General features: G+C 36.4%; 17 protein-coding genes across 20 annotated transcripts; 6 read left to right on the forward strand and 11 right to left on the reverse strand.

Annotated features, from left to right (window-relative positions):
* Window positions 1-9,120: 9,120 nt before the first annotated feature.
* LOC137744327 (uncharacterized) lies at window positions 9,121-10,713 on the forward strand. The gene has a single exon (XM_068484166.1). It carries the CDS (start codon window positions 9,121-9,123, stop codon window positions 10,711-10,713), a length of 1,593 nt encoding a protein of 530 aa, XP_068340267.1.
* Window positions 10,714-11,131: 418 nt separating this feature from the next.
* Window positions 11,132-13,184, forward strand: LOC137744085 (uncharacterized). Its single transcript, XM_068483946.1, has 6 exons — window positions 11,132-11,408; window positions 11,637-11,875; window positions 12,002-12,217; window positions 12,331-12,429; window positions 12,514-12,594; window positions 12,696-13,184. The coding sequence occupies exons 1-6, from the start codon at window positions 11,135-11,137 to the stop codon at window positions 13,134-13,136; spliced, it is 1,350 nt and encodes a 449-aa protein (XP_068340047.1). The 5' UTR covers window positions 11,132-11,134; the 3' UTR covers window positions 13,137-13,184.
* A 17,295-nt stretch (window positions 13,185-30,479) lies between these two features.
* LOC137744710 (E3 ubiquitin-protein ligase PRT6-like) lies at window positions 30,480-42,350 on the forward strand. Of its 2 annotated transcripts, none has more exons than XM_068484497.1 (15): window positions 30,480-30,911; window positions 31,244-32,350; window positions 33,065-34,305; window positions 34,443-36,428; window positions 37,042-37,093; window positions 37,193-37,820; window positions 38,365-38,573; window positions 38,683-39,218; window positions 39,317-39,421; window positions 39,543-39,609; window positions 39,734-39,811; window positions 40,762-40,830; window positions 41,259-41,346; window positions 41,474-41,569; window positions 41,710-42,350. In XM_068484497.1, exons 1-13 carry the CDS (start codon window positions 30,852-30,854, stop codon window positions 41,331-41,333), a joined length of 6,213 nt encoding a protein of 2,070 aa, XP_068340598.1. In that variant the 5' UTR covers window positions 30,480-30,851; the 3' UTR covers window positions 41,334-41,346; window positions 41,474-41,569; window positions 41,710-42,350. The 2 variants fall into 2 exon arrangements, with proteins under 2 accessions (XP_068340598.1, XP_068340597.1); XM_068484496.1 differs by having other exon boundaries at window positions 41,452-41,569; window positions 41,710-42,348.
* A 235-nt stretch (window positions 42,351-42,585) lies between these two features.
* LOC137744328 (exopolygalacturonase-like) lies at window positions 42,586-44,071 on the reverse strand. The gene is made up of 3 exons (XM_068484167.1): window positions 44,068-44,071; window positions 43,572-43,981; window positions 42,586-43,468 (listed from the first exon to the last, which is right to left on the reverse strand). The coding sequence occupies exons 1-3, from the start codon at window positions 44,069-44,071 to the stop codon at window positions 42,662-42,664; spliced, it is 1,221 nt and encodes a 406-aa protein (XP_068340268.1). The 3' UTR covers window positions 42,586-42,661.
* A 4,904-nt stretch (window positions 44,072-48,975) lies between these two features.
* LOC137745742 (transcription factor MYB3R-3-like) lies at window positions 48,976-54,186 on the reverse strand. The gene is made up of 9 exons (XM_068485745.1): window positions 54,021-54,186; window positions 53,458-53,609; window positions 53,135-53,186; window positions 52,706-52,763; window positions 52,216-52,310; window positions 52,020-52,123; window positions 51,601-51,729; window positions 50,146-51,258; window positions 48,976-49,448 (listed from the first exon to the last, which is right to left on the reverse strand). Exons 1-8 carry the CDS (start codon window positions 54,060-54,062, stop codon window positions 50,181-50,183), a joined length of 1,710 nt encoding a protein of 569 aa, XP_068341846.1. The 5' UTR covers window positions 54,063-54,186; the 3' UTR covers window positions 48,976-49,448; window positions 50,146-50,180.
* Window positions 54,187-56,309: 2,123 nt separating this feature from the next.
* On the reverse strand, window positions 56,310-57,267 carry LOC137746268 (mitochondrial import inner membrane translocase subunit Tim9-like). The gene is made up of 2 exons (XM_068486343.1): window positions 57,035-57,267; window positions 56,310-56,689 (listed from the first exon to the last, which is right to left on the reverse strand). Exons 1-2 carry the CDS (start codon window positions 57,130-57,132, stop codon window positions 56,503-56,505), a joined length of 285 nt encoding a protein of 94 aa, XP_068342444.1. The 5' UTR covers window positions 57,133-57,267; the 3' UTR covers window positions 56,310-56,502.
* Window positions 57,268-58,622: 1,355 nt separating this feature from the next.
* Window positions 58,623-63,779, forward strand: LOC137745593 (kinesin-like protein KIN-10B). The gene is made up of 13 exons (XM_068485568.1): window positions 58,623-58,872; window positions 58,985-59,153; window positions 59,533-59,926; window positions 60,042-60,247; window positions 60,359-60,672; window positions 60,756-60,819; window positions 61,092-61,179; window positions 61,278-61,558; window positions 61,641-61,687; window positions 61,797-61,818; window positions 61,907-61,969; window positions 62,115-62,153; window positions 62,240-63,779. The coding sequence occupies exons 1-13, from the start codon at window positions 58,649-58,651 to the stop codon at window positions 62,336-62,338; spliced, it is 2,010 nt and encodes a 669-aa protein (XP_068341669.1). The 5' UTR covers window positions 58,623-58,648; the 3' UTR covers window positions 62,339-63,779.
* LOC137745594 (metallothionein-like protein type 2) lies at window positions 63,444-64,492 on the reverse strand. Its single transcript, XM_068485569.1, has 3 exons — window positions 64,326-64,492; window positions 64,141-64,221; window positions 63,444-63,861 (listed from the first exon to the last, which is right to left on the reverse strand). The coding sequence occupies exons 1-3, from the start codon at window positions 64,391-64,393 to the stop codon at window positions 63,771-63,773; spliced, it is 240 nt and encodes a 79-aa protein (XP_068341670.1). The 5' UTR covers window positions 64,394-64,492; the 3' UTR covers window positions 63,444-63,770.
* Window positions 63,444-78,343, reverse strand: LOC137745596 (metallothionein-like protein type 2). 2 transcript variants are annotated; one of them, XR_011069700.1, is made up of 5 exons: window positions 78,159-78,203; window positions 77,975-78,055; window positions 77,779-77,897; window positions 77,337-77,616; window positions 63,444-63,579 (listed from the first exon to the last, which is right to left on the reverse strand). XR_011069700.1 is itself a non-coding variant. In XM_068485570.1 (4 exons), the coding sequence occupies exons 1-3, from the start codon at window positions 78,224-78,226 to the stop codon at window positions 77,526-77,528; spliced, it is 240 nt and encodes a 79-aa protein (XP_068341671.1). In that variant the 5' UTR covers window positions 78,227-78,343; the 3' UTR covers window positions 63,444-63,579; window positions 77,337-77,525. The 2 variants fall into 2 exon arrangements, 1 of the variants encoding a protein (XP_068341671.1); XM_068485570.1 differs by lacking the exon at window positions 77,779-77,897 and having other exon boundaries at window positions 78,159-78,343.
* Window positions 78,344-86,200: 7,857 nt separating this feature from the next.
* Window positions 86,201-89,900, reverse strand: LOC137744329 (uncharacterized). The gene is made up of 4 exons (XM_068484168.1): window positions 89,738-89,900; window positions 89,366-89,442; window positions 87,551-89,234; window positions 86,201-87,198 (listed from the first exon to the last, which is right to left on the reverse strand). The coding sequence occupies exons 1-4, from the start codon at window positions 89,898-89,900 to the stop codon at window positions 86,525-86,527; spliced, it is 2,598 nt and encodes an 865-aa protein (XP_068340269.1). The 3' UTR covers window positions 86,201-86,524.
* A 7,773-nt stretch (window positions 89,901-97,673) lies between these two features.
* LOC137744126 (probable protein phosphatase 2C 4) lies at window positions 97,674-100,147 on the forward strand. The gene is made up of 4 exons (XM_068483989.1): window positions 97,674-99,272; window positions 99,365-99,478; window positions 99,672-99,936; window positions 100,032-100,147. The coding sequence occupies exons 1-4, from the start codon at window positions 97,674-97,676 to the stop codon at window positions 100,145-100,147; spliced, it is 2,094 nt and encodes a 697-aa protein (XP_068340090.1).
* Window positions 100,148-103,759: 3,612 nt separating this feature from the next.
* Window positions 103,760-104,566, reverse strand: LOC137744330 (uncharacterized). The gene has a single exon (XM_068484169.1). It carries the CDS (start codon window positions 104,564-104,566, stop codon window positions 103,760-103,762), a length of 807 nt encoding a protein of 268 aa, XP_068340270.1.
* Window positions 104,567-109,647: 5,081 nt separating this feature from the next.
* Window positions 109,648-110,709, reverse strand: LOC137744331 (uncharacterized). Its single transcript, XM_068484170.1, has one exon. It carries the CDS (start codon window positions 110,707-110,709, stop codon window positions 109,648-109,650), a length of 1,062 nt encoding a protein of 353 aa, XP_068340271.1.
* A 1,652-nt stretch (window positions 110,710-112,361) lies between these two features.
* Window positions 112,362-113,416, forward strand: LOC137744332 (uncharacterized). The gene has a single exon (XM_068484171.1). It carries the CDS (start codon window positions 112,586-112,588, stop codon window positions 113,414-113,416), a length of 831 nt encoding a protein of 276 aa, XP_068340272.1. The 5' UTR covers window positions 112,362-112,585.
* Window positions 113,417-115,959: 2,543 nt separating this feature from the next.
* Window positions 115,960-119,828, reverse strand: LOC137745108 (pectin acetylesterase 5-like). Its single transcript, XM_068484989.1, has 12 exons — window positions 119,536-119,828; window positions 119,364-119,446; window positions 119,089-119,218; window positions 118,884-118,963; window positions 118,699-118,788; window positions 118,285-118,409; window positions 117,804-117,864; window positions 117,354-117,407; window positions 117,156-117,233; window positions 116,961-117,066; window positions 116,602-116,747; window positions 115,960-116,503 (listed from the first exon to the last, which is right to left on the reverse strand). The coding sequence occupies exons 1-12, from the start codon at window positions 119,774-119,776 to the stop codon at window positions 116,381-116,383; spliced, it is 1,317 nt and encodes a 438-aa protein (XP_068341090.1). The 5' UTR covers window positions 119,777-119,828; the 3' UTR covers window positions 115,960-116,380.
* A 1,953-nt stretch (window positions 119,829-121,781) lies between these two features.
* On the reverse strand, window positions 121,782-124,744 carry LOC137745750 (dol-P-Glc:Glc(2)Man(9)GlcNAc(2)-PP-Dol alpha-1,2-glucosyltransferase-like). Its single transcript, XM_068485753.1, has 8 exons — window positions 124,436-124,744; window positions 124,214-124,302; window positions 123,654-123,987; window positions 123,272-123,536; window positions 123,047-123,184; window positions 122,741-122,945; window positions 122,342-122,484; window positions 121,782-122,265 (listed from the first exon to the last, which is right to left on the reverse strand). The coding sequence occupies exons 1-8, from the start codon at window positions 124,571-124,573 to the stop codon at window positions 122,006-122,008; spliced, it is 1,572 nt and encodes a 523-aa protein (XP_068341854.1). The 5' UTR covers window positions 124,574-124,744; the 3' UTR covers window positions 121,782-122,005.
* Window positions 124,745-126,597: 1,853 nt separating this feature from the next.
* LOC137744705 (actin-like) lies at window positions 126,598-129,380 on the reverse strand. 2 transcript variants are annotated; one of them, XM_068484489.1, is made up of 5 exons: window positions 129,208-129,380; window positions 128,527-128,596; window positions 128,005-128,398; window positions 126,984-127,597; window positions 126,598-126,896 (listed from the first exon to the last, which is right to left on the reverse strand). In XM_068484489.1, exons 2-5 carry the CDS (start codon window positions 128,584-128,586, stop codon window positions 126,831-126,833), a joined length of 1,134 nt encoding a protein of 377 aa, XP_068340590.1. In that variant the 5' UTR covers window positions 128,587-128,596; window positions 129,208-129,380; the 3' UTR covers window positions 126,598-126,830. The 2 variants fall into 2 exon arrangements, with proteins under 2 accessions (XP_068340590.1, XP_068340591.1); XM_068484490.1 differs by having other exon boundaries at window positions 128,527-128,589; window positions 129,208-129,296.
* Window positions 129,381-139,400: the final 10,020 nt, after the last annotated feature.

Here is a 139,400-nt window from a genome sequence, read left to right on the forward strand (position 1 = left end):
TATGTTATAGGGTGTAAGACTGCTGCTGAAGCTTAGACAAATCTTGAGGAAAGGTTTGCATCTGTGTCTAGGACAGGTGTTAATCACTTGAAAACAGAATTACATACAGTTCAGAAAGGTAGGGATTTAATGGATATATATCTGTTACGGATCAAGACAATCAGGGATCAATTGATGGCTGCTGGGGAATATATATCAGATAATGATGTGATGATTGCTGCTCTTGCTGGGTTACCCAAAAAGTATGCAACTATTAGGACTGTTATACTTGCGAGAGACTCTAATGTCACTATGAAGGAATTTAGGGCATTATTAATTAGAGCTGAAAGGGAAAATGATGTGGTAATGAATTCATTGACTCATAATATGGCTGCTTTGTATGTGCAAGGAAATAGTGGTGGTTCAAGTTCTTCTTTGTATACTAATAGTGCATCCAGTTCCAATTCTTCTGCAAATGAACCATCTAGTACTGGAGGTGTTTTTACTGCTACTCCGCTACCACAACAAATGTCATTCTTTCCACAGTCTCAAATGATGCAACTTGCTTATGTTCCTAATCAAAGTTCTTACGGCTCAGGTGGTGGTTATGTTGGTAACTTGGAGCAGCATCCACAAGACAACTCAAGGCAACATCAATCTTCAACACCGTTTCCTGGAACTCAGCAAAGGTTTTACAGTGGAGGACAATCAAGGGGAAATAATACTTATCGATCAGGGTTCAAAGGTAAAGGGTCAAATTACAGGAATAATAGTGGTTGGAATGGAAATATTGAGTCCAGAACTATATTACATCCAGAATGTCAAATCTGTCAGAGAAGAGGGCATACTGCTCCAAACTGTTTTTATATAACTACTTAGAGTACTTCACCACATTTTAATACTGAATGTCAGATTTGTGGTAAAAGGGGACATAGTGCTCTGGAATGCTATCATAGGGGAAATTACTCCTACCAACCCTCTGGGCTTTCTGCTTCTCTTGGACCTACATTTCCTGGTCAATCTTCAGTGATCCCTCCATCACAGGGTTTTGTTCCACAGCCTCCGAATTTTGCTGCTCATTATTCATATCAGGGGCATCCACCTGTCATGCAAGGGATGAATGGTTCACAGAGCATACATGAACCTGATCTTTCATATCAAGTCCAACCTGCAGTGCAAGGGATGAGTGTTCAAGGTTCACCATCATATTCCAATGCTGCAAATTGGATTGTGGACACAGGAGCATCACACCACATGACATCTGATCTTGCTAGCTTACACCAAGTTTCTTCTTTTGAAGGTTCCGAGAAAATTAAAATTGGCAATGGTCAAGGTTTGCCAATTCAGAATACTGGTTCTGCAATTATTAAAACACTTTCTCATTCTATTATAATGAAAAATGTGCTACATGTTCCATCTTTTGTTGTGAATGTAATGTCTGTAAACCAACTGTGTAAAGATAACAGATGCTGGTTTATCTGTGATGACGTCAATTTCTTTGTGCATGACAAGGTGACAAGGGAGATCTTATACAAAGGAAGGAGTAGACCTCACGAGTTGTTTCAGATTCCTGTGTCATTATGCACAGTTCCAAGGGCTTTTATTGGACAGTTGATAAAGTCTTCTCTTTGGCACCAACGGCTAGGGCATCTTACAAATAAAGTCATGGCAGTTATGTTAGCTAAGTCTCATATTCCAGTCTCTATGGATAATAAGCATACCATGTGCACAGATTGTATTCATGGGAAGATTACTCGAAAACCTTTTGATAATGAGTCATCTAGATGTATCTTACCTTTTGCTAGAATCCATTCAGATGTTTGGTGACCCTCTTCAGTTAAGTCTATAAAAGGGTATAGATTCTATGTTGTATTTGTTGATGATTGTACAAGATACATGTGGATTTTTCCACTATATAATAAATCAGAGGTGTTTTCGATATTTGTCAAGTTTTACAAGTATATTGAGGTTCAGTTTGGAGCCCAAATAAAGTGCTTACAATCAGATGGGGGTGGTGAGTTTGTCAGTCATTCATTTAAAGAATTTATGCAATCAAAAGGAATGGTTCATAGAATTTCATGCCCATACACTCCACAACAAAATGGATTGGTTGAAAGAAGACACAGGCATGTAGTTGAAACAGCAATAACTTCGATGAATGCTACTGGGTTATCACAGGAGTTTTGGTATCTGTCTTGTGCACATGCTCTGTACTTAATAAACAGAATGGCTTCTAAGTCATTACAAATGAATTCACCTTATTTCTGTTTATATGATAAACATCCATCCTTGAAGGATTTGAAAATATATGGCTCAGTTGTGTTTCCATACTTGAGACATTATAATGACAGTAAATTTCAACCTAGATCCTCAATGTGTATATTCTTAGGATATGCTTCGGGTTACAAAGGGGCTATCTGTTACAACTTGCAGACGCAAAAATTGGTCTTATCTAGACATGTTATCCATGATGAGTCTGTGTTTCCTGCAAAGTGTAAACCCTCTGTGATGTCGAGTAGTCAATATGTACCACTCTCGGTCAACTCTACTCCAATTATAGTTCCATTCAAAGCTTCAAGTGAACATGATAGTATATCTACAGAGCAAGTTCAGTCACAAAGGCAGGAATCTGGAACACAGGAATTTGAGTCATTAAGCTCACATCCTATACAAGATCTCCATCAACCCTCGTCACCTGTCTTAGATCCAGCACATCCTCAGGTATTACTTCCTATCTCTGTGAGTGATTGGAATCAATCCTCTAGTTCTATTCCTGCTAATACTTCTAGAACACACTCTATGACAACAAGACTTCAAACTGGAGCAATTGAGAGGAGAGATTATGCTGCTTTTTATGCTAGCTTACCTGAATTACTGTCTTTGGAAGTTGATGATGGGTCTATGTGTTATGATGGATTCTCTTTTCTGGCTGAGAGTGTTGATTATGAAGAACCAAAGACTTTTAAAGTCGCAGCTACAAATTCAAATTGGCAGCAAGCTATGCAAGATGAGTTTGATGCTCTTAAAGGGCAAGGGACTTGGGTTCTTGTACCTCCTCCTCATAACAGAACTATTATTGGGAGCAAATGGGTATACAAATTGAAGAAGAATCCTGATGGTAGTATATCTAGATAGAAGGCACGTTTGGTGGCTCAAGGTTATACACAAGAACATGGTTTGGACTACTCCGAGACGTTTAGTCCAATGGTACGACACACTATAGTGCGATTAATCCTTGCACTTGCTACGAGTAACAAATGGGAACTTCGACAACTTGACATCAAGAATGCATTCCTGCATGGTGAGTTGCAGAAAGAAATATACATGAAGCAACCGCAAGGTTTTGTCGATTCCAGAGCACCCAACCATGTTTGCAAACTTGTTAACTCCTTGTATGGTCTTAAACAGGCTCCACGAGCCTGGAATGCTAAGTTCACAGGTGTGTTACCATCTATGGGGTTCACTGTTTCTCAGTCTGACACAAGCCTCTTTATTAAGACAGATGGCGAGGATATTATCATTTTACTCATGTACGTAGATGATATAATACTTACAGGTTCGAATATCACCAAAGTTTAGGTTGTGATTACTGTTTTCAGTGAAATATTTGATTTAAAGGACATGGGAAGGCTCACATACTTCTTAGGGCTGCATATTCAGTATAAAGGCAATGGAGATATGTTTATTAGTTAGACCAAATATGCACAAAAGCTTATAAAAAGAGCAAGAATGGAGAATTGTAGGCCTGCACCAACACCTTCAAAGCCTCATACTCAGTTACTTTTATCTGCGGGTCAACCTTTGTCTGATCCAAATGTCTACCGAAGTATTGTTGAAGCACTTCAATATTTGACCTTCACTAGGCCTGATATTGCTCATTCTATCAATGTTGTGTGTCAATATATTACAACTCCAACTGATGCACACATGTTCCTCGTAAAACGGATACTAAGAAATCTTCAAGGGACTCTACAGTGTGGAATTACATATCATTCAGGTGCTGATATTCACATTTATGCCTATTCCGATGCTGATTGGGCTTCTGATATCAACAACAGGAGGTCAGTCACTGGTTATGTAGTCTTCCTTGGTTCCAATCTATTTCGTGGCAATCCAAGAAGCAATCGTCTGTGTCTCGAAGTTCAACAGAAGCTGAGTATAAAGCTCTAGCTAATTGTGCAGCTGATGTGTGTTGGATACGGTCCCTAATGAAAGATCTCCATCAGTTCTTACCTGCTCCTCCTGATTTGCACTGTGATAGTATCTCAGCATTGTCCCTTAGCACAAATCTTGTCTTCCATTCCAGAATTAAACATCTTGATATTGATTATCATTTTGTTCGTGAACGGGTGCAGAAGAAAGATATCGTGGTTCACTATATCTCCATAGACAATCAAGTGGCAGACATTCTTACTAAAGGACTTCACAGTCCTGTGTTTGTTAAGCACTGCATCAATCTCAGCCTTGGTGTTCCTGGCTGCGATTGAGGGGGGGGTAATAACGAAAGTACAAGTGTTGAATATTGATTGGTTAGGATGTAATAAGGAGAGGTGTAGAGGAGTGCCACATAGGCAAATTAGTTAGGAATGAAGTGTTATAAAAGCTACTGTACAAACGTTTACAATTCATCCAATTCAATTGGTTCTCCTTTCTTCCGCTGCTTATCTTCTTTCTCTCTCTAAAACCTTTCTTTCTCAAGCTTCTTGAATTCTTCGATCTTCTCTGTTCTTAATCTGCTAAGAGTGGAGTTATCACTGAACTCATTGAAGCCTGCATGAGAGCAATATACCATAATACCAGTCACATCAATTATTCACAACTTGGTGAATGCCATCAAATAGTTGTCAACTATCTTAAACATTACATACGTCACACTAGTAGAAAAACATGTTTTCGCGACGGAATCTTGCGCGACGCACCAAATTTCGTCGCGCAAAGTATGTTTGCGCGACCTAAAAGACAAAGCGTCGCGCAAACAGCCTTTGCGCGACCCAGGAACTTGTGGGTCACGCAAAACACTTTGCATGACGCCAGCCTTCGTCGCGCAAATACCCTTTGCGCGACGTTTTGTACGTCGCGCAATATCTTGGCGCCAAACAAAGAGTGTTTTACCGCTTTTTTGCCAACTTTGCGCGACGCATGTGCACATGCGTCGCGCAAAGTTGTTTTGCGCGACGCATGTGCAAGTGCGTCACGCAAAGTCAACGACTTTTCTTACTCCACTTAATCAGTTTGGGAGGCAGAAACTGCAAACCCAGTTGCAGCAGCTACCTCCCTCCTCCATCTCTCTTCAAAACCTTCTCCAATCAATCCCGTTGATATCAAAGTGAGTCAAATTTCACCTTGTTTTTAGATTGATCCCATTTCTAAGTTCTATTTGTTTGCGGAGAAAATGAGGGAAATGATGATTTTATTGTTTGCTCCTCTCTCTGTTTTGTTCCTCCAATTCCAACAAAACTTAAAAATTTATAGCAATATAATGTAATGATTGTATTCATTTGTAGCAATATAACTTGAAAATTTGTAGCAATACACACACACACACATGTGGTTTGCACAATTAGTTATATTTCTCTAGAACTGTAAAAACTCATTTACATACTGCTTTTTTCTTTGGTTGGAACTTGGAAGGACATGGTGGTGACAAATCTTGTTGGTATTATATGCTGTTAGGGAGGTCTCTGGGATGATTATAAACACCTGTCAGTAATTAGCTCACATTGCTTTTAATGCTCTGTTTCATTTATTATTGCAGTCTAATAATTTTGATTGGCAGTCTAATAATTTTGATTGACAACTTGCCATAACAGAAAATTCAAAATGCATTTCCACATGATGAAGTTGTAGGTTTTGTTGTAGGGTGTGGTCCGTGTGGAGAGTATACTTAGGATCAACATATTAAAAATAAATTCCAGAAAATAAGAGGAATATCATCTTTTCATAGTTCATCAGTAGAGTACATAGGTGTTTAAATAGACAGCAATACACCAGTTTTCCTAGTATTATTCTCTAGAATCATCCTTATTTGAAATGTTCATGATTAGTAGTTTTCCAAACCAGAACCAGCTTGTTTCTCAGACTTAATAGAGTCAATGCTAGAGGGCTTGAGTTAAACACTGTGTTTCTAGGCCCTTTAATTTTCGCATTAAGTAATTGTCATTAAGAACCTTAAGGATAGTAATTGGTCACAATGCACATTTTAGTTCAATTCAAGTTTCCCTTCACTTTTATAAACTGCTGCAATTATTTACTATCATCGTCATCACAATTTACATGGTTTATGATATCTTGCTATGATTTTAAAATATTTAAGAATTATTTTATTCATCTGAAAAGTTCAATAGTCCCATGTAATACCATGTGTCCTAATGGTTCTCAGGGGGTTCACAACCGAGAGAAGAAGAAAAAATTCCAAATGAATTGATTGAAATTTATATTGTGGGCGAGGATTTATATTAGAGGCTTATATGAAAGAAAGTTCATTTTGACTCTTGAGTACCCCAAGGTGTTTGTGAAACAGTCATGTAACTAATCCCAGTCTTTGGGCTTTGTTGAGTTTGTTTCCATATAGGAGCTGGTAGTAATTACTCTAGCTCTTAAGGTACACTACCATTCATTTGTAAATTTGTGTATAATTGTATAAAGCCATCTGGCAACAAACAAACGGCGGAGAGAGTCAAAGTTCACCCTTGCTTACAGTCTTTCTTGCATAAACTTAATACATGGGAAAACATGTATATGAATCATTCAAAGAAGTCAGCTTAAGCTTTAACATGAAATTTTTTGCAATGTTAGTTAGATACCTGAACCAAATAAGTTGCACCAACTCGGTTGAAGCGGAGATCCAACGTCAATTCCAGCATATTTTTGGCATGATGAAGTGATTCTTGTTGCAGTTTGTTCATTGTACCATTTCCTGGGAAACAATGAGGCCAATAAACAATTAATACTGCCCACAATTCCTGGGAAAATGTTTTAGTAAATGTTTTAGTAAGTGAAGAATGTTTAACAGAAAGGCTGCTAAATACTTTCTAGTCCAGAAGCAACACTTTTGAATCTAAATAAGCGTAGGCTAGAAATCACATGCTATTAGTAGTACCTAACTCATTGTGAGAAAGGTCTACCATTGCAAATGTTTTATTGGCATGCAGGGCATCCAACAATGGCATTAATGAAAAGTCTTGCAGTCCGCAATCGGACACATAAACATCATCATCTGAAATCACACACACACACACACGCGCACGCATACTTTTCTAGTTATTTAGCTACTTTTATAATGTAATGATGCTTCTGAGTGTGTTAGTGGTATGATTGTGTTCATTTGTCTGAATAATGTACATTTGGAGCTTAAATTTTTTATTAATTCATTTTTAATTTGAATTTTCCACCTTGCTTAGTTGAAAAAGAAGAAAAAACAGTTTTTTTTAGCTTAGATTGGTTGGATGAACTGGAGTAAAAACTACTTGATATGAAATGGAACTTAGAGCTAATCAAGCTACAATTATTAAGCAGCACGTTGCTTTGTGGAAATGGACATATAGCAATAAGAGGAAATATCGAATCCTTTGTTGATTTTTTTTTTTTTTTTTTCTGTTTCTACACCCATTATTATCAATTCTTTCATGATTTCTGTTATTAGGAATTCATGAAAGAATTGAGAACAATGGTGAGATGTTAGGAATTCATGGTGAGATGTTATGTAGATGAGAGTTTTTAACTTCTCATTCCTGTTATTGCTGTGTGGCAACTCAATTTGGCTTTATCTTACTATGTGATTCTAGGAAGCTAGTGCCATTCCTTTTGCTTCTCTAACTGCTTGGCGAGCCCTCGTAAGTACTGCTAGGAAAGGTAAGGGGTATGTTATCTCGGATATTAACTTCCTTCCTTTGATGTATCATGATTCTTTTGTTAAAGCTGTTGACATCAGGAAGCCATTGTCATTTTCTTTCTTTTTTTTCGATTGCAAAAGTTGTTATCGTTTTCACATGGGGGTAAATGTTTCTTTCAGTAATGAAATTTGTTTCACTATACTAGAGATGTTGAACTTTTGTGTCCAAACTTTTACCATCTTCCCAGCATTTTTTAGGTAAAAGGTATAAAAGAAAGTATGACATTTATTTTTGATGCTGTGTCTTTGCGAAACATGGATTGAGAGGCAGCTGAAGCTTTATATTATTTTGGTGTAGGGATTTGATTATTGTATCTTATCTCGGTGGAAGCTGTCATTAACAATTTTGCATCCTTTTGTTATTGCATCTTATCTCTACAGCCAACGGCTGTTAGTTGTGGGTGGTGGAGGAGTTGTAGGTTTGGCCGCAATTCAGATTTGAGATGTCACAGTGTACGTAAATCACTTTATTTTCTTCGCTATATTAATTTTTATTAATTTATTTTATTTTATTTAGTTTTAGTAATTATTGTGATTTAGTTTATTTGTATGCACATATTTTTGTACATCACCTGCAAAATTGTTTTGTGTTGTACGAAGTTAATATTACTTAACTTCGTACAATTTTTTTTTTTTTTCAAGAAAAGCTTAGTTTCCCGTTTGAGAATTAGTTGGATTTCGTGCATGGATGCAAAAGCATGACTGCGGTCCAATTAATTCTTGAATTGTCCCATTTTTTGGACAGTTTGGGAATGCATAGTTATGTGTTGTAATTTGCGGTTCATGGATTAGGTTTCGATAATGGAAATTTTGGTAACATTTCCTGATGTTCTTCGAGTACACGGTGGATATTATGTATCTACGGCGTGCACTTGAAGAACTATAAGGAGATGCTGCCAAAATTAACCCATGTCGAAATTTAATCCATTGGAATCGTAAATTACAGCACATAACTGTGCATTCCTGAATGAGATAGAGCCCTTACCGGAGGAATAAGGTGACAAGACAATAGTTGAATTTGTTGTAATTCTTGTCCTTTTATTGGGATTGCAGACAAAATGGACAGACAGTGGATACATAATCATAATAGATGTGATGTTGAGTACTTGGAAGGAATAGAAAAGTTCATTGAATTCGCAACTAGGCATAACATAGGTTCAACTCATATCCGATGTCCGTGTAGGAGGTGTAACAACTCAATGTGGGAGACATTCTCGAATGTTCGATTTCATTTAGTAAGAAATGGGATGATGGAGACGTATACTACTTGGTATCATCATGGAGAACGATTAGACCAAGCTTCGTCTTCATACGCGACACGAGTGGAGACTGTTGAATCTAATGTGGATCCTAATGAACAAGTTATGAATATTCTAAATGACGTTTATCCATATGCCTCGAGTAACACCAATCAGGAAGGGGGAGATGACGGTTGTCCAACCATGGATAGTGAGGCATTCAAAAACTATGAAAAGCTATTGAAAAATGCGAAGCAAGAATTATATCCGGGTTGCGAGAATTTTTCGGTGCTCACAACAATTGTGGAGTTGATGCATGGCAAGATCAAGTTTCGTTTGTCAAACAAGTGTTTTGATTATTTTTTGGGAGTTATCAAGAGGATGCTTCCAAAGGAGAATTGTTTACCTGAAGATCATAAAAGAGCCCAAAAAGTGTTGAAGGGTCTCGGATTGGGGTATGAAAAAATTCATGCATGTGTAAATAATTGTATATTGTTTTATAAAGAGAACAAACAATTGGATAAATGCCCTGTTTGCAATGAGCCGAGGTTTAAAATGACCTCACAGAATAGAAAGACCAAGATTCCACAAAAAGTAATGCGTTATCTTCCATTGAAGCCTAGGTTGCAGCGATTGTACATGTCGATGCATACCGCAACCGACATGAGATGGCATAAAGAAGGACGAGTAAATGATGATGTTATGAGGCATCCTGCAGATGGAGAGGCATGGAAAGCATTCGATCGGATGTACCCAGATTTTGCAGCTGACCCGCGCAACGTCAGATTGGGACTTGCCACTGACGGATTTAATCCGTTCGGGGTTTTAAATCAAACCCACAGCACTTGGCCGGTTGTCGTATTTCCTTATAATCTGCCGCCTTGGAAGTGCATGAAAAAAGAATACATGATGTTAACTTTATTAATTACTGAAGATCCAGGAAAGTCCATTGATGTTTATTTGCGGCCGTTGGTTGATGAGCTAAAAGATTTATGGGAAAACGGTGTTTGTACGTACGATAAGTATACTGGGCAGATGTTTACCATGCGAGCGGCAATGATGTGGACAGTAAACGATTTTCCCGCATATGCAATGGTTTTTGGGTGGATGACTAAGGGTTATTTGGCATGTCCAATATGCAAGGAGAACGTAACATCTTCTTGGCATGCAAGAAAAGTTTGTTATCTTGGTCATCGTAGATGGCTGCCTTGGGACAACGAGTGGCGTCAGAACGATAAAGCTTTCCATGGCACAAAAGAGACTCGGCCAAGACCAAGAGAATGGTCCGGAGATGAGATTTTGGATCAATTAAACTGTTTGGAATTTGGTCATTTCGGCAAAGGGGTCAGTAAGCCTAGACCAACTACACATCTGAACTGGACACACAAGAGTATGTTATTTGAGCTCCCGTACTGGTCAAAGTTAAAAATGAGACACAACCTCGATGTTATGCATATTGAGAAAAATGTGTTTGATACTTTGGTCGGGACAATTCTAGACATTGAAGGAAAAACGAAGGACACGATCGAAGCTCGCCTCGATTTGGAACGAATGGGCATTAGGTCATCCTTGTGGATGAAGAGAGTTGGTGGTACATTGATGTAGTTGTGACAAGATTGGGACGTAGCCATATCATAATAAGCCTCATGGTCAAAATTTTCTGTATTTATGTAGTTGTGACAAGATTTATACGATGCTCTGTATTTATGTAGTTGTGACAAGATTGGGAAATATGTTCTGTATTTATGTAGTTGGAAACAACATTTATAAGGAAATATGTTCTGTATTTATGTAGTTGGAAACAACATTTATAAGGAAATATGTTCTGTATTTATGTAGTTGTGACAAGATTGGGACACTTATATATAGATATATATATATATATATATATCTAGTTGTTCTGTATTTATGTATGTATGTATCTAGTTGTTCTGTATTTATGTACTAACATTATCTGTTGCATTTAAGAAAAATGTTGTAGGATTAGTTTCTAATGTTATATTTTTATGGTTGAATAAGTGTATAGATGTCGCAGTTGATCACTCGTTGTCGGAGTGTGACCAATGCACCTCCTGCATTATCAGCATCTACGGCTCCAGCCGTGAGTGCTCCATTGATTAGCGAGCCTACACCTTTTGCTGAGGCCACTCCTACGGCGTCCCAGGTGCCCGTATCATCGACATCATCAGTGTCAGTTGAGCAGCTCAGTGCACGGCGGCCTCATCGGCGGCGCCGTGAGCCGGAACCTTCTGATCACACTTCATCGGAATCCAGAGTCGAGTGTGAGGCCTCCCATCTAGGTAGTTTTTTCTAATTCTCACTACGCTGTATTTTTTTTTCATTTTAAAACTATTATTTTTATGATGGTGAAAATTTGTTGGATTGTGAAAATCTGTTGCTGGTTGTGAATTAATGTTATTTTATTATTTTAAGGTTTTGGAAAATGCTATACTATTACGGAAGGTTGTGTCGAATTTTTTTTACAAATTTAAGCTTCAGGATTTCACCATTTAAGTATTTTTGGCCAGCTAAAAAAAACACCAGAGGGCCTAGTCGAATGCTGAAGCAGTCACAGAGCGCACGACAGGCCGCCTCCAAGATCAAGATTGCGTATGACGCGCAACATCGTGGAGCAGCTACCTCACAGCAACATAGCTTCATTGCTAGTAGCTGTGGTGTTGTTATTCGAGACAATTGTCCTTTTCAGTGGGAGTCTTGGGCAGAAATTCCCGAGGAGACGAAGATAATGGTGCGACACGAGTTGTCGGTTAGTATATTAATTTTTAGCCTTTATCATTTTTTTAATTTTGTTTACAAATATTAAAAACCAAAATATATTATCTTAATATTATTAAATTTCTTACTATTATTTTATTGTTTTTCATATTTGTAGGTCATTTATGATCTTGAGGACATAACCCTTGAGGTCATGAACTACTTAGAGGAGACCTTAGCAAACCGGTACAAAAATTGGAAGAGCACTTTTCACACGTTTTTTAAGCGATGGGATGATCCAGAGATTGCTCGCCTACATGTTCCAAGCGAGTTAAAGGACCGGCCAGATGATTGGGAGTGGCTCTGCAAACATTTTACGGACCCAAAATTTGTGGTATGTACATAATATTTTAATAATATTTTATTATTGTTTTAGTTATTTTTTACGCTTTTTTTATTAATTTATTTCAAATAGTTGCACTAACATGTATATTGTGTGTTTAACAGAAGAAATCTGTTGCTGGCCAAAAAGCTCGTGAGTCAAAGACACTTCTCCACCATTCCGGTTCGAAGCCCTTTTCGTATAGGCTTCAGACACGACGTGAGGTAAAAGTATATTAACTTTGAAATTTTATACAATTTATTATTATTATTGATTAATAAAATTTTCTTACTGTTTTTTTTCTTCAGGAGGGTTCTAAGTTCCCAGCAATCGACATGTTCAAGGACGTTTACGTTCGACCTGGTCAGGAGATTACTGAGCAGTTTCATGTAAGTATATGTAATTATTATTATTCTTATATGTATGAATCATTCAAATATTATTTATATTTTGTTATTAAACATTATATGTTTTTTCTTTATTATTATAGGCTACTATGGTGGAAAAGAGCACTTTTGTTCTCCAAGAAGCAACATCGCAGCTTCCCCCGGAGACCCCGATCGAGGACGTCACGATACCTGAGGATGTAGGTTTTCAGATCATGACTGATGTCCTGGATCAGAACTTAGGTCGTCGTCGTGGCAAGGTTGTTCGGTGTATGGGGAAAGCACAGATTCGTGAAACGGGTGCCTCTTCTTCCAGATCAAACGCAGAGGTAGATGCATTGAAGGAGGAAGTGACAACCCTAAAGGCCCAGGGTGAGCAGATGAAGGAGCAGCTGAGGGCCCAGGGCAAGGAGATGAGGTCATATGCCGGGGCGTGGAGAGACCTTGTACAAGCCATACAGATGTCTGGCCTTCAAATCTCACTACCAGCACTTCATCTTGGTCCACCTTCGACCTCAGAGCCACCTCGTCCTGCTGATACCTAGTAGCTTGATGTATTAAACCTAGTTCACTTTTAGTTTTTTCTTTTTTGTTCGGATCTTGTATGTACATTTTCATATATTTTACTTTTGCTTGGTTAATTAATTATTCTTTCGAATTTAATTACAATATTTATCAAGAATTAAAAAAAAAAAAAAAAAAGTTTGACCAAAACTACTCCCCACTTTGCATGACCAATCACTTTGCACGACGCATGGCTTCGTCGCGCAAACCCACTTTGCGTGACTCATGCGTACGTCGCGCAACGCAAACTCACTTTGCGCGACGCACTCCGTTAGTCACGCAAAGTGGGTTTGCGCGACGACCAACGAAGTGTGTCGCGCAAAGTGAGTTTGCGCGACGCGCTTCGTTGGTCGCGCAAAGTGGATTTGCGTGACGCACTCCGTTGGTCGTCGCGCAAACCCACTTTGCGTGACTAACGGTGTGCGTCGCGCAAACCCACTTTACGCGACGCACGCCCCGTGGGCCGTCGCGCAAACCCTAGCGTCTCAGACTTTGCACGACGATTAATCCGCGACGAAGGTTGCGTCGCGCAAACCCTTAGGCAACGATTTTTTACTTTGCGCGACGAAAGTACCTACGTCGCGCAAAGTGTTTTTTTAACTAGTGTTAACAGTCAACAACTATCTGTATATGCAGAGATAGAGGCTTCCTTGAGTAATTTGTTTTTTTGGAGTTTATCACACAAGTCTGTGCATCCTATTTTCTTCGATAGGTAGGTAAACTCATGAGCTCACCTTAGAAACATCAGCTGCTTGGAATGCCTCATGTGGCTGCTCACCTCGATTTTCCTTGATCCACTTCTTAGCAGCTACTAGTGATCGGAACCTTTTTCCTGTTTGACGATGGAGGAAAGTCTGCAATTAGGACAACCTATGTTAATTGGCTACTGTTGACTAAGGATTTGAATATGATTGTGGTACTTAAAGTATAATTAAGATAACTAGCAGTTACAAACACCAACTATTATTATTTAGGCTTTTCAATCTAGGATTGAAACGTAACCATAGTTGCAACTTGATGCATCAATTCTATAATCTATGCATGTATCTATATAACTTCATTTATGTCGTCCTCTAATCTGTAGCTAGTCATGATAATTTCTTCAAGTCACTTGTTCTCACATAAACTTAAAAAGTGTTTATACCAAATTCATTAACTTTTTCCTAAGCCAAAGAATAAAAAGGTCATACAGATAAACAGAACAAGTTTAAGGATGTGGTAGAAAAAGGGCAAAGAGTATGGTACGCAATTACGCATAGTTTCATATCTGTAGCATTGTCACCACTCGGGTAAATTAATAGACAAAATCGCCCTTCTGCAAATTACAACCTAGAAAGGAAAAGAAAAATCAGATTTACAACTAATCGTAGCAAATTTTCATCTCCCAGGTTGTAAGTCAAAAACTATTAAATTAATCTTTAGATTTGAAACAAAATAAATGTAGTTCTTTTTTTCTTTTCTTTTTTTTAATAATTGAACTAACCTTGTCTTTTATTCCAAAATATTTTGGAGAGGTCCTTGACTTTTGTTTCACTGTCCATCCCTCGGGCAATCCAAAATTAGTTCCATCAAAATGATTAACCACTGGGGGTACCCTTAGTCTCGGGATGGCATTTGTTACTTTAAAATCTCCGGTCAAATTTCCTGATTTTGCTTTCATAGTCTCCATCCCAGTTTTTGGTGGCAGGAGTGATGAATTGCTCTCTTCCATTGTAGCTAGCTAGGCTTGCATAACCAACATAAAAAATTTAGGGTGTTAGTACAGAAAAAATTGATGTTGATATTTCCGCAAGAAAACAAATGAGATTGATATGTTTTCCAGGTGTCAGAAATATTGTGCATGAAGTCCATGTGGACGAGAAAGTCTTTAGTCCGAACTCCACATGATACAATCTATCATTCCGTGACATAGTGTAGAAGGGTCGGAATGCAGGGGCAAGCCCGATTGAGATTTTTCAGTGTGTCGTAGTGATGATGTGGTCTGCAAGGTCAAACCCCAAAAACAAAAAAAAACAAAAAAAACAAAATCATGTTCAAATACTCTAATACTTTCAATTCACCAACAAATGAACTCCCCCACTAGCGAGAAAAACCAAAAGAAAACTCCAAATGAAATAATTAAAAGATTTGTAAGAGTAAAAAAAAATTACATGTATCATCACCCTCAGGTAGTGTCTAGTACGTAGGTATGCACCTTACCAAGTAATTAAGATATGTGTTCAACTCAGTTTCCTCAGAGGTTAGCGCTTGCTGACACCAATATATCTTGATGAGCGACGAGAACAAGAGAGCAAGAGGTACAAAAGATGGTTTGGAGGCAGAAAAACACAAGGAATGGGATGAGGAAGATAATGTGTAACGTTGTAGATTTGTAGCATGAAAGGTCATGTACATTCACCAAACAGTGCCTGTAAAATAGGTCAAGTGGGAGCTTTAATTTCATTTTGTTACCAATTATATGAAAAGTGGTATTGGCAAAGGCAACGTATTCTCTCTCTCACATTAGACATTTACAATATTCATTGTCCCAAATCCAAGTACGAAAAACTTGCCAAGTAACATTTGCTGTATTACTCTCATGGGTTTTCCATAATTTAAACCATTATTCTTCTGGGTACTCCCTTTACCAACAACCTAAATGCATGACACCAAACCTGCAATCAATTAAATTACCAAATTACATGTACGACAAGTTGGCACCCTTGTCATTTGAAATTTAAATATACCCAACTCCTAACATTAGTGTAATTACATTTCCTTACATATCGAAATTCATAAGCAAAAGTGGTTTAACGGTAATTTAATTATGTTAACATCTGGCAGTTAACCGTTAATAACAAATTTTGTATAAACTATATACTTTCGCGTATAATTATTAACAAGATTAAATTGATCAACTTTATCATATTTGTTTAAATTATCAGTTGATCCATCTTTTTACATCAACATTCGTATTAGAAGAAATATTCAGCTTTAACTCTAAGAGGTGTGGAAATCATTTTCCTAAATCGGTTGATATAGTTTGTCACTACAAAAAAAATAAAAACATTTTATGGACAAAAAAATTTAGTCGGGCAAAATAACTTTTCGTTGCCTAAGGTTTTGCTCGACAACACTTCGTCAAGCATAGTTCGTCACCCAAAGCTCATTGTGCGAAATTTTGCCCGATGAAAAAAGAAAACCGTCGTTTAAAGGTTCTTTGCCCGACCAATCTTTTGACAACAGTTTCGTTTAGTAAAAGTGCGTTGATCAACTTTACTTGACGCACCTAACATAGCGACCAAATATTTTCATCGGGCAAAGTTGTGTTTTATGGAAGATGATAATAAAATACATTTAACTAACTAAATTTTCATTGGGCAAGCTTTATAAAGAAAAAAATATAAGGGAGATATAAGTCCAATTTTTTGAGCCAATAGTAGGAATAGTCCAATTTATTAAAATAAGTCCAATTTGTTATATTTAATTATTTAATTATTAATAGTTATCTGTTCAATGATAAGATTTATTATAAAAATCAAATTTCTTCCCAATTATCTCTTTGCTTATTTCTTTTTATTTATCTTTTTGTTATTTCTCGTTCTTCCTCATGCTTTAAACCCCATTTATAGATTTTATTTTTAATTTTTATAATCAACCTATATCACATGTTAATTATATTTATCTACCTATATGACATATTCTTTTTTTATAATCAACCTGTCATAGATTAATGTGTCTTGCTTGTAGGTATGTTATGTTTTTTCTACCTTTTAATTAGGTTTCATATCTCACGTATAGGTATTACATACATTCATATATTTGTTACTTGAGTTAGGGTATAATGTTTTGCAGATAAATTTATGTTAGTATATTAGTTTTTTTGTTATAAGATATTAAATATATTTTTTTGGAGTTGGAAAATGCATAATATTAGAAGATTTTAATTGATTTTTAATATTTTTAGAAAATATAAAATGAGTATAAAAAAATAAAACCATATAATTAGATAACTGGACTCACTCCTAAAAACACTCTAGGTTTTTGGACCTGAATCTAAAAGCCCCAAAAATATATAAAATACTTGCTCCACGACATCTTTCACCAGGAAAACATTTTTAAATATTTAAAAGAAATAATAAAATTATGTCTAATTTAAATTAATTAATTTTTTGTTATATTAATCTCCAAAGATGTCACAATATAAAAAAAAAATTATTTAATTAGTAAAACTAAAATGTTCGTACAATTATATTAAAATTTAAAAGCAAATTGATTTTCGGTGGCACATTGTCTCTAAGATGTCCAATTGCTTCACTCTGGAAGACGTCCATCTCTAGAAATTATAAGTTCTAAAAATAACCGCATAACTAGTGCCACTTGTCTATCCTATGCTCAAAATCTTGGGGTGGATAGGTCAGAGCCTCATCATGAGTTTCAAAAGTCTTGTAATGCCGTGCAAGTCATGCATCCATGCCCTGAACCGCTAAGTCCACAGCCGGTTATAGACAGACATAACTGGCACTTTCAAGTCGATCTCAAAGTCGTTGTTCTAAAATAGACAAAAAGTAAGTGTTAGTTTTAAAAATACACTAAATAAGTAATTATCTCAAATAAGGAAAATTATTAAATTCATAAATTCTAAAAAACTACCCTTGGTGAGAGCGCTGCAATCATCGCCTCCTTCACCTCGAGGGAGATATTCTTCCATTTAGAAGCTTTCATAGGGTACCTCATGCGGATGATGGCTCCTATCTTGGCAGTCAACTGCATTTGGACTTTAGGGTTCGCAAGCATATGTTATGAGTTGTAAACGACCTTGATTCTTCCTTGCCTTATGCAGATAGTGGAAAAATTGCGCACATTTTTAAAAAAATATCAATATTTCCTAATAATTTCTAGCATTTCGTACAAACTTAAATGTATATGAAAAAAAAATTCTAATATTTCTTTAAAAAAAAATTAATATATCAAAAAATTGTAATTTTCCTAATATTTTTTTTAAAATATTTTCTACAAATATAAAAATATCAAAAATTCTAATTAATATTTTCTTAAAATTTATAATGTCCTACAAACATCTAATCTATATATATAAAGTGAGAGCCCCAGTTTGGTGAAGCTTTCAATATTCCCATAATGTCCTCATTCAATAAAAAAGACAACACAAAAGTAACTGCTTATAATAAGGGTAACATAGTGAAATGAAACACAACACACATGGAAGATGCTTACGTGAGATATACTTTTTCTACACTCTTAGCCAAGATTGTTTTTATTCGTTGGATGAATCAAACCCTCCCTCAAAGCTTCACAATCAAACCCAAAAAAAAAACAGAAAATAAGGACAAATTGGTAAAAAACTCATAACCGAATAGAAAACTGTAATGAAAAAAATATTAAATTTTTACTATAAATTGAGAGCAAGGAATACAAAAAAAATACATAGGAAACTGGAAATTAAAACGCATACTGGTCACGAGTCCACGTAATAGATAACTCATGAATGCAATATTGGTACTCATCTTGATTTAAAAAAAAAAAAAAAAGTAGATGAAAACATAAAGAGACGGATGCCGTTAAAAAAATGAGAAAAAAACGAAAAAAAAATGTTGGGAAATTGAGGAAAGAAACGTGGGAGAGAGACTGCAGGTTTTAGTTTACAAACTCTCACGTTATTGTAAAATTCGATCGAATGAAAAAAAAAAAAAAAACCAAATATGTTTAGAATTAGAAAATTTTGAAAAAAATTGAGGAAAGAAACGTGGGAGAGACTGTAGTTTACAGACTCACGTTATTGTAAAAATAATGGAATAAAAATAAATAAATAAAAAGAACCCTAATATGTTTAGAATTAGAACTACTATTCAGCAGTTGAACACTTGAAGCGTGTGAAGGGAGTAGTTTTGTAGAACTATAAACACAATCGTGCATGAAAAAAAATTCAAACGTGGGAAAGGAAGTAGTTTTGCGGAAGGAGATCTAAGTAAAGCACAAAATAAAAGAACCTGAAAAGAGCAAATTGAAATTGTTTTGCTGGAGCCCGGAGGAGAAGATGAAATTGGTGAAAAACCAACAAGAACTGGTCATTCGATAAAGTATGTGTATTTTATTTTATTTTAATTTTTTTTTTGCTGTTAATTGAGTTTAATTCCTCCTCCATAGTTCTCAATTATTAATTAAACTTTTGTATTTTGTTCTCTGTCACATTGCTCCTTATTCCTTACTGTTAATCTTCTCATGCATTTTCACAGAATTATTGAATTGAATTTCTTCTACAAATCAGTCTCTGGAATTTACCAATCGTGGAACAAACAAGTAACGAGGTTTGAAATTTGTCTTCTAAGTAATTGATTTTGGCATTCTGTTTTTGGCTTGAGGAGGCTTTGGCAATGGGTAAGTTTTTGTTTTTGTTTTCGGTTTTGTTTGAGGAGGCTTTGACAAATTTGCAGAAGAAAAACCTAAAGGAGCATTGCCTGTTTTGCACCTTAATCCATCCACCTTCTTTACAAGTATGTCACGTTTCTTCAATTTCTGAATTTTATCTCTACAATTCAATCTTAAATATTGGCCAATATTTTTTTCATTACAATATAATATGTTTTAATTGTTCTCTTATTGAGTAAAGTTTTGGATGGTTTGGCAGTGTGTAATTGAAGTTTTGTTTGTCATTGTATCGATGTTGCAGTTTGCTTACTTACCAAAGCTTTTAACGTGTTTCGGGAGTGATACACATGGAGAATACCAGTGGCTACACATTCCAGGTTTGAGCATTCGCTTGCTGTCTATTTGCCATACAAATATTCAAGTCATGTTCGCTGATTAGGATTGGATTAGTCTTAGGTTAAGTAGAATTTGATTGAAGAGGCTAACATTAAATATTTGTGGATTAATTTTTGGAATCGGAGCTCTCTCGCCAGTGATTCGATCGGGTATTGATCATATCCCTTTTCCATTTTTACCATCACCAAATTGGATGTGTGTTTTCTCTTCATTTCAGTTCTGGGTTCTATCCATTTTGCACTCCTATAATTTCCCAAATCATTTGCATACAAACTAACGTAAATTAAAAAAATAAGGATAGACGATTATGGAGTGCATGCTGATGCTTATTTAATTGAATTTTTTGTTTTTATTTTCATATAAAAGTGTGCTTTTACCAATTGGTTTGCAGCCCTGTTATATTTGCAGAACAGTGCCTCATGTTTATTACAATCATCTTAATTAGTTAGAATTTCAATTTAATGTCATATAACTATTCTTACTCTTCAGCTTAATATTAGGACTTGCTATTACTTGGAGAAATACTACTATGTTTGACACTATTTGACCAATTAGTTAGACTTTCAAAAATCTTGGTTTTACAGAACATGTTTATCATCTTCTATATATATAAAGGGAGAAGGCCAAATTGGTGAAGCATTTCAAAATGCCAAGAAAGTCCCTTTGTTATCTACACAATCAAACCTTTAAAAGTTCAAAAAGCTAGAACAAATTGGTAAAAAAAACCATAACCGAACAAAAAAACAAAAATCAACACTTTAATAAAAAAAAATCAATTAAAAAATAAAGTGGAGAACACCATTTAAGGAGAGAAATATTAAACAGAAAAATTAAAATTTGTTATGTTGGAAAAAAAAAACAAAACAAGAACGGAATAACTTCTCCTCCATTTTAGGAGAAAATATTAATATCTATATTAAAAAAAATCTAATAAATTATACTAATATCTACATATGGTCCGACTAATTTAGACGGATTAGGATGTTTCAACTAATTTCTATCCATTTTAGGAGGAGATAAAAAATCATGATAATTATCCTCTAAAAGATAGCAGTTATGGAGAGGAGGGAGAGATAAATGATAAAGGCAACAAAAACAAATTAAAAAATAAAGTCGAGAACATCATTTTAGGAGATAAATATTAAAAAATAAAGTTAAAAAAAGGCCACATGGTGAATAACTGCTTTCTATTTTAGGAGACAGATATTAAACAGAAAAATTCAAACTTGTTATGTTGGGGAAAAAAAACAAATAAAACAACAAGAACGGAATAACTTCTCCTCCATTTTTGGAGAAAATATTAATATCTATATTAAAAAAAGTATCTAATACATTATACTAACATATGCATATGGTCCAACTAATTTAGACGGATTAGGATGTCTCCAACAAATTTCTATCAATTCTAGGAGGAGATACTAATATCTTATAAAATGATATATAGATTAAAAAAATAAATAAATAAAAAAACGAAACCAACGTGGGAGTAAGAAAGGGGTAGAGGTTGCCGTGGGTTTTCAAAAAACCGTGAAGCTTGCCCACTACAAGCACTAACTTCCCTGTTCGTATAATCCCATTTTTTCCGTTCCTACTTATTTTCCCATATCCAAATTCAAATGTTAATTTTCCCCTCAGTTATACAACAGCTATCAACAATTGTTGCTTGGTTTTACAGACTCTCACACTCCAACGTAGGATAAAACGGGTATTAAGCAATGCCCGAGTCATCATTCTTCTTAATTTCAATTTTTTCGCTTTTTTGCTTTGCCATTCTTCTCCCACTCCCTCTCCCCAGGCGTAAAAAGGAAATTAATCTAGGTTTAAGCTTCTTTTTTTCACTTTTTTTCCTGCATGGTTGTACTCATTTTACACATTTTCATGTAAGCATAATATGTTATTGTATGAATATCCAGGTTTAGCTTCATATGGGTTCTTTTAACTTCTTCCTTTGAAATCTTCATTGTGTGTTTTTTAAAATTTCGGTCAGATTATGAGTTTCACTTTTGATTATCTTAATGTGCTATACGTGTGCTATGGTAATTTTAAAAATGATTTGTTTTCATTCTTAGGATATTTACAAGAATACCCACAAAAAATGAAGAAGGAACCTATTGATAAGATCTCAAACAGACGTGTCTCTATTTTTACACCTGGTTGGGAGATATCTGTCGGAGTTAAAACTACTGATCTAAGCCAACTGATTCTCAAAGAGTGGAAAAAGAAGAAGCATGAGCAGTGTGTATCCTAAATTATATACAAATTTGTTACAAGAAATCTAACATTATATATACCTTCAATGTATAGGTGGCGCATGAAAAAGGCTATGGAAGAATTAAAATCTTCAACAACTCCTCAGATCATACGTATTTGGAATAAAGTCCAACAAATAAGGTACAATACCATTTCTTACCTATTTATTTTTAATGGCATTCTCTATATAATTCTACAAATTAATTATCTCAAATTATAAAATAAAATAAAACAATTTATAGGTGCAGAAAAAAGATTAACAGTGGCCAAACAACTTTTCTAAATACGGTAAGTCTTCTCTTATTTTCATACAAAAGTATACTATAAATTCAAATTGCATTCAATTTTCAAATATAAATAAAATTGCATTTTTTTGTCAGTTTTACAAGCATCACACCCGTCTCAAAGTACAAAGGTTGAAGTACAAGATTAAGGTAATATTTCTTATTATTTAATTTTGTAAATATGGTTACAATTTGTTACCTCAAACTTGACAAAAATATTTATCTTTCAGTATTCTACAAGTAACTGGAGTAAAAGTATTGCCATGAGAAAATTGTCAAACTTAAAGGTATTTAGGTTAAGTTGCTTACAATATTTATAGTTGGGATTGTGCATTATAGTTAGACTTCTTATTTTATCATCATTGCTTGCAGATTAACCATGAAAATCTAAAGCATCAAGTGCAAGCAAATGGGTGGCAATCATGGCTTTGATTTCACACGTAGGCGCTATGTTTACATATGTACATGTTGTCCATATTTTACTTCGCTTCATATATTAGGAGTTCATCCCTAGCTAGCCTATAACTTTGATTGAAAACTTATGAATCTGAAACATTTTGATTTAAGGACATTAAGTGTTGTCAATATGTATTTAGAAATCAAATTACATGTCATATTTTCATATTTTTTTATTTATAAATAGTATATGTTTTCCCATTTTATCTTCATTGTTGTTTTAAAGAAAAAATAGTAAAAAATGTATGAGAGATTACTCACATATGTGCAAATTGGATGGAATATATGCTCCTAAATTATTCAACAAATGTGGCAATATGACAATATGGCATGCGATAACACCATTATCACGTTGGAATGATGGGATGATTGTATGGTAACACCATTATCTCATCAACTTTTCTTCAACTCAAGCAATTGGAATTACGTAGCTTGGCCCATGCTCTAATGTTGAACATCTCAGTCCCAACCCAAAATGGCACACCCATAATTATGTACTCACTCCTCTAACTGCATCAACTATCCCATTCATAAATTTCATTTTTGGGTACAATGGGCAGGTTTAAAAAGACTAAGTTAGATGATTGAACATAATAAAAAATTGAAAATAATAAGAAATTGTTGTGATGGACACAAACACAATTTATAAAATAATCACTTAAGAAATATAAGAATATCTAAAACAACACATCTTTCGGACCCGTAGAGCCCGTGATGCAAAAATACCTTTCGCACGCACGTTAGTGCGTGCAGAGAGGCTAGTATTTCCTAAAACAACAGTGCATATCTTGTCCTGCTCGTCTCACCCTCCCCCATGCTCGTCCCTTCAGCACACCACTTTCTCCACACTTGTTCGCCCACCCCCCCCCCACACACACACACACACACACAAAACAACCCATCCCTCCCCACCCTTCCAACCCTCCCACCCCATCCCTTGCTCACTTCCCCAATTTTATCCACCCATTTTCCCATACAAATCCATAACATAATAACAAAGCACATATATAAAGTACAAATAAATCACAAATTCATAAACTTAGACATATAATCAAATGATTTCATAGAAAAATTTTCAAATATACAATATTCTAAACAACCTTGTCGTCTAAGTAGGTCTGAATACCAACCAGAATGAGCCACTGCAGTAACACATGACATTAATGACTCTTCAAACCTGACAATGTCCCACTATCCATTTTAATGTGTCTTGATATATTACTAGCCTTCATGTCTGGAAATTTCAAACCTGGCAATCCTTCAAGAATCCCTTCTTACCATTTGACTTAAAAGTATAATTGGTGTAAGTCTCTTTGTTTTTATCATTGACTAATTCCAGTCACAGGTTGGACCTTATCCCCATTTCTTGCATGCCAATATAAGTCTTCATGGTGCCTTTTCGATGTTCCCCTGATAGGCAGAGTTGTTCCCACCAAGTTATTGCAAACGTTTTTCTAAATATACATGACATCAACAATGTGTCTGATTTTCAACTTTGACCAGTATTCCAAGTCAAAGAATATACTATCTTCTGTCAAATTAAACTCTTCCACTAGTCTTGGTCCTTCCCAAAATTGTAGAGTATTCAACTTGGACAATAGCTCATCTGCGGACCATTCTCTTGGTCTTGGCCGAAACTCATTTTTCCCATTAAGTGCTTCAAGCTTGCTACACCACTCGTGATCTTAGGAAATCCATCTTTGGTGGTCCATGTAGAGTACTTTTCTAGCATGTCCAAAGGACGAGGTGTTCTCACCGAATGTAGAGCATGCCATATAACATTTTTGATCCAACCGAATAGCATACCATAAGTTGGAAATCATTAATTGTGCACGTAACTGTGGCTCACATAGTGAACATTTTCCCTGTTGACTTCTCATACATTTGTATACCCTTTTTCCATAAATCTATTAACTCATCAATCAACAGCCAGATAAACAACAATTGAATCGATCACCCGAAAAGGATAATAGATCGTATAATTAGTATCTTGAGGATTAAATTTTTGTGTGTAATTTGACTTGCCTAATCTCTCATTAGTCTTCAATTTCTTTCTTAGGTAAATTACACTTTACCATCTTAGGTTTGAGGTCTATTACAACCTCATACAACATCTTTAAAAAATTTCACTTTCATACCTCACGTACTATTTTATTTCAATATAATACCTCCGTTACATTTTCCATCTACTGGTCCGTTAAGAGCTGACGTGGCATTAGTGAACCCCATTACATGTCAGCCCATTCCCTCCAAAACTTGGACACGTAGATATCCATCTAAACCCATAGGACCCATAGGAAATTTGTTGAGCTGTTGAATAGTAGCTTTCTAGGACATCTCAAATTTTTAAAGGGCAACACCCAACTCTTCCATGGAGATTTTGAGCTTGGATGGGTCAACTGAACCACATTGTCCCAATGTGGATCCGCCCCTGACCGTCGCAACCCCTGCCTTCGGCCTTGTGGTGACAATCGTTCTTTGTATCTTCGCTTTGTTATAGAGAGCCTTCATTATTGGACACAAAATCTATCCCCGCCATATGGCCATAAAGCTGAGGTTTTTAGGAACTTTTCGTCCATCTGATTGTTGCTGGTGCGCCAACTCGTGGTCTAAGGACTGGGCGAGTAAGATGTGATTGTACTTGAATCTAACTTCTTTCAACACGGTTGTGAACTGAGGAATGAACAATCTTAATTGAGGTTTCCATGTCTCACCTGCAAAGACGTTTAAACGAGCATGAAATTGGGGAGGCGCACATTAAGTAAACGTGCCATATGTGGTAGACGTGATAAGTGTGTTGTCCGTGGTGGATGTAAGACGTGATGTGGATTTGATGATTGAGTGATAAACGAATAAATGACAAACAAATAGGTTGACTGGATCGGATCGATATGTGGTTAGGATCGAAATATCAAATACTCCTCTTCCAATTTAAAGAAAAAAAATGAAACTGTAGTAAATTAAAGTTCTAGAAAAAAATATTCTAGGTGTGAGAAAATAAAACTATTAGAGACCATGATTTTCTAGGTCCAAGACATGTGAGACCAAGGTGGTCAGAATGACAGGAAATGCCTTATAAGAAGATCTAAATTTGAATGAATTTGCTAGAGCACCAAGTTGTCGAACCAACAATCCAGTCGGAAAACAGGCTATAGGTCCCTCTGGCACAATAACTTGGTCAGAATGTTATGGTTGGTCAAACATCCTCAATCAGTCAGATTGGCTTAAGCCCATTAAAGAGATTTCTTGCCCATAAAGAAGGAAATCCTAATTTATGTCCAATTAAGATATTTGGAAATTACACAACTTAATCATAACCCTACGAGGATTTGATATCTTATGCAAGATATTCTCCTAGATTATCTCTCGATTTAATATGCCAAATACATGCTCATACAAGCCTCACAATAACAAAGACCTATCTCACTCACCAAGGATGAACCTCGATGCAACACACAAGATCCCATTCTTATCCAGAATTGCACCCACACCCATGTTTTGATTCTCTAAATCCGAATTCAATCACACCCCCTAAACAATCTTCATTTACCCCTCGCCGGTGTTTATGGAGGATTCTGACGACTATTGTAGCCGCCTGCGGCAGTGTGCAAAATTGGTTCTAACACCTGTCTTTTCTTTATACTTAGATTACCCCTTTATAAATCTAGGGAAATTGTTATTGCCACTCCAAGATGGTCAAATACATGCTCATACAAGCCTCACAATAACGAAGACCTATCTCCCTCACCAAGGATGAACCTTGATGCAACACACAACATCTCATCCTTACCTAGAACTGCCACACCCATGTTTTGATTCTTCAAACTACAGATATGTAGGCAATTCCATCCGAATTCAATCACACCCCCTAAACAATCTCCATTTACCCCTCGCCGGTGTTCATAGAGGATTCTGACAACTATTGTAGCCGCCTGCGACAGTGTGCAAAATTGGTTCTAACACCTATCTTTTCTTTTTACTTAGAGAACCCTTTTATAAATCTAGAAAAATTGTTATTGCCACTCCAAGATGGTCATTCTAAGTTCATAAAAACACAAGAAAAATTATATTAAAAGAAGTGTACGAAGAAATTTTTAGGGTGCCCATAATAGTTTGTTAATTTAATGAAGGTATAATTGACACTTTGATGAAGGCGGTTGACAAAATGCCTTAAACGTAAGTTTTGGGTGGGCTAGCCTCACATCAAAACTCACACATAGCACCACATTCTAAGTTTGAGCTAGCATGTAACTTATACAACCTCACAAAGCAAAGAAACATTGTAGTCCCTATCGAATTACAAAGAAATGTTGACAAGTTGCGTGGATCTGGTTCCCCCTTATGTTGCGGAAATTGGTCGGTTCAATTGTATCCAGATGTTCAGATCGGCAGGGATATTGTATGGTGAAGCCCTTTTATGTTGTGGTGTCATTATTTGGCACTAACAATTATAAGTTTTCAAACCAAATCTGCGCCATTGTTGGCATTTAGTGACTGAGTTTAATTGTTTCTACTTTTATGTGCTGGCTGTTGTGCAGCCAGTGAGAACATTAGTTTTGATCTTATTATGTTAGTTCAACCCTCCTCTTTGAACTACTTATTGTAATTAGGTATTTTTTTTTGAAGTGTTTTAAAAATATTTGAAAAAAGTTTTTCTTGAAAATGTTATTAAAATTAATCCTTAGTAAAAATTCAAATGCGGTCTGGAAAAGTATTTGAAGTGTTTCCTGTAAGAAGCATATCAGTTGCTTCTTCCAAAAAACACTTAAAATATTTTTTAAACCAAAAAATCAATTTCACTAAAAGCACTTTTAGTTATTTTAAAAACACTTTTAAAAGAGCTATTAATCTTTTGAAACTAAATTATTGAATAAAATATTTTGCCGCAAAACATGGAAATGGATTTCAATATTTATATTTTATTTATTATTGTTTTTCGTTTCATTGAAAATATTTTCTTCTTCTTGTTAGCATATTTTTTTGATAAGATGTTTTATTAAACATCATAAGATAGTACAAAATGATAATAAAATGAACTATTCGCAACCTAAACGTGAATATCAGGAACTAGAGCAATGTCTTAGTCAAAAGATTCGCTGCTTGATTACACATGCATTAAAAACTGATAAAAACTACTAAATATAAGATACAAAGTCTTTCTTAAAACAAACTAGACTATGTATACCAACGATGTGGGCCTTAGATTAAAAAACCTGCACGACGAAAAAGGGAACTTTAACGAAAAGCTTCCGGTACTGTTCACTTTAACGAAAAACCACATTTTTACACTAAAAAGTCAATCCTGGTACTATTCACTTTACCCTTTATTGTTAAAACTCAAAATTTTGAAGCCCTTTTCCATTAGTTTTCCTGAATAATAATTTCCCATGCCTGATGCCAGCCATCGAATTATGTTTAGGGTTTGGACTCAGATTTCTCCTACCCGATAAGAAATTCAAAGAAACATAACACATGAAGAAAGCAATAGCAGATATAGAAAATTTTGTAGCCAAAATCATTCTACAGGCCTGCAAGTATGTGAGAAATGAAATGTTGGTTTAGCGATAGAGGTGAAGAGAGCTTTGCGTACACTAATGTGAAAGAGGTGAACACGGTTGACAAAAGTGAATTGACTATTTGACCTCTCGTGCAACCTTTTGAAGTGACTTGACAGGAAATTTTAATTTAGGATTTAATTCCTAAGTCCAACCCCTCATTTTTTAGACCATCTTCAAACATTGCATTAAAACTTAAAATTCTTGACCTAGAAAATTTAAGTTTTAACCAAAAACGATTTTTTTTTGCTCAAACCCGATCCTGGAAAGGGTGGATAACCGTGACTTGTCACTAGTTGTCCCCCTTAACCTAAACATATTTAGATTCTTATAAATATTGAAAAATCACTAAACCGATACCATAAAACTCATAGAACATTATAAAGAATATGATACACATGAATGATTTTTTTTTTTTAATTACTCTAGTCGTTAGATATAAAGTTGGATCATTAAATTTTTTTTTTTTTTAACTATTGGATTTGATCATATTAGATCTTAGCCGTTGGATTCAATGAATTTATAAATACAAAACAAACAAAAATACACATATATGGTGGGTTTGTTGCCACTAAGCTAAGATCAACTCCAACCCATGACCTAAAACTTATAATTCCCCCTCTATTTCCTCCCTCCCCATCCATTCGAACCCAAATTTTAATTTGGACCTAAAACCTAAAACCTAAAAAAGCCAGATTTAGGCCAAGATTAGTAGTGGAGCCCCCACCCACATGGGTGTGTCTCCCACTTGTCTACCAATAAAATTGAGCCCAACGGCTCTTTTGGTTGATCAACGGCTCATATTCAAATGGTCTGTTGGTTATCCAACAGTCCACATTTAATTTAGTTAATATTTATATATTTATTGAATCCAACGACTGAGATCGAATATGATCAAATCTAATGGTAAAAAAAAAAAAAAAAAAAAATCTAATGGCCCAAATTTAAATTCAATGGTTAAAATAATTATAAAAAATAATTAAACTCAAAATTCACCAAAAGACTCTATATATTTGTTGAAACGTCCACACAAAACTCACTTTTCTTTTACAATTCTTCCAATTTTTCTTTCTACCATCTTCCAAAACCATGTGTTTGCTCATGTGTATTGTGTTTATGCATCTCTATCATGTGTTTCATATTCTTCTGAAGTGTTTCATGAGTTTCATGTATCGGTTTAGTGATTTTTCAATGTTTATTAAAATTTAGATATTTTTAGGTTAAAATGTTCATAAAATTAATTTAAGATAGTCTACATAATTTTTTTTTAAAGTTAATTTAAAAAAAAAAAAAAAAGCTTAAATTCATTCTTTAATAATCTGGGACTAAAGTTTTAGGCCAGAAGGGTTGAAGCAGAAAAAGTTGTTTTTGGATTAAAACCTAAATTTTCTGGGCTAAAAATTTTAGATTTTGGGTCAAGGGTTGGAGATGGTCTAAAGAGAATCCTGACCTAAATTTACCCCAAAAATAAGTTTTGATTTAGAGGTGTGCTATCCACGCACCCCTTTTTACTTCTCACACACCTTTTGTTAATTTCTGTCCGTTGATCTTCTTTAATTCATCCGATCCGACGGTCGAAAATTAGAAGGGTGTGTGAGAAGTAAAAAGAGGTATGTGGATATCACACCCCTTGATTTAAAACTCATTATTTGGCCAAAAGGTTAAAGCAAGTTGAGATTGATTTAAAACCTAAAATATCTTTACATAAATAATACCGTTTACTCCAAAAAAAAAAATCTTAATTTTTTCTACCACAAGAATTATCTTCCGAATACTTTGACGCCCCCATCATGACGAAGTTGGGCTGGCCTGTTAGTGTCCTCCACCCAACTCCATGGCCTCTCGATTCCTCAAGTTGGGGTGGCCTGCAACTCCACAGCCCATACATCCACAAGTTATAAAAATGTGAAAATTAAAACAAGTCACAAGAATCTGTGAAAAACTACAACCACCGCTGCAAAGCATATAAATAATTAAAATAATTAATAATAAAAAATAAAAATCCAGCCAAACAACATCGAAAGATTAACTGTGAAGAACAAAATTGATAGTTTTACACGCAATCTGTGGCAAAAATTCAATCACACTCCATTATATTCTCAAATCTTCTGTCTCTCTCTCCGGATAGATTCTTCGCGTCCTTCTGCATAAACCGCCAAGGGAGAGAGAGAGAGAGTTGGTTGAGTACAATTATTTGTATATATTCGACTCTCGGATGGTGAATTAGGGCTTGGGGAATTCGATTAGGCTGTCGAATTAGGAAGAATTATTAGGCTTTACTGCTCTAAATTATTGTGGTTGTCAAGTAATCCTGGGGAGTGAAAGCTCTGGGATTACGCGTTGTTTGTGCTGCGTGGGTTAGCTTGCTCGGTGCTGGAGTTCTGATACTATGGAAGTCGATTTGTCTCCTGAATCCATCCACATCAAGCATCGTGATCGAATCGTGCGGGTATGAGTTTTCTGCTTCTGATTATCCTTTTTTTTTCCTGTCTTTTTTCCGCAGTTAGTTTGTTGAATTATAGGGTATTTGGTATAAAATTAACTGTTCATGTGTAGTTGAAAGTTTGTTCCTTTTTAATTTTATTTAATTTTTTTTTGCAATTATTGATCATTTTCCAGAGCTAATACCATAATACTTGTTTGAGGAATTGAGTGAAATTTCTGGGGAAAAAAAATACTACCTTTTAAAGTAAATGTGCTTTTGGCTTTCTTTTCGTATCGCAATTTTACCCATATGGGTCAGAAAGGTTCACATTTATGTTTTTGTTTTATTTATGCCAGAGGCTTGCTCAATTGGGAGTGCCAAATGAGTTTCTTGGTGAATACCAACGAGGGTTGGTTGCTTATGTTAAGAATAACAAACACCAGATACGGGAACTGGTTTCCGCTGTTCTACCTGCTGAGGAGGAAGTGGCAGAAGTTTTAAATGAAGCTAAACCAGGGAGTAAGAAACAAGGTGTAACCAGGAAAAATAGATTCCGTGAAAACATGTCGTGGTTGCAGTGGTTGATGTTTGAGGGCGAACCTGAGGCAGCCCTGAGGAGTCTCTCCAAAATGAGTGTTGGGCAGCGTGGTTTTTGCGGAGCTGTTTGGGGACATAACGACATTGCGTACAGATGCCGAACTTGTGAAAATGATCCAACCTGTGCAATTTGTGTTCCGTGTTTTCAGAATGGGAACCACAAGGATCATGATTATTCAGTTATATATACTGGTGGCGGTTGTTGTGATTGTGGTGATGTTACAGCTTGGAAGCGCGAAGGCTTTTGTTCAAAGCATAAAGGTGCAGAACAGATACAACCTCTCCCAAAGAAGATTGCAAGCATCGCAGGGCCTGTTCTTGATTGCCTGTTCGGTATATGGAAAACCAAGCTGGTTCTTGGTGAAACTATCTGGCGGGAAAATGCTAGAGCAAGTAACCAAGTTGGAGAGCGTAGAAAGGTTGAAAATGAGTTAACTTTTGTAGTGGTTGAGATGCTTCTAGAATTCTGTAAGTACAGTGAGAGTCTGCTAAGTTTTGTATCCAAGACGGTTTTAGCATCAGGGGATCTATTGGGGATTCTTGTGAGAGCAGAGAGCTTTTTGAATGACACTGTTACGAAAAGGCTGCATGAGTTGCTACTGAAACTGCTGGGAGAACCAGTTTTCAAATATGAGTTTGCCAAAGTATTTCTGAGTTATTACCCAGCCGTTGTAAGTGAAGCCATAAAGGAATTAAGTGACCATTCTTTGAAAAAGTATCCACTGCTCTCTGTATTCTCTGTACAAATCTTCACGGTGCCAACTTTAACACCTCGTCTTGTTAAAGAAATGAACCTACTGTCTATGCTGATGGGATGCTTGGAAGATATTTTCATTTCCTGTGCTGGGGATGAAGGTCGTTTACAGGTAATGCATTGATTTTTTGTTTCTTTCTTTAAGTGCTATACTAACCCCGTGGCACACGCCCACGTGTGTGCCAATTGGCTTTTTGTATGTTTTTTTTTTAATTTGAAAAGGTGAATTTACAATTGGTTATTTAAAAGAAAATTTCAAAGATAACTAATCAGGAATACGTGGGATTCTTCAATTTTTAGAGTTTTTACTGAATTTTTTATTTACTTCCAAATGTGATCTTTAACTAATTTACCACCAATTAAATTGTTTTCTTTTGAAAATCTAATTAGGGGTGGACAATTGTTGGTATTTTGAATGTTTCACCGATCTCCTTTTATTTATATAATAATCTAATAAATCTCTATAGGTTGCGAAACGATCGTTACTTCTCTGCACATTGCTTCCTTGTCCCTGCCACCTTCATTATGGAATTGATAACCCAACTTAGATTGTGTAGTTATGTTTTAATCTAAAGTCATGTCGTGCTTATTGGTGTTCTAACCAGGGTACTTTTTATGCTCCGGTTGTGTAGTTCTTTCTTTCTGTTTGTTTGTTTTTTATTTTTATTTTTTATTTTTTATTTTTTTTATCTCTTTGTTTTTCCTTTTTGTGTTTTTCTAGTTCATTGTGATTGAGTACCTGATGCGTTTTCTTTTGCTTTATAAAAGTTCCTATTTTTTCATTTGTTTTGGTCTCATGTAGTAAAATTGTTGGTTACCCTTATAGGTTACCAAGTGGTCAAATTTGTATGACATCACGATTCGTGTGATTGAAGATATTCGATTTGTTATGAGCCATGCTACAGTGCCCAAATATGTAACACATGACCAGCAAGATATCTCAAGAACTTGGATAAGACTCTTGGCTTTCGTGCAAGGGATGAACCCACAAAAAAGAGACACAGGCATGCATATTGAAGAAGAAAATGAGAATATGCATCTGCCATTTGTTCTAGGTCATTCAATTGCCAACATTCATTCTTTATTGGTGGATGGGGCATTTTTTGTGGCTATTGACAAGATGGATGAAGACTCTCTTTTCAGAACATATAAGCAGGATATGGATGACAGGGATAGCCTAAGACATTCAGAAGTAGGACGGCTGTCCCAGGAAAGTTCTGCATGCAGTGCAGTGGGGAGTAGTAGTTCATTTGCGTGTGAGTCGAAGGTTTCTGAAGATAAATCAGATGCTCTTTCTGATTTGTTGATTCCACCGTCTGTGATGTGGCTAACATATGAGTGCTTGAGGGCAATTAAGAATTGGCTGGGAGTTGATAATACCTCTGGGACTCTTCTTGATGCCTCTTCTCCAAGTACCAGCAATTTCTCTGCTAGCAATTTTTCAGCATTGAAGAGAACATTATCCAAGATCAGGAAAGGAAAATATATTTTTGGTAGACTTGCCAGTTCAAGTGAAGATCATGGCAAGCAGTGTTCATCACATGGACGTAGTGATTGCAATATGAGTATTGACACCCAAAATGGCAAAAGTGCAGGGCAGGAGAGTAAATTGATGGTTACTGACGAAATTGATTCAGTTAATGTCTGCAATCCTGCAGGATTTGATGATAGTGCTATGGAAGTAGATGGTGCCATGGACTTGGATGCTCAAAGCGTTCTGAGTTTGTCTGATTGGCCAGACATAACATATGATGTTAGTTCGCAGGATATATCAGTTCACATTCCTTTACACCGTTTACTTTCCTTGCTTTTACAGAAAGCATTAAGAAGATGTTTTGGTGATGTGCCAGATCTGGCTAGTGTTACTTCTACAAATTCATCATCAGCTATTTTCACTGACTTCTTCGGAAATATTCTGGGAGGCTGCCACCCATTTGGATTTTCTGCCTTTGTTATGGAGCATCCCCTTCGGATCAGAGTATTTTGTGCTGAGGTTCATGCTGGAATGTGGCGGAAAAATGGGGATGCCGCCCTGTTATCTTGTGAGTGGTATCGTTCAGTTCGCTGGTAAGTGATTTATGCTTAATCTGTGGCATTGATTTTGAGGGGGAAAATGTATCTCTTGTAATTATTGATTTTCTTTTCATTCTTTTGTCCCCTTTTATTTTCAGGATTGTCTCTTTATCATATGGTTAATTTTGCAGGTCTGAACAGGGTTTGGAGCTTGATCTGTTTCTGCTTCAGTGCTGTGCTGCCTTGGCTCCAGCTGATCCTTATGTTAACAGAATTGTAGAACGCTTTGGCCTGTCCAGCTACCTTTCTTTGAACCTTGAGCGCTCTAGTGAATATGAAACTATTCTAGTGCAAGAAATGCTCACTCTTATTATACAAATAATCAAAGAAAGGCGATTTTGTGGTCTTACTAAAGCTGAAAGTTTGAAAAGAGAGTTGGTTCATAAATTAGCCGTTGCAGATGGCACTCATAGTCAATTGGTGAAATCTCTTCCGCGTGATCTGTCCAAGTCTGATCAGCTACATGGAATTTTGGAATCCATTGCCATGTACTCCAATCCCTCTGGCTTTAATCAGGGGACTTATTCGCTTCAATGGACATTTTGGAAAGAAATGGATTTGTACTACCCTCGTTGGAACTCAAGGGATCTGCAAGCTGCAGAAGAAAGATACTTGCGTTTTCGTGGTGTTTGTGCATTGACCACTCAGCTACCCAGATGGACTAAGATTTATTCTCCTTTCAAGGGGGTAGCTAGAATAGCTACATGTAAATCAGTGCTTCAAATTATCCGTGCTGTGCTGTTTTATGCTGTTTTTTCTGATAAATCAAATGATTCACGAGCTCCCGATAGTGTTCTCTTAACTGCATTGCACTTGCTCTCATTAGCATTAGACATTTGTTCTCAACATAAGGAAGCTGGTGATAAGTCTTGTTATGATGGAGATGCAATTCCAATGCTAGGTTTTGCTGGGGAAGAAATTACTGAAGGACGATACTTTGGTGCTGGTCAACAAAGCTTACTGTCACTTCTTGTTATCTCGATGAGGATGTATAAGAAAGAGAATGTCAACAATTGTTTGGAAGCTGGAAGTTGCGATCTCTCTTCTTTAATTGGAAGCTTATTAAAGAAGTTTGTAGAGATTGATTCCGGATGTATGACCGTATTACAACAACTTGCACCTGAAGTGATTGGTCACGTATCACAATCTTCTTTAAATGGTGATGCTAAGACCTCAGGTTCAATTTCTGACTCTGAGAAGCGCAAGGCAAAAGCTAGAGAGAGACAGGCTGCCATATTGGAAAAAATGAGAGCCGAACAATCTAAGTTTATGGCCAGTGTTAATTCCACTGTGGATGGGGGTTCAAAATCTGAGCAAGAGGTTTGTAAACTCAATATTGAAGATGACTCGGAAGAATCTGAACAAGTTGTTTGCTCTCTTTGTCATGATCCCAGTTCCAGAAATCCCATATCCTACTTGGTTTTACTTCAGAAATCTAGACTCTTAAGTTTCATAGAAAGAGGTCCCCTGTCATGGGAGCAACCACCTTGGACAGACAAGGAGCACATCTCCATTACTACAAACAAGGTGAGTGATCAATCTGGATCAAGCACTTTATCAAGTGGTTCAGGACCAGAACTGGTGCCATCTTATTCTTGCAGACAGTTGGTTCAGAATGCAATCGCCAAATTTGCCTGTCATAGACAACCTAGGGATGTTGCTGCTCTTATAAATTTTCTCAAGGGCCAGTTCCATGAATTAAGGAATATCCAAGTGCCACGTGAATCAAATGATGATATGGTGAAGACTTTATTTACATTTGAGACAATGGAAGACGATATGTACATCTCCATCCAAAGGGAAACGCGTGATAAGATACTTCATTCTAATCCTTTAGAGGATAAGGGATTTTCAACTCCTGAAGGGGATCAAGAAGAAACTAAGCATGCTGAATTTATGTTACTTGGAACATATATAGCTGCTCTTTCTAGAGAGACAACAGAGATTCCTTCATCTTCTGAAAGTGCTCCTAACGAAAGGGTGCCAGTAGATTCTTCTTGTCTTTCAGCGCGTGACAGATTTGGCCCGACAGATTGTGATGGAATTTATCTTTCTTCCTGTGGACATGCTGTACATCAGGGATGCCTTGATCGTTATTTATCTTCGTTGAAGGAAAGGTAAATCCTCTCAATAATAGAAATCTTCAATCCTTAGTAATTTTGGTTGGGAATTCTTGATCACTTCTTAATCTTAATTATGGAATTTTTTTTTTTTTTAATTATTTGCATGAATAGTGGAAGTTGTATTTTGTCAAATGTAAACACTGTTAAAATATTTGTTAAGAGGGAGTGCCTTCTCTGTTGTTGTATTGATTGCTAGTTAGAGTAGTTACACCTTGTGCAATGAACTTGGAAGGGCAATCCAGTAGCAGAAACTTTTGGAAAGATGGTTTCAGAATACATTTCTCTTAATCTCTTTGGCCTTGCTTTTAACCTTGCAAGTGGAGTTGCATTGTTCTTTAGGAAGACCTGTGTGAACCTTTAATCTTGCCTTGATGATTTTTCATTCAGTTTTTATTTATTTTTTTGGTTCCTTTATTTGTTCTACAAGGGGGTATGGTGTGGTTTTCCAAATCGATGGATGCTAAAAATGAAATTTCTGCTTTTATAGTTATGATGCATTGCAACAACTAAAGAAAAATAGTAAGATATATCATACGCGTTGCTCTGGAAGATTATTGATATTTTATTGAAAATGGCCTAACTTGTTCCATCTTATTTGTCCATGCAGGTATCTCAGAAGAATTGTTTTTGAAGGGGGACATATTGCAGATCCGGATAAGGTACAAGGTTTCCCTGCACTTTTTTTCGAACTTTCGCCTGTAGTGAATGGATGAGGGTTCTATTACTAACCTTATGCATGTTTGTTCATTTTCCCATAGGGGGAGTTTCTCTGCCCTGTATGCCGTCGACTTGCAAATTCTGTCTTGCCCGCATTGCCAGGGTTCCTCCAGGTCACCAAGGAGCCCTTGCATTCAGGTGTTAATTCATCACATGCTACTGGTCCATCGGTCAAATCAGTTGACAAAATTAATTCTCTTCAGCTTCAACAAGGGTTGGCTCTCTTGCAATCTGCAGCAGAGGCATCTGGGAAGGTTGGAAGTCTTAAAGGTTTCCCCCTTCAGAGATGTGGGAGAATGACCTCAGACCTTGAACCAATTTTTCGATTGCTCAGTAAGATGTATTTTCCGACTAAACAGGATAAGATATCAGGATCTGCCAGGGTTAACCACCCAATGCTTATGTGGGACACAATTAAGTACTCTCTAGTATCAACAGAAATTGCTGCTCGTTCTGATGGGAAATATGCAACACCAAGCTATGGCCTTAATGCGTTGTATAAGGAACTTGAATCAAGTAGATTTATTTTGTCCTTGTTGCTGAAAATAGTCCAAAGCAGAAGAAAGAATTCTCTTCATGTCCTTCAGAGATTTATAGGAATTCAAAGCTTTACAAAATCTATTCTATTTGGAGTTTCCATAGACGTTCGCAATGAAACATGTGGACAAGGTATTCTTATTGCTACCAGTAAAAGCCATTTACTTCATATGTTTCTTGTGACTTTCTGTGAATATTTGTTTCTTGCTTTCTGATTCACTAATCAGATGCCGTTCAGAATTACAATTAACATCTCTACAGTAAGACGACAGAGTAGATTTAAGAGTTATTTTCCATCCTTGTTTTTTCTTTCAAAGGATGAATTTTACGAAAGTTATTTTTTAGGTGATCAATACTCTGTTTAGCCCAACCTTTTACGTGGCATTCTCACATTGGATTCTAAAACAATGCTGCATTTCTTAATGCAATGATGTGGTGTATATATCATGTCTGATTGGGAAAAAAAAAGTTGAGAGAAATCTGGGATAAGTAGCACTATTCATTCGTATAATGGAGAATGCTGCGGCTGGTTGAATTCTTGGACCGTATTGGAAGTCACGAAAGAACTATTAGGCATTCAAGTTTCACATGTGCAAAATTTTAGGTGTTATGCTTGCCAAAATTTGAAGCATTTTACTTTATTCAGTTAAATCCTCATCAATGCTATGTTTCACAGGTGCTATGCTGCGTATCTTGGAACATGCTGATCTAGCGGTATCGTATCCTGATATTCAGTTCTGGAGTCGAGCTTCTGATCCTGTCCTTGCTTGCGATCCTTTTTCATCATTGATGTGGGTTCTTTTTTGTCTTCCATACCGATTTTTATCATGTGAAGATTCATTGTTGTCCCTAGTGCACTTATTTTATGTTGTCTCTGTAGTTCAGGTATGTTAGCAGCACCTCTCTTTTTTTTTCTTTTTTTTTTTTTTTCTCTCTCATAATTCTTAAGTAGCATTAAAACATCTAGTGGCCTAATTCATTATGGTGAATGCAGGGCATAATGACATATTGTGGGAAAAATCAATGTGACATTAGTGGATTAGGTATTGATGATTGCCTGGTTACTGACCTCTCTAAACTTATGGAAGAATCTGGAGCCACTCAGCAATTTTTCGTTTCAAATTATATTGGCTCTTCTCCTAATATCAAGAACATAGTTCGTAGCCTGAGTTTCCCTTATTTGCGGAGGTGTGCATTGCTGTTGAAGCTACTGAACTCCTGTTCCCGAGTACCATTCCATGAAAGGTATAATGTCTTGGATAGATCTCGTGCCATTGGTGACATGATGGACACCACTTATGTTGCACTAGTGGAGCTAAATGATGTTCAAGAAATAGAAAGCATGTTAAAGATTCCTTCTCTGGATGTTATCTTTAAGGATAATGTGGTACGTTCAATAGCTCAGAAATGGTTCCATCATTTTCGGAAGGAGTTTGAAGTCCAAAGATTTCAAGGAAGCATGCACTGTATCCCTGCAGTTCCCTTCCAATTGATGCGTCTTCCCCAAGTTTACCAGGACCTATTGCAGAGGTTAGTTGAATTGCTTCTTGGTTTGTTACTGGAGTTCTTGTCTTTTAAAAGGATCTCTTGAGAATTAAAATTTACTCAGAAAGGTTGTGTTTTCGCAGGTACATAAAACAGCGTTGTCCTGATTGCAAAAATATATTTGATGACCCTGCATTGTGCTTGCTTTGTGGGAGATTATGTTCTCCAAGCTGGAAGTCATGTTGCAGGTATGTATTCACTAATATATGTCGTTATTATCAGATAAATTATCCATTTAGGTGCATCCATCAATAGAGAATGTTTATGCCCCATTGCTCCATCATTGCTAAATTTAACGTTTTATCTTAGGGAAAGTGGATGCCAAACTCATGCAGTGTCCTGTGGTTCTGGTACTGGTGTATTTCTGTTGATCAGGGTATGCATTGTGGTTCCTTTTTTTAATAATTATGTTTGGAATCCTGTCTTTCAGATCTTTTAATTTTGTTTCTACGTCTATTCTTGTTTGCGGAGATGATTAATTTTTTTTGCTGTGAATCCAGAGGACAACAATTCTGCTGCAGAGATCTGCACGGCAAGCTCCCTGGCCATCGCCCTACTTGGATGCTTTTGGAGAAGAGGTAATTGGTTTCTGCTATTGTATTCCTCTATTTCTTTCATCATCTTCCCTTGTAAACAATTTGAAATGACAAAATAATCATACCATATTCTAGTGAGCCCTTGTCTATCCATCTTACTCCACTTGATTTTCTCAATTTGAAGCAATTAAGAAGAAAATGATGGTTAATATTTTTTCGAGACTATTTGTATTTCTCAAAAGCAAGGTGCCTTTTCATGATAATTTCTGGAAAACCTTGCGGGGAAAGCAATGTTAGTGAATATTTTCCAAAGGGTAGACAAATTAGCTGCTCTGATCCTGGAGGTCATACAGGTTTGAGCCTAGGGTCCTTAGAGAGATATTTTGCATTATGGGACTTTTTAGCAAGTCATTCATCTTCTTTATGGTTTCAAGGGCTTACTTGTGAAATGCCTTTTATTTTTATTGCTTTGGCAAGAGGAGACTATAGTTACATATCTCCTCTTTCAGTTTGGAGTTTTACATCTATAGAATGAAGCAAAAGAATGTTTGATACTGCATTTCATGGAGCTCCTTTCAGGCTGTTTAGATATTTCCCCTTTTCTGCCACTTGAACTGCTGTTTAATGGTATTCCTTTGCACTTGTAAGTGGGAGGTCTCAGGTTCAACTCCTATGGGAAATACCTAATTATGGCTAGCCCATTGTGTGGCTTAAGATCAAATCTCCAACCCCTAAGTCAAATAAAAAAAAGAAAAAAGAAATTTCCCCCTTTTATTGCATACTGTTTTTTCTGAATAAAATGCAATAGTCGCTTTGCAGTTTTATTCTTCCATCAGCCCAAAACCCTCAAAAAGAAAATGTAAAATGGAAGCCGAAGACGTTAGAAGTATTACTTGTGGACGCTCCTGTTTTTATTTGTGCTTTTAGTGCATTCATTGATATCTAGGGGTTTATGCTTTCTGTGTATCATATTGTAAATTTTGTTATTGCAGGATGTTGAAATGCACAGAGGAAAGCCACTGTACTTGAACGAGGAACGCTATGCAGCTTTAACTTACTTGGTGAGAATCTTTTGCTGCGTTCTTAATTTTGCATAATGTTTTCTTTAATGTAGTAAATGTTGAAGAAACCCATTGTCACTCAACAGTTTATGGTAATCTCGTTATTCCCATTGTACCCTCATTACTCATTTAAGAAATAAATATGAAAAAAAGAGTTTGGCCCCCTCTCTCGCGCTCCCTTCTACCCTCCACTTGGAGCCCTTTGCCTCACGCCCACCATCCACTTGGAGCCCCTTGCCTACCCCCACCATCCATGATTCGTGACTAAACCTTGTGTTGAAATTTCTCAAGTGAAGGGCATGTGTTGAGCTTTGTCTGCAAGTTCATATTGAAGAATCCTTAATTTATACGTTCCAAACTTCAAATTGAAACTATTTCTTGGTTTGGCTCTAAGTTTTATGGTAAATGGTTTATGTTTTGCATGGAAGGTTGCTTCTCATGGCCTGGATCGAAGCTCCAAGGTCCTTGGACAAACTACAATGGGTTCTTTCTTCATGGTTTAGTTTGGATTTTTAGGTAAAGACAATCATGAACTTCATGGATGGTAGTTCATCATGTTACCAAGTTCCGTGTTAGTCCAATTTTATACACGATGCTGAATGTTCTCTTTTCGCATCTCAGGTGGTATGTATGTTTGACGCAGATTGATGGCAAAGGATTCTTGATAACAGCAGAGAATATCCACTTCTGACAATAAATCTGGACCTTGGATCAATGGTTCAGTTAACTGCACATTGAGGTTAGTGGCTACTGGTGATCCTATAATTATTCCAATTCCGAAAATTATGGAACACTCTTGTTCTCTTTATCATCACCGTTGCTTTTAGTTTGCTTGTTAAATCGTATTGTTACTAAATATCTTGTTACCTACACCGGCAGATGCTTGGGGTATTCCTCTCAAGAGTTTGAAAATTTGGTCCCAAGGGAAGACCAGTTTGTCGGCAGCAGGTTGTTTCATCCGTTGTTTTATGCATGTACAGTTCGATATGATGCTGAAAGCTGAAGGCTGGCTGCAAACTATCTTCACAGGGAGTTGTCCATCAAACGGTTGTACATAAAAGTTATACCATCAGTCATGAGCCACTGATTTATGGGTAGCGGCATTTGCATGCTTTGCTTAGGATTTGAGGTGTCCATCAAACGGTTGTACATTGGTCGCTCGTTCTCTCACTCTGTGGTGTTATTTAATTTGTTAAAAAGCATTCTTTTTATCTCCAGAGAGCTAAGGGGGAGGGAGGGAGGGGGAAGATGGAGAGTGTGACTTGTGTACTGTTAATAGAGACTTCTAGTTGTTAAAAGGCATTCCTTTGATTTCCCTTAAAAAGTTTCCATAGCTAAAGTTTGAAAATAAAAAGGATTGCCTTCGGTGTAGTAAATAGACACAAATTTCAAAAAGTCGGTGAGCAGAAACTGCACCAAAAAGGAACTGTATTCATGGTACGACCAACTCATTAACATTTATACATTTTATTGATTAAATAGTATAATCTTCAAATAAAGCATCACGGATCAAATCCCCGGGATTCAAAGGGAATCATGCTCATTTTAGCTAATCCATTTTGAATGAATACTAATGATAAAGCAACCGTGTTGATAAAACAACTTCTTTTTTTTTTTTTTTTCTTTTATTTATTTATTTATTTTTACTGATGAAATTATAGTGCGTTCAAGGGGCCACAATCGTAGATTCCGCACGGACCCATAAACCTAGGTCGGGAACCAATGTAAACCTAAATCAAAAGCAAAAGACACACATTCACTAAACCCAATAGTACCTATTTTCTACCTCTTGCATGATATACCATCAAAACAAAACCAGAGAAGAAGCAAATTATCTAGTGAGAAGGTTAGTGAGATTTCTTCCACTTCTTAGCCTATTAGAATATGACCAGGTAGCACAAGCAAGAGCATTCGCCACGCGAGTAATGTAGGGCTTGACATAAGCACATTGAGAGGTGAGAGGGCCTTTGCTTCCGATGTTCATGAGGTCCACGTCAGTCAACCCGACTCCATCACACGGTATTTTTCTACTGCACATAAGCTTGACTGCAACTGGGGTTGCAGATGAGCCCTTGATGTTGGTGAAACTGATGTCGCTTATCTTGACTTTGGATGGATCATCTTTTCCACAATAAGTGTAAGGGCAGTACTCTTGGTCTATAGAAATAGGGTTACTAACATTTACCATCTTAATATCTTGAAAGTGAATATGCGAGGCAGTTGTAAATGTTGGAGAACCCGGCCATGTTTTGATTCTCACACCATTTTGTGTGTTAGTGAGCGTGCAGTTCGTCACTCTGACTCCAACCACGGGCTCTTCGTTTGGATACTTTCCTAGGCTCCCGATGCTTATGCCATGCCCTGGTCCACAAGTAACGTTGGTCACAACAATGTTCTGGCTACCGTCACCAAGAGAAACGCAATCGTCACCTGTTCCAATTGTTGTGTGATCAATAGTGACTCCAAAAGATCTCCCAATGTGAATTCCATCTGTGTTGACGCTGTCTCCAGGTGCGGTGATAGTAACATATTGGAATGTAACATTGCGACATGCAAAAACATTGATGTGGAAATTTTTGCTGTCTAGTGAAGTTATGCCCTCGATAACTGAATTTGTGACAAAATCAAACCTCAAATTCTGCATTATGAAATCAAAGCAAGTATTAACGACATATAATTAAATAAACGATTAAAAATTGACTAGATTAAACAAAAGCAAGGATTGATTACAATGTCCTTACAAATACTCTGTTGGATTGGCAACTTTTATATTTGTGGCAATTACTTTGGCCATCAAAAGTTCCACCACCAAATAAGGTGAGCCTGTCAACGTATTGAAAGCCAATCCAAGTATTCTGTTGAAGGAGTTGGCTGCTTTCTTGTGGAGCACGCAAATACCCTTGAACTTGAACCTCAATGGGAGATTTGCATGGACCACGCAAAATTGCTCCCCTTAAGTAGTATTCCCCTTCTGGAATAACAACTTTGGCCGGCCATGGCGACGAACAAGCATCTCTCCAAGCATCAGCCAAAGCAAGCGTAATATCGCCGCTAGGGTTTCCTCCATATGTTGAATTTGTCACATAAAAGACTTCGGCCTTCGCATTAGCAACAGATGCTAAGAATAAGAACACAAATATCCAATAGCCAACTGCATTATATAAAAATAAAAATAAACAATTAGTATATAACTTTCAAATCGAATTTCAAAGAAAACGAAGGGTCAAGCAGACGTACCCATTAAGTTAGAGCGACAGGAGATTGAGGTTGCTTGAGAATGCGAAATAGAGCTGCTTTGCATGCTATCTGAACTGTTGTCGACAATTCTTTGTAACTTTGGATGGACTGTTGAGTTCACGCAAGGTAGTAATGTGAGAGAAGGAAAACTGAATGTATTTATAGGAGTTGAATCCTCTTTTTTTTAATCGAGAATGCTATGACTTAAATGGAAGTTTAGGGTACGCAACAAAATAATATAAATAATAAAATAAAAACACACGGTTTGGAATAAGAAAATATGGACAAATGAGTAAGTTAAGTCCTGAAAGTGCTTATTTCTTCTCTTGCAAGAAAAGTTCTTTTTTTAGAGAGTTTTTATCTTGCTTATTATTTTCCACCTTTAAGAAAAGTGTTTTGATTGTGTTGAAGCTCGAACAAGAAATTTTCTCCTAGAAAGCTAATTAAGTGATTCATCCCGCGATAAAAGATGGGGTTAAGTGGGATATGCTTCATATCCCTCGGAAGGAAAAGACATTAAATGATGGGAGCTTTCCTAACTATGTGTAAATTCATGCCCAAAACCTAAAGAAGTTGGATAATTACCCAATTACACTGAAATAAAATAAATTTTTATTTTATATGAGATATGTTGATGCACAAAATCAGTGAGACTTTGAAACAACGTAAAATGTCAAGTTTGTGACCTTCGCTTAGTTGCTCTGGTCACCTGGTGTGAATGATATGTAAATAGATCTGCACACACAAGATGTATATGGTTCATCCTAAGTCTGGCTACGTCCACGGATACAATAATGAAGGGTTTACACAACTACATAAGTTTAAGTATAATTATCATCAATGAGTTCTAATGACTAGTTTAAGTACAATAATGACATTTGGAATTAACTGTAGGAGAATGGTATTCTTGTATAGTTGATGAGAGTCTCTAGCTTTCGTCCACGATCGATGTGGGACTCTATGAGCTTTATTCTGACGTTGACATGTGTCGTGCTGTAATTGGCCTCTTGGTTGAAGGGAAACTCTTGGCGCTTTGGTAGGGGTGCCTCAACATGAACTTCTCAGTTGGTCAAGTATAATACAAACAAGATATAAAAGTTAGCTTTCTTATTTTTTGCAAAAGAAAAAAGTTATGAATCGAGGAAAACTCATGTTTGCTAAAATTTTTATTTGTTGGTGTTACAAGCATTACTCATAGAAGTCATTTTAGAAACGCACAAAACATGTTTCACGCCGTCTAGGGCCTACCGACTTGGACCGGCCCATGCAATGCCGTGAATTCGGTTCAAGCTTTGAGACCATTGGACCACCCTAGAGACCCACCGACCAAAAAATTAGAGAAAAACTAATGAAAATTGCTTGAAAAGTTTTAGTTTTAATAAAATAAAATAAAAAAAATCATGTTATAAGTTTTGTTTAATGATTGGTACAAGGATTAAGGCAGTCAAACTAAAAATAGTCTAACTATAATAAATTATGATTTTTTTATTTTACCCCTAACTTTTTTAGGTTAAGTTCTAGATTTTCGTCGTTAATAGAGTTCATTGTTGTTTTGCAGACCTTCTTCTTTTTCTTTGAAACCAAAATATAGATCCTCATGCTATTTAATTTATATTTTGTATTATTTTGTTGAAATGTGATCGTCGTTATTATTTATAGTGTATTCGAGATACTGTTTTTCAATTTTTCTTCATCAGTGGAGCTCATCGTTTGTTTCTCCAAAAAAATAAATTTGAGATCTGCATGTTATTCAATAATAATGACGGGTCACTGTTTCTGGATTTAAATGAAATAGACACACTATTTCTTAAATGTAAGCTAGAAAATAAATAGTGAAATTCATTGTATTTGGATTCAAAGCAAAATAAGCACTATATTTCTTAAATACAATCAACTAATGCATGAAAGAAAAGAAAGAGTCAAATGTTAAAACATAGATTGTTTCTGGAATCTAAGTCATTGTTTCTGGATTTTCGTTTTTTTTTCTAGATACAGTGTTTGTTTGTGCACAGACAAAACAAACATTGTATCTGATTTTTTTTTTTTTTTTCCAGAAACATTGTTATGTTTTGGATTCTCCATAAATAGTTTTATGTTTTGGTTCTTTCTATACATTTTATACAAAGAAAAATGATGAGACTAAGACCCAAATGTTCTAATCTATCATGATTAAGGACAGAGTCAAATATATAATGGCTTGAATTCAAAATTAAATTGACATGTATAAAATAATGTAAATTTGTTGTTCACTTAAAGTCTGCATTTTGAGAACCTGTGAGGTCCTCAAAATAAATGCCTTCACATTAATCTAATGGTAAATTAACTTACAAACTTAAACCATTATGATTCAAATTTTACACCGTCATTGGAAAATTTGAATTCTCTTTCAAGCTTCTCTAAAAGGACTTTGCTATATATAGCCACAAAATTCTAGGGTTTCGGTATACAATTCCAATCCAAATGAATAGATGGAGTACGGATGCCTTTATATGGTTTGTTTTGCATAAAGGTTCTTGGTGGTCAAATTAAGGTTTCTTTTGTGGCTGGAAAAAAACTCAAAGAGAGAGAGAGATGGGGTGAAGATTCTAGGATTTTGATTTTGCGACACGAAAAGTTTATCACTCATGGAAGAAGCTCTGCCGTTGGAAGTTGTTCACGCTTGAACTTCTTGGTTTCTCCCGCTGGAAGGATTTTGGTTTAGATGCTTTGACTTCTTTCTTTTTGTTTTGAATGATTTTTTATTAAATTTTGAGCCATTTTGGTTAAATAATATTTTGAGATGATTTTTGATTAAATATTTCTTGATCCAAATCCTTTTCATTAATGCTCCTAAAAAATAATCATAACTTCAAAATCGTTGAATAATACTATGAATTCTCTTATTTTTTACCTTTTTATAAATGAAAAATTTTGGCAAATTTGACCCTGAATTCCGGCTAGGTAAGGCTGACTCACCTTATACGCATGGACGCGCCCAGAAAATTGGAGGCTACAGTAAGGTAACATGCCCATCACACGAGGGCTGACTGGACGTGGGGCTTTCCCCTGACGAGAATGCCCCCCCCCCCACCACCAACAAAAAAAAAAAAAAAAAAAAGAGCCAACAACTCTTTTCGAACCGTTGGTTTTAATAATTGGACCGTTGGATTCAAACCTATTTAATTTTTGGATTAACCTCTATTTACTACTTTCAAGTTTCGTGGTTTTCAATATTTCCCAGAGTCATTCCTAAAGTGATAATTTTGGGACAGTCTCATACATCTGTTAAGTTTTCCGTTAAAACTTCTGTTAGATGATGACATGACATCCACGTAGACAATTACTGGGCGCCACATGTCAATATAGATCCACTTTAATATTAAAAAATTATAAAAAAAATTTAAAAAAAAAACACAAAAAAAAAAAAAAAAAATTAAAACGTCTGTACCCATCTTCTTCCCTGCACCCTCTCCCTCCCTTCCCTCTTCTGCAACCCCACTCCTTCCCTCCCTTCTCTCTTCTACACCTGCACCTGCACCTGCACCACCACCCTCCCTTCTCTCCTCTGCAACCCGTACCCACCCTCCCCGCACACCCAATCAAAAAAAACAAAAAACAAACATACATCTGTACCCACCTTCTCCCCCGCTCGTCTGTACCTCAGATTTTCTTCAACGAGAAGCAGTTCGAAGGACTGGTGGCGCTCATCTCGCTAAGGAACAGCGGCGGATTTGACCAGCGGTTGAAGGAGATGCTCAGCTCGAAATGTCCCGACGAGGTGCCTCCGCCGTCGGTTTACGGATCGACGATCTGGATGAGGGGGAGTTGACGGACCAGATGATGGGTATAGTTAGGGTGTTGCGACTGAAGTTGTCGATTCAGGACTGTCTGATGAAGATGAAAATCGTCAAGAAATGCTTCGCCGGGAGCGAGATGGTGGAGGTCCTCATTAGGGTTTTGGGTCAACTGGATTTTGTTGGGTTGGGTGTGCGGGGAGGGTGGGTACGGGTTGCAGAGGAGAGAAGGGAGGGTGATGGTCAGGTGCAGAAGAGAGAAGGGAGGGTGATGGTGCAGGTGCAGAAGAAAGAAGGGAGGGTGATGGTGCAGGTGCAGAAGAAAGAAGGGATGGTGGTGGTGGGGTTGCAGAAGAGGGAAGGGAGGGAGAGGGTGCAGGGAAGAAGATGGGTACGGACGTTTTAATTATTTATTTTTTTTTTTTTTTTTTTTTGTGTTTTTTTTAAATTTTTTAATATTGAAGTGGGTCCATATTGACATGTGGCGGTCATTAATTGTCTACGCGAGCGTCACGTTATCATTTAACAGAAGTTCTAATAGAAAACTTAAAAGATGTATGAGACTATCCCAAAATTAACACTTTAGGTATGACTCTGGGACGAAAAAAACTTAATGTATTAAATGTTGAAAACCACGAAACTTAAGGATAATAAACAGAGATTAACCCTTAATTTTTTTATTTTTAAAATTTTAAATCCAATGCTGAAATTGAATATGATTAAATTTAATGGTAAAAAAAAAAATCAAGCAACTCAAAAATAAATCCAACGACTAAAACAATTAAAAATTTTATTTAAATCAAAATTCACCAAAAAAAAATCGTTGGGTCAATTCAATGAATTTTCAAATTTTATTAGAATCTAAATATAGTTAAAATGTTAAAAAATATATATATATATAAATTATGATAATCTATATAAATGTTATTTTAAATTTAGTCTCAATTGATTTAATAATTTCGAGATAAAATTTTAACCCATAACCATTGGAGAAGAACAACTGTTTCTTAGTTAAAAATTCTAGGTTTTAACCCCCCAAAAATTGAAGATGATCCAACAACAAAAAAATAGAATGGATATCAAATGAACCCTAAATAAAAAATAATTGGAGCAATAAAGAGTAACCCTAAGATTTCCAGGACCACTTAATAAAAAAGATTTCTACGCGTACATGTGTCTCCATGGGAAATTAAGTTAAAGTTGTACCTATAAACATTGATAAAGAATGACAGGAGCTAAGCTTTCATTGAGAAATCCTTCAACTTCAAGGATGAAGCATCATGGCTCCTTGATGAGGGGTTTTCTGTACAAATCCTGATACAACCAATATATTTTCACAAGTATTTGGGGCCTATCATTTTTATTCTACACATAACAGAAGCCCCTGCCACTGTATTTTGTCAAGTTGGCGTGCCGAAAAACCGCTCTCATGTAACTAATAACAAGTGGTGTATTTGCAAGTTAATGACTTGTAAGGCATTGAAGTGAGACCAGAGAATGGTCGGGTAAATCGAAGTATCACTCTGTTCTAAAGCTCTGTAGACTTGGAAATATCACCAGTTCAACAGTGTCAGCCAACGTCAAAAAGAATCGCCCTCTCTTTTGTCCCTGAATTAAACCAGAGGAAACCAAGTCAGAAATGAAGAAGGAAGAAAAGAGATTTACAGCTGACAGTGAGAAAATAAAAACTGCTTCATGGAAACGAAAGAAATATACACACTTCCAACAATTTTCCTAAACGGGAGTTGAAATTGTATCACTTCGGATTCTGGATGTCGGATTAACTGATTCAATACCACCAATGTTTTAATGGACTTTACAGATCTTTTTTTTAAATTTTGACTTTACTGTAAGAAAGTGCAAAAGATTGCTTGGCTCTTTTCTAACTTTTGCAACAAAGGCTACACAACGAAATGAACGAGGAAATAGATCTAACTTAAAAATCCAGAATGAAAGAATGACAACTTTGATTCCTTTCTCTGAAAACCAAAAATCTATCAATTACTTCTGCAAGCTTGTCCTTTATCTCACAAGGTATGTAATTCAAAATATAATGGTAGGATAAAATCGAACGACCAGATAATCTACAATCATAATTCACTCCTTGGCTAAGCAATTCTATGTCATATAGCGATCTTGCATTCAGAGACGTCTAAAATAGAAGAACAGTTTACCAAGTGCGAACAATACATACTAATTATAAAAAGGACGACACCAAAGGTCATAAAATTTTATTTGATGATAGCATTTTAAGAAACTAGATCAGAGACAAATAAGTTCAAGAACAATGATAAGAAAATTGTACCTTACAATGCATGCCCTAGGTCACAACCATCTTTGTTAGCTGCCATTTGCAGATAACTCCACGGACATAGAATTAGCATCATACTCTTCATCACATGTAAACTCAAGCTGTTTCTCCACAGACTTGAAAACGGCAGTCCTCCTGGCTCTTAACCGGTATGGTGGAGATGCATTAAACGCCTTACCATTAGGCCCAATGGTACTGATACCATTACTAGTTGGACTCTCACATAAACTTCCATCTTGAGATCCAGAAACTTCTGCACTGTTTTTGTGTTCACTAGAAACATTAAGCATTTCCCTGACTGATTCACAATCCACTATTGCAACTTTATTACGAGGCGATTGTCCTTGGCCAATGGTCTTTCTCTTTCGCAAAATGGAAGGAGTATTGGGGAAGGTCTTGGCAGCTATTTTCAAAATTGATTCAGGACTTTGATTACATAAACCACTGCCCTTCACACAAGGAGGAGTGAAGAAACTTATAGGTGATAAATTTGGACTAGAGGTGTAATCATTCTGCAAGCGATGCATGCTTGAAAAACCTGAATTGAATTGGACAGAGCTTTCCAGCGGTGGTGGCTCATAGTATAAGGAACCATAGCTTGGAGTTTCAAACGGAAAAGATGTTGTCTTAACTTTGTCTTCGTCCATTTGGTTGTTAAATCCACAATTCTCAGACTCTGCCCGGCCATTACTGACAGAACTCTCAATCTGAGGCTTTCTTTTTACTCCAAAATTATCATACTTTGGCCCTGAGTCTGAGTTAGAGCAACTAAGATCCATAAAGGATAATCTCAGGTTATCACCTTCAGAATCTGCAAATTCATTTGGGTGAACACTTAATGAAGCACCCATATCCTGAGGTGGGGCGGCGGACTCGAACTGATCCTTTCCATCTTCATCTAGCTTAGACATGTCTGCATTTCCAGATGATGTCTGAGCAGTTGAATCTGATCCTTTAGTTGAACAAACAAGTATTTTTTTAGTTGCATTGGATCTTGGCTCTTTGGCACCACACTTTGGAGGTGGTGGAAGTGTCCCAGTAGTCAAATATGAGTCAAGTTTTTTCTTCAAGGAACTATTCCAATGATTCTTTATTGCATTATCAGTCCTGCAAACACATCGTTAAGTTACATACAACATTTGGCATAGTAAACAATGGTTTCCAAGTTATATACAACAAAAATAAAGAACTTGGTAACAGTGGTTTCCAATTTATAAGATTAATTTTTAAGGTAACAGTGGTTTCCAGACGGCAACATTAGCACTACTCATTGAAATTGGGAGTTTCCCTCATAAAGTTTTAACCGAAAGTTGGGTATAAGACCACAATTCAGAAGTTTTTGATGTCACAATTTAGCAATGATCCTTGAAATTTGTTATATCTATATGTTGCTGCTCTAATTAGCACCTCAACTTCATTCGTAAACGACAAATCAAACAAGAAACATACCTTCCAGGTAAAACCTTCGCTATTTCGGCCCACTTGTTCCCATGCATCTGGTGGGCCTTCATAAGAGCTAATTCCTCTTCCAACGTCCAAGCCTCCTTCTTTATATCAGGATTCAAATGATTGTGCCACCTGAAGAGAAAAAATGGTTCAATGTTTATAAAAGCAGTGACCAAGCCAACGGAAAGAAAAACATTAAAATTTATACAGCATCATACAAAACTATTTAAGCAACAAATGGCATAAATGTTAATTCCAGAGCAAAATAGCACTTTTAGGAACATGTGATCAGTCAGGTAAGTACAATAGTGGTCAAAATTTCCAGGATCACATATGACAATAACATAAGAACTTATTAGTAACTATAGGTCGATGGTATCAGACAAAAAGCATCATGATAATTCAAAACTTATGAAGGTTACCTCTCTCGGCATTGTTTCCCTATCCGACCAGGTAAAGACTTTGCTATCAATGACCATTTTGTAGGTCCATACTTTGCTACCAGTTCAATTATTTTATCATCCTCCTACAAACCAAAACATTTTAGAGAAAGTTGAAATTTTGAATCAAAACTGCAAGAATATATTAAGAAAAACAAGTATGGTATCAGGTTCCAACCTCTTGAGTCCACGGTCCTTTAACAAGTTCTGGATTAAGAACCTTCTGCCATCTATGCAGACACTGCACTTCGGATCTATCAGGAAAAAATTCAGCTGCATACACATTGTTCAATTTCAAATATTAGATTGGTTTCCTGAATATTAGGTACAACAGAAAATTCACAACATAGGTAAATAGAAAATCAGGCAATTAAATGAACAGTCACGTTTCAAACTCTTGGGACATCTATCATGGGTTTGCTTTGAACTTTCAGAGCTCTGACTATATGCTTATCATTCGACCAAAATTAGATTTATTTTAATTTATCAAGATCTCTATTACTAAAAAGATTAGGCGAACACATTGCCTGAGCAGACTAACTGCTACCTAAAAACACCATAGCTACGGAAAGATGTAACTACACAAAATCCACCCAAAAGATGCATTCTAAAACTGTCTTGGAAACCAACAACGTAAATCAGAAACACTACTCAGGCAACAGATGTACCTATTTTCTTCCAACTCTTCCCATTGAAAGCAGCAACGGCATTCCTTAATGTCTCGTCCTGTGGTCATCCAACATTTATTAAAAGTTAGACTCATGCAATGAAAAGAGTTGTGACTAAATAACCAGGATCAGCATGCTAATCCATAACTGTAACTGTTTAGTCAAAACAACAATTTATTTTGATCTAATTGCCCAGTTTCATTTGTTTTTTGTGGATCATAGCAGCAACACAACGTATGAAAACGGGTGCTGATAACAAAAGTAATACAACCAGTTAGTCTAAAAGCAATGAAAGATTCAAGAATTTCAAGATAGATGTTTTGATGACCGAGTAATGAACGTCTCCCTCCAGTAACAAACACGAAAAACGTACATGCTTCTAGCTGACAATACAAACAAGTGAATATAAGTACAAAATGAAACGCTGACCTCTTGTGGAGTCCAACCGCCTTTGGCTCTCCTAATAGGACCACTAGTTCTCCTGAAAGGTGAAAAAACACATTTCAGTTCACTGGCCACAAAACTTTCAATGACAATTATAAGCTATGCATAATGGTCAAAAGGAAAATTAAATTAGCAGATCGATTTCCAGCTGGTAAGGATACAAAAATCCATTGAAAACCATATAATTTCTAAAAGCAGATGCATGGAACTAAAGATGAACATCGAATTTGTAATTGAATTGTTTTCAAATAGAGAACGTCAATATAGTTGTAACTAAATCACAGCTATTAAGGATTGAGGGAAAGTACCGTTGAGTTGGAGAAGCAGATGCTGGGCTGCAAGCCTCTGTGGACTTGATAATAGCACTGCCACTGCCTTCAGATACAGACGAGCTCGATGTAGCCATGGATTGCTTATTCTCAAGGCAACACTCCTCTAATTTTGCCCCAGCCATCTCCTCCTAAAAATAATCTCGAAAATCCAATATCCCAATCAATAAATAGATACACAAACACACAAATACAAAACATAACCTCCAAGAGAAACCCCTAAACCAAATCGAAAACACCTAACACCCCCGAACTTAACTCCAAAATCTCCAAAACCCTACCGCCATAGACCCAAACAAGGAAGACCCAGATCTTAAAAACTCGTGTTCAGATAAAAAAAAACTGCAAATTAACACAATTCTTCTAGGGCTTTTATTGAAAACCCAAAAACCCCAACACGAATCAAAGCAATTTGAAGTCTAAGAAATCGTAAAAACTTGATCGAACCCAGTGGAAAATCATTGAAAAGCAAAAAAACAAAAACAAGAACAAGAGTTTTCAAAAACAAAAAAAAAGGATTTTTCTGAAAAGGTAAGAGTTACCTCTGCTTGCGAAGAAGTGGCGGGAATCGAAATCGAGCTCATCGATTAAACCCAATAGAATTTCAGAACCCTTCTTCTCTGAAACATGAAAGAGGAGAGCTTTTTAGTTTCGAAAAATCCTCGCCCGTTGAAACGATGAGAGAGAGAACAGAGGTTAGAACCTAGAGGAAATAATATTTAAATACTTTAAAAAAAAATGTTTAGAAAATTTTATAACGAATATGTATGCACCGACGTCTCCGTTAATTACCGTTACCGAAAGAGGTATGAGTTTTTGCGAGGTTTAGGAAACCCTGTCAGTTAACGGCGGATGACGGCGTGCTGGGAACGTTAGCCAAAAGTTTGAACCTCAAACGGCACTCTGAGCCCCTTTGTTAAATGTCGAACACGTTTGGAGCGGTTGGATGAGGGGTTTGATTGCGCGGGGAGTTATGGACCGTTGGATTGGGGAATAAATGGGTCGTCGTTTAAGTGGGTTTTCTTTGGAAAAGAACGTTTTAATTATTAAATGGCGGGTTAGCGTACTAAATGTTGGCTGGAACGCCAGATCAATGGGTGAATGAACGGTGCCTGATGCTGTTTTTTTCTCTCTTTTTGTTGGGTTGTATTATTCTCGTGAATCTGGACCGTTGGTTGGCGGGAAAACCCTCAACGTGACCAATTATTTTGTGCCAGTAGCTTTTTTTTCTCTCTCTACTTTATGTTCTAATTGCACCTTAATTCCTACTGTAATTTTCTGACCATGTCAGATTGCTCCAATTTAAATTCGTAAAAATTGATGAAACTTGAAGCAATCAAACACGTTTGGAAAGGTGTATATATGTTTTGTTGGATCATCTAAGTGATTACAACATTTTTCTCAAATCTGTTACTTTCTGGATTCAAACTTTTTCCGTTTCCCCTTCTCTTATTAAGATTAGTATAAAATATCACTTGTATTCAAAACAAAAAGTATGGAACTGAAAACACCATTGTTTATTTATGATGTTTGAATTAAATAAAATAAGAAGAATCAAATGACATAATAATTAATAAACAGAGATGTTTACAAGGAGAAAATGATGTACAAAAATCGTTTTCGTTTCAAGTGAAATTGTTTTCAAAGCGATTATGAATGGAAAAATGAATGTCTATTTGAGTTTTTGGTCAAAGTGAAGACAGAAAAATGGATTAGCTATGAAATTGATCCCTTTAATTCCTACAGAAAATGAAAGAATTGGTCAGAATAAATTTTTGTCATAGCGAATCCATATTCTACCTTTATTTTGACAAAAAAATGCAAGTGGACATCTAATTCTTCGTTCTGCATTCACTCAATCTGATGATTTATCTTATACAAGCTAACCCTAGACATCAAAGAGGCCTTCAAGACTAGAAGTGTTTAACAAAAATTTGAGAGGGCTTAAATGCGAAAGTGCTTTTTAAATAGAAGTGCTTTTCTAAGTTTTTGTTTTTTTAAAACAAAGTATTCACTTGGGTTTTTAATGAGTTTTTAACCAAAAATCACTTGTGAGCAAGAGAACTTCAAACCATAAGCATTTGACATCTTTATATCCAACTACTTCCCCACAAAGCATCATGGAATCTTTACCAAGAACAACCTCCATCCTTCCTTCAATAACACAACTCAACGTAAAAATTTACATTATCGAATCCCAAATAACAAGCACTAGAAAATTGCATTCCAAGACGATCATCGAAGCACAAAGTTGCCTGCATCACATCATGTTCAATTCAATCCCCTACATCTGCTTGCTCACATTTCTGCCTAATTGCTCATCAAGTTCAAGCAGGGATCTCCGCGCCCGGGAGACCAACTGGCAACTCCTTCATTCACTGTAGGTAATCTCCCTTCAAGTTTCCCTTTCCTAGTCCTAAAGATACTTTCAGAGTCACATCGTAATCTTTATCATCCTTGGCAGAAAGGGGAGAAAGCTCAGAAGTCGACGATTTTACAAACCAATTTTCTTCTCATCCAAATCTAAATCAGTTGGTTGCCTCACTATCAAGATCACTGCCAACCGAGGTCAAGTTCTAAATTAAGGGGAAGAATGGAAGGATCTGTAATGAAAGGTTGCATCAAAGTCTATCAATCCCAAATCCTATATTCTTTTTTTCGCAGTCGGGACTTCATCAATGAACAAAACTACACAATCTCAACTTCTACACTTGCAATGCTGCAGAGGCAAAGAGCCGTTCCTCCTTAACGTTCACAGTCTAACATGTACACAACGAATTTACCACACCAGATATGATACGTGAATAAAAGGGCAAAATCATAAATCATAACCAATTCATATCCAGTTCCAGCTAACTGTAAAACCTCACAATGAATATTTTTTCTTTTGAAAATGTACAAATCTAATCAGTGTAAGAAACACAATTCTAGAATCAAGGCTAAACAAATTGCAACTTCCATAAACCAATTCGAAAGATTTTCAAGACTTCCATACCAAAAAGTGATTCATATATAGAGCTTAGCTCAATCTTGAGTACCAGCTCCTTGATTAAGCTCTGCAAACCTCATGCCAACGCGCATCGAGTGCTTGAGGAACTTCTCAGCGCACCTACGAACGCACGTATCCTCTTGCTTCGTCAGCGCTTTGCGATAAAAGGTGTCTACGCAGTCAGTAAAGCACCTCTCCACCAATGAATTATACATCCTCAGACTGCATTTTTGGACAAACACAACCGAAATCAGTAGGGATGGGCACAGTTCGGTTTGGGCCAGTTCATCATCAAAACCGTGAGCCAAACCCAAGACATATATCCGGTTCGATTCGGTTTTCAAAACATATACTTGATTACATTGGAATCACATCATAGTTTCAAATTTCCTGCTAACAATTAAACATTTAATTTGTGGGTATTTTTCTAAGACTTCAATCTATCATGCACCGTATCAAGAACATGCCTCACTAATCACAAATTACTGAGAACAAATTCAATATTTTCAGGAAAAAAAAAAAAATTAAACAAAAACACTGTATTCCAAAAAAATATTTCAGAAAAACCTGTCTCGAATCTGGAGCTGATCGATCAAGGTGGCCATTCTGTGCTTGTCTTCTTCGGGAAGACCCTCCAAGTCTGCAGACAGCATGCCCTTCTCCATCTTCGTCTTCGTTCGATTTCCCAAAATTTTGGGGTTTAGGGTTTAACGCATATACTATTACGGTCTCTGTCCTAAACCCTTCACATACTTGCGCCGCCTTGCTGACAGGTCCTCAAACGTTTCGGTAATTGAAACTCTGACCAGGGGGCCATTTGGGCCTGGTTGGGAGAGAGTTTCCCTCCGCCGGTCGTATGCGGCTTTGTCTCACAAGTTGTGGGTCCACGGTGGGGGCCCATAGACCAACCAAATTCATGAGAGCGGCTTTTTTTACTTCGAAAATTCATGAGAGCAACTTGATGGCATGGTTATACGGATGAGGATCCTCTTTGGATCATTTTTGTGATGATCTTAGAGTTTTTCATATTATAATCGTTTATCGTACATTATGCAGTTATTGTTCGTTAGATATTATTTGTTTTTAGTTTTAAATAAATAAATTCAAAATAATTTATGATCGCATGATGTACAATAAACGGATAAGATGTGAAGATCTCTAGAATCCCTACAATTTGAATCCGAATTAGATCCAAATCCTAGTTATACTATCAACAAATTGTGTTAATGATACGATGCTATAAATAAGAATTTACACACATTTTTATAATATTGACACCAAATGTCAATATAGTGTTTACTTATATCATAAACGTCTTTCTTCTAATGCAAAAGGCAATACGACCATACTTACTTACTATGGGCCTCATTTGATCTCAACACGCAATGGGGAAGAATTTGTCATTGTTTAGAAAGTAGTTCTTGCTGCCACTTAGTGCTACGATGTAGTGATATTTTTCTTTACTTGTACATAGAAGATCTTAGGTTCAATTCTTGCTAAAGACGAATTTGAACCACATTATTTGCTAGCCCTTTGTGAGGCTAAGCCCATCCCCTCTCAAAAAAAAAAAAGAAAAAAAAAGTAATTCTTGTACGTGTTAGTCGAAATAAGTAGGTTGTCCGACTTACTCACAAATAATGGAATAATGGGCTCCCTGCATTTAAATGTCACTCGGCTCAATATGGGTACAAACCACTGCTCACGAAAAATGGGCTCCCTACATTTAGATGTCACTTGGCTCAATATGAATACAAAACACGTTTGACAGTCAAAACACAAAAACTCATCTCATTTGCAATTTTAGATAATAAAAAAAAATTCCAACACTATTTAAAAGTATTTTGGCATCATAAAAACACATTTCTAAATGTTTTCTCAAATCATTTTAAGAGAAGCACTTAAAATATCTAATACAAAATTGACATAATAATCGCTTATCCTATTAAGCGGTCCTGAACGGCAAACATTCCGAAGGAGTAAGAAATAGGCCCCACCACACACGAGGCCCAACGGCAAGTCCGCACCTAATCCAAAATTCAAACTGAAAAAGCCCCAACGTTCGACAAATAGTTTCAGACCTCCTCTTAATCTTTATCTCCATCTTTCAGTTACCGACCGTTCTGCAATTTCCCAATTCTCTCTCTCACTTGAAATCCAAGCTAAGCTCTTTCCCTTGTTCCAATGGAGGTAGGTCGAGCTCTTGACAGTTCTTCTGCAACTCCAGCAAAATCCACGAACCCCAGTTCAATTTCGAAGGTCAGGGTGATCGCTCGGGTGCGCCCTTTTCTTCCCCAAGAGATCGCTACCGGTAACAGAGATCCGACGCCGTGCGCTTCCGTTATCGAACAAGAATCCGAGTCTGCCACCGAGGAAGTGGTTGTTCACCTCAAAGATAAAGTGACAAGGTGAGTAATTTTCTTGCTTTTCAGTCAGATAATTCGGAGATGAATTTCGGCCTTCTTGATTTGGGAAGCTGGGTTTTGATGGTGACTCCTGATTTTGATTTTCGAGGTGTAGCCGAAACGAGTGCTATCGGTTAGACTCCTTCTTTGCCCAAGAGGATAACAATGTTGGCCGGATCTTCAGTAGAGAAGTTTGCCCCTTGATTCCGGGACTCTTTCATGGCTGCAATGCTACGGTGTTCGCCTACGGAGCTACTGGAAGTGGAAAGACTTACACTATACAGGTTTGAAATTTTCTTACTTCTTTTGGCAAAAATTCAGTTTTGAATTTAAATTCTCCAAAGATATGAACTTTTTTTTCGTTTCTTTTTATATAATCGATGTTCCATTTTAATTTTTAAACTAATCTAAACTGCCGGGAGGGGGAGCACATCCGCTCTACCCAATGTGGCTACACCAACGTCTGATCACACATATGAAACATTAGTGAAGGCATTTTATGATTAATAAATCATTAATCTGGATAATCATCTGTAATTATCCCCGGAAAGAAATGAAAATTGTGAATTAGCATAGGTTAAAGTAACTAAAAGCAGCTTTTAGTGTTTGTTCTGAAGCATTTTCTTCTGTAATGTTAATCCAGCATGGGATTTTATGTTCCAGGGCACGGATGAGATGCCGGGTCTAATGGAGCTGTCCATGTCCAAAATCCTGTCTATGTGCCAGAGCACAGGAAGCTCAGTTGAGCTTTCATACTACGAGGTCTATATGGACCGGTGTTATGACCTGTTAGAGATCAAGGCCAAGGAAATTACGGTTTTGGATGACAAAGATGGGCAGGTTCATCTTAAGGGGCTGTCTCGGGTCCCTGTAAAGTCCATGTTTGAGTTTTATGAGGCCTTTTCTTGTGGGATTCAGAGGCGGAAAACCGCCCATACGGGTCTCAATGATGTCTCTAGTAGGAGCCATGGTGTCCTTGTGATTGCCGTTTCAACTCCTCTTGATGATGGTTCTGGGGATGCTGTTACTGGGAAGTTGAATCTCATAGATTTAGCAGGTCTTTTCCCACCCCTAAACTTTTCCCTATAACTAAAGTAAAAATCAATTGGAAATTAGATTTGTTTATGGTCTTTGTCTTTTCTTTATTTAATCTACATGTGTATTTCAAGCAGGCAATGAAGATAATAGAAGAACTTGCAACGAAGGGATCCGTCTCCAAGAGAGTGCAAAGATTAACCAGTCCTTGTTTGCATTATCAAATGTCATTTATGCACTGAACAACAACTTGTCCCGAGTGCCCTATAGAGAGAGTAAATTGACTCGTATTTTACAAGACTCACTAGGTGGGATGAGTCAGGCTTTGATGATTACTTGCTTGGTAAGAAGTTTGAATTAGCGTTTGAATAGAAGTGCTTTCGTCTGGCCTGTACTTATTATTATCTTTTTTTTCTTTGAAACTTATATTGGAAACAATTTTCTTTGATAATAGAATCCAGGTGAGTACCAGGAGTCTGTTCATACTGTCAGCTTGGCAGCTCGGTCACGCCACATTACCAACTTTGTTCCTTCAGCTCACAAGCAAGAAACCCCGAAGGTTAAAGTTGACATGGAAGCCAAACTCCGTACTTGGCTTGAATCAAGAGGAAAGACAAGGAGTGCGCAAAGAATTGAAGCATTCAATTCTCCCTTGTTGGGGAAAACTCCAAGTTCTTCTATTGCTAATGTCAAGAAACCCAACATCAACCTCAGTTCTATGAAATCCAAGGTTAATACAAACAGAAGCACCTGCTCCGTGAAAGAAAGGTACAAAGACAAGTAACTTGTTGAATTGTATATCCTTCATGCTATGCATTAGTCATTTTTGTTTGATTGTAATTTTTTTGCAGGACAATCAAAAGGCCTATCAGGAACATATTCGACAACGAAAGTCTAGTTGATTCCAATTTGGAGGTAATTACTAAATTTTAGGGAGTACATGGATGGAAAATGATAAAATTAGAACCACGTTATAGTGTATTCAATACATTATTATTCTTCCTCTATCATGTAGTGTGAAACTTTATTCATCACATTAGGATATTCATAAGATGGCATATTATTTGAAAGTTTGAGTTTAGCAGTTCCACTTGGGGATGAGAAGCTACTGAATTCATTCCGAATTAGTTTATCTTGCGTTTGATGTTTATGTCATTGTGTATTTATGAGTTGGAATTGCTTTCCAGAGCCTGCAATTCGCCGCTAAGGATAATAAACAAGTGGGCAAGGCTGGAGCAGGTGGATCCATTTTTGAATCAAATACAAGTTTACCTGGTATGTTTCAGCTCTAAATGGTTTTATTACTTACTATGCTCCTTCAAACACTCTAAACAAATTGAATAATTGCACTATTTTCTTGTATATATGCATAGGTATGCCATCAAACCAGGAGGAAAACTCTGCAAACGACTCATCAACCATCAGTGCGAAGAAAAACACACCACAAAGTTCCTTGAGAAAAGCTCTCTCCCCGTTCAACACCAATATAAATCAAAATCCCCTCAGTGAACCCATGTTCACAAATGGAGATTGCACCCTACTCTTTGATCCAAAGACTCCGAAAACTCCCTCTTTAGCGACCTGCCCGAAAAACATGTTCCAAAGGACAGGCACCCCACTTGATAAATTCACTGCTTGCGGATCAAACTTGAAGGTACAATCATTACATACAACTCTATAAGTTTAAGTTCTAGCTTTGTAATGTGATTTTCATCTGTTTTTCTCTCCTTGCACAGAAGTTCCTACTTCAAGATTATATTGACTTCTTGAACACAGCCAACAGGTAAAAATCTAATCATCTCTTAGAAGCTTCTTCGTTTTTTCGTTTCTTGCATTTTTCACTAAATCATACCAAATGAACCTAATATTTTGACTGGTTTTCTCAACTGCAGGGAAGAGCTGCTGGAGTTAAAGGTTCATATCAACTGCTGCATCTTTGTGTGTTCTTAAAATAATTAGTTGCATTCTGATACTTTCTTTTTTCGTCGGGTTCATCAACCAGGGAATAGGAGTCAAAATGGCTGAATACATACTCGAGCTCAGAGAAACGAGCCCCTTAAAATCGGTAAGCAAGTTTATCAAGGTTTAGGAACAGATGAAACTTGAATTACATTTGTTTTTTCATGGACTATCCAATAAAATTGGAATGGTACAGCGAAATCGGAACTAAATTTTTGAGTAACTGTGATGTTGAACGTTGCATGTTTCAGCTGAACGATTTGGAGAAAATAGGCCTCTCAACTAAGCAGGTGATCCCAGAAGACAGTTTCACTACAACCTTCCCCGTTGAATGATGAATGATTACTAATCTGCTCTAATTAATTTCTTTTAACAGATTGTCAACCTGTTTAACAAAGCAGCGATAGGGGTACTTGATAAGGAAATAAAGGCAACACCCAGCTGCTCAGATATTTCACACGTCAAGCAAGTGTGAATTTGGATAGGATGTCTGACCATGTCAACTCTAAAACCTCTTGTATTTTAGTTTTTAATCTATCCAACCTCAAGTTGGTCAAACCCCGTGTGAGAATGCAGACCTACGGAAATTTCTCATCCAAGTAAAGCCTTGTGGACTTGGATTGTACGTGTCATTGTAAAAGACTGAAAAGACCTTGTTTGTGTTGATTTGTAAACTAGTAACGAAGATTATTCATGATTTCAAATGAATTCCGTCTATTTGTTGTTACAATCTTGAACCGAATGAAATTTACAAAGCCTTATTGCCGAGTCATTGATGCTGCAAGTCACTTATGCTTCGTCATATTTTCGTTCCAACAATTGAAAGACTTACCTCACACACCGAAATATTACACTAATATGACATCCAAGATGTTACACTAATATAAGATGTCACAGTGAAACTCTTTTGACCAACATGTGAAGTGCCCAAAAGCTGCTCCAAGCATAAAAATATCCCCCGTCCAAAGCGTAACGTGAACCACAACCATACAATAAATATCAGAGCGAGGGTGAGTTTTCAACAAAAAATTGTGGTTGAACCCCAACCAGATAATAAACATTGGTTGGGTGAATTTTGAAAAAATGTAAAAGGTCTCGATATTTCGAACCACTAAATTTGCTTAACAATGATCACAAACATAACAAAATTTCAAGCCTCTATTTCGGACCGGTAAATAATCTTATCACTAATTATTTCTTTTTATTTTTTATTTTTTTTTCTTCTTACTGTGGAACGAAATAAAGGAAAGGGTTGATGGTTCTCCAAATACATTGATGATTATTTTTTGGAGTCTTATTAATGACTAAATTATTATCCCAAATACATAGCTACAGAAATTATTTTTTAAATGTTTGGTTTAGTAACTGATATAATCTATTCATCGTGTGTTTTCTCCATATATATGACTTTCTACTCTAATTCGAACTACCAAATTCTCCGATAACCGTTAGATGTTTGACAAATTCTTAACGGTTAATACATCAAAATATCTTATACTCTAAATTTATCCAGAACATCAACCCAAAAATTTAGTTGTTGGACTTGTTCCACTCCTTTTCCTTGTCAATCAACCCAAAAATTAAAGTAAAAGATGGAGCAAGTTTTTCATTAATTTCATCAGAAACACATAATATGATCCACCAAGTTAACACAACATATAAATATAAATACTACTACTTCATGTACAAAGCAAACAAACAAGCAGCAGCCATAACCTAGGATCGCCCTCATGAGATCCCAGAGCCCAATAGGACCTGCAGCTCAGAAGAAGCCATGGCTGCTTTATTCTAAAAACACGGCCTTGGTAAATTTGGATCATAATTACAACACACACATACATATTAATGATAAACACATAAGCCCACCCCGCGACTCTCTTGCTTCATCAGAAGGTGACATCTGTCCCTCACTTGCAGTTGCAGGGGTTGCAGGTGCAGTTGTCTCCGCACTTGCATCCGTTCTCGGCAGCAACTCCCATCTCAGATGCCTCCAAGTGACTGCACATCAAAATTACAAAATAAATGTTGCAGCGCTCCGAAACAGAAGTTTACTCTAAAAATTATAATAACTTTAACAGTTAGATTAAATTTCAAATACACGAATTCCCTAATTTTGGATTGGAGCCCCTTTATTGTCGTTTTATAACTTTTATTGTCGGTTTGGTGTCCATCTATTTCTGTTTCTCCGTCTCTCACAACATTATAACCACAACATCTGCAAATTACAAATTTCAAATATAATTTGGGATTTCATTTCTGGGAGATGATAATACGTACGACTTCTGGGGAGCAACTCCCATGACGAGGGTCTCAGTGGTGGATCCCTCCATGTAGCTCAGATCAGGAGCCATCCCACACCTGAACAAAAACCCACATAGTCAAAACCCAAAACAGAGCAGAAATTTTCTAGGATTTTCTTTTTCCAGATTCTCGGGAAACAAACAGAAAGTTAGAAAGATTACCCGTTGCAGCCACTGCCGCAGCTGCAGCTGGACCCGCAACCACATTTACCACCGCAGCACGACGACATTTTTGGTATTGGAGATGGAAAATTTCACAGCGGAAAGTTTGATTGAATTGATGATAAAGAAGCAGATAACCACAAGCTCTGTTTTGCACGACTACTCAAGAGAAGCCATGACCCTCCATTTATAGTGCGGTGGAGGAGAGAGAGTGGTTGATATCCACCGTCCACGTGGTGTGATCGGACGTCATGTCTATCCCATGCATTTAAGTCCAATCCCTCTGTACCTGTTTTCTTCCACGTATCTGTCGTTTCTCCCTCAAATAGTCTCTATGGCGGTTTTACATAATTAGGCGTGGGGTGGGGGATGTCTTTGGTGTGTTCTCGAGTGTACCCTTTTTGTAAGTGTATCCACCGTTGGATTGTTGATTGGGGTGATTGAGAGGTGATCAACGGGTGCGATGGAGTTGATTTGTATGATTTTTGTGCCATTATTGCTTTACCTCTTAAATCATGACGAGGATGGAAGAACTTGTTGCGTGTATAGAAAATATTTCATTTAGTATTATTATTTTCACGTATATATTATAATATGTGTGAACCATATTTATATGCTTTTATAAAGTATTTTTATAAAAAATAATTACACAAGTTAATATGAAAATTATGGTTAATTTCAATTTACTATTCTAAAGTTTCGTGATTTTCAATATTTGGTACATGAAGTTTTTATCATCTCAGATTCATACCTCAAGTCTTAATTTTGAGATAGTTTCATACATTTGTTAAGTTTGTTATTAAGTCAGCCGTTAATTGATGGCGTGACACCTACGTGGATAATGACTATGTGCCATATGTCATTAAGGGCCCACTTGAAAAATAAAAAAATTAAAATTAAAAAACTATCTTCCCACTACCTCACCCCCGCTCCCCCTCACTCCTTTCTCTCCTCTGTGCTCAACCAACCCTTCTCTCTCCACCGTTGTTGTTGGCGTCACTTCCCGCTGGCCCCAACAACCTGATTACCTCCCCCCAAGTCTGAATTTTCTCTTTTTCTTTCTCTTCTATCTCAGTTTCTCTCTCTATCTTCCAGGGCCCTCCTTACCTCCACCCCTGGCCCTCTCTTTATCTCTCTCTCAAGACTTTTGGTTGGCGGAGATATGAACGGCGACGTTGCGAGAAAATAGGTGCGGCGGAGGTGCGTCGCAGAAAAACACCACTCCAAAATTTTCAATGTTCTCAAACAATCACATGGTTTAGATTAACTCAAATCAGAGGCATAGGAAAACAAACTCAACCTTAGATTGACGGATCTATATTGGGATCCATGGATTGAGCATGGATCTGATGGTTTTTGGATTAGATGCAGTTTTACCTAATCGTGGTGAGATCTATGGGACTCGGGCATGCAATCCCGACTCTCTGAGCTTTTCATGACGATGGCAACAAAAATTTCTACGTTTTTCGAAGGCATGAACGCAACAGTAAAACTCGATTCTGGACTTCATTCTAAACCTGCTTGGAGCTCATGTCTCATCCTTGTGTTCCATCAAGACCTGCGGCATTGGCATAGGAGTCGCCATGTTCGCCAACAAGTTCCCTGGTACCACTTGTCTCACCCCCTTCAACGCCCAAAACTTCCTCTTTGTATAACTCCAACGTCCTCGCTGACTCCATCGACTTCGATTCACTTGAGAGGTCTTTGATTTGTTGGCCTGGGTTTTCGCGTAGGCTTCGCCAGGGTTCTGATTGACGCCCTTTCGAGATGAGAGTGAGAGAATCAGGGAAATAAAGATAGGAAGGAGTTCGTCAGAATTAGATGGGGATAAAGGTTGTTGCTCTTGCCGCCGACAATGAGGTTATGGGGATTAGGGAGGGTTTGGCCTGTTTGGGTGGCCGACACTCTTTTTTTTTAATTTAATTTTTTATTTTTCACGTGGGCCCTTAATGACACGTGGCACATAATCTTTGTCTATATGGACGTCACGTCGCCAATTAAAGGCTAACTTAACAGCAAGCAAACGGATGTATGAGACTGTTCCAAAATTAAGACTTAAGGTATGACTCTAGGATGAAAAAAATTTCATGTACCAAATGTTGAAAACCACGAAATTTTAAGGTAGTAAACTAAGATTAACGCTAAAAATTTAGACTTACTTCAGCAATGGAAATACTCCCTTGTAACTAGATGTAACAAATTAGTCCATTGGATTATTAATAAACGTTCGTTAAAACCCGTTTAATTTTATTTCACCTTACACCATCATCACCATTACTAATCTCACATTTACATTATAGTCATATCAAATTTAAGCAAGTCTTAACATATATCATTAATAACTCAATGAATTAATTTGTCACTTCTACTTGTAAGTAAAGAAATCATTAACCTCTTGGACGAGTGGTGTTCTTTTTAAACTTGTGACAATCATCTATTAAATGAGTGATTTCATGAGGACTGTCTTGTTTCCACGGTGGCTGGGGGAGGTATGGCAACCTCCAGTCTACGTATAATTCCTCCCATGTTACTGATGATGAGAAGGTGTAAAACGATCAGTAAAAGTATGTTAAGTCCAAACATACAATAAAATAACAACACCACGTGACTGTGATTCAAATACAAAGATTGGAACATGCCATACATTATTGAGTGTTGAACTTGAAATGTAGCCACAAACAACCTAGCAAGGATAGTAAATATTATATACTTAGAAATATCTTTGTTTTTTTTTTTTTTTCCCAATAACAACCACCACCACCACCGGCAGGAATTCTATATTAGCCAAGCCACAATGATTGGAGATCCAAATTAAATAGTAACCTTAATTTGGATTATGATGGTAAATGAGGGAAATGGATTCTCCCCAGATCTCTTCCACTAAATTCATCTATTCACCTAATTCAAGTTCTTGAAATTTGATTCAACGGCTAAAGTTATTATAACTTTTAAAGAGCCTCCTATTTGTAGCTATTAGATCAAATCTCAAAAATATGAATTGATTGATTTGGTGGATTTGATGGAAGGGATCCGAAGAGAATCCCTTTCCTTAAACGAGTGGTGATAAGATAATAGTCAAACTAATTTTTATTAATTAAAGCGAGTGTGACATTGTATGTTGAATGTTGACTCTTAAGCCTACTGAGAAAGACTTGCTACCTAACCTAATCTCACATCACCAGTCATCAAACCAAACATAATAACAAATTTTGGTAACCGACTTAAAATGTATGATGTAAATCATTCAGTATTACGGTCTGTATATTTTTTTTCATTTATAAGTGAGAGATTTTAGTTTCAAATTTCGGGGATGACGAATTCGATATCAAATTAGATTGTCTATTATGTGGCTCAGCCAAACTTCTCTCTGTCCAATAGTGTAAAATATATTATTGTACTAAAATAAAACGTATGATGTAGAATTCAATTGTGATTATGACATTAAAAAATGATGTAACAATTTTTAAACACAAATCTCATGCAAACGGATGCCTTGAATTTTTCCTCTTATGAGGGATTGCGACTTGTGGAAAAGGATCCTCGCGGGATCATTTTTTTAGGGATCCAAAGGATCTTATGATCGTGATCATTCATCGTACATCGTGCGGTCAATTTTCGTTAGATACTATTTATATTTAATTTAAAATTTAAAATTTAAAATAATTTATGATCACACAATGTATGATGAACGGTTGTGAGTCCTACTTTTGCTATTTTTTGCGGTATATGATTGCAAGCAGCTAATTAATCGTAAGGTTTTTATCGAAATCTGAATAAATTTTTTAAGGTTATGGTATTAAAAATAACTAGTGTTGGGTTCTTCAACTCTAACATCTACATCCATGGGAAACATTTAAAATTATTGCACCAAAATCTTGTCTATTTGTAATAGATATGGGCAAGTAAAGGTTCTCAATTGTCAGCTGTTCATGTTGTGAAAAGAAGAAGTTGCAAATCCTAGATATTTGTTGTATAGTATAATATAATTAAATTAAATTAATTAAATTGATTAAAAATTAGTGGCCAATGAAGTTTCTTATGTAACCATCACTCTTTTTAAGTTTTAAGTTGGATTAATTTAAATAATGTGATTAAGGAGTCATAAAGTGAAAGAACCAAAGATTCTCTCAATCACTTTGAATTGATCTTAAAAAGGATGGTTGTCTTTTGCTTCTGTCGTTGTACTTGTGTCACCCTCATTTCATATAATTTCACTCTTGGTTCCAAATTGATCGAATTTTATCAACTAACTCTTAGTCTAACAATACTTCGCGTATCAAAATATAAGAGAGGTTTCCACTTCAGATCTCCTACTCGTATCCTATGCATATAAAAGAACAAACTCATGACTTAATTTGAAAAGTGCACCACATGGGCTAAAAGACCTGTCATTGTTAGTGCCACATGAGTCTTCTTTTCTTACATTGGGAAAGCCCATCAAACAAGACTTGACAAGATTTGGGGCCACGTCTTTTCACCGTAATGGGCAGTCTACTGTGGTAAGCCTCAAATGCAGTTCATCCGTTTGCTAGAAGAGAATTCTCACTATGCTTACGTCATATGTCATTATATAAGTAGATGAACACTTGAAAAATTTTAAAAAAAAAATTTTCCTCCACGGATAATGACATATGGTGTACTTCCTCGTGTTCCGGCACATAAAAAAGGCTCTCCTGAATGATAGTATCTTTGATCTTGTAATAGTGCACTTTTGATGCTCACTAGAGAAAATTTAATGGAAACTTCTTCAAAAGTGTCATGGTAGCTTTTCAAACTTATCATGCGTTATTATGTGTTCTAACTTTTTCACATTACATAGATATTTAGTTTGATACATTATCATCTTGGCTTCTCTTTGTTTTGTGTATGTCCTCGTAGATTAGAGATGACAATTCAAACCGTTAAATCTGATAACCGTGGATAGGTGCCCAAAAAGAACGGATTTAGGGGTGAAATTCGAATATATTTTGGATATGGGAAAAAAATGGAAATATTATTATGCTATGGTTTCAAATTTGGATATAGGGGTCCTCAATCAGTATCTATCCCCGAATCCGTCCTAAATAATACTTATTAAGGATATAATATAATTTATACATAATATAATATAGTATTGTATAATATATATATATATATATGTATATTAACCGAACCCTTTACTTTGAGCATTACAAAAGTTGCATTTTGTGAGAAAGTTCAAAATTTTGAATCATAACCAATGAGAATTCAACTATACTTATGGAAGAGTTCAAAAATTAGCCAACATTATCAATGCTTTGATTTTGTTGCCACAAGTTTCATAATTATGTGACGATTTGTTTTGTGTTTCTTCTTTAGTGGTTGTTGTATTTGCTTTTGTCATCCTTTTTTTTTTTTTTTCATTAGACTAATTTATCATATTTGGCTTATTGGTTAGACATGGATATTTAGTGATGAAATTAGTATCTGTTACATATAATGTGTCAATTGAACAATATATTTTTTATATTGACAAAAATGGATATAATCGTTAACCGATAAAGAATCTGTTTCTCGATGGATATGGTTATGAATAATCTTCGATAGTTAATTTGCAGTTATAGATATAATTAATTTTCGTGGTTATAGGGATGAATATAGCATTTTCGTCCCCAAACCGAACCATTGCCATCTCTGTCATATCCCAAACCAGCTCCGCCGTAGCACGATATTGTCTAATTTGGGTTTACCATTCCCTCACGGTTTTATTTATGGGAACTCACGAGCAACTTCCCAATGGGTCATCCATCTTGGGATTGCTCTAGCCCAAACTCACTTAACTTCGGAGTTCCGATGAAAACCGAAGTCAGTGAGTTTCCAAAGACCTTGTGCTATAGGAAGGGGAGTATGTACATATAAGGCACATTGCCCCCTCTCCATTGATCGATGTGGGATGTTACAATCCCTATCGTAGATATGCGCTTAGTGAAGTTCAGTTTCTCATTAAAAAAAAAAGATCAAGTTTTCATTGGCCTCTTAACCTATACATACATACATATATATACATACATATATATATATATATATGTATGTACACACACACACACACAATACAATAAATGCTCAAAACTTATTATTATTATTATTATTATTATTCCTGTAAAATGTAACTTTTTATTATAAACACAAACTTTACATACAAGCATTGCCCAAAACTAACCTACGAACAACAAAAAATGGGCCAAAACTAAACAAAATACAAACAGATCCAAGAAAGAGTTAAGCCCATAAACCAGAACATAGTAACAAAACCCAGAAACTTCTATTGCTTTTGCCCCCACCATAGATCTTCCCAATCCATCCAAATCCTCTTCCACAACCAAGCAATGCCTAACCAAACGCCACATCTAACTCCAATCTGCTTCCCGAGCACATCCATAAAGTAAGGATAGCCATCAACTAAACAAGAGAAGCCAACTATCAAGATGAAGTCCATGGAAATCCATGAATGACACTGCCGATAACGCAGAGAACAAAGAGAAAGTGATGGTGTTAGAAACATCTGAGCCGATGAAATATTGAAGCTTTACATACAATCTCAGCAGGTTGTATGGTTGGAAATTGGAATATTGATGAACAAAGAGGAGGGAAACTATTAAGGAAAGAGAAACAGAACAGATCGGTATACAACCATGGCGAAAAAACAATAGAAGTAAGGAAAAAAGAAAACAAGAAAATAAAGGAGGGAACAACGACTGACCCTGGCCTAAGCATGGTCGGCGCCACCGGATTTGCTCAAATTTGGAAGCCTCACGCAAAGAGGTGAGACATACTCTCAAAAAGAGAGAAAGACTTTCACTTGAGAGAGACGCATGGCACAATTTCTTTTCATTGACGTAACACTTTCTGTTTGATTATTGTAGAAACTGTTACAAGCAAACATCCTCACAAATTCACACTGCAGGACACATAAACCCCAATTTTAAATATGCACTACAAATTTCATATTTCACTAGTTACCTATAGGATATATGAATATAAACAAAATAATTCTCTCTATTCCTAATCCTTTTTCTCTATGTTCTTGGTGAAGTTCAGAGTAATGATATTAATGGGTTTTGATCAGATTGTTCATTTATTTATAATTTATTAGTTATATATTTGTTGGCTAATGGGTTCCTATTCAGCTTTATTTTGTCTTTCCTACTTTCACAAAAGAAAAGTAATGGGATTGTTCAAGCCTAAGGTGGTTTGCATTTGGTAAAACGGTTTTGTTGCTTAAATTGTGTTGTGTTGGTGACATTCATCATCAGTTAGTATTAAGACAAAGCACATGCCTGCATCTTATAGCTTCGAAAATGTAAAAAACCCCAAGATAATCTATATCATTGTACGTGATCATATACCTTATCGTTGGATTATCTTTGTTTCTCATCGTTGAAATTTGATCATTTGGTTTTTTTTAAGGCTAAAGGTTATGTGATTGTGAGGTGAATATTGGAGTTGATGGTGAGGTTTATCGAGACGAAATCAAAGAACAAGCTGGCCCAAAAGTTGGTAAGGCTCTCTCTCACTCCACATCCGATGCAAACACATACAGAACATGACCAATACAATAAGAAAGTTGGTTGGACTTTCGAGAAGTTTAAATATTTAAATGAAAGGCTTTTGTTTATATCATCAACATAGTTTTTTTTTTTTTTTTTTAATATTAGAAACTTATTATTTGAAGCTTAAGTTATGAAAACACGCTCAATAAATCTGTTAGGGTATGTCATATATTTTTGGTGAGATTTGAGATGGATCAAATTGTTCATTGGTTTTCATTGTGTTGATTGGTTGAATATGAATTAAGATTTTAGATGTTAGTGCAAGTAGGAATAGAATCATAATATCTTGATATCTTGAGCTCTTGAATATAGAAATGATTATGTGGTGGGTCTAATTCTTGATATATAGACATAAATGATTCTATGCTTACTGTTCTATTTAATTAATGAGTTCAAAGATATAGGAATAGGCTAGGTGATCTCTGTGTTCAATCTGTGCAGCTGCTGTGCAATTTGTGCAACTACACAGAAATGATGTGCAATTGTTGTGCAATTGTCTTGCACTCTTGCAGATGGAGTGATGTTGGACGTTTGATGTTATTGCAGATGTTAATGTGGATGTTATTTCGGTTTTAATGTTTATGTTTTTTTTTTGGATTTGGAATAGCTCCTGTAATCTGTCTGTGCAGAAGTTTGAAGCTTGAAGCAGCTCTTGTGATTTTTGAAAACGTCTGTGCTGCTGAAATGATGCTGTGCACTACAGTGCAATTTTATAAAAATGTATTTTTGAAAAAAAAAAAAAAAAATAGAGTTGGACCCATGGACCCACCCCGGACCCGCCCGTTTGAAACTGGCCGAGTTAGGTCCGGTTCCAAAACTTAAAATCTCTCTACCCAGCCCGGCCCGCCCCTTTCCAGTTTATAACGTGTAGAGTCAGGTTCGTCTAAATTTGGGCCCGACCCGACCCGTGTCCACCCCTAGGTTGATGGTTCTCCAAACACTTTGATGATTATTTTTTGGAGTCTTATTAATGGCTAAATTATTATCCCAAATACATAGCTACAGATCTTTTTTTAATGTGAGCTTTAATGAAAACGGCTTGAGCCAACTTTTATTTAACCAAAAACCATCATAAATTATTATTTAACTAAAAGAGCCTAAAATTTATCCATAAGGATAAAGATTGCAAATTATGCACGGGCTGACTTAGAAAGCCCAACAGCTGAAAATATGACTTTCCATAATTACCCCCTAATAGAAACTAACCCAGCCCGTTACAAACCTTAGAATATTTACAATTGTGCCAACACCCTCTGACCAACCTCCATTAATGTAAAACCATCACTAAACCATAACTTCCATCTTCTACGTCCAATTTTGCAAACCATTAAACTCCTTTCAAACGCCAATAGCACAAATGTTTTGATCATGGAATTATCACTACATTAGCTAGAGCTACATGATTATGACCCTACAGAGTCTGCCCTAATTGTGCTTAAAATCTCTTTTAAGTGGATTACAAAGAGAGAGAGTGCATTTTTCATTATCATCTTTAAGTAGTGATAGCGCTCATTACTCAACTTATTACTATTTGATGAATTAAAATTTTAAGATTCATATTAATCCACTACACATATTTCGAAATTTAAAATCATTTAACAGTAATAAACAGGATAGTGAGTATCATTGTTACTTAAAAAATTGAGAGAAAAAATTTCGCAAAAGAGAAAGGAACCATGTTTAAGCGGAGAAGTGGGATTGCTAAATATAAAGATGGCTATTTAATTATGGTGGTTTTTAATGGGACACCCCATCAGTCAGATCACTTGCGGCCACTTTACCCACCAAATTGCCCATTCGTTTCTATCCTAATCCAATGACTGTTGTCACTTTCATTGGATACACATAATCTTCCTTTCAGACTAATTAACTCTGTGGATTTTACTATGGCTTCACATATGGAGCCAAGCATGACGCAAAATTCTAAAGCAGGATGAAACGGGGAACCAAATTGCACAAGAAACAGAAAATTCGTCACAGCAATCTGGCAAAAAAGAGATGCTAATCTCATATTCTTGTAAAAAATTTACTTCCAAAATACTGTAATATGTTTTCATGTTTGTGATTCCATAAACTGATCAATTTTTCTATATAAAAAAAAAAAATACAAAATGATGAATTTTGTTTTTACTTCACTTTGATCACTATTTTTTTTTTTTCCAGATATAGAAATAATGAGTGTTTTCTTCAGTTTTATAAATTGTATGTTTTTGCACTATTTTCTCTATAAAAAAAATTGGTTCGTTAATTGAGTGTTTTCTTCCCATCAAAATACAGTGTGGTTATTTTGGTTCAATTTCATAAATAGTGTATAATTTTCTGATGGTTCCAGCATTAATCTGTGTTATTTTTTGTTCAAATCCAGAATTAGTGTGAGTTATTTTGTTGTAATTTCAGAAATAGTGTTTGTTTTGTTCCCTTCCATAAATAGTGTGGCTTATTTTGGTTAAGTTTCAGAAATTATGTGAGTTATTTTGTTGTAATTTCAGAAACAGTGTGCGTTCTTTTGGTGCAGTTTCATAAATAATGTGAGTTATTTTGATGTAGTTTCAAACATAATGTGGGTTATTTTGGTTCAATTTTCATAAATGGTGCATAATTTTGCTATAGTTTCAAAAATACTATGAGTTATTTTGGTTCATTTTTAGAAATAGTGTTGGTTATTTTGTTGTGGTTTTAAAAATAATGTTTATTTTGTTACCTTTTAGAAATAGTATGGGTTATTTTGGTCCAATTTTAGAAATAATGTGAGTTATTTTGTTGTAGTTCCAGAAATAGTGTGAGTTATTTTCGTTCAGTTTCAGAAATAGTGCTAGTTATTTGCTGTAGTTTCAGCAATAATGTGGATTATTTTGGGTCAGTTTAAGAAATAGTGTGATTATTTTGGTGTAGTTCCAAAAATAGTGTGAATTATTTTAGTTCAATTTTAGAAATAGTGTGATTATTTTAATGTAGTTTCAGAAATAGTGTGAATTATTTTTGTTCAGCTTCATAAATATTGTGGTTATTTTGTTGTAGTTCCAGAAATAGTATGAGTTATTTTGGTTTACTTCCAGAAATAATGTTAGTTATTTTACTATAGTTTAAAAAATAATGTTTATTTAGTTCCGTTCCAAAAATAATGTGCATTATTTTGGTTCAGTTTCAGAAAGAGTATGAGTTATTTTGCTGTAATTCAAGAAACAGTGTGTGTGACATCCCACATCACCCAGGGGAGTGATCGTTATATGTATATTCTCATCTCTACCTAGCACGAGGCCTTTTGGGAGCTCACTGACTTCGGGTTTCGTAGGAACTCCGAAGTTAAGTGAGAAGGGGGCTAAAACAATCCTATGATGGGTGACCCACTGGGAAATTGCTCGTGAGTTCCCAAAAACAAAACCGTGAGGGAATGGTAAGCCGAAAGCGGACAATATCGTGCTACAGTGGTGGAACGGGCCCAGGAAGTGGTCCGCCCCGGGCCGGCATGTGACAATATGGTATCAAAGCCTAACCCTGGTCGCGTGTGTGCCGACGAGGACGTCGGGCCCCTAAGGGGGGTGGATTGTGACATCCCACATCACCCAGGGGAGTGATCGTTATATGTATATTCTCATCTCTACCTAGCACGAGGCCTTTTGGGAGCTCACTGGTTTCGGGTTCCGTAGGAACTCCGAAGTTAAGCGAGAAGGGGGCTAGAGCAATCCCATGATGGGTGACCCACTGGGAAGTTGCTCGTGAGTTCCCAAAACAAAATCGTGAGGGAATGGTAAGCCCAAATCGGACAATATCGTGCTACGGTGGTGGAGCGGGCCCAGGAAGTGGTCCGCCCGGGCTGGGATGTGACAGTGTGGGTACTACACTATTTATGAAATTGAACACGGATACTATACTATTTATGAAACTAAATATTGGTAATATCACTATTTCTTAAATCGAACGCTAACTATTTTGGAAACTGAACATGGGCACCACACTATTTTTGAAACTGAACATTGGTGTTACACTACTTATGAAAATGAACATTGGTACTATTACTATTTCTTAAACTGAACGCTAACTTGTAAAACCGAATATGAATACTATACTATTTCCAAAACTGACAAAGACATGATCAGACACCTAACTTGCGATTCGAATACAAATTTTGACATACTTCCAAGATGGCTTGGGTAGACTCAATATATAATTAATTACTAATTATAATAGCATCGGCAAAACCTTGTTTATAAGTTGTCTCAAAAGACTAAATGATAATTAGTCTCAAGTGTGGACCATCTCCATATGGGTTTTGGTTAAAAAAATGTGCTTTATAATATTAAAAAGATGTGATTTATGATAAGTAGAAAGCTAGCTTCCTCTATTGGCAGCCTCCTTATAATTTCATATTTGTATTTTATAATAATAAAAAGATGTGCTTCCCCTCTTGATAACTAGGCTCATCTTTAACTACAAGATCAACCAAGTTTGCTTCCATATCGTAGACCTCCTTGCGAATGATGGTGTCGTTCTTGTAGTTGGAATTGTTGGTGTAGCGAAACTCGAACTCTAGGAACTCGTGGCCCAACTTGCCCTTGTGGCCGACGTAGTACCTCAGGTAGAACTCGTTGGTCTCTTCCTCTCCGGCTATCTCCGTCTCTCTCGCTTACTTTTTGTCTCTCTTCATCCTCAAAGGCTCCTAATATGGTGATTCGAAAAAATGGTGGAATTTAAATGGAATGGAAAATGAAAACAGAGATGTGGAGAGATCGAGAGAGAGGTAGAGAGATCAATTCGATTACAAAAAGTGGAGGAATTGTTTATGTGCAGAGTGAGATCAAGATTAGGAGATCAAGATTAGGCAGAGAGTTCCCTTACATAAACTTATCACCTGGTTTTTGGTTAAGATTCAAAAATTTGAAGCCATTTTCATTAGTTTTTATATTTTTAATATATTTGGTTTAGTAACATGATTGATTTTTTAGTGTAAGAATGTGGTTTTTTGTTAAAGTGAATAATACCGGAAGTTTTTCGTTAAAGTTCCCTTACATAAACTTATTACCTGGTTTTTGGTTAAGATTCAAAAATTTGAAACCATTTTCATTAGTTTTTATATTTTTTAATATATTTGGTTTAGTAACAAATCTAGTCTAATTCCTCTTTGTGTGTTTTCTTCTCCATATATACGACTTTCTACACTAATTCAGACTAACAAATTCTTCGATAATCGTTAGATGTTTGACGAATTCTTAACTTATCTTGTACTCCAAATTTCTCTAGAACATCATAGAAATTTTTGTTGTTTAACTTAGTGCACTCCTTTTCCTCGTCAATTAACCCAAAAATTAAAGTAAAAGATGGAGCAAGTTCTTCATTAATTTCATCAGAAACACATAATATGATCCACCAAGTCAACACAACATATAAATATCAACACTAGTACTTTATGTACAAAGCAAACAGACAACAAGAAGCCATAATTAACCTAGGATCGCCCTCACGAGATCCCAGCCTAGTAGGACCTGCACCTCAGAAGAAGCCACGGCTGATTTATTCTAAGAACACGACCTTGGTAAAGTTGGATCATAATTACGACACACACGTACATATATATTACTGCTAAACATATAAGCCCCGCGATTCTCTTGCTTCATCAGAAGGTGGCATCTGTCCCTCACTTGCAGTTGCAGGGGTTGCAGGTGCAGTTGTCTCCGCACTTGCATCCGCTCTTGGCAGCAACTCCCATCTCAGATGCCTCCGGGTGACTGCACATCAAAATTACAAAGCAAATGTTACGATTCCGAAACAGACAATACAATACGTCGTATATAAATCAGGGTTTAATGACGTTTTTTTCTCTCCATACTTCCCAAAATCATACCGATCGCGGCTTCAATGAAAACAAAACAAAGACAAAGTTAACTTACGTAACACAGACAATAAGCCGTACATAAGTCACGATTTTGTTTCCCTTTACTGTCGTTTTGTAACTTTTATTGTCGGTTTAGTGTCTCCATCTAGTTCTGGTTCTCCGTATGTCCCAAAACTATAACCACAAAATCGGCAAATTACAAATTTCAAATATAATTTGGGATTTCATTTCCGAGAGATGAGAAGACGTACGACTTCTGGGGAGCAACTTCCGTGACGAGGGTCTCAGTGGTGGACCCCTCCTTGTGGCTCAGATCAGGAGCCATCTCACACCTGAACAAAAACCCACATAGTCAAAAAACCCAAAACGCAGAAGTTTTCTGGGATTTTCTTTTTCAAGATTCTCGGGAAACAATCAGAAAGTTAGAAAGATTACCCGTTGCAGTCACTTGCGCAGCTGCAGCTGGGCCCGCAACCACATTTACCACCGCAGCGCGACGACATTTTTGGAATTGGAGATGGAAAATTTCACAACAGAAAGTTTGATTGAATTGATGATAAAGAAGCAGACAACCACAAGCTCTGTTTTGAACGAGTAATCATGGGAAGCCATGAGCCTCAATTTATAATGCGTTGGAGGAGACAGAATTGTTGATATCTACCGGGCGTGATCGGACGTCAAGTCTATCCCATGCATTGTCGTTTCTCCTCGAATAGTCTTTATGGCGGTTTTACATAAGGATGATTATATTCACACATTCCAAATTACTTATCTCACATCTTTTTAATTTTTTAATATTTTTTTATCAAGTGTTAGTGGTGTGTGAAAAATATTAAAAAATTAAAAAAATGTGGAAGAAGTAAGGGTGTGTGAATATAATTTCTCTTACATAATTAGGCGTGGGGTGGGGAATGTCTCTGGTGTGTTCTCGAGTGTACCCTTTTCTGTAAGTGTATCCACCATTGGATTGTTGACTGCGGTGATTGAGAGGTGATCAACGGTTGTGATGGAGTTGATTTGTATGATTTTTTTGCCATTATGGCTTTACCTCTTAAATCGTATGGCTAGGATGGAAGAACTTGTTGTGCGTATGGAAAATATTTCATTTGGTATATTATTTTCACGTATATACTATAATATGTGTGAACTGTTGTAAGCATAATTTACTGAATAATTTTGGAGGCCAGAGAGAGAGGAAAAGGTGCATCATAGAGAGAGAAAAAGAGAGATGTGCAATTGTAAGGTGTGTTCTACTCCATTCTATTGTGCCTTTATTTATAGTAGTAGAGAAGCTTAATTCCTTATCCTTTTAGGATTATAACTCTTAATAGGTAATTAACTCCTAATAGGAATATAAGAGATATTCCAAGATATACTAGGATTTATACAATCACATTCCTAATCTAATAGGACTGCAACACTCCCTCTTGAGTGTGTAAATACTCAAGTAAATAGCGCATCAGGTCTTCAGTGATGAAGCAAGTATAGTTGATAAAGTTGTTGGCACAATGAGCGAATGTGAGTCTCAAATCAACGGAAGAATGCATAAAAAAGTAAAACTCACAAAACTTCGCTATGGTAAAACCCAAGGTGGAAGAAAAACTCATAGACTAAAGAGAAAAGTGAGAAGTTGCATTAAGTCAAAACTATACGTCTTTTGGATGCAAGTAGAAGAGCTCACAAGGGTATGATCAATCCAGGATAGGTACCTCGTTAAAACCTAGTTAGGTAGCAAAAATCCAGTGGGAAAAATGCTCTTAATCATAGGGAAAAAGAGTACATTAAGATCAAGTGAGTATACTTTTGGATACTCCCCCTAAGTTTGACATAACTTCCAAATGAGAAGTACAAGCATTGCATATGATAGTTAGGCATACCAATTCCTCGGACAAGCTTTTGGAAGGTTAACTTCGGCAGTGACGACGTTTAGAGGTCGGCAAGGTTGTCAGGGATCGGTTTGCATGACTTCAATCTCTTGATGCTTTGCTAATGTATCCATGTAGACGCAATATGTCTTGGCATTGACTTTGTTGTTGTATCATGTATTGGTTGGGTGGATACATACGGCATAGTCTTCATGAATCGTCATTGAGACTCAACGATGGATGAAAACAGCAAGTACTTTAAATTTGCTCAACAAGAACTCCTAACCATGTCTCACTTGTGGTGTAGTGAAGTGAGGTGAGTCTTGGAACAATTCAAAGATTTCGCAACTAAGGTCATATTGTGGACCTCCAAGATATTGCGATATCCCTAACGGTAAAGACATAACCATTTGGGGATTTTGTCTTGTGCGGGTTTGATAAGTAACTAGCGTCAGCATAACAAATAAGGCAATCATCATTCTGAGGATTAGGGGGTTAGTTTCGCTCGAGATGCGTCGGGATTTGATTTGCCCAAATTCGTAGTACCTTCAAGGTACGTCTTTAATACCAATTCAGTGGTTGTGTGTAGGTGCGGTGCTGGATCTTTACCAATAGATCAACAATGAAAGAGATGTCTTGTCTAAATACAATGAGCTAAGTACAACGAAGCTCAAAGTTGAACTTAGATATGGAATTTTGGATTCCATAACCTCTTTAAGGGTCCCATTTGCATATAACGTATGGACGATCAAAGGTATACTCAAAAGTGACACTTTCAGGGTGTCGTTCCACTGGTAGACCAAAATACCGTTAGAACAATGCTTTGAACTTTAAGTCAATGTATAAACGAGTTTTCCTAAGATCCTTCATCTCAAATTCCATCTTCAGGTGCGAGGCAGCTTTCTCAAGCTATTCCGGAGTCTTAGTGAGATTTGTGTCAATGACATAAACTGTTACTCTAGTAATTCAGAATAAGACTTCATAGTTTAACACGCAAGGGCATAATTCATCCCTGACTGATCAAATAATCACTTAGATGGTTATGCCACTTCCGTCAGATTGTAAGTGAACATCTCAAACAAGTTAAGAATGTGTTATGTGGTTTGGAACTATTTGAACCAGTCTATGGTTTGGAACTATTTGAACCAGTCTATGTAATTCTTCGGGAACTTACATATAAATCTCCGTATCTATATCCCTATGGAGAAAACACTAACCACATTTCATAATGTTGCTATCAATCACATGATGTTTTGAGAGAAACCTTGCACTGTAAGGCGTGCATTATCTCGCACTATTTCATTCATCTTATAACGCTTTCTTTCCCACTTGTAACACAACATGGTTACCTTGGGCAGTGTAGGAATGATAGGTCCAAAACACACTTTGGTATGGAATTTGACCTGAATTGTATTTCGGTTGTCCAATCAGTTCTATGTTGTCATTTAATCAACGGAACACAGTTCAATATCGTCACTTTTCATTTATGTTGATAGTTACCATATAAGTGAAAACATCATCGATGGTAATCTCATTTCAATTCCATTTAGCTCATCGAAACTAGTATACTGGACCAAGAACTTCATGTCTCGAGAGTAATCTGGATTAATCTCATAAAATGGAAATGATTTGAGATTGCGATCGAGTTTAGATTCATTGTTGTGTCGTGTCTTCCTTTTCTAAGGAAGTGAATCCTACGAGTAATATATCGTGCTCCAGGCCAAGACAGATTGATTTGCTATCCGCCGGTGTACCAGACCGTCCAACAGGGGTGTCCAAACCGTCCAACAGGCATGTTTGCAGCTGTTGACTTGACGTCCGTAAAGTACATCTATCCTTGCAGGCATGTTTGCAGCTGGTATATGATCTCATCACTTTAGTTAGATTAGAGGAATGCGTCTGGAGCAACATTTTGAAAGTTATAAGTCATTGCACTTACTTATCACACTTGTGCGGTACAGGGATCAAGATGAAACATAGTGGGCATCGTCTACGCAAATTCGTGCCATTCTACAGGAACGTTGACGTTCTTATCTCCCTTTAACGGAGGGAAGATTGCCTCATTAAAGTGACAACCCGCAAATGAGCAGTAAAGAGATAGCGTGCAAGGGCTCGAAAAAAGCTAGTGTGAAGGAGAATCATAATTGACAAAGATTCACATCCTTCTTTGAGGACCCATATTGGTACGTTGTGGCGGTGCAACTTGGCACATATAATGCACACCTAAATGTGTAAATACGAAAAACGTCAGGTTCGTAACCAGTAACCAACTGTAACGTCAAAATGGTTGGGTGGCAATGGGCCTCAAGATGGACCAACATAACTGCGTACAAGATTGCATAGCCCTAGGCAGAAACCGAAAACTTGGTACGTTTACCAAAATCTGGGCAATCATTTAAATTGCGCTTTATGACCACTAGGCGAGGCTATTTAGGGTGAACATGAGAATTCGAAGTTCAATTATAAACCCAAAAGACATGCAATACTTAATCGAAAACTGTCGATATAAACTGTTCGGCATTATCCAGTCTCCCTGATAAGTAGGGTGGTGAGCCCTTAATCCGCGATGAGGTTTAGCAACAATGTGTGTGGACAAACATGTGACCAGTTTGTCAATTCATCAACCAAAACCATAAGTATTTTTATGATCCGCATTTTGGTTGGATTAGTCCACATATATTCCCTTGAATCCACTGTGAAAAAAGGGCCGTTTCGTATCTCTGCGAGGGATGATATAAAAATGAAATTTCCCAAATGAGCGGGCTTTGGCAAAGTGTGCTTGTAGGCACAAGATCCTTACTTCGGGTAAGTCCAAAATATACAACAAAATAACAACACTATGTGGCTGTAAATCAGATACAAAGATTGGAACATGCCATACATTATTGAGTGTTGAAATGTAGTCACAAACAACCTAGCAAAGATATAAATAGTATATACTTGAAATATCTGTGCTTTTTTTTTTTTACCAATAACAACCACCACCACCACCGGCAGGAATTCTATATTAGCCAAGCCACAATGATTGGAGATCCAAATTAAATAGTAACCTTAATTTGGATTATGATGCTAAACGAGGGAAAGGGATCCGAATTTGGATTATGATGGTAAACGATGGAAGGGGATCTCCGGATCCCTTTCCACTTAATCCACCTAGTCCGGGATCCGAGCTGTTGAAATTTGATCCAACAGCTACATTTATTATTTCTTTTAAAGGAGCTCCCTGTTTGTAGTTGTTTGATCAAATTTCAACAGTCCGGATTTTAGACTAGGTGGAAAGGGATCTGAAGAGGATCCCTTTCTGTAAACGAGAGTTGATAAGATAATAGTCAAATTAATTTTTATTAATTAAGGTGATTGTGACATTGTATGTTGACTCTTAAGCCTACTGAGAAAGACTTGTTACCTAACCTAATCTCACTTCACCAGTCATCAAATCAAACATAGTAAGTAGACCATTCAATATTATGGTCTGGTGATATTTTCCTTCATTTGTAAGTGAGAAATTTTAGTTTCAAAATCTCATGGATGGCGAATTCGATATCGAATTAGGTTGTCCATTGTGTGGCTCAACCAAACTTCTCTCTCCTAATAGTGTAAAATATATTATTGTACTAAAAAAAACGTATGATGTAGAATTCAATTGTGATTATGACACTTAAAAATGATGTAACAATTTTTAAACACAAATTTCATGCAAACGGATGCCTGGAATTTTTTCTCTCATGAGGGATTGCGAAAGTGGTGGGTTCTTCAACTCCAACATCTACATCCATGGGGAACATTTAAAATGATTACACCAATATCTTGTCTAGTTGTAATAGATATGGGCAAGTAAATGCTCTCAATTGTCAGCCGTTCATGTTGTGGAAAGAAGAAGTTACAGAATCCTAGATATTTGTTGTATAGTATAATTATAATTAAATTAGGGAAGTATTATTGACACTTCAAAAATCTCATTCTACACTCCTCATAAGTGCATTTTTCTTTCCAAATATATAAAGTTTTGAGTGTAGAATGAGATTTTTAAAGTGTCAATAACAATTCCCTTAAATTAAATTGATTAAAAATTAGTGGACAAGGAAGTATCTTATGTAACCATCATTCTTTTAAGTTTGTTTAAGTTGGATTAATTTAAGTTATGTGATTAAGGAGTCATAAAGTGAAAGAACCAAATATTCTCTCAATCACTCTGATCTTAAAAAGGATGGTTGGCTTTTGCGATTGTACTTGTGTCACCCTCATTTAATATAACTTGATTCCAAATCGATTGGATTTTATCAACTAACTCTTAGTCTAGCAATACTTCGCTTATCAAAATATGAGAGAGGTTTCGACTTCGGATCTCCTACTCATATCCTATGCGTATGAAAGAACAAACTCATGATTTAAGGTGAAAAGTGCACCACATAGGCTAAAAGATCTGTCATTGTTAATGCCACATGCGTCTTCTTTTCTTACATTGGGAAGGCCCATCAAACAAGACTGGACAAGATTTGGGGCCACACCTTTTCACAGTAATGGGCAGTCTACTGTGGAGAGAATTCCCAGTATGCTTACGTCATATGTCATCATGTAAGTGGAGTAACACTTGAAAAAAATAGTTTTCCTCTACGTATAATGACATATGGCGTACTTCCTCGTGTTCTAGGCACATTAAAAAAGCTCTCCTGAATGACAGTATCTTTGATCTTGTAACTGTGCACTTTTGATGCTCACTAGAGAAAATTTAATGGAAAAAATATTCAAAAGTGTCACAGTAACTTTTCAAACTTATCATGCGTTATTATGTGTTTTAACCTTTTCACATTATGTAGATATTTAGTTTGATACATTGTCATCTTGGCTTCTCTTTGTTTCGTATGTGTCCTCGTAGATTAGGGATGACAATTCAAACCGTTAAATCCGATTAACCATGGATAGTCCGTCCAAAAAGAATTGGATTTGGGGATGAAATTCGAAAATATTTTGGATATGGGGAAAAACTGAAAATATTATTAGGCTATGATTTCAGATTTGGATATAAAGGTCCCTGATCAGTATCTATCCCCAAATCCATGCCGAATAATACTTATTAAGGATATAATATAACTTGTACATAATATAATATAGTATTGTATAATATATATATATATATATGTACATTCACCGAACCCTTTACCTTGAGTATTACAAAAGTTGCATTTTGTGGGAAAGTTCAAAATTTTGAATCAAAACCAATGAGAATTCAATAATGCTTATGGGAGAGTTCAAAGATTAGCTAACATTATCAATATTTTAAATTCAATGCTCTGATTTTGTTGTCACAATCAGAATTATTTGACGATTTGTTTTGTGTTTCTTCTTTAGTGGTTGTTGTATTTGCTTATGTCATCCTTTTTTTTTTTTGTTTTTTTTTCATTAGACTAATTTGTCATATTTAGCTTATTGGTTGGACGTGGATATTTAATGGTGAAATTAGTATCTATTATATATAATGTGTCAATTGAATAAATATATTTTTTATATTGACGAAGATGGATATAATCGTTAATCGATGGAGAATCCGTTTCTCAGTGTATGTGGTTATAGATAATCTTCGATGGTTAATTTGCGGTTATGGATTTAAGTAATTTTCGTGGTTATGAAGATGAATATAGTATTTCCGTCCCCAACCGAACCGTTGCATCCTTATCGTAGATATGTGCTTACTGAAGTTCAGTTTTTCATTAAAAAAAGATCATGTTTTCATTGGCCTCTTAACCTATACATACATATATGTATATACTTAATACAATAAGTGATCCAATTTCTTTTATTATAATTTTTTTTTTTGGTAAAATATAACTTTTTATTATAAACACAAATCTTACATACAAGCATGACCCAAAACTAATATATAAACAACAAAAAATGGGCCAAAACTACATAAAACACAAAAAGAGCCAAGAAAGAGTTAGGCCCATAAACCAAAACACAGTAACATAACCCGGAAACTTCTACTGCTTCCGCCACCACCATAGATCTTCCCAATCCATCCAAATCCTCTTCCACAGCCAAGCAACGCCTCACCAAACGCCACATCCAACTCCAATTTGCTTCCCAAGCACACCATAAAGTAAGGATAGCTAGCAACTAAACAAGAGAAGCCAGCTATCAAGATGAAGTCCAAGGAAATTCACGAATGACACTTCTGATAACGCAAATAACAAAGAGAAAGTGGTGGTGTTGGAAACACCTGAGCCGGTGAAAATATCGGAGCTCTACACACAATCTCAGCAGATTGTAATGGCTGAAAATTGGAATATGGATGAACAAAGAGGAGGGAAACTGTTAAGGAAAGAGAAACATAACAGATTAGTATAACAACCAAGGTGGAAAAACCGTAGAAGTAAGTAAAAAAGAAAACAAGGAAAGAAAGGAGAGAATAGTGACCGACCCTAGCCTAAGCTATGGTCGGCACCACCAGATTTGCTCAAATTTGGAAGCCTCACACAAAGAGATTAGAAATACTCTCAAAAAGAGAGAAAGACTCTTCACTCGAGAGGGACACATGGCACAATTTCTTTTTATTGATGTAATACTTTATGTTTAATTACTGTAGAATGTAAACCGTTACAAGCAAATCTCCTCACAAATTCACACTGCTGGACGCATGAACTCCAATTTTAAATATACACTTCAAATTTCATATTTCACTAGTTACTACAGGATATATGAACATAAACAAAATAATTCTCTCTGTTCCTAATCCTTTTCTCTATGTTCTTGGTGAAGTTCAAAGTAATGATATTACATAAAGATGTGGGTTAGGCCAATCGACTAGGGCCGAGTGCTTGATCATTTGCACCCACTTTCGGATTCTCCTTCCCTGCAGGTTGAACTAGTTTAGAACATATATTGTCTTGTCAGATTTGGCAACATATCAGATAACTGAAAGCCGATCCATCCACAAGCTCAAACACAGAGAACTTCCTCTAAAATTTCATCAAAAATTAAGTCCTCCAGCTCAATCCCTATGCACTCAGAATCAAACTGGAGGTTCATCCATCCGTCGTTCTTCGCAAGATCCCTGCTCACAACATAATCCAGTGATTGATCAACCTCAGGTCTCAAGCACAAGTACCAACTCACAAGGGCCCAAACTTCCTTTAGAACATGGTGCCCTGCCGGCATTAGAGGAATGTGACATAGTGAAGACAACGCCATTGGACAGTAGTTGTATGACCTACCATATATCTCCATCAGCACCTCATTGATCATATCAAACAAAAGATTGTGATCGCATTTCTTGCCTTCTTCGTTTCCTGAACAATCAGGACCATGCACCAAGCAGCCCTCCGCGTCTCCATACATCAAAGGATCAACTGGCTGGTCATCAGAATGCCATGTCCCAAGGGACTCATTCCCATTGAATCCAGATTGCTTCAACACATTTCGTACGTAATTGAATTCAGCCATGTCTCTGTCATCAACACGGAGATGAGTCATGTCATACCTCAAGTGCTTCCTTGGACTTTCAATCTTCTCTGTATCTATGTGAACCGCCTTAGGCGTACCAATAACAAAATCATGCCCTAGCTTGGCCAAGTTGTCTTGTTCATCTCTAGGTTTTATTTCCGTTTCTTCTCCTATAAAATTGATATCTATAAGCATAGTCGTTTCAGCCTTAAAATCTCAACAATTGGTGATTGATGCAGGAGAATACGAAGAACGACTTATATTTGAAACACATTTTCTACACTGAAAAAAGTTGGTTTGATCTTTTTTTTTTTTTTTTTTTTTTTTTTTCAGTCAAAAGTTGGTTTGATCATTAAGTGCCAAAACTTGAAACTAAAAAACCTGATAATTTCTGGACTTATAGATTCATTGAACATAAAGTTTCTCAGAGCAAACAAGAAATTAAAGTTTTGAAGAATGCATGCAATTGGTTTGAGATGATGTAATTTAAGGTAAAACCTATTAATAAAAATTAAGACATACCTTCGGAGAGGGAAACATTGAACTCGGGCACAGAGATAGGAAACGGTTCTGTCAAGTTTTCAATATCGTCAACAACTGAATACACTGGAGCACTTTTCTCACTGTCTGCAACTGATGTTGATGCCATCTTATTCCCGGAAGCTGCATTGAATTCACCAACATCGGCCAATTTTTTAATCTCACTTTCTACTGGCGCATCGAGCTGCATATGATATTCTGAACCTATACTAAAGTCTAGAGTATTTTGTTCATCAGAAATACTTCTTCTGCTTGCACTGTCATCCACAACAACCCTAATTGGAGCTCCAGAAGAGAACACATCTGAAGATTCCTCACTCTGATAGTTATATGATTTCATTTCAGGCAAGGAAAAAATCCTCCCCAATGTTTTTGGGACAGAGCGTAAAGGTGAGCCTACCCCTTCATTTCTCAACTTCAATCTCTCGGATGTTGTATAGCATTTGGCTTCTCTGTTGCAACTAGACTCGTAAAACTCACAGTACTTATCTAGCGATGCATTGAGCGATGATGCTCTTCTCATGTGGCGCTGTTGCTTTTTCTTGAAGGTAGAAATCGAATATTCGCTATCAAAACTGTTTGCTGAACTGTCTTTACCTTCTCTATTCATTGCAAGGTCCTTCGAATGGTTAATGATCTCTTTCTCCATTTCTTTAGCAAGCTTTTGGCCATGAGGAACCTTGTGGAGGATGGCATCCATGGCAATCATATTTCTCTCTTGTCTGCTCTCCTTGATTACATGCTTTATTTTCTGTCTAATATCCTTGAACCGCTTAATTGACACTTGATTCTCACCTCGGCTCCTCAAATTTTTGGCAGAACTAGAATTATCAGCAATTGTTTGGTTTAGCTCTAGAATCCCATCTGCAGTGTGCTCACTGATCGATGGAATTGAGTGTTCACCAGCATATTTCAAAGAAGACGACCCTACTAACTTCTTTGTTTTACTGATGTTTTTCGACTTGCTTTCTTCTTTTAAAAGAGACCCTGTCAACTCATGCTTGTGCTTGAGCTTGACAGGGAATGAGTCTGACCTAGTTAAACCCATTTTTGCACTGACGGCTTGCTGATTATTGAAGTGCGCAGCCAAAGGAGAGCCGGGGTCATGTAAAATCTTTACTAATAACTCCTTGTTCACATTGATTATATCCAAAGCCTCCAAATACTCCTTCGGATGGTGCGAGGAAGCATCTGCATCGAGTTCTTTTAGGTTTATCAACTTCTTCTTGAACATATCTTGCATTCTGTCATTATCCAGCTTTTCTTCGATAAATGTGTGATCCCTTTGATTCTCATTAACCTGGTCATGCACGGTGCGATCTCTAGTGATTGGTGGGAAACTATCTCCACAACAATCATTGTTGCCACTAATTGGTCCTTCATATGATGTCGCGGGCGGTGATGCCAGATTGCTTGTAGCACAAGATTTTTCATTGCCGTGGTGAACAATTGTAGGACTATTCTCATTCAATACCATTTCAGCAATCGGGTGCAGGTTAGTTGGTGCTTCGAAATGATGCTGTTTCAATTGTGATCGTACAGGGTAGCTCGAACTCCGGTTATGCCTACCCTTCTTCTTTGATATTTCTCCAGAAATCCGTGCCCTTATTCGGGCCTTGACAGAATGTATGCCTGCTGGAATGGACTGCATCGTCTTTCCTTTAGCCTGATAAAATCAAATCAAATGTTGCTTTTGTCTATCACTCTTTCAAGTATAATTTTTGAAAACGAAAAGAAATTAATATCCAATAGTGGACTAAAATGCATGCTATCAGAAATTCTTTTTCTGAAACTTACAGTAGATTCGTCAATCTTAGCATCAGTGTCTTCTGGCATACGGGTATTTGCAGTACAGCTTCCCAGAATCCCAACTCCTGTGGCGAAGCAGACCGAAAGAAAAAAAAGTCCCAACATAAATAAACTGTAATATTATTTTACATCACATATCATGGCATAGTCATAAGTTCCAGCCAGTCTATTGAACTACTTACAAAAGTGAACGAAATTTAGGCTACCAGTGCAGTAAACAAGACCGATTCTTATGCACATAGATCGATTTTATGCACAAAATTTGCGTGTATGGTCAAAGTGGCTAAGATTAAACTTTGATGAAAAAGAAAGCAGGAAGAAAAACTTTCATATAGTATAGACTGGAGTCATTCTACTTACCGACAGTGTGTTTATTACCGCGGCGCCTCTTGTGCACTTGTCTTTTCTTGACATAATGCCAGTGGTGATACTTCATGATGTGAAGTAATCCCCAAACGCACCCTGATGAATGCTCATTCCCTGATGGATTGTTAGGGTTTTTGTCTCTCAAATTCTTTCCCATGGTAAAATTCACCTCCCAAATCTACTTGAACGACCAGTGACGGCTTCAGCTACAAGCTCGTAAAACCTATATCCAAATTACAAGCAAAAATGAATCATCACGGACAAGGAAATGGAATTCCACTGTATTGGCAACATAACATGTATCAGATATCGAACACCTACACATCAAATTCAGAATACTTGACATACATTATTCAACCATTAAAGAAGCAATTCTACTCATAAGCGCTTTTATTAGAAGCAGCACTTCAACTGTGCTTCCTGGAAAAGCACTTGAAAGAGAAAGACCTAAATTTATATGTTTTTCTACCAAATGCAATCGTATCTCAAACATGCCCCTAATCTACCCCGAAGAACAAATTAAAGCTAGCAGCAGCATTTCCTTTAATTGTTTCAGAAGGCATTTCCTAATCTAAGTTTAAATTTGATTGATGCTCCCTGAAATATATGGGAAACAAAACATGCATCCAAATCAGTTTTCTGATTAAAATAATTTTCCTTGAAATATATGGGACTCTGATTCATATGAATGACGTCGAAATTGATATCAATCAAGAGAAAAAACCAAAAAGAATACGCATAATTTTATATAGTTAATCGTATTTCGTACCATTGATCGAATGGATGATTCATGATCGAGGGCTAAAACGAAATCTATGCTCCTCTTCGCAGCAGCCATCCATACGAACGTTTAAGAAACAAGAACTAAACAAGCTCGTGTTCGTGTTTGTCTGTCCGTAGGTTGAAACTTGAAAAGTGCATGCCATGCGATGAGACAATTAATTAAGTAAATCCTCCTGTGTTTTAGCCTTTAGGTTTGGGACTTGGGGTCCAATGGCCTCAACTACTCCACATCAGCAAGTGTTTAAAGCCTTAACGAATCTAATAACATTATCCAGGATATTCTTCTCGAAAATTGTCTTGCTCTTTAATCATCAATAAAATCCTATCGCCGGGAAAAAAAATAGTAACAATCCATTTGGATTGAATTATATAAAAAAAAAAATTCAATTTGACAATAAGATTAAGAGTACATTTGAAATTAATAACAAGATATGCTTAGGGGTGGTTTTGGTACATTACCGTACCAAAATCTTTGTACCAATTACCATACCAAATATTTGGTACGGTAAAATCTATTACCGTTATCGTACCGAATTTTTGGTATACCGAATAGTTTGGTTGGTATGGTATGCCAATAGTAATTGCCGTTTTGTTTTACGCCGCTTAGTTTGCCCAAAATCTAATATTTTTTAATTATTGTAGAAGTGTAAAAAATATAGAAAAAATATATAAACGCTCGTAATGACAAATTTTACAACTTTTGTGACGAGCTTAACTTTGAAATTCGTCATTATAATCATATAAATCACATATCAAAATTTAACCGTTGATTGTTGTTTATATTTACGCTTCATTTTTCTCATCAAATTTTATTTTATTTTTTCGGATTTTCTTTTTTGAAAACATGATCTATTAGAGGATGCATGAAGGTGAATGGTTTGGATCGTTGATGTTATGTTCAGAGTTTTACGGTTAGTGAAAATATTGCTTGATGTTTATAAAGTTTCTACAAATTATACGACATCAACTCATATTTCAGTTAATCATAAATATCGAAACGTGATATCAAAGATCTGAACTGTTCATCTTCTTACATCTGCCAGATGATCATGTTTTCAAAAACGAAAATTTAAAAAATGAAATTCAGTAAGAAGAATAAAGCGTAAATGACAATCGACGGTTAAATATAAATTTAAGGTTTAAGGATTATAGTGTTGGATTTTGAAGCTAACATCTTCATGAAAGTTGTAAAGCTTGTCACTATATTGTCACTATGAGTGATTGTATATTCTTGTTTTTACATTTTTTACACTTCTACAATAATTATTATTAATTTTGCCCTCAAATAATTATATGAATAAATACATAATATAATATTAATAATATTGGTAGGTACGGTATACCACCGGTACTGGTATTGGGTAGTAGTACCATACCGAAACAGTATGGTACGGTACAAATACCATACTATTACCAATTGGTACAAATTTTTGGTAATAATATGGCATGGTTGGTAGGACGGTTGATATGATAATTTGGTAAAAATTTCCACCCCCAGATATGTTGTATCGAAAATGATTTTGAGAATAGATAGATCTGGGATGAATCGTTTACATAAGTGATGTTGACTGTCCAATACTTATTAAATTTAATTGAAATCACTTGTTTGAACTGGATGCATGATCGACTAGTCTAATAACATGCATATTATCTAATGTTAAAATTTCATCTGAAGAAATTTGATAAGTATACAGTAACAAATCCATGATTTGAATCTTTGAGCGTTTCCTAATATTAAATATAAGACATTAACAACGCGGGAAGTGCGCAAAAAAAAAAAAAAAAAATCAGTTTATTCATGAAGTGTCCTTGAATGACATTCACATATATATTTTCCGAACACCTTGCTCCCTATTTCCATACCCTCCTGCACACATAAAAATATATATATATATATATATATATATATATATATATATATATATATGGGGACCTATGACACTATTTTTTTTTAACGCAACTTTTGGCACACGTTATTATGGAGCCTAGTCCGTATTGTATTTTAATGATCTGAAACATCTATCTTTTAGAACATCATTCATAGATCATCCTTTGCAAAAAATTGGGCATATCGAAAACAAGTAAGACATTTATCTGTATTGAAGAAAATCGACGAATGCGGTTCCACAAATAAAGCCTAAACTTTTAATCTAATGGTCATATAGTTTCAAATGTGAGTGATTTTTAGTAGACATGATTTTTGAGGAAAAACCTAAAATATAGACGATTCGGATCGTTGAAATACATTACGAAATAGACTTCGCAAAAGCATGCGTAAAAAATAATGTACAAAAAATAGTGTCACTTATCTGTCCCTATATACACACACTACATATGATGTAAGATGATGATTATATGGCCATGGAATGAAGTGTTTGCGTTGTGTAGGTTGTGGAAAATCTTGTCGCTTTGCTTTATTCTTTTTGTCTGGCTGTCAATATTTTGGATGCAAGGTACATTGCTAATTAAGTAATTAATTAATTTCACCTTAAACAAAAAGCACCCTAAAGTCACACTCCCACTCCACTTGCAACAAAGTCAACTTCGTATTTTAAGTGTAAGAACCTGAAAATATACATAACGTAATATAAAAACGGCATGAGTGGAAGCATGGGGTTTCTACTTGCTACATAAAAATTCAACTGAAAAGTTTGAACTTTTTCATTTAAAAATATAAATTTGGAGGGATTCGGATATGTTCTTTTTAGGAAATTTTTATTAATCGTTTACACTATAACGACATCATATGGATTTAAAAATCAAACAAGAAATACAGTAGAGGACACCATAATTTCCTAGTTTGGATCATACCAAATGAATAAAATTATTATTTTAGAATTATTTTCCATAAATTAAACGATCTGAAAATTAAAAAGACACTAAACAATTGATGAATTACAAATACCTTAAAGAAAAAATTGCACAAATAATTCCTGAAATTTTCACATTTTGTGCAATTATTGTATTTTTAATAAAAATTTAACATTTTTTTAAACAAATGATATTATCTACACTAAGAGGAGGGTTAGTTGCCCCTTACAATAGACGAGTAATAATTGGGTTCAAATTTGCTTTATGTGAGAATCTAGTTTAAAATCTCTCACTTACAAGTGAAGAGGAATATCATTAGACCGTATTATTAAGTGACAACATTTTTGTTAAAGAAGTTCACTTGATTAATTATAAGAAAATTTAGTTCAAATGGTAATTGCACAACAGTGAAACAGTTCATGTGATATTATGATACTTTTCTTTATATTAACTTTTAAATTACAAAAGTATTCTCGCATGCTAACCACTATAGGGTCATTACCTGATTTTATAGAGTTACAGAACTTGAACAAGCATCCCCATGAATTACAATTGTTTCACCAATTTGTGTTATAATTGTTAAAGAGTATAACTTTTAATGTGACTTTATTAAATTTTTCTCTTTTTGAAGTTTTAAATCACAAAATAATTCATGCATGCCTGTCACTGCATAATCCTTATTTTATTTTTTAAAGTGACAAAACCTGAATAACCGCATGCATGAATTGCAATTGTTTTGTTAGTACATGAGGTAATTGGGAAATGGTATAAGAATTCATATGATATTTACTAAAATCTTTAATATTTGATATTTTAAATCACAAAGTCATTCATGCATGTCTTATTGTTACTTGATTTTGCAATAACAGTTGTTGAACAAGTAACTGCATGACTTACAATTGTTTTGTTGGTGCACTAGTTGCAAAACGGTAGAACAATTCACGTGATATTTATTAACTTTATCTATTTTATAAGTTTTTAATCACTAAAGTTCATGCATGTCTGTAACTGTATATTTTTTATTGCTAAATTGTGTAAAGTGACATAGAACCTCCATCATAATGTCAAATGAAACTACCCATGCAATCGTGCACCGTGTGAAACGTAGATCATCGCCGTTCTTAACTGAGACTCAGGTTAAGCTTTGATGTGATATATAATATCACTCAAATTAAACCCTCTTTTTGACAATTGTAGTATAGATATAAGTAGGGATCGTTCTAGGCCAGGGATTAAGAGGGATTGCTAATCTAATGAAAACTGACTCAAAGATACAAAAATATGCTTAAAAAAACACTTAAACAAACTCAAAAGACTCTAACTAAACTTGTATGACTCAAAACAAACTTCAAAGACTCAAAACAACTCAAAACAATAAAAAAGACTCAATTTAGACTCTAAGACTCAATTTGGACGAAAATACAATTAGGACGAAAATACAATTAGTTTTTACTCAAAAGACTCAAAAACACTAATTAGGACAGATTTGACACAACTAAATAAAGGGGATTGGGTTTTGGACGAAATTAATGTAAAAACAAGTAACTAAAAAACTTAAATGAGATTTGGACGAATTTAGGAAAAACTATGGATGATTAGATAGCTAGAGGATTCTTTTCCACACATGATACATTCAAACACAAATTGATTTCCAGTTGTTTTTTCGATAAACCATGAACCTCAACACCCCAGATTAACCGTGACATCACTAATTAACCCTCAGATTTTCCTTTAGTTATTGGATTGGATGACATCATACAACAACCCAAAGCATTCTTCAAAAGTTCCCTACATGACATCATAATAGAGATACAATCAAAGATCATTACGTTATATGAAAATCATAAGTATTGACAAAGCACTTGTAACTATGACATCATGATACTCATGCTAGGAATTTACTTAACATGATTGTGAAAACAACCTTAACTACTTGTGAATATAAGTTTGTGACGATTATGTGAAACTCCCTTATATTCTAGCACCAAATTCATGCATGCAAATTAAGTGTGCACCCTTAATCAACAAACAAGAATAAGTTATCCATCAAACGGTTAAGTAAATTGCTTCACAATTTATGAAGTCACAACTGGAATTAATCAATTCATATTGCAAATATAATCATGGTTTCAAAGTCTCCCCTAGCCAAAACAAAATTAGTTCCTCATGTTTACAACAAAACAAAGAGAATATAAATTAAACATTGAAAACAAAGATTGAATACACCTAGAAACGCTCCAACAATCCAAGCTTGAATGACCAAAACGTCCAAGGTTTCTCCTCTCTTCTTTCTCCTTCTTTGTTGCGGCACAAGGGTGTTTGGGTATGAATTATGGTGATGGATGGATAGGTTGGATGGTGGTAGGGGGTGGATGATGGCTGAATGAATGGGGAGAATGAGGAATAATTTGAATGGATGTGTATGGATGTCTAGAATTTCCCATAAGTGCGGCAGATTATGTATATATAGAGGAAGAAAGGTTAAGGCAATAAGTAATTAATTTGGGAATGTATTAAGACTCCAAATCCTCCAAGAAAAGAGTAACAAATCAAAATTCTAAGAGGAAAAGGGAAGGAAAGTTGCGGCATTGACTAGAAGAAAAGGGGAAAGAAGATATGTGGCAGATTTTGGAAGAAAAGGGTAAGAAAGGTGCGGCTCCATCTTGGACTGGGATTAGAGCTTTTAGGACATATATTTAAGTGTCCCAAATTGATTAAGAACCCCTTTTGATAGCTGGAAATTAAGTAGGAAAGATTAGGATTAGGAAAGGTCAAACAAAAATGGGAAACCTTGGCTTAACTTTCCTACTTCAAGTAGGAAACTTTCTTTGACTAGGAATCCTTCTTTGATTAGGAATCCTACTTTGATTAGGAATCCTACTTTGATTAGGAATCCTCACACCTTTAGGTCTTCAATTTTGTCCATTCCTTTTGCTCCAAGCATATGCTATCCATTCCAAGCCCAATTTTGCTCCAAAATGCACCTTTTTGCTTCCTTAGACATATGAACCTAAAAACACACGAAAATAGCTTAAACTACTAAAATAACTATGAACTAACAACTTTAATGTACGAAAACAAGCTAACTAAGTCGTCTAAATATGCTCCTATCAAGCTTCGTCTCGGAAACTTGTGGAGTTAGGAGTAAAGGTTGGCGTGTCTCGTTGGACGTGGGGAAGCATTGGGAACCCCAATTTCAACAACCACCTACATGAATTACAATTGTTTCGTTTTTCAACCTGGTATTTGATTTGAAATAATGAGATATTTATTTACTTGGAATGATAAAAGTCATAAATTGAAAAAGAGAATGAAGGCATAGATATTGGATCAACTAGTCATCCTAATTGATCCAACCTTGATTTTTCAAGTATTGAATAACTTACTTTAATGTGGATCTCACACTATTTTTATTGCATATGTGTTAGCAAATAAAAGAAAAAAGAAAATAATTTCAATACCATTCCATTTAAGCAATCATACAATAAGAGTTGTTAAGAGAAAATAGGGATTTAGGGCCTTTAAGAAAATGATGAAAATTAATTTTAAAAGGGTTTACTAGTGTAAATTGAAGGGAATACTTTTTAAAAATGGCTTTCACGCTTGTCACATGACTATTATTTGACGAAAACGTGAACGACAGTGAATAGAGGTATTGAAGTGTTAAATGGCATGAACTTCAACTGATTAGTTTTAAAAAAAAATTGTTTAAGCATTAATTGCATAACGGCTGAACAATGCATGTGATATCTCTGAAGTTTTCCTTGTTTTAAGTTTTAGATTACAAAGTCATTCGTGCATGTTATACATCTTTACCTGATTGTGCAAAATGATGCAGAAACTCAACAACCGCTTGCATGAATTACGAACGTCTGGTTATCGGCTTGTTGACTTTAGAAAATCAATAAATTTATTACTTTAAAAAAAAAAAAAAAAACTCAAAATCCCACAGTTTAACTTAAAGGACACAACTCCCCAACTCAGAGTCAACTCCCTCTATAAATATTTAAAACAACAAAACCTATTTTATCTATTTAAACACCATTTCAGAGGAAGAAGAAGAAAAAAAGTAAACAAATAAACTGAAAGCCCACCACCTTCAGAAGGTCAACCCTTTCCCCCCTCCTCCTCCTCTCTCTCTCTCTCTCTCTCTCTCTCTCTCTAAACAAAAGACATTTATTTGCGACTTCCCTCATTCCCTCCTCTGTTCGAGCTGTTAGTTGAGTTCTAACCATGAACAGTTAAATTTAAACCCTGCAAGTAATCAAATCATCAAAAACCCAATTCATTTCATTCATTCTTCTTTCTGTTCTTTCTGCTTTTTGTCTCATCTCGAATGGGTAACGCAGTCGTAAAAGCCGGCCGTTGTTTCTGCACCGCCGGAGAAATCTCCCAGCGACACGACAACTCCGTCGTTTCGTCGGACCCGCTCGACGAGGGCCTAGGCCATTCCTTCTGCTACTTCCGGCCCGACTCCTCCGATACGACGTCGTCCAAAGTCTCGTCCGAAGAGCCGAACCCGCCAACGACGACATTCCGGTCAATCTCCGGCGCCTCCGTCAGCGCCAACATATTCACGCCGCTTTCGACTTCTCTCTGCGAGCTCTACCCGTACAGCGCCGGCTGCGATCGGGCGGCGAAGTTCGAGAGCTCGAACTCGTTCGCCTCCATTCCTCTGATGCCGGTTCCTCGGAAGTCATACCAGGGAGTTTCCGGGTTGGGTCCGATCGAGAGAGGGTTCTTGTCGGGTCCTATAGAGCGAGGCTACTTGTCTGGCCCGATTGATCACGGGATGTATTCGGGTCCCATCGAGAAAGAGTGCGACAAATTCTCGAGAAGCATTTCTTTTGGGATTGAAACGAAACCAAAAATAAGGAGCTTAATGAAGATTTTCAGAAGAGCGGTTTCGGGTGCCATGCTTCGGGGGCAGAAATCGAGCGTTTCGCCATTAAAAGGCAGCATTTCAGTGAAAGATTCGGATTCGGAGAAGGTGGGGGGGAATGGGACTAGCAGTAGTATTAATTTGAGCAGCCGTGTGAGTTTGAGTAATGAGAATGACGATGGTGGGAGTGGACATTACTGGATGGGAAGCCAGAATCTTCAATGGGCTCAAGGGAAAGCCGGCGAGGATCGGGTTCATGTGGTGGTTTCGGAGGAACATAGCTGGGTTTTTGTGGGGATTTATGATGGGTTTAATGGCCCTGATGCTCCTGATTACTTGCTTTCCAATCTTTACTCTGCTGTGCACGAGGAACTCGAAGGGTTGCTTTGGAATGACAAATTCGAAATTGAAATTGAACCCGAGTTAAATTCATTGAATACGGATGTGGGTTCGGTTTCTTTGAAGGAAACTGATCGAAACCAGATGGGGAATCGGATGCCTGACGGTGTCGATGGGGGGAATTATGCATTAGAAAATGGCGAAATGGAAGGAAAGGCTAATTCAATAAGAAAACATAGTAATGGGTTGGAAAATAAGTTGGAGGGGACTCGGAGGAGCTGGAAGTGTGAATGGGATAGAGAAAGGCCAGAGCTTGATCGGAAGTTACAGCAGAGTTTAAAGCGTCCAGTGTCGAATGGTGTGGCGGGTGTTAACCCTTCTGATGTTCTTAAAGCGCTTTCGGAGGCATTGAGGAAGACAGAGGATGCATTTTTGGACACTGCAGATAAGGTGGTGACTGAGAATCCTGAGTTGGCCTTGATGGGTTCTTGTGTTTTGGTAATGCTAATGAAGGGAAATGATGTTTACTTGTTGAATGTTGGGGACAGTAGGGCGGTTTTAGCTCGGAAATCGGAACAAAATGTTCGGCGGAACTTGGATCGGATTAGTGAGGATGAGCCTTCATTTGATTCATCAAATGCTGATGGAAGTTCCAGTTTAAAATATTTGACTGCACTTCAGCTCACCATGGATCACAGCACACATGTGAAAGAGGTAAATACATCACCTAATTGGAGTGCATTTTGTGCTTAATTATCTGTTTTTATGGTTAATTTTGAGACTAATTAAAGTCCCTTAAGTTGCAGGAAGTACAAAGAATAAAGAAAGAACATCCAGACGATGCTTCTGCGATAACAAATGACAGAGTGAAAGGTTATTTGAAGGTCACTCGAGCGTTTGGAGCTGGCTTTCTCAAACAGGTACATTTTGACTTTATGCTTCACAAGAATACAAGACACTGGTTCATTACTTGCTTAGCAAGTCAGAGTGTTGCAACATTTGGTTTAGTAGAAGTAATTTAGACATACATGTCACATGTACGAGAACTGTTTGTGGTCACAGAAATGCAACTATTCGTCATGTCACATAACTTAATTATTTGTTCTGTTGCAGCCAAAGTGGAATGATGCACTGCTAGAGAGGTTTAGACTCAAATATGTTGGGACTGCCCCCTACCTCACCTGCAATCCATCCCTCTACCACCACAAACTCAGCCCGAGAGACCGGCTCTTAATATTGTCTTCTGATGGACTCTACCAGTACTTCACTAATGAAGAAGCCGTCTCTGAAGTAGAATTGTTCATCTCTTCATTTCCCGATGGAGATCCTGCGCAGCATCTCATCGAAGAAGTGTTGTTTCGAGCAGCAAAGAAAGCTGGTGATTAAAGCGTTTTTCTCTCGACAAACAACAATTCAAAGCTGCAACTCTTTTATTGAAACCTTGAACTTAATCTGTATATTGGGGTTTTGCAGGAATGGCATTCCATGAGTTGCTAGATATCCCACAAGGGGAACGCCGACGGTACCATGACGATGTTTCCATCATTGTGATTTCGTTGGAAGGAATAATATGGAGATCATCAGTGTAAATAAACATGAAAGCTGCAAATAGGAAATTCATCCACAGAAGGGTTGGGTCGATTTTTCCATTCATTGTTTTAATTGCAACAGTTTTTCCCATCCCTTTGTTGCATACCCATTTTCCCTCCATTTATTTCATGCTGTGGAGAACAGAAAAGTCTTGAAAGAGAGTTCTTTGTTTTGGTCCCATAATGTCTATACAAAATAGTATCCCTTTTGCTTCCCCCAAGTTCTAAGAGCAATGTGAGAAACAAAGAAGTAAGATTTCTTCAACATGTCTGAGTGGCTATAGAGCGAGCTGTAAACTCAATTCTATGTTCTAACCCTTGCCAATCCAAAAAATACTCGTGTTCGGCTTGCATTTAATAGTTGAACTATTGAAAACAAAATTATAATGGCATATCAATCAAATATTAAGGACATTATCGATCAAATATCAACAAACACCTTAAAATATGATCATTTAAACAATTGAGATTTATTTCATTATTTCATCCAATTCCGTTACGAGTTTTATAACAAGGGATAGTAGTAGCCAACAAAAGCAACATAGATTTCATCGGTCTTTTTCTGTTCATGATTCCCTGACAAAGGAAAGAAAACAGAGTTGTTGGGGACAAGAAGTTGGAAGAAAATGTTGATCCTCTCATGGACACGAAAAGTCAACATCCTACACAGTAAGAATCTTAGGATTAGGAAAGATGGAGCAGTTGATGTGAATTAAGATTCTTAATCATGTTTGTTTAGTTCAAATCCAAATCTAGAACTTGTACATACATCATAACCAACACCTTTCTGAGCTATTCCAAAGACCTGGAAAAGAAGAAGCGTATTGGGTTAGGTATTTGGCTGAATATATGACTCTCTTCCATCTCCCGCCTTTTCTGGTTAGGTATAAATATAAAAGATATATGAGGTTTTCCCCCCTTTTAGACAGAGATTCAAAACTCTGTTATGCTATGGCATGTGATGTTGAGAGATTTTTTACTAGAACAGATGATGTTACAATATGTATCAGTACATAAGTTGTGAGATACTTGTGTTAAAAAATTAACAACGTGAAACATAAAATTCCCCTCCACCCATATAATAGCAATGGTGTACCATCCCTGGATAATGAAATGGACCATACTCGGCTCAGAGCATTCATCTTTTAATGATGATGTACCCTTATTTTACTGTACAATCAAAATTGTTTATTTTCTTTATCACCATCTCAATTTATCTCTAGAAAATTTCATTCAATTTGTAAACCGTTTAGTTATTCATTTGTGTTGAATAAATCGATAGTTATGGTAACAAGTATCATTTTTATTACTATATGTCAATTTATTTAATTCATATGGATGATTAGACCGTCCCCAAGTCAAATGATTTTTTAAATGGTTTTAAATGATACTAATAGTTTTGAATATGATATTTATACGGTGAAATAACGTTCCGTGGTTATTGAATGAAGAAGGTTGAACCAAGTGTTGATTAAGTGAAGCTTCCATTTAACACATCAAATTTGAAAATTCCTTGAGGGACAACGTCAATGTAACAAATAAAAAAAAATACATTAAACCGCAATATTGGCTCATTCGTCATCCTACTATTAAGCTAATTTCTATAATTTGACGTGACAGTGTCCAGAAAAACAATCTTAAAAATCAGATTTACTAAAAACGTTATCGTTTGTCAAATAAAAAAAAATATCAATTTAAAAAAAAATTATAGGTCTACAAGATTGTTTGTCGGTTTCACTTTCAAGATTTTAGTTTTGATCATTTTAGCTAATTCCTATAAAAAAAAAATCTTTCAATTATGTATACCAATTGTCTATTTAAAGAAAAAATATTAATACAAATCTTCTGGCGAGAAGTAGACGTCATGTGTTTAGTTTTCTTGTTATTGTTGTTGTTTTTTTAATTAAAAGAAAAGATGACAACTGATGACAAATTATGATTATCCATTTTTTTCAAGTCCAGAGGTTATGGAGAATTTTATTATATCCATGATCACAATCAAGCAGACTCATTAACTCGAAGCATCAAACTTGAAATCGCCATTTTTTTTCGTTTATTGGGAGCCACAATTCACGCCCTTAGGGCCATTTGGTGTTGTTTGTTTGAATAGCATGAAAATGGCAGAACACGTGAAGATGAAAACGATGGTGAATGACAGACAAAAAAAATAATCTTTTACGCGTTTTTTCTCTTATTATTTATGTTGCATTCTGACTTTGCTTATTTTCAAACTTCTAAATTGGTCCTTTTCAAATAGTCCAGATCACGGAATTAAGATAATTCACCAAAACTTTTGTGAAATTAAATTAGAATTTAACACTTTGAATTTGAGCAAGTCAGTGGATAGGTTTATAAATAAATGATATAGTTTGGTTTTGAAGAACTAAAGTCAGAGATACAAACCTAATTATTTTATCAGTTAGGTTTTTTTTTTTGAATTAAATTTTTTTTTTTTTGGGCTGGACTTTTATATTCTACTTTCTTGTCAAGCTACTATAGTCTGTCAGTGAATTGTCTTTGTTAGACGAAGTTACAGTTTTACAGTCTTAACGGATAGGTTCTTTTTTGAGCAAATTTGCAATGAGAGAATGCTGGATTATTACTACAAAATAAAGTGTCATTAGCAAGGGTTAAATGCCGTTGAAAAAGGCATTTTGCCGTCGTAAATACCTATTTCTGACTGGAAAAAGTTCGGAAATTGTCCCATTCGAAATACTTTTGTTCCAACCAATCATTGGAATTAATTCATTTTCAAAGCACCTGACTCGTCGTTAATAGTTATATTTATGTCAAGAATGAATGATCAAAATGGCAAACTTGTTTTATTTACGAAATGGAAATGTGGTCACAAATACTTATATAGTTGTCGATTTACTTTTCAAACGACGACATATGTTTTTTAAACAATTGTGTCAGAAATTTTTTTTCCAACAAAATAATCTTTATTTACGAGAGTGCACAGTCATTGCAATTACAATCACCGACCATAAGTTTTTCATGTCCTTTGCTTTTCACATCCTCCTTCAATGCTTCTTATGTATCTTGGGCGGTGAATCTAGATTAGCCTAAACAAGATGATGGTTTTGCTAATTCAAAGATCTCCTTCCCTCCAAAATGCAAAAAATCTGGGCCGTACACTGTGTTTAGTGTAAACGTACATGTTAGCATCATTAATCAGTGCCATTAATTTATCTACTCTAATTTGTGTTTACTATTTCCTTGGAAATGTTCAGAAATTGGCAAGTTCATCTATTTTGTTGTGTGAAAACTTTTGTTATGATTAGAGATTTTGCTTATGAGTTAAGTACTTAAATGTATTTTGAAGAATTTCAAAATAAATATTTCTAAACCTTTACCTGTTAGTTATTGGTTATCCTCCGCGAGACAATGACTCCTGTGAAATTATCTCTCACTGAATTCAATTTATCTTGTAATTGAACAGCAAAGTTCTTTTCTGCCCATAATTTCGATGGATAATATGAAAAGAGGAGAGCAATTGAAGTAAGCAAAAGGAGAGTGGAAATTTGAGACGAAGAGTATATATCATTTTCTATATTTTGATTGTATACAAGTATATGTTTTTCATGTACAAAATCGAAAAAACCTGAACATCTAGTGATTCAGGATGTTGAGGAGGGAGACTCTTGTTTTGATGAGTTGCCTAAATAGGCACTCAAGCCTTTCTTCCTGATCTTGAATGCATGACTCCAGCTTCTCAAGCTGGCTCTGCGCGTTATCTGCACTTCGGTGTAGTGCAGCATCCACTATAGCAAATTCATTAGCTTCTGTTTCTTCCTCACAGGCAACTTTTCTTGACTGCATCATCTTCGAGACCAATGACCAGCTTCGTGGCTGGGATTTTGGCCCTGCCATGAAAGACAATAGTGATTCAAAAGATGTGAGAGTGATTGCCTTGGCATCTCTCAACTTGCTAATAATGGCAACGGTCTCATTGTCCTTGTTGAGGGAAGAGCCTTTGAGATTCTTCATCGCCTTTTGGATAGCCTTTTTCACCATCTTCCTGGTGCTCAAGTATTTCCTGACCTCAATTGTGAGTGCTCCAGATTCACCTCCTCGCCTTCTTATGATCGATTGAAGATTCTGTACGCATTCCTTGGTTTGTGACAGGGCATCCTTGATAGTGCCACAAATATCTAATAGTCTGAGAGAGCCATCTAAAAGTTCATTAGCGCATTTCTCATTCTGCTCCTGTGCCAAGGCTTGTTGGGTGAGGGGCAACTGAAGCAACTTCTCGACGCAATCATGCAAGTCTTGGAGGCCGCTTAGTTTGTGGGTGATTGATGATGATGATGTGGAGGTGTCCTCAGAAGACCTCAATCTACACAAATGTTCATCAATTTCCTGAATGATGGGGTGTGGCCTAGAGGGGAAGCTTTTAGATCGAGTGTGGAAAGCCATTTCTTCTTTGTTTGTTGTGAGAAGAGAGAATAGAAGACCTTGAAAGTTTTGGTTAATGAACAACTAAGATTGATGTGTTCCTTTCCATTTGCATCTGCTTAATATATAGTGTTAGTTGAGGGAAGGGGACATGGAATCTCATCCGCTTCAGTCACCAGCCATACGTAACATGATTTCGATTTGGATCTATATGCTGTTCCCCAGGCAATGTCCAAGCGATGCATCTCCCCACACTAGCATACCAACTCATGAGCAGATTCATTTTTCATATTTAATCCAAGAGTATGCTATTAAAATCGAACAATCATTCAATAATTACAAATTAAAAAATGCATGCCATCGCACAATTAGCATTGATCCTGTGTCTGCGAATACATTGAGAGACAAAAACTATGCATCTGCACCATCCTTCTCATCGGCTACAAACTATAGTATTCTGATTAATATATGTGGTTACCATATTCATATTCTTTTCATGGTTGCAGGAGAAGGAGCAGGCTAGATCTGCAATATCGATTAATTTATAACCATGCATTGTGCTTGCATATGGTAAAATAATGTTATGTCGCAGACTCGATGAATCGGAGTGTCCCCTAAGCAGAACGAAAACCAGCACAATAATCGGAGTCTGCCATGCGAGCATCATTAAAAATTTAGTCCTAATAGATTTGTTTATTTTAATTCTTTTTCTAATATTCTCCTGGAGATAAGTAGAGATAGGGTTAGGTTTGACATCCATTTGAATTTTCTGAAAACTTGATGTGTGAAAAATATTGTATCTGGAGCAAATTGTGGAGAAAATCTGAAACGTGTACAATACATGTACAAGTGTGAGCCTAAAGAATTATGGATGACCAATCTGGTACCAATCGAATTTTATTATCTCGTCAACATGTTGAGAAGGAAGCTCTGGTTTTGATCAAATGCTGCAAAAGGTGTTTGTTTAAATATTCTAGATCTTGTATGCAGGACTCCAAATTTTTCAGTTGGTGTTGTCCATTCTCAGTAATTTTATCAGATTCTTGGAGACAAACAAATGAGTATGAGACATTTTCAAATTCATTTGCATCTGTTTCTTCTTCTTTGCATGCTGACCATCTCGTCGGCTTTGATTGTGTCTTCGAACCTGAGATAAAACAAAAAGTGGATTCAAACACCGTCTGAGTAACTGCTTCCACCTCCTTCAACACGCTAAACATAGCCACATATTATGCAGTTTATTGAAGGGAGAAACACCCTTCAAATTTTCAAATTTCCTAAGGCCTCATGGTTTATCGCCTTTTTCCATCACCTTCTTGATTGTCAAGAATTTTTTAGTCTCACTTGCGATCTGAATTTTGCCTCCTCGTCTTCTACAAATGATCAATAAAATTTTTGTTGTGCATTCTTTTGTTTGGATCAAGGTATCCTTGGGTATGCCATGTCTCAGTTATCGAAATCCTTAAGGCCATTTAGTTTCTGGCTTATTTATGTGGACGACGAAGAGGCGGTTTCAAAAGTCCTATCAGTCTCTACAACTGCTCATCAAACTGTGAAACCGAATTTTGCCTCCTCGTCTTCTACAAATGATCAATAAAATTTTTGTTGTGCATTCTTTTGTTTGGATCAAGGTATCCTTGGGTATGCCATGTCTCAGTTATCGAAATCCTTAAGGCCATTTAGTTTCTGGCTTATTTATGTGGACGACGAAGAGGCGGTTTCAAAAGTCCTATCAGTCTCTACAACTGCTCATCAAACTGTGAAACCAAAGCGTGTTTTGTAGAGGGAAAGCTATTTGAGCGCGCATGGCCACTTGGTTTCATCGCAGCCATTTTTTCTTGTTGAATGTACAATTCAGTCTAGTGATTACCTTTGTTGCATAGCATCTGCTTAATATATAAAAGAGGATGATGACTGACTATTCAAATATCATGTGGATAGTAGGAGACAGGAAGAATCTCTTCCTTATTAGATCTCAGTTATGTCCTTGCTGTGTTTCCCTACAACCAATTCTCCAACCCACCACCCATTTGTTTAATCAGTTGTTCCACATTTTATATCGCAGAGTGATCCACAAAATATGCGGTGGACAAGTATGGTTGCTGATCTGGTGATGGGGAGACATCGCATAAACATCGGTCATATAGTTTTAGGATCCAGATCGAAATCACGTTGCTACTCAGTCGGGTCAGCTATAGACAGGACGCCTTGCCCGTCTCCTAAACTTTGTAATATATATTGAGTAGAGCCGAAGGTAAGGAAAGCGAACTCAAAGCCCCCATTGAACGTTAAACTTCAAATTAAAGGCCTTGTCTTTTCCTACATAACAAAATGGCTGCCTACCACACTTGCTCACGCTGTCTTCATGATCACTCCCTTTCGTTACAGAATTCAATGAGCAGTTATGCAGATTAAAGGCTTCACCATCATCATCCATAAGCCATAGACTCAGTGGGCTTCAAGATTTGCACAAGTGCGTCGAAAGGTTTCTTGTTTTGCCACATTCTCAACAAGGCTTGGCCCAGGATTGTGGAGACAAATAGATTAATGAACTGCTAGATGCATCTTTTGGGGCTCTTGGATGTGTGTAGAATCATTAAGGATGCCTTGTCGCAAACAAAAGAACGCAAACATGAACTTCAGTCGATTATGCATGGAAGACGAGGAGATGACATGAGCTTCATGGCTGTGGTTAGGAAATACCTTGCCTCTGGAAAGCAAAACCAGAGACAAAAGCAACGAGAATATCCCAGTAGCTGTCAACATGTTAAAAGAATCAGATGCAGTTTCTGTAGCTGAGTTCGAATCTTTCTTGTCGTCTATTGCTGGATCGAAATCAAAGTCAAGCCATTGGTTCTCCAAGCTGGTGCAGCCTAAAATAGTAGCTTGCAAGGAAGTTGCGGATACAAATGAACTCGAGAAAGTTCAATGTTTGCTCGAAGAATTGGAGGCAAAAATTCAAGATATATCGAAGAAGGAATCAAGGGACTATTTAGGCATTTAATCAAAACCAGAGTCTCTCTTCTCAACATATTCAACCATTAGGCATGAAAAATATGGTGTAGTACAGTAGGATCCAATTGTGTAGAGATTAAACATACTCGTATATGAATTCAGATCCAAAAGCAACACAAAATATAAATGCTCTTTTTCAATTCTTTCTCCATCCCTTTTGTGTACAGTGATAGCGTTAGTGGGTTAAATAGTTAGTTGTTAGAGGGTGGAGAATCGGTGGGGATCAAACCCGCACTAGTTAGTCGTCAGTTCTTTCTCTATCCTTTTTTTTTCAGTATACTCATGGTTCATGTTTGTTAAAATTGCATAGTAATGCTACACTTACTACGTAATTGTACCATCATTTGTATCATTTCTCTAATAGAGAAAGGAGAGAACGACCACCGACCCCGGTTGAAACTAAGGTCGCTGCCGCTGGAATTGAAGGAAATTGTAATCACTCACACAAACAGTGAGAAACACCCTCAAGCAGAGAGAAAGTCTCCCAAGGGAGAGAATGTTATCCCCGATTCGTTGGCTTTTTTAACTACAATTATGTTTTTTGATCATGTTTGCATTACACTTTCCAACCACGTCAAATCCTAAAATCTATTAAATTTGATGACGTGGCACATGTGATATTCACTTTCCGCGAGATCAAAATACCTACCGCTATGCTTGCCTAGAAGCGTTCTAAATACCAATTTGCTATTTAAAAGTCATTTTGAGATGACTTAATTACCCCTTAAAATTCAATTCTTGTGTCCCTTCACCCTCGACCTCCAAGCCCGTAACAGATTCGTTAAATTTGATGACGTGGCACGTTGAGGTTCACTTTTTTGGTGAAATATAGCCACAAGGAATTCAATCAACAGATACTCCAATATTTCCCTTGTAAAGTTAGGCATCTTCCTCACAGGCAAATGCAGATTAAAACATTTGGTTCCCCATCACCAGAGACACAGAAAAACAATTATTATGACAGAGTACATCAAGGATAAAATCATACAATTGGGACGAGAAAAAGAAAGTTACTAGGATTGCAAGCGTGAGAATCTGGAATTAAAGCAATAGAAACATAGTAACAGCACAAACTTGTCTAAGAACTATCACTACTATATATATATGTCGAAATCCTCAAGGGAAGTGAGCAAACAAGCAAAGTAAGAAGAAGACCATTAAGCACACAACTTTAGTCATTCACAACAAAAAAGTATAGAGACTACGAATTAAAAGTAGTAAGTATGAAACTGAAATTGATATTAATAATATTGAATATCACAAAACAAGTAAAGTACATATACAAATGAACTTAAAACAATCGATAAAACTCTTATCAGATTGGTTTCAAAGGAGTCAGATTGGGTTAAAGATGCTTCCTTGTAAAGAGTTTCAACCAAAGAGACTAACTTATCTTAAGGTTGGTAAATCGATACTACGCAAAGGATGGTAGCAAAGCAAATTCTAATTGTTCTTAGCGTCTAAGGAGATAATCCTAGAGTTCTAAGGTCTTGGTTTTAAGTGATCTTTTGGTAAGGCAAAAGGGATGAAACAAGTAAAGGCAGAGCTTTTGTTTGAAAGCTTGCAGTATGGTTGTTGAATAATTTGAGTGTCCCTTGTTCTTCAGCTCCTTCAATGCTTCTTATGTATCTCCTTGAAGCCGACCTAGGTTTACTTTCCAGAAAGTAATGCACCACTAGGAAAGTAATCCAAAATTGAGGCGGTGAATCCAGATTAACCTAACCAAGACGGTGCTTATGAGTTAAGTACTTAAATGTATTTTGAAGATTTTCCAAATAAATATTTCTAAACCATTACCTGTTAATTATTATCCTCCGTGAGATAATGTGGAATCCCAAGTGCCCTCAATCATTCATTTTCGTAACTCCTGTGAAATTAGTTACCTCTCAGTTAATTCTTTTTATCTTGTAATTGAACAAAAAAGTTCTTTTTTGCACTAATTTCGAATGGATATTATGAAAAGAGAACTATTGAGATAGGCAAAAGGAGAAGTGGAAATTTGAGCGGAAGAGTATATCATTTTGTATATTTTGATTGTATACAAGTATGTATGTTTTTCAGGTACAAAATCGAAAAAACCTAAACATCTAGTGATTCAAGATGTTGAGGAGGGAGACTCTTGTTTTGATGAGTTGCCTAAATAGGCACTCAAGTCCTTCTTCCTGATCTTGAATGCATGACTCCAGCTTCTCAAGCTGGCTCTGCGAGTTATCTGCACTTCGGTGTAGTGCAGCATCCACTATAGCAAATTCATTGGCTTCTGTTTCTTCCTCACATGCAACTTTTTTTGACTGCATCATTTTTGGGACCAATGACCAGCTTCGTGGCTGGGATTTTGGCCCTGCGATGAAGGACAACAGTGATTCAAAAGATGTGAAAGTGATCGCCTCGACATCTCTCAACTTGCTAACAATGGCAATGGCCTTATTGTCCTTGTTGAGGGATGAACCCTTGAGATTCTTCATCGCCTTTTGGATTGCCTTTTTCACCATCTTCCTGGAGCTCAAGTATTTCCTGACCTCACCTGTGAGTGCTCCAGATTCACCTCCTCGCCTTCTTATGATCGATTGAAGATCCTGAACACATTCCTTGGTTTGTGACAGGGCATCCTTGATAGTGCCACAAATATCTAATAGTTTGAGAGAGCCATCTAAAAGTTCATTAGCGCATTTCTCGTTCTGCTCTTGTGCCAAGGCTTGTTGGGTGAGGGGCAACTGAAGCAACTTCTCCACACTATCATGCAAGTCTTGGAGGCCTCTTAGTTTGTGGCTGATTGATGAGGATGATGTGGAGGTGTTCTCGGAAGACCTCAATCTACACAAATGTTCGTCAATTTCTTGAATGATGGGGTGTGTCCTAGAGGGGAAGCTGTTAGATCGAGTGTGGAAAGCCATTTCTTCTTTGTTTGTTGTGAGAACAAAGAAAGTTTTGGTTAATGAACAATTGAGATTGATGTGTTCCTTTCCATCTGCATCCGCTTGATATATAGTGTTGGTTGAGGGAAGGGGACATGGAATCTCATCCACCTCAATCACCAGCGAGACGTAACATGATTTCGATTTGGATCTATATGCTGTTCCCCGGGCAATGTCTAAGCAATGTCTCTCCCCACACCAGCATACCAACTCATGAGCTGAATCATACTTCATATTTAACCTCAGATTACACTATTAAAATTGAACAATAATTGAATAATTACAAATTAAAATACATGCCATTGCACTATTAGCGTTGTCCATGTGTCTACGAACACGTGGAGAGGCAAAAACCATGCATTTGCACCATCCTTCTCAGCGGCAACAAATTATAATATTCTGATCAATGTATATGATTACAATATTCATCTTATTTTCATGGTTGCAAGAGGATGAGCAGGCAAGTCTGCAATAGCTATTATTTATGACCATGCATTATGCTGGCATATTGTAAAATAATGTTATGTCGCAGACTCGATGAATCAGAGTGTTCCCTAAGCAGAACGAAAACTAGCACAATAATCGGAGTCTGCCATGCAAGCATCGATCATTAAAAATTTAGTCCCAATAGATTTGTTATTTTAATTCGTTTTCTAATATTCTCCTGGAGATAAGTAGAGATAGGGTTAGGTTTGACATCCATTTGAATTCTTCTGAAAACTTGATGTATGAAAAAAATATTGTATCTGAAGTAAATTGTGAAGAAAATATACAAAAGTATATAATACATGTACAAGTGTGAGCCTAAAGACCTTTGGATGACCAATCCGGTACTAATCAAATTTTCTAATCTAGCAAGATGTTGAGAAGAAAATTCTGGTTTTGATCAATTGCCGTGAAAGGTGTTCGTGTAAGTCTTCTAGATCTTGTATGCAGGATTCCAAAATTTTCAGTAGGTTTTGTGCATTGTCAATAAATTTATCAGATTCTTTTGTCTTATGATAAACAAATGAGTGTGAGACAATTTTCAAATTCATTTGCATTCGTTTCTTCTTCTTTGCATGCTGACCATCCCCTCGGCTTTGATTGTGTCTTCGGACCTGAGATAAAAGAGAAAGTGGATTTGAAAACTGTCTGAGTAACTGCTTCCACCTCTTTCAAGACGCTAAACATAGCCACATATTCATGCTCTTTGTTTAAGGGAGAAACAACCTTCAAATTTCAAATTTCCTAAGGCTTCGTGGTTTATTGCCTTTTTCATCACCTTCTTCATTGTCAAGAATTTTTTAGTCTCACTTCCAATCTCAATTTTGCCTCCTTGTATTCTATGGATGATTAATAAATCTCTGTTGTGCATTCTTTTGTTTGGATCAAGATATCCTCGGCTATGCCATGTCTCAGTTATCCAAACCCTTAAGGCCATTTTGTTTCTGGCTTATTGATGTGGATGACGAAGAGGCGGTTTCAAAAGTCCTATCAGTCTACACAACTGCTCATCAAACTGTGAAACCAAAGCGTGTTTTGCAGAGGGAAAGTTGTTTGAGCGCGCATGGCAACTCGGTTTCATTGCAGCCATTTTTTTCTATTTGGAGAAGAAAAGGTTTTGCAGTTGAATGTACAATTCAGTCTAGCTAGTGATTTACGATCGTTGCATGGCATCTGCTTCATATATACAACAGGATGATGACTGACTACTCAAATATCATAGTAGGAGACATGAAGAATCTCTTCCTTATTATACCTCAGTTATGTCCTTGCTGTGTTTCCCTAGAACCAAATCTCCAACTCACCACCCATTTGTTTAATCTGTTCTTCCACATTTTATATTGCAGAGCGATCCACAAAATAAGCGGTGGACAAGTATAGTTGGTGATAGGTTGCTGATCTCGTGGTGGGGAGACATCGATAAACGTCACTCATATAGTTTTTGGATCCAGATCGAAATCACATTGCTACTCAGTCAGGTCAGCTGTGGATAGGACGCGTTGCTTGTCTTCTAAAGTTTGTAATATATATTGAGCAGATGCCAAAGGTAAGGAAAGCAAACTGAAGCCCCAATTGAACATTAAACTTCCAAAGTAAAAGGCCTTGTCTTTTCCAGCATAACAAAATGGCTGCCCACCACTCTCGCTCAAACAGCTTGCCTTCACAATCGCACCCTTTCGTTACAGAATTCAATGAGCAGTTAAGCAGATTAAAGGCTTCACCATCATCATCCATAAGCCACAGACTTAATGGGCTTCAAGATTTGCTCGAGTGCGTCAAAAGGTTTCTTCTTTTGCCACTCTGTCAGCAAGCATTGGCCCAGGAGTGTGGAGACAAATGGATTAATGAACTGCTAGATGGATCTTTGAGGCTCTTGGATGTGTGTGGAATCATTAAGGATGCCTTGTCGCAAACAAAAGAACGCACACATGAACTTCAGTCGATTATGCGCAGAAGACGAGGAGAGGACATGAGCTTCATGACTGAGGTTAAGAAATACCTTGCCTCTAGAAAGGATGTCAAGAAGGCAATGAACAAGGCCTTGAAGGTCAAGGAAAGCAGGTCCACAGACAAAAACAACGAGATTACTCCAGCAACGGTCAACATGTTGAAAGAATCAAATGCAGTCTCCATAGCTGTGTTTGAATCCTTGTTGTCATTTATTGCTGTATTGAAATCAAAGCCCAACCATTGGTTCTCCAAGCTGGTGCAGCCCAAAAGAGTAGCTTGCGAGGAAGTTGTGGGTACAAATGAACTTGAGAAGGTGGATGATGCATTGAACTCTCTTATTAGTGACAAGTCAAGGAAATTTGATTACGCACTCGAACTCGAGAATGTTCAATGTTTGCTTCAAGAATTGGAGGCAAAAATTCAAGATATCGAAGAAGGAATCGAGGGACTATTTAGGCGTTTAATCAAAGCCAGAGTCGCTCTTCTCAACATATTCAACCTTTAGGCATAAAAAATATCTTGCCATTCAGTAGGATCCAATTTTGTACAGACTAGACAAACATACTTGTATATGAATTCAGATCCAAAAGCAATATGCTCCTTCTAACAAAAAATATATCTGCTCTTTGTAAATTCTTTCTCCATCCCCTTTTGTGTGCAGCGATAGCGTTAGTGGGTTAAATAATTAGTTGTTAGAAAGAGAAGAATCGGTGAGGATCGAACCCGCACCAGTTAGTCGTCAATTCTTTCTCCATCCTTTTGTTACTTTTCGGTATACTCGTTGTTCATGTTTGTGAAAATTGCATAAATAAACTACAATAAAAAGTTATTAAAACCCCATAAAAATAATACAAAATAAACATTGCAGTAATTTCAAAGTTTAAAGCACGAATGTTGAAGGTATATAAATTGCTGGCTGGTGAAAATTGTATAACATTTCTGCAAGTTGTTGATCATATTCATTAAAGAAATTTGTCCGATTTATCTCACATAGATAATGATGACGTATTTTTATATGAACTTTGAGTTCAATACATAGTTAATAGCTGATCTATTATGTCGCCTAGTCTAATCACCCTCCCGTTTCGTTGTATATATATACTTAAGAAGACACTAAAAAATAGGTTTCGCCTTTTCATGGATATATAAGGTGTCAATCCATTCGTGCCCTTTGTTTATTTTATCACCATTGTTTGTTCAAATTATAATATGATATACGGTGCATTATCCTAAGTTTGAGATATGACTGTATATAAAAAAATAATAATTGGATATGAGTTATATATGGAGAGACATTGATGAGATAGCAAACGGTATTCGGTACAATGGGAGAGGGTTTGAGAGATTCTATATGTTCCCCCTTGGAGTCTTCTGTAGATATGCAGATGCACGCATAACGCGAAACCGTGGAAGAAGGTGGATCACTAGAATGAAATGTACATTCAACATGGTATGCCTTCAGCCACTTAGTATTACGATTTAGTAATATTCTTCTTCATTTGTAAGTGAGAGGTCTTAGGTTCGATTTTCGCCAAAGACAAAATTGAACAACATTATTACGACAATCTCATTATAAGGCTTAGTAACTCAGAAAAGTTCCTATGAAAAAGTAGTAAGTTCCTAATAAATTTACAAAAGGTCCTACAAAATAAGCATTGAACAGAAGAAACAGTTTTGTAATTCAAACCACCACAAAAATACTAAAAAATCATGAGAAATAAATTATCTGAAAATTAAATATAATTTAATTTTTAAAATCATGAATATGTTACTTAGTATTCATACTGTCGATTTATTCCATACATTTGGATGACTGAAAAAAAATTATCTGATTGGATTTGGGACATTGGATGCGGACGCACATTATGTAGATAATCCAATTTGAAAAAGAAAATAAATTAAGAGTGAGATGTCAAACATTTTTGTTATTTTTTATAATTGGTAACCATATGAAATCTCAAATTTTGCCCCAAAAAAAAAAAAAAGAAATCTCATTTTATTATTTTCCCGTACATATCATTTTTTGCTCAATATACGTTACGTCTAAGCAACATGTTGTTTCTACTATAAAATCTAGCCAGTGTACTTTCTTCTCAATATCCGTCTGCAATTTTCTATTAGCCTTTCTACTCTATGCATATAGTCCTCTCTCCCAGTGTGGATCTTTTCCCAAATGTCTTTCCCATTTGAGAAAATGATGCCATCGGCACTCGGCGAATTTGAAATGATGTAAGGCGTATCGTAACAATGAAAACGCTCATGATCAAGACCGTATGTGCTTGAGGATACTGAGGGTTTTCATCAGGAACGATATTTCCGGACAAATTTTGAGGTGAGAAGGGTGTTGATGATAACACAATTTTGTCACATGGGAAAGACATTTTGGACAAGATCAGACTAGTTTCCCTGAGGAATTGTGTGAAGCATGGAGATCGCATATTGCACCGGTTTGTGTTTCTAAAGTTAGATCAAAATAAAGAGTTGGATGCCCAAACTCTTCAAAACCCTTTCACAAATTGGTATCGTTCACCTGCCTCCAATGAAAAAAATGCTTTTTGAGAAGCATTTGTAGAGCTCCTACTATTTTCTGCTGTTTTGAACCCGTGATTTTGAAAAGAAAAAAAAAACACTTTTTTTTTTACCAAATGCAATAAAAGCCCTAACTCTTTTAAGAAGATTTTTTTTTATTTTATTTTTTTAAATTTAAGCAACCTCAAATCAGCCCTCAGTCATATTGCACCAATCCTAAAACCAAGTAACTACTACTATGTTTTCCGATACATGTTTGCATTACATTTTTCCATCCATCATCAAATCCCAAAATCCATTAAATTTGATGATGTGGCACATATGATTTCGAGTGATAAAAATACGTACCGTGGCTTACCTAGAGATGTTCCAAATACTAATTTGCACCTTAAAAGTCATTTTCAAACGACTTAATTACCTCTTTGAATTCGATTCTTGCGTCTCATTTTGCCCTCCACCTTCAAGTTCATAACATATTCGTTAAATTTGATGACGTGGCACATCGAGGTTCAATTTTTTGCTGAAATGTAGCCATGAGGAATTCACATATAACAGGTCTCCAGTCTCCATATTTCATTGCTAAAATTTCTTTATCGGGAAAGCTAAGCACAAAAAATATCCACAGCGTAGAGTTTGACATCACAAAGAACAATCACCACTTTGAAAGCACGATGCCTTTCATCAGGTTAATATGGACTCCACATGTTTACAAGAGAACATCGAACTTGTAACACGATGACAAGTATAAACTGTTTTTCCTGTTTCTCGACACCTTGTCTCTATTTTCTTTCCGGGTCTGATCAACACCTTCCTTCTCAATGTCTACAGGAACAGGAGCACGCTCTGAACATTAAACAATAAAGGGAAAATTTCCGCCAGGAAGTAAAGATCGAAAGTTGGGAATAATCCACTAGAATGTTGGAAGTTTTCTTGAGTTCAATCAAAACGGTGAGAGAGCAGTGAGATTCATATCATAGCAGGTGGGATTGCATGGAAATGGGCAGTCAATTTGCTTTACCACATGCCGACTAAAGTACCAATCACCCACAGACTCCGCAATTGTCTATGAAAGTTCAAACCAGTCAGAAACCAAACTAGTTTTAAAAAAATGACAGAAAACCATTTGTTTTCCGATAAATGAGATAATTAAACTTTCCTCACCTTATTGTTTATTCGCGGAGAAGTGGGTGAATGCCATGTCTCAGTTATATCCGTCTGGCAATGAATATAACAGGAATTTATGAACATTCCTCCCTCCGTATTTTTTTGGAATTCATTCAGCGCTTTCAGCATAGAACCACGGAAACCTGTATGAAATAAGTTGATAGGTTAATCTGCCACAATATTCCGTTTACAATTACACTTCATTATAGAACCAATTGCAAGGACAGATCTATGGACTCTCTTTTTCAATTGACAAGCCTGCAGTTAGTGGAGCTACAAAGTGCATGTAAGATGAACCAATTGCAAGGACCGATCTATGGACTCTCTTTTGGGTCACCGGATGCACATCAAATTACCTTGTAGAATTTCAAGCTGGTTGGAATTGCAATTGTGAATGTTCAGTTTGCACTTTTTCCAGTAGCCATGTGGATCTGCTGCTTCAGGTATCAAGACATGTTGTACCTAATGGTTATACGATTAGGAAATGAGGAAAGAATGCAAATCGAATTCTGATGACAAGTAAATGAAGCTTGGGTTCTGATGAAACTTGCCTGCCAAAAATCGTAAGCTGAGTTGACAAGGAACAGTGGGGTGTTACTGTGTTTAATAATTTCTTCAGGAAAAAGACACTGGTGTAGAAGTTCACAACAAACAATGGGGGATTTGTGTTATAATTCATAACTGAGCAAAAAAATAAGAACCTATAAAATCTGACCATTTGGCATCATATAGAGGAAAAGAACAACTACCTTAGCTGGTTCCATCTTCGAAATACAATCCTTGTGCAAACTTTTTGCTAAACCCTGACAGCGTGACAGAAAAATAAGTAAGAGAAAGTAATGAAGGTACTTTTTAATGACTAATAATGTCCTAAACATGTAGCTTCCTGCTAGACCTAGACCTTAGTGTCAGTGAAGGTACCGTTTAGTAATTTAAATAGCCTCAAATGACAAAACAGTTAATTTTCAAATAATTGATATAGATAAACTCAAGATGAATGAAACGCTTTCTCATATATGATGCGTCAAACTCCCAAAAAAGAACAAGCAGATGGACCTATATAAAATTCAAAAACATATTCACTAGTTTTTACATCTAATGACTAACGTCAAACGTGACAGTATCAGCATCTGGTAGTAATTCAATTTCTACAAAAAAAATAGGGTGATAAAAAAGCTAAAGATTGCATAAGAGCTAACCTGAAGGATGGCAACATCGTTATATAAAGACCTCATAGTCCGATGCCGGAGAATATCTTCCCTGAAATGTAGGAAACAGAAAATGGCTTAAAACTTTCCCTCCTTCTCTATCTTCCTCTCGTATTTCTTTATGAATTCACTATCCTGAGCTCAGAGGATGCACTAGAGAAGAAAAAAGGGAAAAGCATCATAAAAAAAATTCTAATGTAACTTGATAGGAAGACTTTCAGTCATGTCAGAAAAGATACGGTAACGTTGGTATTCCATTTTGATAGGTCTCGTATCCTGATGTATGAAAATCAAATAGTAGAATCAGGCAAATGAAATTTATGATTTAGGAGAAAATAGATTGAAAAGAAAATATGATTCTGGAAGCGTCCACAAAAAAATACAATCCTTGTATAATCCTAGAAAGATTTCATCTTGAACAGGTTCACTGAAAGATATACGTGCCAAAGGCACTAATACACAAAAAACATACTCATCAAGGAAAAAACCTCCATCAGCAAGACATTTGACAGTTGCATCTTTAGGCAGAAGACCTCGAAAGTCATCACAATGTATAAGAGTTGCTAACCCACCGGCAGAGCATCCTGAAAGAAGGGCCTGCAGGAGCGCCACTCATACATATTAGCAGAAATAGACCACTCAATGTTAAAATTTGGATGAGCAGCTTTAAATTGGAAAACAATACATTTTTGCGGACAATGTTATTACAATTGCTGGACCAATCATATCATTATAATACTAATAAAACCAGCTCTTAGAACGAGAGTGAAAAGGACATCTTGTATAGTCATAGTAATCGATACATGCATAGAAATTCACCGATGTTTAAAAGCTGTGAACTGTAGTTCATATTGTTCAAAATTAGAGCTTAACCAAAGTAATATACCTGTTTCACTTTTGACATGCCAATTGACAAGAGTTCATCGATAACTGCTTCCCAGATGAGTTGGCCCCTAAAGAAAAGTTCCGATCCATTCTGTGAAATAGAAAAACAGCCACTGTTAAACTAACAACTTCCTTTCTGCCATTTATAAAATTAGACAAGGCAGCAAATCTCCAAACACAATGCACCTTAGACTCATTTTCCGGGTGGCCAGCCAAGGACGCCCCATCACAGTATCGGATCCTGACTTTATTCCAGTTAAAGAACTCTAGAGAATGCTCCAACAATGAATTGAATCACATCAATTATATGGTCCACAACTTAAGATTGAGGTAAAATTATGAAATGAAGCATTACGGAATACAAATAGCAGCCGAGTAAAATCAAGCTTACCAGGATTTTGCGATGGATGAGAGCTCAAAATCCCGGAAAAGGAAACTCGACGATCCATGTACTTAGAAGACCCTAATGGAGTACCTTTGCGCCAAGAACACGATTCAGTCGAATTGCACCAACCTCCACCCTACATTTTCGATTTTTGACCTAAACCCATTACGCAATTCTCCTTTCTAAACACAAAAATCTACTAGCATATGCAAATACACTGAAATTAAATGAAACAAATTGACAGACATGTAAAAAAAAATGCGTAGGGATTGAATTTTGACCTCAATGTGAAGCAACCAATTGTTGGCGCCGGATCCGAAACCCTTCCTGAAATGGTAGCCAGGGGCAGTCCCATCCAAGCAAACTGCAAAATCAATATCCAAACAATTGAGGGAAGAGAGAGAGAGAGAGAGAGAGAGAGAGATTGGAAGGCAGAGGGTTGGGATTAAGTACGGGCGCCTCTATCCTTAGCGTTTTTGAGCAAGGTCAACTCGACCAAGTCGGAGGCGGCGGCGTTGGGAAGAAACGGGCTGGAGATTCCGGAGTCTAGCTTGTCGCGCCTAGAGCTGGAGAGGAGAGTGAGAGCGAAGGCGATAACGGTAAATCCGACGGCGGCGATTGCCCAGTCCTTTTTGGTCCACCTCCGCCACCATGGCAGGCTGCGAAGCCTGGGATTCGCCATTGACCCCACCATCAATTAGCTGACTGAAAAATTAACTGCCAGTCAAATGGACACTGAAAAAGTAAACTGCCAGTTTTCAACATGACAAGAAGCTTTTATTTTGTTTTTGTTTTTTATTTTTTATTTTTTAATTTTTTTACTTTTCTTGCAAGAAACAATGTTTTATTTTATAAATCCATAGAATGAGGTAGGGCATTATTATCATTTATAAACAAAAAAGAGAAGGCAACGCATTATTTTCAGACCAAAAAGAAAGGTAGCATTATTTTGAAGGAAACAACGCTTTGCAAAATTATAAAAAATTGCTACATCATCTACACGTGAGCGACTATCAGCCATTAATGCATGTAAATAATGAAGTAACGACTCTCAAAAATAAGAGAAATGTTATTGACAGTTTGAAAAAAGATCGCACAATCCAACCAAATTGTTGTCTACGTTACACAGTTACATTGAAAACTGAGGCCCTTTTACTCCTCCATGTAGAAAGAAGCGAGAGCAACTATAAACTGTTCTTTTTTTTCTCTACACACCCTCATTTCGACATCTACAGATCAAAAGCTGAGTCTGCACAAGAAGGGTGAATTTTCCACCAGGTATACTGAGGTAGTGAGGTTCGAGTTGTGAGTATCCCAAAAAAGTAGAGAGCGCTTGAGTTCAATCAACCTCGAGTTCAAATGGTAGCGGGCCGGATTGCATAGAAACGGCAATCTGTTAGCTTCCCCAGACTCTGCAATTGTCTATCAGGAATAGCAAAGCTCAAAACAGTCAGATAGCGAGCTTAGTTAAGAAACTGACAGAAAACCGATAAATAAATGAAACAAAAACAGATTTTAACTTGATAACCCCAAGCAGCTAAGCTTATCGTATATAAGCTTTCATCTCTGTCACAGAGAAGTATACGGCTGCGATGATAGAATTTCCGTCACCTTATTCAACTTAACAAGAAATCTCCACATGATCTCAGCATTTGAACACAAAAGATACAACTTTCCTCACCTTATTGTATATCCTTAAAGATTCCCGCGAATGCCATGTCTCAGCCATCCATGTCTGGCAATGAACAAAATCTATCCTTTCTGGTTCCATTCTCGCAACACAATCCTCGTTCAAACTTTTCGCTAACCCCTGATACAGCGTGAATACGAAAATAAGTATGACATGCCAGAGTCTAAAACAAGAATTAGCAGATGTACCATGTTAAAGATTGAAAATTCTATTGCCTCGTGTTGTACACCTCATATTCATTCCATCCGTCAAACCCGATAACCCAACAGTATCACCTATAACCAAAGTTATACCCAAAAACTAGGATAAGATTCACCAAGGAAGAGATTATATAAGCTAGTATCGTAAATATCAGAGCGTAACCTGAAGCTTGACAAACATCATGAAAGAAAGATCTCTTGGTAGTACTGTGGAGAGCATCTTCCCTGAAATGTACAACAGAAAGTAGCCATATGATCACTAGTAAGAGCACAGAGGATGCTTTAAGAAAAAAAGCCCAGAAACATTCGCCACAGAATTTGACCCGACTTCTTCACCACCATGGCTCGTCAGTGTTTGAGGTTCGAGGTTGCAGAGAGAACCGAATTCCATGGCTTGCATATCAAGCTACCTCCGGTTTCCGTGGCTTTCAACTTGAGACCTTGCTAGCTCGTGGCCTGTGAACAACGGAATATCACTGTTGAGTGTTGACCATGGTCAACCAAACACATAATACCCTCCTTTTCATCTTCAAGCTAAATCAATTTTAGGTGAACGGGTAATAGACCAGTTGATCCAAGGCAGTGTATTTTCATTTCTGCACCGAGTTCAAAAATAAAATTTGGGTTTCGAATGGAATAACGCTATTTAGATGCATTATTGGTACAGGAGAGTCCTACATGTAATGATAAGACCCACCTCTATCAGAGATTGTCGGCTATGTGATCAGTTTTGTATGTCTGAAGTATCATTATTGTTTCAAACTTTAAAACTATGGAGCAATGAAAAATATGATTCAAATTCATATGGATAAGGAAAAACAAAACTTTTCATTTATTTCTATAAATGAATTCACCTAATACAGTGCTGCAACAGAAACTCAATACAGTTTCAACGACAATAAGGAAAAGAAAGCATGGATCACATGTACACTACATCGACATCGCCATGCCGGAATCTGATTACTATGAAAGTTTTGAATTTCTATGGGCCTGAACAACTTTTTGGGAATCTATCGGTGAATCTAGCCAGTAGCTACCATATAAACCGCTGGGTCCCTGGTTCATGGGACCAATGGAATGGTCGATACAAGAACATCATCATTGTGAAGACGTTGACAGTTACGTACAGCACCCCCATGACGAGCCAAGTTCGATAATCATCAGTATGCGAATGTAGGATCAAGAAAAAGAATGGAATGGTATAATATCTAAACTCAATCAGCGGTGCGGGAACCAAAACTGCAGCAGTAGCCAAGAAAAATGCCAGCACCCAGATCTTCCTCTGAAACTTCCCTGCCAGAGGGAAATAAAAACAAGTCTTAGGGAAGAAACATGAGGAAAATTGAAAGGTATAGATCTGTATACCAACCCAATCTAGTGACGATGGAAAGCCATGAATAAACATAAGGTGGGACTAGAAGGTACTTCATTGACCAATGAGCTTTGATGACCTTCCGCCAAAGATAAAAAGGATAATGCCGATTGTCAGCCAGAAGATAGGGATGAGCTATGCTGCAACAGTCAAGAAACTACATGATGATTTGTTACATAAAAGTTATGAATGAGTATCGATGCTGCATTTGGATGTGAAAACAGCAGAGGAAACATTCACCGTCCTTGAAATTGGAGAAAACGTTAAAACAACACTTGAAAAGTTGCTTTTCTCAAATATCACTTAAAAATTGACCTTCATATCAGCTGACATATGCTAAATTGAATGCAACTATAATTATAAAAGCATTGAGCGCATATGCCAAATAACCCTCACCTGAAAAAATGGACTGTGATGAAGCCAGCACCAAGTGCCAAAGATATCTGAATGAAGGTAAGGAACTTGTTCTTCCACATTGACTGGAATAAATCTACAGTTTGACTCGGGCTAAAGAGAATAGGAGCCATAGCAAGGGCAGAAAACAGACCAAAATACATGATCTGTGCAAAATGTGGAGAAACTGCATGAGCATCTTTTGCACCTACAACAATTGGACACAGTATGAGACAACAGCGATCAAGGCCAATTCATTGCCCACAATTTGTAGCCAAAAAAACCAAGCAACAAAAGGAGTTGTCGTACCTAGAACCACACTCCCATTCCACCGAACAAAGGCAATAAAGGCTGCTAATACTAGAATAAAAGGGCTGAAAGAAACCAAAAGTTCCAACTTCATGTGCCATAATTTTGGAAAGATTGCCTCAATTTCATCAAGAAAACCTGCAAAAGAATACCATGTGCTATTGAGAATAAAAAATCCAATGCAGGGTATGAGCAACCAAGTTGGCAAGCTACGTGAGGACAAACCTAATTTGCAAGTTTGAAAAGAAACTTTTCTAGTCGATATTAAATGTCTTCCAGTACCCACTACAGTGGTTGCCTTCCGCTTTCTCAAGTTTGAGCCTAAAGTAACACTGTTTGAAGGAGTTGGCTGACCTTTTATCCTAATTGTGTCGTCTACATATATCTTATCTTTACGGTCAGCCATTGTAATATTTATAACCTCGCTGCAACAAACAAAAAGCATCCATATAATATTTGTTTGCCGAATAACAACTGCCACGGAACCAAGCTGCATTACCAACATCAAACCAAGTTACCGCTTGAACAGACAAAACAGTTAGGCATAGCATACATGTGCTTGCATCAAAACCATACAATGACTTATGGAAGAGATTTAAGCTTTTACCAATGCACTAAACCAGTACTTCTTCTTCAAACACGCAAGATGCATAGCAAGCACTGCAGCAAGTGACGCAACATCTGTATAATAGAGAAAACCGAAGAACCAATGAAGCGGGTAAATGGCTAGCAGCACCGCATAAAGTGTTGCTTTTCTTTCATCAAGAGTGGGTCTCAAGTGAATGATTATCTCATACACAACAACGCTGCAAAATACCGCCAAAACACCATTGAAAGAGCGAAGAATGGCTGTGGAGCAGCCTTCAGAAAACGACGTGGCTGCTTTTACGACTGACATGCCTGGAAACAAATATGCAACATGAGCTAGTGAAAGATAGTACCTGCAAAATTGAAGCATTGCCCATGTTAAATTCTTTGCTAAATACTAAATACTGCAATACAACATGATTCTTAAGCTCTCCAGCAAAACATATCAAAGCCATTTAATTTGTTAAAAGTAATTAAAACCCGTTTTTTGAAATTACAAATCAGCTGGTGGGGTACAAAGTTCAAAAGAACTTAACAACAACAAAAGAGTAGAAAATTAAGAAATGGTAGAGAACATACAGGCCAGGAGGAGTGGTGATCATGGGATCCCAGCTTCTGAAATTGCCATTGCAGTACTGTTGTGCTTGAGGCACATGGAATATCTCATCCTGCAGATCATAAATTTATTTACCAACTCCTCAAAAAAAAAAAATCATACAACCCAAAAATCTAAAATACAATAAAAATCACATTGAATTGAATGGATGGAAGTTGGTGTCTTGGGTGGGATTAGGGTTTTACCATGTAGGGTTCGGGAACAATGTGACTGACGAGGATGGAGATAGGAATTACCCAGAGGCTCACAATCGCGGCTACGGCAATCCTACCCATGTTTCTCTGCTGTTCAGAATCAAATCCAAAGGGTCTGTTTGGTTCCATGGATTCGGCGGTGAAAAATGTAACCCAACATTTCGAGCTGAGAATACCAATTTCGAATTTCAACTTCCTTTTCGCTGATCGTCGGAAGCAAATCTAGTTAGCCGAGTCCTTCCTTCAAACTCTCAACCATATGCTTTCGACTACCACTCCTGTCCTGAGAGTCCAATTTTGACTTGTCCTCCCCTCCAAAGCCCTTATTGTAAATTTGGGGCATATTGACATTTGATAAATAAATAAAAAATCAATCTGACTAACAATTGTGGTTTGTTACGCACCAAAAGTCAGTTAATTTACCTAACTTTATTTGTTTTTGTTTCTTTTAAACAAACCTAACTTTATTTAACTGAACTAGATTGGTTAGAATAATATATCGAATTATTTTTCTCGTAATTTGACGAGTTTAGAATAAACTGTTGCTTGTATTAAAAAATAATAATAATAAAAATGATTTCAAAATTTTGTATTTTAATTAAAAATCATCTAATAACTTTATTTAATGATAAGGAAAAAAACACATAAAATATAAACATGTGTGCCCAGCTTGTCCCCCCCTTCCCTCTAGAGGCAGATTCTCTGCTCTCTCACTTCTCGTGCCCTTCTGTTTTGTGTGGTCACGATTAAACCACGTTAACATTTTATATTTTTTTTTATAGAGATATTAGACAAAAAGGAATAGTAATATAAAATGTTAACGTGGTTTAACCATGACCATACAAACAGGAGGGCACGAGAAGTGGGAGGGCAGAGAATCTGTCTCCCTTCCCTCCTCCCCCCAAATATAACTAAATAAAAAAAAGTACATGAAAATACACATAAATATTGTATGATTGTAACAAAGATGATGTCCATTTTTAGGCCTTTGACAAAGCAAGATAACACAAACACACGTCTGATATTATAATCTCGTAAGATGTATTTTCATATATATGATAAATAATATATATAAAAGTGATGTACGTAGATTTCACGCATACCTACTTAAGGCAAAAGAAATAATATACATATATACACAATGCAGTACTGTTAAGTTTCATAGACAGTGTAGTACCGTGAAGTTTCATAAACAGTGCAGTACCATTAAGTTTCATAAACAATGTAGTACCGTTAAGTTTCATAAACAGTGCAATACCGTTAAGTTTCATTAACAATGTAGTACCGTTAAATTTCATAAACAGTGTAGTAAGTTTCATAAACAATGGTGTAGTAAATTTAATAAACAATGTAGTAAATTTCATAAACAATGTAGTACGGCGCGTCATTTTTTTTTAATATTAAAATTATATTTTTTTTATTACAATTTAAGTTTTTTTTTTTGTTTTTTTTTATTAAAGTTTAAGAGTTTTTCATTAAAATTTAAGTTTTTATCATTAAATAAAGTTATAGCATGGTTTTTAACTAAAATAAATTTAGCCCAACCCTTTTCATGAAAGTTCTCTTCCCAATCCCGATCTCCTCCCTCAACCACCGCCACCTGATGCTTTTGTACAAACAAATTATTGGGTTATCTAGATTACATCCCTTAAGATTTGAAATAGTTTCCAAGTTAAATACAAAATGTGTTTTTTGAGTAGTTCATCCAAGTTTTCAAGATTTATAAAAAAACAAAATTAATAGAATACCAAATAGGGCCCTAGTTTTTTGTCCATTCGTCCAACCAGGAAACTCTTACCACTGATTAGTCTCTTTCCGGTTACAACGGAATAAGTCGAACCCTTTACAAACGTAATCCGGGTTTGCTATCTATGAGCCATTCTTCTTCAGTATCCCAATTGAATAAAAGGAAACTAATAAAAAAAGATTTTAAAACTTTAAATTTTAACTATAAGGACAAAATAAAAGGTAAAATGAATAGTACCAGAATTGACTTTTTAATGTAAAAATATGATTTTTCGTTAAAATGAACAGTGTCGGAAACTTTTCGTTAAAGTTTCCTTGAATAAAAGAAAGAAGCAAGGGACCAAATGATCGACAAATAATTCCCACCATTAGCACATGAGAAATTTCATAAGCAAGAAAAAATGAGATGAAACAGAACCAACATTCTACCAAAAGACTTGCAGAGGGATTAGTCAATGATCACTGTGAACACAAACATATTCAGCAAAATTACAGATAATCCAGCGGTAAACCTACAAAGTCATCGTCCAGACATTTAAGTAATATAAAGCGAAATAAAAAGGGACAACAAAACCAGAGAGCAAGAATGCAAGCAGCATTTTCTTTCCATTATCATCACTCCACCTATCATTGATTGTTCTCAGAAGCATTTCCTGTGCACGATTGAGGGACCGGATTCATCGTACTCAGCTTTGGCAATCCACATCTGCACTCAAACAGCGGATTTCCGATAAGAATCTCTTTGACGAGTAGTTTGCACAAGAAAACTAAGTAAATGTATTAAGAAACAAACCTGCTGGAAGGTGCTGAGGGAAGCTAAGATAGATCCTCCGATCCAGACACTGTACTTTCTCTCTGGTGGGGCAACCACCTTGATCTTCATGCTGCTTGGGGCCAATGCAGTAATTTCCTTGCTCATTCGGTCAGCAATTCCAGGGAACATGGTCGAACCACCACTAAGAACAATGTTGCCATACAAATCCTTCCTGATATCGACATCGCATTTCATTATGGAATTGTAAGTGGTCTCATGAATACCAGCGGCCTCCATTCCGATCATGGATGGTTGGAAGAGGACTTCTGGGCATCGGAAACGCTCTGCCCCAATAGTGATCACCTGACCATCAGGTAGCTCATAGCTCTTCTCAACAGAAGAGCTGGTTTTAGAAGTTTCCAATTCCTGTTCATAGTCAAGAGCAATGTAGGCCAACTTTTCCTTCATGTCCCTCACAATTTCACGCTCTGCTGTGGTGGTGAATGAATAGCCACGCTCGGTCAAGATTTTCATCAAGGCATCAGTCAGATCACGACCTGCAAGGTCAAGCCTCAAGATGGCGTGTGGAAGAGCATACCCCTCATAAATAGGGACCGTGTGGCTGACACCATCTCCAGAGTCAAGAACGATACCTGCACACAAGCACATAGAAAACATGAATCACAGTTGAAATGGCTTCTGCACTAGCAACCTGGACTTCCATTCAAACGCAAACCCAAAATATCATAATTTTACCATAAGCATTTGCTGATCTAAGCAAACCCAAAATGATCTTTTTACCCAATATCATTCTCATAGATAAAACTATATCCCAAATATTTCAAAATCACTCATAATATATTCCAAACTGCATACGCCCATCTTATCTACTGTCAACCCATTTAAAGGTAGTTGCCTATCATACCTTTTTTTCTTTCGATAATTTTAGGTTGAACCGTGAAATGCTTGTTTATAAGGCCAAAACAATTTATGCAACATAAAAACAATTTCATAAAGTAAAATGAGTTATTGCAATATCTAATCTGATTGAATAGCTTACCAGTAGTACGACCACTGGCATAGAGGGAAAGCACGGCCTGGATGGCTACATACATAGCTGGAGCATTGAAGGTCTCAAACATGATCTGGGTCATCTTCTCACGATTTGCTTTAGGGTTGAGAGGTGCTTCAGTCAGGAGAATTGGATGCTCTTCGGGTGCAACACGAAGTTCATTATAGAAGGTATGATGCCAAATCTTCTCCATGTCATCCCAATTGCTCACAATTCCATGCTCAATTGGGTACTTCAGGGTTAAGATCCCACGCTTGGACTGAGCCTCATCCCCAACATATGCATCTTTCTGACCCATTCCAACCATAACACCAGTGTGACGTGGGCGGCCAACAATGCTAGGGAACACGGCTCTTGGAGCATCATCTCCAGCAAATCCAGCCTATACAACGATGATTCAATCAAACTAAATCCACTTTCTAACATCTTAGATTCATACCAGTTAAAATACATACAGATTGATATTCTATTATACATTAAAAGGCTGGGATGGAAATCTGTTTCGCATACCTTAACCATTCCCGTTCCATTATCACAGACAAGAGGCTGAATGTCCTCGCTGTCCGCCATCTTCTACTTTCTGCAAGCAAATAAACAGCATCGAATTGTAAAACCCAAATTACCCACAACACAAAATTTAAAAGCCCAAATTATCCACAACCCAAAAATTAAAACAATATGCATCACATTGAATGGAATTATCACTTGTCTCAGACAAACAGAAGGCTGCATAGAAATCAACATTGATCTCCATTGGTGCACATACAACAGAGATTGAAGTTAACTAACATAAACAGATAACACCAAATCGACTCCAACCCAATTCCCAAATAAGAAAATCAAAACAAAAAAAGCATAAATATAATGCCAGTTTATTTAAAAAATAATAATCCAAACATAATTCATAAACATTTCTCGGCTCTACGAAAACTAGGCAAATTTTTTTATATTTTTTTCAAAAATAAATTAAAAATCAGCAATGCAAACCCCTCATCACCTACAAACAAACAGATCAAGGCACAAATCTACCAAATTGTACACAGACCGAACAAACATCACAACCCAAAACCAAATGCAGCAAAAATGGACCACCCAAACGGGGAAAACCCAAAATGGAACCAAAATCCTGAAAATGTTGAGATTACAACCGGATCAAAATGTAGAGAGAGAGAGAGAGAGAGAGAGAGTCACCTGTTCTTTGAAACCCTAGAAAATGCGAGTTTTGGGATTTGAGGTTCGGATGAGCTGCTGCTGGTGCTGGTCGTGCCCGCCTTGAGGGCCTTTGGTGTTGGTTCGAAATGGAAACAAAAAACAATAAAGGCACGGACGTGACTGGCGGACACGAAAACCCGAGCGGAAAAAACAAAAATTGGAAATCCACAAATTTGCCCAGCGAAATGAAATTTCAACTCCGCCCCGAAAGTAAATGCGACTTAAATGCACTGCAAATTCGGTCCCGACCGAATCCCCACCGTTCGTTCTTTTGTAGGAAGGGACTGGATCTACGGTCCACGTGACGCGTCACTCTGATCTGGGCCTCTTGTGGATCCAGTTGTTCTGCGGCATCCGCTTTTAGTGGTGGCCCTGTCTTCCATTCTTTTGTGGTGATTATCTGTTTTACCCCTGATTTGTATACGGAATCTCAAATGCATTCTTCTGATGATATGTTACAGGCCCGGATTTTTGACATATTTCGGTTTGGTTCGGTTTTGTTTTTTTTTGTTTTTTTTAATTTTTTTAATAAATGATATTATCTATTTAAGAAAGTGGAGGAGTGAGCTAAGGTTCACAATGAATTAGGGCTCACAATGATCTAGCAATAACGTGATTCAAATTTGTTTTTGACAGGAATCGAATCTAGAACCTTTTATTTATAAGTGAAGATGAATAGTTTAATTTTACTTTTACTTTGATGATCAACAAAACTAAATCAAAGAATTTCAAGAATGATCCAGTTTTGTTAGTTTGGTTTGATTTAGTTAGGCTATCTCGATTTGGGTTCATGCTCATTTAGAGAGGTTTCAGATTCAAAATCCTAAAAAGTCAAAATTTTCTCAAAATTAAAACAACTAAAAGCAAACACCTTGGTTAAAACTTGGAAACGATAAAAGAACTTGTGCAAGAATTTCAAAATTAATTTTGTGCAACGAGCATAGAATCATTCACTCAGAGAGACATGCAAAAAATAAATATAAGGTAACCAGTCGACTTGAATCGAATCAACTTGAGTCTAATTTCTTTGAATCGGTTTAGTCTCTAGTCTAATTCTCGAGTTTTTTTCGATTTAAATGCTCACCCCAAAAATGCATATGGCACGACACAACTGCAATTTACGTGGTATACCTTGCTAGATCATATATGAAAAGATCCCATGGTTGGTGGTGGAGCAAAGAAAGGTTCGGATAAAGTGCTAAACTCATTTAACGTCAGGGTTAATTAACATGATTACCTGCATACAAAAAATGGTACAAGTAATGACCTAATTTTCCATATTTCTTACCCTTTTAGGATGTTGTTACAGCTGAAGTGCCCTTATCTCTCCCACCCCCAAAACAAGAAAGTAATGGAGGGCGAAATTTGGAGGGATCATCGGGCCTGTTATGGATGCAGATACAAATTTTTGACATAGTGGTGGTGGTTGTTTCATATTTATTTCAATTTGCAATATGACCCTCTCATGTGAAAGATGGTTAAGATTAATAAAGCGCATATTAAGGTCCATTTGGAAATTTTCACTAGGACAATTGGGCACATTTGGATACCTCCTATTCACCCAATTGTAATTATTGTCACAATAAACTACTCACTTTATTCACAAAATGTCAATCAAAGATCAAATGAGAAATTCAACTACTCTGATTATAATACTGGTATGGTGAAACTGTTAGAATATAAGGATGAGAATGTATGTTATACTCCACAATATATTTGGTGTTGAATTGCTCTAGACGTTATAAGATCATAGTTTTGTGCACTCATTGTTAGACAAGGATTTCTTATCAGTGTTCCACTTGAATTCTAATAGGAGAGACAAGTGAATTGAACGTGAGTATATAGTAGGCCTCTGCTCTCCCTAAACGCACACTTGATTTTGGACTAAGACCTATCATTAGTGCAAGCATTATGGTTTTGTAAGAGAGGAGAAGGTTTGGCATAGGTCTCTACTCTCGCAAAACGCACACTTGATTTTGGACTAAGACCTATCATTAGTGCAAGCATTATGGTTTTGTAAGAGAGGAGAAGGTTTGGTATAGAAGATTGGTGGCATGGGCTATTTTGACGTCTTTTATAATTTCTCTTCGACTGCTTTTACATGTTAGTTTGGTTCTTGTGTTTATCAAATTGTAGTTTTCATACTTGTATGATTTGTGGATCATGAGCTTAATCTGTTGGGTTATGTTTTTGATAAGTTAAGTCTTATAGAAAGAATTTCAATCACAACTTAGTGAATTTTTAAGAGGCCATGAATGTAGAACTTGTATGGAAAGGGTGCCAAAAGCACGCTTTCGTACCCGAAGTCCTCTCGTTGGCCCCCTCTATCGACATTAATTCAGCGGCAGCTAGCTCTCTCCCTCTATAGCTACTTCACTCGCCTTCCAGTTTATAGGTTGCACATTATGAAGAGTCTAAACTTAATTGCGTGATGAAACTAGACTCTAATACAAATTTTTAGGAGGTCATGATTAGAACTAGCCTTTAGAATACCAGTTGTAAGATTCCAAGAACTACTAAGGGCTGATTTGGTATTGTCGTGCTTTGAAAAAAAGATGTTTCTGCTGTGCTGTGAGAATAAGCAGCTGTGAAATAAAGTAGCAGAGTATTTGGTAAACTTTTTGGTAAAAGTGCTTTTGAAAAAAAAAAAAAACAAAAAAAACAGTATTATAGTGTTTGGTAAACTTTTATGTAAAACAGATGTGAAAAAAAACTGGTTTTTCAAAGCTAAGTTTTGCAGCTTCTTGTTTTTGGATTTTTTTCACCCAAAACTGCGAAAAAAAACTGAAGCTGAATATTTACCAAACACAAAAACAGCTCCCACCGTTTTTTGATATCAACTTTTTTAAGAATCATCTCAATACCAAACCAGGCCTAATATCAATTGCAAAGTACAGCTAGGGTTTTTCTGGAGTAGATCTTGATATGGAGAACAAGGTACATAAAGTCATGATTATGGAAGATGTGTTGGGCTGGCTTGGATCTTATTTCCTGACAGGAGTCATGACTAAACGAGCAACACAAGATAGTGGGCAATGGTCCCAAATCTCCATTCGCCACATAACACGTGCATGCATGCTTTCATGTATTGATCGTCCACAAAATAGGCAATTGAGCATGGAGAGATCGAGCTATGTGAGAACTTTCATGGAGGATCAGTTAGGCAGTTTAACTTGTTAATTATTGTTCTTTTGTCAAAGTAGTTTGTTAATTATTGATAAGAATTAACAAGTAGTGAGGTTCATGATCAATTGATAAGGGAGTTTTAACGAAATACTCCCAGTATTATTTACTTTGAATGAAAAACCATATTTGTACATTTTCTTGGTACTATTCACTACACATTTATTTATCATTTTTCATTAAACCTAAAATTTTTTTGAACTTTTCGTTAGTTTTTCTATTGATTCATCCTTGAAAAGTAATTTTATATAGAGCTCAATGTTCCTAACTCTGAGTCAAATCTCTATATATCCTACCTACCACTTTGTTTGATTTGATGACTTTGGAATTCTAGAGTTGTTGGTATTATGTTATAGTATTATACAACAAACATGCATATAAGTATTAAGTCGCTTACACGCACATATAAATGAATGTGTGCATATGTTAATGTTTGTCGCTTACGTACACTTAAGCAGGTGTCAACTGTTGATGTTAGTCAGTTACATGCAATGAAATCTCTACATATTCAATCTACCTACCAATTGAGACTTTGTTTGATTTGATGACTTCGGAATTGTAGGGTTGTTAACATGATACCATCCATGTTATAGGATATGACACACATGTTAATTAGTAGTTACACGTATATAGGTGATTGTCAACTATCTAGCTAGTCACTTAAATGCATGTAATTGACTGTTAGCTATATATTTTAGTTGCTTACACACACACACACACACATAAATAATGTGGATGTAAATTTCCGTCGTCTTCTCTTTTGATGAAAATGCACCTACAAAATAATAACACCTAAGATTAAGGCCAAAAGCCTCACACGCCCATGATGAATGAGGGGGCTTTGGCCGAAGAATCTCCGATACCAAAGTTAAAATTCTAAAAATAATATATTTAGGAGTTTATGGGTAGCAAATGACTTAGCTTTTTAGTGGAAGAATAGTGCTATTTATAATGGTGTGGCCGACCCTATTTAGAGAATAGTGACCAGCCATATATGATGAAATTGTGTGAATAATTGCAAGGTATTATGTGAAATAATATCTTGCAATTAACAAGACAATTAATCCTAAATTAAATAGGAAAATTGGGAGTTACCTTTTGAATAAGGATTTGATGAGGAGTGATGAAAGGGATTTGAATAAATACCATTTTGATCACCTTTGACTATTCCTTGATTGAGCCGTTATTGTCCATTGCATGTGCATGGGAATCTCAGTGTGCCTCGAGGGTAATTTTGTCCTTTTTACCCAATAGTCCACGTGTCACCTCCGTAATTTTCTTAATCATTTTTTGCTCCACAAATACTGTCAACTGTAATAATAATCACTCACACGCACATACATAGATACCTATTAGCTGCTGATGTTAGTGAATGGATGGTGTTGTTCATATACTCATTTTTACTTCTCATACACCCCTTGTTAATTTATGTCATTTGATCTTCTTCAATTCTTCAATCAAACGACCAAAAATTGAAAAATGTGTATAGAAGGCAAAAAGGGGCGTGTGAATAACACCATCATTATGAATCTCACAATAATACGAGTACATGCCACAATAATATTGTAAGGGTGAACTACCAATTTAGTCCTTGAATTATCACCTGAATGAAAATTAGGTCCCTAAACTATTTTTTCAAAAAAATCAATCCAAGAATTATATAAATCTGCCAATTACATCTAGGGCTGGGCACAGGTCGGGTCGAGCCCAATTTTGAAGGGACCAGACCGAACCCAAGTTTAAAAGAAATGAGCCAAGCCGGGCCGAATAATGAAATTTCAGAATCTGGAACCAGACCTAACCCGACCTGTTTGAAATGGGTCAGTTCGGGTTGAGTACATGGCTCTAATAACAATTTTTTTTTTTTAATTAGAATAGTTTTTTTTTTTTTTTTTTGGTCAAAAGGTTCAACTTTTATTACCAACACAAAACTTACAAACACAATTGGAGGCCCAAATTTACAACAACCACACTACAACTAAGAATCTCCAAAACACCAACAAAAGAAGAGCCCAACCCAAGAGTTGAGCCCAAAACAAAAACACATGCACAAAAACCTATCCGACTAAATCGTTCGCCGCCACCAAAGCCTTTCCGCCAACCACGAACCAAGCCCCCTACAATTGTTGAAGACAAATCCCAGCCAAACCCTAGGAACAGAAACAAAAATAAATTGGAACTATCACAAGACATGCATATATATTCAAATTCAATTTAATTCAACAATAGATTTGAAATTGGAATATAACAGAGGTCAAGATTCAAGAACCCAACAAAATCCCTTCGAGTTTGACAGAAAGAGAGACTGATTTAGAGAGAGTGAGTGAGTGAGACACAGCAAAATCAAGGAGCACCAGATCATTGACCACTTTTGCATTCCTATTCCCAATTTCTTGCATGCATTCATAATTTAAAGCCACAAAAAAAATGAAGGAATTCGCTATAAATTGACAAGAAAAAAGACGAAAGAGGATTTCAATGACCATGGATCGAGATCTAATGATGATGGTGGTGGACGGAACTAGAACGGTGGGGTCGAGTCAGGAGGAGAGATCAACGTCTGATGATGATGGTGGCGGACGGAGGAGATATCGACGTCTGAGTGAGAGGAGAGGAGCCAGGATGAGAGATTGAAGGAAAGGGAAACTGAATAAATGGATAGATGATTATGAATGACTCAGATTAAGACACGCTAGAAACGGGCCGGGCCGGAGGCCTGTTCACTCATATTTTAAGAACCGCCCCAACCCGTGGGTCCTGGACCCGTTTGCCTACCCCTAATTACATCCCTAATATTAGATTCGAAAGTACTATATTTAATTTTTTTTGTCAATTTAAGTTACGTTAATTGTACATGATACACATTGTAGGCGAGATTGGTAATTTTTTATAAAGAAATAGTGTATGGAGTTAACTTTAGACGGTAAATTAGATGTTAGATTCACAATCTATATGATTAAGGGCTTATAGGCGATAAAATGACGGTATTACGCTCTAAAGTGTGTCAAGTGACTTAAGTTGACGAAAAAATTGATAAAATAACTTTGAATATAATATTAAGAAAGAAATTAGTAATTTTTAATTAGGAATTTATTTTACCAAAAAAATAATTCAATAACCTAATTTTCACTGAAGTATAGTTCATAAACTAAATCGACACTCATCCATATTATAATAGAAAACAAGAAAAGTTGGGTCATATAGCTAGCAAGCCAGGCTAGGAATATCCTGGGTAGGGTTATGATTGGCGGCCTTGTTAATAAGAAATATCAATTAATAATCCAAATTCCAATGAAGATTCGTGGGGTTAAGACTCGAGAGTGAGTGAGAAGGGTGTTGAATCTGGAGCATGAGAGGTGATCATGGTTGGCAACCTGGCAATTGGGGCCAAAATCATGATGAAGAATATGCATAAGCCCTTTACAATATTCCCCATGCGAGTTTGTGCCTTCTGCAGTCTGTACACTGTTTTGTTTATATTTTGTTTGGAGGCAGATTGTCTGCCTTTCTGTTTGGATGGCTTTTCTATTCTTTTTTATTTTGTGCGGTCACGATTAAGTCATGTCAACATTTTATATTGATTTTTTTTATAAAAATAATAAAACAAAAAGTAATAGGAATATAAAATGTTAATATGATTTAACCGTAACTGCACAAATAAGAAGAGATGGAAGGGCAGACAATCTGCCTCCATTTTGTTTTGTACGTGACTTCACCTCCCATCGTTACTAAACAAGCAGATGATCTTTCTTACCATATTCTGTAACGTTTACTTAATTAATTGCAACAGTAAAAAACACTTGTGGCTCTTTTTTATTTTTTTTATTTTTTATTTTTTATTTTTTTTGTTTTTTTGTTTTGTATAATGATATATTTAACATTAAGGGAAGCGGAATGTTTAGCTAAGCTATACAATAGACATCCTATTTTGGTATCAAAATCATCATTCATAAAATTCGAATATAAGATCTCTTACCTATAAGTAAAGAGGAATATCAATTATTACAACATTGAAAAACACTTGTGATTCTTATTCAGACTTAAGAACTTGATCAAATTCTTGAGGTACACTTCCAATGAAATGAGAGTACTTATTCCTACTAACTTTGCAAAGCGTTTTTTTTTTTTTTTTTTTTTTTTTTTGAGAATCGATATTATTATTATTATTGATGAAGCAAACAAAATAAGTAGATAAAGAAAAATAACTGGAATGAAAATAAAACAGAGGATTAAGCGAGCTGAACTATAAATAACGGCTTCGTCAAACTACTATAGACAGTTTCTTGAACAAAAAAACTACCTTATATACAGAATAATTATCTTTTCGAAGGTGTAGAATAAGTAAGTGTTCTACCATTAGACCTAGAAGTATGCTATAATATGTGGGTGGTTTCGATACTTCTATGAGAGATTAAGACTCATCTTTGAGATCTCCTAAGAAAGACTCATCTTTGAGATTAAACTGAGCATCTGTTTTAACAAAGCGAAAACTGTTAAAAGTATTAATTTTACATAGGGAAAAGAGTGTACTTTGCATGTGTTTGTAAGTAATTGAGTTACTCTTTATATTGTCAGTTGGTTTTATGGTGAAACCTGAATTTTCTCTATAGTATAAGAGCAGGTTGACTTATGTGTAAAGTCCAATGGTCACACGTGCTTTACGTCACCGGATTTGTCTTATCCATGTGCTAGGCTTAAAAATTATCACACGTAAAGGGTGTGTTGAGAGTATTAATCTCACATCGAGAAAAGTTACCTTGCATGTGGTTATAAATAATTGAACTACTCCTCATTTTGCCAATTGATTTTATGGTAGAACCTCAATCTTCTTCAAACCGTAGGTGCCATGCATTAAACCAAATGATCATTGACACATGACTTACTCGTGTTTTATGTATATAAGAAGTGTAAATTAGGAGGTGTAGAAGTAGAACTCATTTCGTGAAAGTCTTACTCGTCTAATTAATGAGATTAAGCTGCGCATATCTATCTAGAAGGTAAAGACCAAACTCGACACATGACTCGTTCACATTATATGCAACATGAATTGTAAATTTTATAGGGTCCCCTGTAATTTATCATATCGTTTATATCAACTCATTGGATTTGGAATGGAAGGTTACCAAATCCTAACCTCTCTCTATTTTTCATGAGTTTTGGGAAGGAATCCTAAGCTACAACAGCATCACCTTGTATTTTTTTAGCTCCGGGATGGTCGATAAGATCCACCCATTTGCTCATTTAGTCAATGACTTGGTTGAAATTTTATTCGGTTAGGCCAATGGAGAGAGGTGACCCACTCTCCCTATTTATTTTCCTTTAGAAATACTAATTACCCTTTATGGTTATGGATAGTAGAAACTAAGAACCAATATGTATAATTTATGGTGGGACTATTTCAACTGTACTTTAGCTTTTAATTTACACGTTATAATTTGAGTAGTTGACAAGTTTAATTGATTCAAATTTAGGTAGAGCAAATAGAAGATCAAGGGATTAGCTTCAAATGTCTGTTTCTAATTGTTTTTGGAATGACTAGAAGTGTTTTATGACTACAAAAAACGATTCTGACTATGTTGGACAGAAAAACTTAAAAATGCGTACGAGTTTTAAAAGTCTTTCTAAATCTTTAAAGCACTTTCTAAAAAAGCATATTCTAGTTCTTATTTAGTATGCACACCCAAGTGTTTTTTTTTTTTTTTTTTTTTTTTTTTTTTTGCATAAGCACTTAAGTTATAAATAAAACTCCAATGTGTTTCTAATAAAAACACTTGTAACTAGCTAGAAGTGCTTATTAAAAAGCAAAATCTCAAACGAGTTTTAGAACACTTAAAACAATATGGTTTGTATGTAACATGACCACGTCGCATTGAAAAACTTCTCGTGCCAACAACTCTTTCACACAAGTTAATCACAAGCTAGATGGGAGATATTGCTGCAACCATGTTAGTTGATACTTGCCTTCCCAAACTTCGTGAAATGCTAACCAGGTCCAGTAGTGCCATGCATGACTTAATTGGAGAATGTTAGTTATATATATGCGTGTACATAATGTCGATATGGAGTAGCAATTCTTCATTATGTGGGTTTGTCGCAGTATAAATGAAACTGCATGCATGGTAGAAGTAGTAGCGTAGGACTTTATATTCCATAACCCATGGAGTTAGATGGTAAGTTTATTTATTGTTACCCACTTTGTGAGTCGGTGGTTCCAACCACCCCCTTATGGTGGTGAATTCCTTTACACGAAAACTACCATCTACCTTACATTTTTTATTTTTGGGATCATGATGAAATTTTCCAACATACTTTTGAACTATCTTGTATATTTCAAATTTAAATCACGTGTAATCATATGCAAAAGTATACATGTCAAATTTAGGTGTGTTTGCTTACGTACCTAATTAAACGTTTGAGTTTATAGCTCGTTTTACGTATTTTTTGTTAGTAATAAGAAATACTTATATAACTAAAATTGTAATAATTTTAGTTTCGGCGAATAGGTTTTTAACTATAAGGATGTTCATAAATTTATTAAAGTTACGGACATTCTATTTTTATGTGTTATTCAACAGTTAGAATTGTTCAGCTTTTTAGATTTTTTTTTTCACGGGTTTTCATGCTAAAAACCAGTTAAATTATAATTGTTTGTAGTTTGATTATCCACATTTTCATGCCAACTTTATCTAACGAAATCGGACAAACTAATCCGTGAAAGTCCTAAATTAGGAGAGTTTATAGCTCGCTTTGATACCATTTGGTACAAATTAATTATAATCATGACATTCAAACTAAAACAAATTTTATAAATCCAAAAAGAAAATAAAATTTAAGGTAAATTACATTTTACTTGTTCAGTTATTGGTGCAATTACAATTTTATAAAACATTTTTAAATATTTTAATCTCATATATTTAATTACTATTTCATTTCAATTTCATGTAATCATTAGAAAATACATTAAGTTAGCTATTAAGTAATGACGTGAT

The sequence above is a fragment of the Pyrus communis genome, chromosome 9 (genome assembly GCF_963583255.1).
Source record: "Pyrus communis chromosome 9, drPyrComm1.1, whole genome shotgun sequence".
Taxonomy (NCBI): Eukaryota; Viridiplantae; Streptophyta; class Magnoliopsida; order Rosales; family Rosaceae; genus Pyrus; species Pyrus communis.

Bases quoted from the DNA above. Each gene is read 5' to 3' on its own strand.
- LOC137744327 (XM_068484166.1), top strand. From the start codon at position 9,121: ATGGAGACGTATACTACTTGGTATCATCATGGAGAACGATTAGACCAA.
- LOC137744085 (XM_068483946.1), top strand. From the start codon at position 11,135: ATGTCGCAGTTGATCACTCGTTGTCGGAGTGTGACCAATGCACCTCCT. The intron at 11,409-11,636 runs GTAGTTTTTTCT...ATTTTTGGCCAG, and splicing joins GTGTGAGGCCTCCCATCTAG to CTAAAAAAAACACCAGAGGG. The intron at 12,595-12,695 runs GTAAGTATATGT...TTATTATTATAG, and splicing joins AGATTACTGAGCAGTTTCAT to GCTACTATGGTGGAAAAGAG.
- LOC137744710 (XM_068484497.1), top strand. From the start codon at position 30,852: ATGGAAGTCGATTTGTCTCCTGAATCCATCCACATCAAGCATCGTGAT. The intron at 37,821-38,364 runs GTATTCTTATTG...TATGTTTCACAG, and splicing joins CAATGAAACATGTGGACAAG to GTGCTATGCTGCGTATCTTG. The intron at 39,219-39,316 runs GTTAGTTGAATT...GTGTTTTCGCAG, and splicing joins TACCAGGACCTATTGCAGAG to GTACATAAAACAGCGTTGTC.
- LOC137744328 (XM_068484167.1), bottom strand. The intron at 43,469-43,571 runs GTAAGGACATTG...TTCATAATGCAG, and splicing joins GCCAATCCAACAGAGTATTT to AATTTGAGGTTTGATTTTGT.
- LOC137745742 (XM_068485745.1), bottom strand. From the start codon at position 54,062: ATGAGCTCGATTTCGATTCCCGCCACTTCTTCGCAAGCAGAG. The intron at 52,764-53,134 runs GTCAGCGTTTCA...GGATGACCACAG, and splicing joins GCGGTTGGACTCCACAAGAG to GACGAGACATTAAGGAATGC. The intron at 52,124-52,215 runs GTTGGAACCTGA...TTTGGTTTGTAG, and splicing joins AAGGACCGTGGACTCAAGAG to GAGGATGATAAAATAATTGA.
- LOC137746268 (XM_068486343.1), bottom strand. From the start codon at position 57,132: ATGGAGAAGGGCATGCTGTCTGCAGACTTGGAGGGTCTTCCCGAAGAA. The intron at 56,690-57,034 runs GTTTTTCTGAAA...CCAAAAATGCAG, and splicing joins CAGCTCCAGATTCGAGACAG to TCTGAGGATGTATAATTCAT.
- LOC137745593 (XM_068485568.1), top strand. From the start codon at position 58,649: ATGGAGGTAGGTCGAGCTCTTGACAGTTCTTCTGCAACTCCAGCAAAA. The intron at 61,180-61,277 runs GTATGTTTCAGC...ATATATGCATAG, and splicing joins ATCAAATACAAGTTTACCTG to GTATGCCATCAAACCAGGAG. The intron at 61,688-61,796 runs GTAAAAATCTAA...TCTCAACTGCAG, and splicing joins TTCTTGAACACAGCCAACAG to GGAAGAGCTGCTGGAGTTAA.
- LOC137745594 (XM_068485569.1), bottom strand. From the start codon at position 64,393: ATGTCGTCGTGCTGCGGTGGTAAATGTGGTTGCGGGTCCAGCTGCAGC. The intron at 64,222-64,325 runs GTAATCTTTCTA...GTTTTTGTTCAG, and splicing joins TGCGGCAGTGGCTGCAACGG to GTGTGGGATGGCTCCTGATC. The intron at 63,862-64,140 runs GTACGTATTATC...TTTGATGTGCAG, and splicing joins GGAGTTGCTCCCCAGAAGTC to TCACTTGGAGGCATCTGAGA.
- LOC137745596 (XM_068485570.1), bottom strand. From the start codon at position 78,226: ATGTCGTCGCGCTGCGGTGGTAAATGTGGTTGCGGGCCCAGCTGCAGC. The intron at 78,056-78,158 runs GTAATCTTTCTA...GTTTTTGTTCAG, and splicing joins TGCGCAAGTGACTGCAACGG to GTGTGAGATGGCTCCTGATC. The intron at 77,617-77,974 runs GTACGTCTTCTC...TTTGATGTGCAG, and splicing joins GAAGTTGCTCCCCAGAAGTC to TCACCCGGAGGCATCTGAGA.
- LOC137744329 (XM_068484168.1), bottom strand. From the start codon at position 89,900: ATGGGAAAGAATTTGAGAGACAAAAACCCTAACAATCCATCAGGGAAT. The intron at 89,443-89,737 runs GTAAGTAGAATG...GCTTCGCCACAG, and splicing joins CGGTAATAAACACACTGTCG to GAGTTGGGATTCTGGGAAGC. The intron at 89,235-89,365 runs GTAAGTTTCAGA...TGATTTTATCAG, and splicing joins CTAAGATTGACGAATCTACT to GCTAAAGGAAAGACGATGCA.
- LOC137744126 (XM_068483989.1), top strand. From the start codon at position 97,674: ATGGGTAACGCAGTCGTAAAAGCCGGCCGTTGTTTCTGCACCGCCGGA. The intron at 99,273-99,364 runs GTAAATACATCA...CTTAAGTTGCAG, and splicing joins ACAGCACACATGTGAAAGAG to GAAGTACAAAGAATAAAGAA. The intron at 99,479-99,671 runs GTACATTTTGAC...GTTCTGTTGCAG, and splicing joins GAGCTGGCTTTCTCAAACAG to CCAAAGTGGAATGATGCACT.
- LOC137744330 (XM_068484169.1), bottom strand. From the start codon at position 104,566: ATGGCTTTCCACACTCGATCTAAAAGCTTCCCCTCTAGGCCACACCCC.
- LOC137744331 (XM_068484170.1), bottom strand. From the start codon at position 110,709: ATGAAGTATGATTCAGCTCATGAGTTGGTATGCTGGTGTGGGGAGAGA.
- LOC137744332 (XM_068484171.1), top strand. From the start codon at position 112,586: ATGGCTGCCCACCACTCTCGCTCAAACAGCTTGCCTTCACAATCGCAC.
- LOC137745108 (XM_068484989.1), bottom strand. From the start codon at position 119,776: ATGGTGGGGTCAATGGCGAATCCCAGGCTTCGCAGCCTGCCATGGTGG. The intron at 117,067-117,155 runs GCAAGTTTCATC...TATAACCATTAG, and splicing joins CAGCTTACGATTTTTGGCAG to GTACAACATGTCTTGATACC. The intron at 116,504-116,601 runs GTGAGGAAAGTT...GAACTTTCATAG, and splicing joins CTCCGCGAATAAACAATAAG to ACAATTGCGGAGTCTGTGGG.
- LOC137745750 (XM_068485753.1), bottom strand. From the start codon at position 124,573: ATGGAACCAAACAGACCCTTTGGATTTGATTCTGAACAGCAGAGAAAC. The intron at 124,303-124,435 runs GTAAAACCCTAA...TATGATCTGCAG, and splicing joins TTGTTCCCGAACCCTACATG to GATGAGATATTCCATGTGCC. The intron at 122,946-123,046 runs GTACGACAACTC...CAATTGTTGTAG, and splicing joins GAATGGGAGTGTGGTTCTAG to GTGCAAAAGATGCTCATGCA.
- LOC137744705 (XM_068484489.1), bottom strand. From the start codon at position 128,586: ATGGCGGACAGCGAGGACATTCAGCCTCTTGTCTGTGATAATGGAACG. The intron at 128,399-128,526 runs GTATGCGAAACA...ATCGTTGTATAG, and splicing joins ATGGAACGGGAATGGTTAAG to GCTGGATTTGCTGGAGATGA. The intron at 126,897-126,983 runs GTTTGTTTCTTA...GTTTGAGTGCAG, and splicing joins CCCTCAGCACCTTCCAGCAG to ATGTGGATTGCCAAAGCTGA.